The sequence below is a fragment of the Stenella coeruleoalba genome (genome assembly GCF_951394435.1).
Source record: "Stenella coeruleoalba genome assembly, chromosome: 9".
In the NCBI taxonomy this organism is placed as follows: Eukaryota; Metazoa; Chordata; class Mammalia; order Artiodactyla; family Delphinidae; genus Stenella; species Stenella coeruleoalba.
The window spans coordinates 9,036,828-9,159,278 of NC_137155.1; the positions used below are offsets into that span (position 1 = coordinate 9,036,828).

At 49.7% G+C, this 122,451-nt stretch overlaps 2 protein-coding genes across 10 annotated transcripts; both read right to left on the minus strand.

Annotated features, from left to right (window-relative positions):
- Positions 1–10,392: 10,392 nt before the first annotated feature.
- Positions 10,393–27,217, minus strand: ZMIZ2 (zinc finger MIZ-type containing 2). 7 transcript variants are annotated; one of them, XM_079931491.1, is made up of 19 exons: positions 26,955–27,216; positions 20,736–20,870; positions 20,461–20,575; positions 19,939–20,141; positions 19,503–19,695; positions 18,973–19,236; positions 18,641–18,817; positions 17,651–17,728; positions 17,314–17,482; positions 16,550–16,694; positions 16,263–16,473; positions 15,515–15,620; positions 15,164–15,321; positions 14,440–14,507; positions 14,123–14,191; positions 13,607–13,851; positions 12,944–13,113; positions 12,620–12,859; positions 10,393–11,928 (listed from the first exon to the last, which is right to left on the minus strand). In XM_079931491.1, the coding sequence occupies exons 2-19, from the start codon at positions 20,783–20,785 to the stop codon at positions 11,821–11,823; spliced, it is 2,769 nt and encodes a 922-aa protein (XP_079787617.1). In that variant the 5' UTR covers positions 20,786–20,870; positions 26,955–27,216; the 3' UTR covers positions 10,393–11,820. The 7 variants fall into 7 exon arrangements, with proteins under 7 accessions (XP_079787617.1, XP_079787613.1, XP_079787615.1 ...); XM_079931487.1 differs by lacking the exon at positions 17,651–17,728 and having other exon boundaries at positions 19,470–19,695; positions 26,955–27,217; XM_079931489.1 differs by lacking the exon at positions 17,651–17,728 and having other exon boundaries at positions 26,955–27,215.
- A 9,646-nt stretch (positions 27,218–36,863) lies between these two features.
- OGDH (oxoglutarate dehydrogenase) lies at positions 36,864–114,524 on the minus strand. 3 transcript variants are annotated; one of them, XM_079931363.1, is made up of 23 exons: positions 113,671–114,524; positions 100,165–100,413; positions 85,507–85,698; positions 83,859–83,949; positions 69,297–69,412; positions 66,021–66,175; positions 65,735–65,881; positions 65,120–65,210; positions 64,564–64,743; positions 60,262–60,390; positions 51,879–52,058; positions 51,386–51,538; positions 50,586–50,688; positions 50,283–50,411; positions 49,784–49,934; positions 49,416–49,543; positions 49,067–49,245; positions 48,522–48,593; positions 47,806–47,934; positions 47,150–47,222; positions 38,547–38,710; positions 38,194–38,348; positions 36,864–38,096 (listed from the first exon to the last, which is right to left on the minus strand). In XM_079931363.1, the coding sequence occupies exons 2-23, from the start codon at positions 100,384–100,386 to the stop codon at positions 37,976–37,978; spliced, it is 3,060 nt and encodes a 1,019-aa protein (XP_079787489.1). In that variant the 5' UTR covers positions 100,387–100,413; positions 113,671–114,524; the 3' UTR covers positions 36,864–37,975. The 3 variants fall into 3 exon arrangements, with proteins under 3 accessions (XP_079787489.1, XP_079787487.1, XP_079787488.1); XM_079931361.1 differs by lacking the exon at positions 83,859–83,949 and adding an exon at positions 83,626–83,728 and having other exon boundaries at positions 113,671–114,523; XM_079931362.1 differs by lacking the exons at positions 83,859–83,949; positions 113,671–114,524 and adding exons at positions 83,626–83,728; positions 112,411–112,510.
- Positions 114,525–122,451: the final 7,927 nt, after the last annotated feature.

Here is a 122,451-nt window from a genome sequence, read left to right on the forward strand (position 1 = left end):
CCGGAGGCTGGGAAAGGTGGTTTCTGGTGTTCTCACATAAGGTGGGGAATTTCCCTAACACAGAAAGGGGCACAGTAACCAAAAAAGGGGGAAATGAGGCCTAAGTTAGTTAATTCAAGATTCCAGAAAATATCGGGTGCCATTATTACGATCATTATTTAACTCTCATAGCAGTCCTTTGAAGTAGATACTATTATTTTGATTTTTTTTTTTTTTTTGGCGGTGCTGCATGGCACGGCATGCAGGAATCCTGACCAGGGATGGAACCCGTGCCCCCTGCAGTGGAAGCATGGAATCCTAACCACTGGACCACCAGGGAATTCCCTATTTTTCCTATTTTTCACAAGAGGAGACAGAAGCTCAGAGAAGTTGAGTAACTTCCTCAAGCTCACACAGCTGCGAAGAGGTAGAGCCAGATGTCCATTCTACCTGGTTTTGGGCCCTGTGCGCCTCACCACCATGCCACATCCTGAAATTTAAAAAAATTATGGTAAAATATACATAACATAAAGTTTACCATTTTCACTATTAAGTGTACCGTTCACAGGCATTAAGTACATTCCTATTCTTGTGCAGCATCCCCACCATCCATTCCAGAACTTTTTCATCTTCCCAAACTGAAACTCTGTCCCCACTGAACACTAACTCCCCATCTCCTCCCCCAGCTCCTGACACCCACCATTCTTCTGCTGCTTGTCTCTATGAATTTGCTTGTTCTAGGAACTCCATGTGAGTGGAATCATACAATATTTGTCCTTTTGTGACTGGCTTATTTCACTTAGCCTAATGTCCTTAAGGTCCATGCATGTTGTAGCATGTGTCAGAATTTCCTTCCTTTTAGTAGCTGAATAATATTCCATTGTTTATCCATCCTTCCATCAATGGACACTTGGGTTGCCTCCATCTTTTGGCTATCGTGACAAATGCTGCTATGAACATGGGTGAATCCTTTCTTTCAATCTTTTTGTGTATATACTGTGAAGTGGAATTGCTGAATCAGACAATAATACTGTTTTAATTTTTTAAGGAACTGCCATACTGTTTTTTTAATTAATTAATTAATTTATTTATTTTTGGCTGCGTTGGGTCTTTGTTGCTGCGTGCGGGCTTTCTCTAGTTGCGGTGAGTGGGGGCTACTCTTCTTTGCGGTGCACGGGCTTCTCATTGCGGTGGCTTCTCTTGTTGAGGAGCACGGGCTCTAGGCACACGGGCTTCAGTAGTTGTGGCACGCGGGCTCAGTAGTTGTGGCTCATGGGCTTTAGAGCGCAGGCTCAGTAGTTGTGTTACACGGGCTTAGTTGCTCCGCGACATGTGGGATCTTCCCGGACCAGGGCTCGAACCCGTGTCCCCTGCCTTGGCAGGCGGATTCTTAACCACTGAGCCACCAGGGAAGCCTGCCATACTGTTTTTCACAGCAGCTGCACCATTTTACATTCATACCAGTTTCTCCACATCCTCACCAGCACGTTATATTTTCTGTGTGTTTGTTTTTATAATAGCCATCCTAATGGGTGTGAGGCAGTACTTCATTGTGGTTTTGACTTGCATTTCCCTAAGGATTAGTGATGCTGAGCATCTTTTCTTGTGTTTTTGGCCATTTGTGTGTCTTCTTTGAACAGAGAAACATCTATTCAAGTCTTACCTATTTTTCAATTGGGTTGTTTGGCTTTTTGTTGTTGAGTTTTAGGAATACTTTACATATTCTTGATATTAATCCCTTAACATATATGTGATTTGCAACTATGTTCTCCCATTCTGTGGGTTGCCTTTTCATTCTGTTGATAGTGTCATGATTTTTTTTTTTTTTTTTTTGAGCGCCCAGGTGGTATCCATTGGCTGGGTCTCAACTTTGGCTGCGTGATAACTCACACTCAGTTTTGACGTGTGTGTGGGTCTGACCACCAAGGGAAGGTCAACATTACTCACAAAGCTCAGTTCTCCAAATTCCTGGGGTGATTTCAGCAAAGTTCCTGTGGTGACCATCCTGGCCTCCTCCTCTAATGCTGAAGGTGGAACTACAGCAGGTGAAGACAGAACCAGGAGGGGAAACTGAGGCAGAGACCATTCAGTCCTCTGTCCAAGAGCAGCTACATCATGTATAGAGCCCATAGCAAAATGAAATGTGGGGCCCCTTATTCAAAAATGGTCAAGGAAAAAAAAAAAATGGTCAAGGATTCCAAGACAGGGATGGCAGAGCATTAAACCAAGCACAGGGCCCTTCTGAGCACGGAGCCCTGCGTGGCTGCATGCGTCGCTGGCCCTGCCACTGCCTTTGGTGGCAAACCGTCAATCCCTGGGAGCCCTAGACACAGGGGACTTTACACTCACCCCCTGGCTCTTTTCCAAGAGTCATCACCAAGTGCTCATGAGGAAGACAGGAGGCTGGTCCAGGAGATGGAGAAGACGCCCTGAGGCTCTGGGGGAGGAGCAGGGTCCTGAGAGGCCCTCCAAGGACAGGGGCTCTGCAGTAAGCACCTGGGAGTGACTGTCTGCCCTGGGGGATCATGAGTAAGACCTGGCCCGAGGGTCAGGCACGTGGAGCTACTGGAGGCTGAGGGTGGACATGCCAGGCCCTACACCGTGTACCAGTGGGGGTGTGTCAGGAGAGCTGAGACCTCCTGAAGGACAGGCACATGGGGCCTCTGAGAGCAGGGGGATCAAGAGAAACACTACAGGTGTCCCCAGGCCACACCGACTGCCAGGCAATGGCCGTCGACCACTGAGGAGGTGAAAGAGCAGGGTGAGACCACCCGCCAAGGTGCTGGGGCACCGGGCCTGCCGCAACAGACCCTCACACACTCAGATGCCAGCGCTGCTAAAGGAAGGTCTGATCCTGCTGCCTGTGCTGAGCTGAATCTAAAGCAGCAACAAAGTCCGGACTCAGCTCACCCACAGGCCAGATGGGCTGAGCCCAGCACCAACAGCCAACACAGAAGGATGTGCCGTTTCCTGGGCATCCAACTCTTTACTTCAGCCTCTGCTATTCTTTACACATTGTGCTTGGTATTCAGTGACAAATCCTTCCTGCCTGACTGCCTTTGAACTGGGGCACTGGCTTTTTCCTGTCTTTGGACTGGAACTTACACCATTGGTTCTCCTGGGTCTCCAGCTTGCTGACTCACCCCACAGATCTTGGGGCTTGTCGGCCTCCATAATCAGGTGAGCTAATTCCTCATAATAAGCAAACAAACAAATATGTATATCTCCTATTGGCTCTGTTTCTCTGGAGAACTCTGACTAAATGTAGACACCAAAAACAAAAACAAACAAACCCCAAGATAATGTGACCCATCATCTAGAAAGGCAACAATCAATAGAACCAGACCCAGACATAGCCTGTGTTATAAGACAAGAGATTTTAACCATGGTAAATGTGTAACAGGATATACTGCAAAGGGTGGATGATGTCACGACAGGTGAGATTTTCAACAGAGAGATAGAAACAATAAAGAAGAGCCAGGGCTTCCCTGGCGGCGCAGTGGTTGAGAGTCCGCCTGCCGATGCAGGGGACGTGGGTTCGTGCCCCGGTCCGGGAAGATCCCACATGCCGCGGAGCGGCTGGGCCTGTGAGCCATGGCCGCTGAGCCTGCACGTCCGGAGCCTGTGCTCCGCGAAGGGAGAGGCCACAACAGTGAGAGGCCCGCGTACTGCAAAAAATAAATAAATAAATAAATATGTGGTTTTCCCATGCAAGGAAACCAGAGACCACTGGGAAAATGCCTGACCAAAGGTCAGAGGCAGGGAAAGGGCAAGGTGAGCCCCGAACAGCTTGGGCCAGAAAGCAAGAGTATTCAAGTCCAAATGGGTCGAGGAGCCAGGGTACCACCTGTCAAACTCGGGTCAATTTAAGTATCAAGAAGAATAATGAGAGTAGTTACGACACATTGGACAGAAACCAATCCAAGTCCACAGTGATTCTAAATAACAAGTGTATGTATGGTGGGGTCGCTCTTCACAGAATTCCAGGCAATGCATATAGAAGGAAAGATCAAAGGAGGAAAATCACTTTGCAGTGCAATCATGGGCATCATCAAGGACCCTCAATGGGGGCTAAAACCATGTTGAAATCATGCTGAATGTCCTTACTCTGCAGCCCACTTACAAATACAGTAGGGGAGAGGCCCCTTCACCAAGGGAGGCTGCTGGTTACCACTGAAAATAGCCAATGATGAGACAGCTGACCTTACAATGCAACGAGGCCGCTTGGGCAGGACTCCAGACTCTGAGGGGCCCTAGACACAGCAGATGTCTTCCTGGACTCCATGCACACAGAGGACTTCTGACAGACCGTATAGGGGTCCTTCCTGCTTTCCACCTGTTTAGGCTGTTTGTTTCTTTTAAAGTCAGTAACAATAATTAAGAATCGTATTTACAAATAATATGTAAGGTACCAATTGTTTAACAGACTTTTTAAAAAGAAACTTTTTTAAGAACAGTTTTAGGCTCATAGGGAAATTGAGGAGAAAGTACAGATATTTCCCATGTATCCCCTGTTCTCCACCCCTGCCCCTGGCCAACCTCCCCCATTATCATCATCCCCCACCAGAGTGGTGCATTTGTTACGACTGATGAAACTACACTGACGCATTATAGCCACCCAAACCCGCCGTTTACATTAGGGTTCTCTCAGTGTTGTATCGATACATTCTATAGGTTTTGACAAATGTATAATGACATGTACCCACCATTACAGTATCATGCAGAGTATTTTCACTGCCCTAAAAACCCTCTGTGCTCCACCTGTTATCTTTCAGCCCCCAACTCCTGGCAACCACTGATCTTTTTACTGTCTCCATAGTTTTGCCTTTTCCAGAATGTCATATAGTTAGAATTATACAGTATGTATTCTTTTCAGATTGGCTTCTTTCACCTAGTACTATGCATTTAAGGTTCCTCTATGTCTTTTAAAATTTTTTTATTGAAGCATAATTGATGTGCAATATAACAAAAGTTACTGGTGTACAACAGACAGCTCATTTCTTTTTAGTGCTGAATAATATTCCATTGTCTGGTTGTACCACAATTTATTTATCTCTTCACCTATTGAAGGGCATCTTGGCGGCTTCCAGATTTTGGCAATTATGAATAAAGCTGCTATAAACATCTGTGTGCAGGTTTTCGTGTGGACATAAATTTTCCACTCCTTTGTGTAAATACCAAGGAGCCTGGGGACGTCCTTGGCAGTCCAGCGGTTAAGACTGCGTGCTTCCACTGCAGGGGGCATGGGTTCGATCCCTGGTTGGGGAACTAAGATCCCGTGTGCCATGTGGCCAAAAAAATTAAAAAAAAAAAAACAGGGAGCCCAGCTGCTGGATTGTATGGTAAGAGTATGTTGAGTTTTATAAGAAACCACCAAACTGTCTTCCAAAGTGGATGGACCATTTTGCATTCGCACCAGTAATGAATGAGGGTTCCTGTCGCTTTCGTGTTTTATTTTTTATCATGAGTGTGTATTTACTGTACAAAAGCAGTGTTTCCTACTCATGTTGCAAGGAAGTCAAGCAGACGGTGACACTGTTGGCAGGTGACGGCTGCTCCACCGAGGCCTCTGCTGTCTTGGGCTCCTGCGGAGAGGGTGGGGGAGAAAAGAGCAGACAGACACCAGCCGCCAGAAACCTCGGGCTCTGTGGTCCTGTGCAGGCTCAGTCAGGAGGAGTTTTGGCTATAGACAGAAAATACCACACAACGCTGGCTCTGGCCACATGGACCTGTTTTGACATCAGCAGGGTCGGTTCTCCAGTCCTGCTGGCGTTACCAGAGCTTGCACCACCCCGCTCCACCTCGTGGTCAAATCCTGACCGCCATCCACATCCAGCCACAGGAAGGAAGAGCAGTATGGAGAAGGTGGCCCCATCGCAGTCAGCCAGTGTCCCAGCACCCAAAGGGGGCCACGAGGAGCTGCAGAGGAGCTGGGAAGGGAGCCGCTTCTGTGGGGGGGCGGGCAGGGGTCCAGCTAGAGAGCAGGGTCACTGTGCCCGGATCTAGCTCTGCCACCAGCCATCGAAGCAGATGGCCGAACTCTTCCTCAATCAAACCAGCAAATGCTCCCTGGACACCTGCTGAGTGTCCTAGAGTGGCCCTGCAGGGCACAGTCCCTAGCAGGGGACAGTCACAAGCTGAGTGGAGAAGATGCCGGCAGAAGCTCTGCGTGCTTGCGAGGCGCTTGGCGGTGAGCAGACGCGGCGGCCCTCGGGGAGAATGGGCCAGGCCGCATGTACCTCCGGAAGACAGCTTTGCATCCAGCCCATTCGTTCCTGCCTTAATCTCTTTGACAAATGTTTTGGGCACCGGAATAATCCAGGACACAGGAGAGATCTGCTCCCTGCCCTCATGGAGTTCACTGTCTCATGGAGAAAACAGATTAAAAACTTATATGATCTCCTCTGACCAAGAATGTTTAACCACGCTCTAGACTTCCCTTGTAAGTGACAGGACACACAGGGGATAAAGGAGAAAGTGAACAATGCCAGGAGGGAACAACCAGGTGAATGTGGGACATTCTATAAGGTGACTTGACTGAACTGTTAAAAAAAAAAAAAGCAATGTAAGGGGGAAGAAAAGGCCAAAGACTGTTCTAGATTGAATGAGACTAATAACCAGTTGCAAAAGTGAACCTTGATGGAATCCCAGATTGCAAAAAAAAAAAAAAAAGAAGTGATAAAAGGCATTTTAGGACAAATGGGACCTTTGAATATAATAGGTGAAGCTATGGAATTACTGTTCGTTTTCTTAGGTGTGATAATGGTAACGTGTTTATAACAGAACATTCTTGTTTTTCCAAGATGTGTGCTGAAGTATTTAAAGATGAAGTGTGGGGACTTCCCTGGCGGTCCAATGGTTAGGACTCTGCGCTTCCACTGCAGGGGGCGTGGGTTTGATCCCCGGTAGGGGAACTAAGATCCTGCATCCTGCATGGTGCGGCCAAAAAAAAAAGTAGGGATGAAGTGTCTCTCTGCAACTTACTTTCTGAAGCTGGCAACAAAAAAAGCGAGTGTGTGCATTAAAAAATACAGATATATGGAGGGAGTGAGAGGGAACAGTAAAGCAACAGGGCAAAATATTGACAGTTGGTGAATCCAAAGGTGGTGTGGATGTTCACTGTACTATGTTTTAACTTCACAAAGATAAACTATAATTGTCTGTAATTGATCAGCTACAATGGGGACCATGACAGCAACCCACAGGTGAACCATGGCCAGAGCAAGACGCTCCGACTCATTCTGGAAACAGAGCTCCCTGGGGAAGGGGCAGTTCAACCAAAGCCTGAGCTAGGGTAAGACACTGAGAAACCTGGAAATCTTCAGACGGGGTGGGGAGTGGGGAGGCAGAGGTGCTGGTCTCTGTGGCCGGGAAGCCTGGCTGGAGGAGGTGAGGCCAGGCTGGGCTGGCTTTGGGCTAAGGAATGTGGACCTCATCCTGGGGCACCTGGGGGCCACCTGCACCCCCTTCTGAAAACTGACCCCTCTCTCAGGAAGCGCTCATGATCCCACTCTAGTCACGGGGGCCCCCCTAGCTGAGCCAACCAGAGCCAGACCGGAAAGCAAACAGACGGTCAGTGCCTTTCTGTGGTGAGTCAACTTGAGCCAGGCTTGGAAGCTCAGGTCTGGAGAACAAACCTTTCAGAAGGGGAGGAATGCCATCCTGGGGTGTGCCTGCCCATGTCCAGCTGTCCCTGACATTGACCAGGTTCTTGGCCTTCCCCAATCAGTAGCAATTGACCAGAGGCCAGACAAGAAATTCAAGCAAGGCTTTACTGGGGCCCCTGCTGCAGCAGCGGGGAGAGAGAACAAGTAACAGGTTCCCCTGCCCGCTCCCCTAGGCGGGGCCAAGCTGGTTCCTTACATGGGGTGAGGGTAGGGGTGTGTCCAGGGGTCCAGCTTAGGTGGTCTGCCCACCCCTTTGGTGGTGCTGTGCGCAGGCGGCATGCACAGTACCCTGCTTTTGCTTCTGACACCGTTTTTGCTCCTGGCTCTTCAGAAGTAGCAGTTGGGTTTTTTTTTTGGTCTTTTTGTCCATAATTTGCCCCAAGATGGTCCCGAGTGGGTCATGGTCACTTGCAACCTGGGTCGTGGCTAACACCCCATGGAGAGAGTTTCAGCAGAGGAGCACCCTGGCCAGAAAGAGTTGGGTGTCGGAGGCTGGGGAGCGGTGTTAATCACTGCTAGTCATAACTAGGAACAACTTACAGTTAAATGAAAATAAAAATACGAGCTTTAAGGGTCAGTTAACCCAGGGGTGCAGACCTATGATTCACTTATATCAGGTTCAAGACCAGGCCATATTCACCTCTGGTGACAGAGGCCAGAGCAGCAGTAGCTGAGGGGGTGGGGGGAATGGTGGAAACATCTGTCTTCACCTGGACAGCAGTTCCACAGGTGTATGACCTTACAGAACTCAGTTCTGTATGTCAGCTTAAAAAAGTGGATCAGGCCAGTGGCCAATGACTCCCAACACAAAAGGTTAAACAGTAAGAAAAAGAAAAGAAAAAAGGCTTCAGCAGTCCCTGGGCCCATGAAACACTCCCTTGATCCTGTCTAGAGACTTCTCCCTCCAGCCATTGCCGCAATGTCCTTGCTTCTCTCGTAGAACCCGTGGCAGGCAGGATGAATGGTCTCAGGGACCACCCAAGCTTGAAAGGTTGTTAAGGAGGACAGGGCTGCAGGGGGTAGAGCTGAGGGGGCAGGGGTGGCAGCCCCTTGCTGCAGGGAGAGGACACAGGCCACCGAGCCTGGAGCGAGAGAAGGCCAGGAACATGGCAGTGCTGCTGGCAGGGAGCTGCCGAGAGGAAACACTCAGGAAGTATTCCCTCCTCTGCAGTGTTTACAAGAGTGGGATAAAGATTGGTATAAGCCTTTAAATGGTAGCATTCACCCATGAAGGCATCTGGTCCCAGACTTTTCTGTGTTGGGGGAGGTTTGATTATTGATTCAATCTCCTTACTTGTAGGTCTGTTCATATTTTCCGTTTCTTGTTGGGTCAGTTTTGGTAATTTGTATTTCTCGGAATTAGTCAATTTCATCTAAGTTATCTAATTTGTTGGTGCACGATTGTTCATAGTATACTCTTATCCTTTTAAGGTCAGTAGTAATTTCCCCAAGTTTCATTTCAGATTTTAGTCATTTGTTTCTTTTCTTTTAGTCAATCTAGCTTAAAGGTTTGTTCATTCTGTTGCTTTTCAAAGAAACAACTTTTGCTTACGTTGATTCTCTATTGTCTTCTTATTCCCTCTGTTTAATAGTTATTTCTTTCTGCAAGCTCTGGATTTAGTTTCTTTTTTCTACTGCCTTCAGTCCTAGTTAGGTTAACTGAGTTCTTTTTTGCTACTTCTTTTTTTGTAGTCATTCATTCATTCAGCTGTGCTGGGTCTTAGTTGCGGCATGCAGAATCTTTACTTGGGCATGCGAACTCCCAGCCACAGCACGTGGGATCTAGTTCCCTGACCAGGGATCCAACCTTAGCCCCCTGCACTGGGAGCATGGAGTCCTAGCCACTGGACCACCAGGGAAGTCCCTTTTTTTAAATGTAGACGTTTACAGCTATGAATTTCCCTCTTTACCACTGCTTTCATTGTGTTTTAGACTTTGGTGTGTAGTGTTTTATCTTGTAATTTATTTGTGATTTCTCCTTTGACCCCTCTGACTGTTGAAGAGTGTTCATTTACACACATTTGTGAGTTTTCGTTTCCCTTCTCTTATCTAGCTTCATTCCACTGTGGTCAGAGTAGGTACTTTGTATGATTTCAATCTTGGTAATTTATTGAGGCTTGTTTTGCGGCCTAACGTGTGGTCTCTCCTGGAGAACGTCCCACATACACTTAAAAATAACGTGTATTCTGCTGTTGTTGGGTGTTGTGTGTGTCTGTCAGGCCTAGGTAGCTTTTTAAGTTGCATATTTGGTACGTTCGTAAGGATATATAACACAAAGCATAAGGTGAAAACCCGTGAAACCACCGCTCCCCTTGAGGGTCAGAACACCACTGCCACTGTCACTCTCCCCAGACGCACCCCTGTGCTGTCCCCACAGGGAGCACTGTGTTGACCGCCTTGCTTTCCTTCCTGTTGCACATGTGCGGATCCCATGAAATGCAGACCTGGTGTTGCGCTTTATAAAAAGGGCATCACACCGCGTGAACTCCCACACCTTGCTTTCATCCCTCACTGTTTGAGGTGGCCACGGTGACGTCGGGGCTGAGGCGCCCCTCAGACCTTTCCCGACCTCTCTGTGGGTATAGCCCGAGCAGCCCATCTCCCGATCTCTCCACTCTACCCAGCACATCACAGGCCAAGGGTGCACAGCTGCCCCATACAGTGGGACAGCGCTCCCAGCTGTGCCTAACATCCACCAGAAAGGAGCCCCCCACCCCCTGGGGGTGGGCTCTGCTGGGTCTGGGCTTCTGGGCAAACCCCGGGACCTGCCTCTTTACTCCCTGCAGCACTGGGGGCGCCGTTCCTCCCTCAGCCTCTCTCCACTTCCGTTCCCTCAGCCAGAAAAGCCAGAAGCAAGGCTGCAGAGGGACAGAAGGCCCACACCTGGGGTTCCAAGATGTCAGCGGGCAACGTGGAGCCCGCCCACACCGGACGCTCCCCCCGCGGCAGGTGTCCGGGGGCGCCCTCCCTCCTCCCCCAAGGGACACATAAGCCTTTTCTGCTGGACAGGAAGGCCCTCGGGGAGGCTCAGGCAGCTAGCACACAGACGAAGGCACTCGGTCCGGCCCCTCCTGAGGCCTCTGGCCCCATAGCTGGCTCCCTGCCTGAGGCAAGCCCACACAGTGACGTGGTGGCAGATGCGTCTCCCAGCCCTGGTGACACTTCACCAAACAGCTCTCCTGCCAAAGCCAACTTGGGAAATTCCAGGGACAAGGAAATTTACCCGGGGTTGCGAACAGCTGGGCCTTGGCTTGGAGCAGGGAGCCCCGCCCAGGCACAGGACGCAGGTGGAGCAGGAAGGAGGGACTCGCCAGGTCCACCACGAGGGAGTCCTTTAATAGAGACGGGCGGACAGGGGACACAGCTCGGCCCTGCACCTGCAGTGCGGCGGCTCCTCCCCCACCTGGCGTGGCCCCAGGGTGGACACGGGAGAGGTGTGGTTTTAAAAAACACAGCGAGACCAATTCTTCACTTTCACAGAGAAGGGGAGCTTGGGGGAGCCGAGTCCGAGCCCCGCCTCCAGCAGGAGGGAGCTTGCCGCCCCCCCCCCACCGCTGTCTGCACACGGCCAGGGCAGGAGCCCCGGCTGCACAGAGGCCCAGCCACCCTACATCTGTCAGCGTTTCTACGCTAGGTACACTGTTGTGCTGTAGAGGCCCCACCCCCAGCGTCAGCCTGAAGCCTCTGGTGGGAGGAGGGACACCCCCAGCCCCTGCCACAGGAGGCTGGGCGAGACGGGGCCCCGGGACAGAGCAGCCCCGCTCCTCACCGGCCCAGGGCCAAGGGGTCATTGAAGTAAAAAGGTCAACGGTGGACAAGATGCAGGCCGGTGAGAGCAGGCAGGGGTCGGGGGGCCAGGGGCAGCAGGTGTGCATGAACCAGGCAGGGCTGGACAAGCATGGGTGGGGTGCGGACGGGGCAGGGACAAGGGCGGGGCCGGGGATCTCATCAAAAACAGTTCTGCAGCTGCAAACTGGGCCAGCGAGCACCACCGCCCAGGGGTCCCCTCCCAGCCAGTGCAGGGCCGCCTCCAGCCTCCAGGGCCAGGCGTCGGGGCGCGTCCTGGCTCCAGGTGTACGTGTGGGGAGGGCCGCTGGTGTCGGGGGGGCCGGGCTGGAGAGGAGGGTGTGTGACATCTGCGGGCATGTCCCCGTCGGCCAGGTGGTCAACAGGATCAGTTGTTCTCGAAGAGAGAGAGCAGGTCGTCATTGCTGTTTGTGGGGAGGTCGGGTGGGCCCAGGTAGGACAGCAGCTCGTCAGGGTTAGTCAGTTCTGGGAGCAGCTGAGGACAAAGCAAACCCGCCAGCTTTGGGCCTGGGTCCCCAGCCGGGATGCGGCACACCCCTCACCCCGACACAGGCTGGCACTGGAGCCCCTCAGCCTGCTCTGCACAGGGGCTCTTCCAGCGAAAGACTGCTCTGTGACCAGGAATCACCTGTGACAAGCTGTTCAAGGACAACATGGGACACCCAGGACCGTGAGGGGTCCCTGACGTGAACAGGGCGAATGCAGAAGGTGGGATCCCACTCCCTGGGATTTTCTGCTGTGAGCTGTGCTTTCTACATTTTTTCACGTTGAACTTTGTATTCATTTACCATGGTCAAGAGACAGTCACCTGTCTTTTTTGCACTGAGTCTGGCTCACATACCACCTGTGAGTCAGACAGGTCAAATCAGACCCTAAGGCCAGGGTCACCAGCTACAAGCCAAGTCTTCTCGGGGACTCTGCCCATGCCACGGTGGCACCCAGGTCCCCAGGGCCAGATGTCTGGACACAATCACCCACGGCTACTCTGGATACCTCACACTCGTCAACAAAAGCGCTGACGTCACCCGACCAGCTCTCCCTGCGTCTGGAAGTCACGGTGGTATCACTGTCCTCCCTTCTATGAAGCATGTGGACCCTGGGATGACAGATAAGCCACACCCCAGCCCCGGCTCCAAGTGCTCCCCAGCACGGGGCCCAGTACTCACGTCCAGGCCCGGTTCCGGGGCCTCCCCTGCCCCAGACACGGGGGGCCCCATCATGCCTGTGGCAGCACTGAAGGCCAGCTCACCGATGGGACCCGAATTCACCGGGCCCAGGGGCTGCCGGGATGCCGGGGGAGGGTTTGGATGGTGCAGCTGGGGCCCTGGGGGGCCTCCTAGGTTGGGGGCGTGCAGCCCCGGAGGCCCAGGGTTATGGGCCGGGTCCAGGTGACCCGCTGGTGCCATCTGAAGGAGGAGAGAAGAACCTAGTAAAATGGCCCAGGGGCTCTCCGGGTGGACAGCTCGTCAGCCCCCCGCCTTGGCACTGACCTGGCCTGGGAGGCAGGGGGCAGATCTCTCCGGTGTCAGGAGGCTGCTGGGAATGTCGGATTGATAGGAGACAGGGGGGGGCCCCGGGGTGAACTCAGCAAGGGTCGGGGTGCTGGGCGTGGTGGGCGGGAAGGAGTCGGGGAACGTCCCGGGTCCCAGGAAGCTGGAAGCTGAGAGAGGAGAGCCAGGGGGCTCATGCCGGTAGAGCACGGAAACAGGCCAGCCACAGCGTGGGCAGGACTCACTGAGCTCACCCAGAGAACGTCTGACTTTACGAACTTGCTATTCGGCAAAGGGCATTTCTTCTCATTGCTGCTGGGGGAGCTGGCTGATGACACTGCCAGGAGGCTGCGAGGGGACAGGAATGGGACCCACCGCACCCGGACACTCGCGCACGCGTGGTCGGACGGGGCCGGTCCATGGAAGTGTGCCAGCACAGACCTTTGTTCCAGACTACTGGGGAGGTACGTGCAGCTGCAGCCGGAGGCCCTGCTGCCCATCCCCGCCGGCTCGGCCGAGGCTGCGCCTATGCCACCAAGTCCCCAACCAGGCCCCCAGGCTCGCGGCCCTCGGAGTGACACGTCCACAGGCAGCAGACTGGTGGGAGAGGATGGATCATTTGCCCAGGGCCGTCTGTTTCTAGGGCAAGCCCCCTGTACTCACCCTGGCTGGGGTAATCGCCGGCAGCCGGGGCTGAGGGGGGCTGGAGGGGGGCGAAGGGCGCGGCCCCAGGGCCCAGGGCAGCGATCATCTCCATCACGCTGGGCATGAGCACGTGGGCGGGGCTCACGGTGCGGCAGCGCTTCAACGCCGGCCCGTCCGGCTCCTCCTTGACGTGCACGTCAGGCTTCACAGGCACTGGCTTCCAGCTGCACGTGGGGTCGATGGTGATCTCCTCGTAGTCAGAGCTGGGCGGGGACATGCAGGGCTGGTCACCACCTATCCTGCTGCCTCTCCTGGCCCTGGGCCATTTTTAGGCAGACCTCCCACTCAAATGCTTGTGGCCACCCAGCACATTCCACGTGCTTGTGGGCTGCGGGCCTGGGTCGGATGTGGATTCCGTCCACGGCCTGGAGTCGAGCCCGCTCCACGCTGGATCAGCATGGGGTATCTCCCCACCTGTCCCAGGGCTGCCCTCTGCTGACCAAAGATGCTGGGGTTGCAGGAAAGGAGACTCACTTCTGAATGTAAATGAGGATGCCCAGCATGTACTGGTCCACCTCCAGGCCCTCCAGCAATGCCGTCTTGCTGTAGAAAACCAAGGGGACACACAGCTCAGAGGGCTGGCCCAACCTCTTCCCGGGCACAGGCCCTGTCATGTCTCAGCCCCCGGTGTGAGGTAACCCTGCGTGACGTCACTGCCCTGAGCCACTCCATCCCTCCTAGCCTGTGCTGTGAGCCCCACACCTGGCTTGTGGAAGGAAATGCCCATTAACAGCCTCAGAGGAAGTGCCACCCGCCCCCAGAGCCGTGGGGACCGTCTCTGACACACTCACTTGCACACGGGGCACCTCCAGGTCCCTCGCTCACAGTTGAGCTGTAAATAGGACTCCAGGTCAAAGCACTGCAGAGAAAGGGCGAGACAGTTCCTCACACTGGGGCCGGGGCAACCCGGCCATGCTCTGTGGTTTCAGGAACTTGGGGCTTATTTACTGCCTGTGTGAGAGGCTCGGCTCCCAGGCTTTTACCACGGCATCATCCTAACAGATGTAGGAGACGGGACAGCCTACGCAGCCCTCCCTGGGAATGACATGTGGCCAAATCAAGAACTGGGCAGCTCTGCCCAGTCAGGGAATGACTTCCAGGACGTGGTGTGGAGGAAAAACATGATGCAGAGCGATGTTTACCACTTATGTAACCAAAAGGTGGGCGGGGGGGTGGAGGGTGTGTGTGCACGTACTTGTCTGCACGCAGAGCGTTTCTGCAGAGACAAACAAAGGCGCTGCTCCTGGGGGCAGGGCGGGGAGAGGACAGCGCCCTGCATCCAGGATGCCGTTTAAAATCGGAGCCCCAAGAACGCAGTGAAACGGCTGTTACGCTTAGAATAATGTTAGAAGAAACAAAAGCCCAGTCTGAGGGGAGAAGGCAGGGGAGCCAGGCCACCTGCCCACTGGCCGGCCTGTCCTGTCACCTGCCAGCCGAGGTGCTCAGAGGCCACTCCCGCTGAAGACAGTTAAAGGGCAACGGAAGTTCTGGCAAAGCTCTGCAGTGGCCACCTACCTGAATGTGGCGACAGTCATGGCCTCGGGCAGGGAGCTGGATCCTGCGGAAGGTGATGGGGCACTTGAGAGACACCTTGATGGCCGTCTGCTCCACCCCGTCCTCTCCGTTGGGCCCAGGGGTGCCAGGGATGGTGCCGCTGCTGAAGTTCCGCTTTACTGACATCGACAGGGGAAAGGAGGACGTGGGTGAGGGCCGCCAAGCGGGACCCGACCACTGCTGGCTCAGCACCTCCGAGGGGCGTTCCAGGGCTGACTGCTGCTCTCGGCACACAGCCCCCGCCCCAGAGAAGGCAGCCTTGTCTGTCATGGGGCCGGCTGCCTGGGGCCGAGGAACACAAGGGCCACTCACTCTTGGTGATGCAGTGCTCGGCGGGCAGGAGGCGCTTCTTGAGGAGACCCTGCAGCACCGAGCGGACGGACGGCCGGTGCACCAGCTGCAGCACGAAGAGGTGGGACTGCAACAGGAGGACCCGGTCAGTGGGACGTGGCCCGGGGAGGCGCAGCGCAGGCCCGTTCTCCTCTTGTGGCTAACGCACAGGCAGGCCACCTGCTGCTCCTCCCAGGGGAGCCCAGGGGACCAGGCCCACACCTATCTGGAAAGCTCACTGTGTGTCTGCACCAACCACGGCCTCTCTGTCGGAACACAATTATCTGAGAGGCCCCTGAATGTGCCCTGCCTACAGCATCCACCTTTATCCACGCTGGTCCAAGTGAAAACATCCCAGAACTGCATCGGGGCTGCCCGCCTCTGCCCCCTCCCACCCGGGCTGATCAGTGCTGTGCAGCTAAGTGCATCCTGCCTCTTCTAGTCCTGGATCCGGAGCCTGCTGGAACCTGAATGACTCCTTAACAAAGACTCAGGGTCAGCTGAGACTCAGGACCCTGTGAGCTTCCTCCAGGAAAGAGGCAGGCTCAGCTAGTTTCCCTTACATAATTAACATGAGCATCAAATTTAGTCACTGAACCTAACCCGAAAGCAGCAAGGGCATTTTTATTTGAGATCCTTTACTTACAAGGCCCAGGATGGGAAGGAGGAGAGCCAGTGCCTTTTTCTCTAGCCATGACGCCCCCAACCCAGCCCCGCGGAGGGCACTCACGCAGCAGCAGGCTGTGACGGTGATCTGGATGGTGTTGCGGCCCGGCTGGCACACGTGCTTCAGGTAGAGGGGCTTGTGGGAGGTCTTGTTGTCGCCACGCTCGATGGTGAGCGGGGTGGCGTTGACGCTGACCTGCACCGAGGCCGGCCAGTTGGTGTTCATCTGCCGGTCCTCGTGGTGGTAGCACTTGAACTGCAGCTCCAGGTCCGGCCTGCATGGGAAGGTTGGATGCTGAGAGCGAGGGGGCGGTGCGAGGGGCTGCAAGCTGGGGGCAGGCGCCCACTCACCTCAGCATCAGGGTCTTGTAGACGGAGTCACGGAGCTGGAAAGCGTGATTGCTCACAGCCAGGTTGTGCTGCAGGCGGAAGGGCTCCAGGACCACCCCGTCCCGCACGGGGAAAGTCAGCCGCAGCTCGTCACAGGGGCCACTGCCTGGAAGCAGGCCATGCCGGTGTGAGCAGGCCACCTACAGGATGGCCACCAGGCCAAGCGGCCTGCTCCCGCCCCATCGCGGGGGCTGTGGCCCCTCCTCCCCTGCCATGGGGCTGGGGTTTGGGCAGCATCTCTCCCGGGACCCTGGGCTCGGCCTCCACCTCCAACGGGAACAGATCTTGGTGTCCCGCCATTCTGTCCTGCTCCAGTAGGAGCCCCAAGAATGATCCCTGAATCATGACCAGAGAACATGCCCCACCAACCCAAAAAAATGGCGTCTCTGGTGCTTTCAGAGGGGGTAGGAGGCAGAAGAGGTGCGAACAGGCCACCTGCTGTCACCCTAGTGCTCAAGCTAGGGTTTTAGGACCCCCAACTGCTGCTGCAGTGGTCTCCCGGAAAGCAGGAGTTCTTAACCAGAAGTGGGCTTCAGGGGGCGCCTGCAACCATACACAAAACTGTGCACATGGCTATTTTCCTACAGAGGAGATGGATGCTTCAAATGGATTTGCAAAGAGGTCCATTAATAGAAAATGAAGGTGAAGGCCCCCCACCCCCGCCAAGGTCCCTGCAGGACTGTCTGGAGCCCTGCCCATCTGTCCCGAGAGCAGACCTCACTCACCGGGTGGTGACGGGTGCAAGCTGCTCACGCCGGGCTTGAGGTCGGGCAGGAAGGGCGACTTGACCTCCTGGCTGGTGGACATGTAGGGGATGCTGCTGCCGGGGGTCATGGGCGGCGTGGGGCTCCCTGGCAGTGGGGAGCTGGGGTAGCCGGGGATGGAACGGGCGGGCTGTGGGGTTGAGCAAACAGTCAAGGTGGAGTGGTGTAGGGGTAGAGTTTGTTCTTGGAGCGCCCAATGGGAATGGTCAGACCAGGAACGGGCAGGGAGTCCACGCCTCCTCCTGCCTGGGCGCCCTCTCTCCAGGCGCCCACCCTATGGGCCTCCCACCGCCCATACCCCACTCAGGCCGGGCTGGCTGTAGCTGGCGCTCCCCCCGTTGAAGCGGGCACCCTGCCCGCTGAACTGCTCTGCGGGCTGCAGGAGAGAAAACCGCGTGTGCCTGGGACTGCCGCCTGCCCCTGAGCGCTCACAGGGTCCTGGACTTGACCCTAGGAGAGGGCTGGGGACAGGGGGGCCCACCACACACACGGGTGTTGGCTTCTTTCTTCTTTGTTTATTTATTTATTTATTTTTTTTTTAAATTTTTCGGTACGCGGGCCTCTCACTGCCGTGGCCTCTCCCGTTGCGGAGCACAGGCTCCGGACGCGCAGGCTCAGCGGCCATGGTTCACGGGCCCAGCCGCTCCGCGGCATGTGGGACCTTCCCGGACCGGGGCACGAACCCGTGTTCCCTGCATCGGCAGGCGGACTCTCAACCACTGTGCCACCAGGGAAGCCCTCTTTCTTCTTTATACACTTTTTGTGTCTTCTAAATAATCTACAGGGAGCACGTGCTGATTTCCTAATTTTAAGAACGACCACTACAGAAAAAGAGCTGACCCCACGCATCAGAGGGGTTTACGAGGAAGCCACAGAGAGGCTGAAAGGACACAGGTACACACACCTCCTGTCCGCCCTCCAGCGGCACTCTCATCGCTCGGGCCCCTCCCCTCAAGAGCTCCTGGCCCCTCTGGCCTGTCCCCTTGCTGGGCTTCTCTGCAGCAAGCAGAGGGGATGGGGACACTGCCCCTGAAGGACATGCAGGTGGCGTGGGTGCCTGCCTACTGCTCCATACACTGAATCTCACAGAGGGGCCTTTCGTACCTGGACTCCCCTCCTGGGAGCTGCCCTACGCTGATCAGGGCCCCCAGGAAGCTCCTGGCTGCTTGGCCACCCAAGCACACGCGAGCCCACTCGCCAGCCCCGGCTGCCTCAAGGTCCGCCTGTGTCCCACAGGGCTTGGCGTGGGCCAGCAGGGGCTGCAGAGGCCCGGGAGAAGCGGCCCTACCTTGTAGTGCAGTCCCGCGGGGCTGGGGGTGGACAGGGACTGGCCCGCACCCTGCTGCAGGGGCAGCCTGTGCCCAGGGTAGGAGGACGGGGCGGGGGGCTGCCCGGGGCCAGGCGCGTACTGGGTGGCGGTGGGCGTGTACTGGCCTCCTGGCAGGTACTGTTGCCCAGGATACACCTGAAGGAGGAAAGAGGCAAAATGGCCAGGAGAAGAGGTGCTGGGGAAGCCCGTTCCCGGGGAGGGAGGGCGGTACCCACCCTATCAGGCACAGCCGACTCTCCCTCCACACAACGGCTCTGAGGGCACTCGGGGTGGGGGGCCTGACCACTCACCTCACTGGAGTAGGCTCTCTTGACGCCCTGTCGGGGCAAGGGCTGGGCCTGGGGGGGCCCAGGGTACCCGTGCTGGGGCAGGCGCTGCCCTGCATATAGGGGCGCTAGGCCCGCTGCCCGGGTGGGGTTCATGCCCATGGGGCTCATGCCGGAGGGGCCCATCAGCCCTCCCACGCTGGCAGGGTTCATGCTGCTGGGGACACTGGGCCCCCGGGGACCGCCGTGCTGCAGGAACTGGCTGTTAAAAGACTGTCCGGCCCCCATCTGGGAAAAGAGGAGAGGAACCATCCAGGCCTTACCCACCGCTGTGGGCGCCAGCCTTGTGCCCATCCCCTGCAGGCGGGCTCCCCCTCGCCCCCTCCCCGGCCTGGGTTCTCTCCCCTCAGCTCCCTACTCCTTTCCCGCCTCATCTTCATCGGCCCCGGCACACAGCGTGCGTGTCCCCAGGGCCTCAATCCTGGCTGCCTGACAAGACCCTGCCTTCTGCACCAACGCACACGGGCCGCACAGGAGGAGCTGCGGGGCCTCACCGCTCCGTACTGGCTCAGCTCCTGGCTCTGCTTCTCCTGGAGGGCGGCCACGGTGGCCGTGGCCGTGGCTGTGGCCGTGGCGGCAGCAGCAGCCACGGCAGCAGCCGCCGCTGCTTGAGTGAAGTCGGTGGAGGGCCGTGCGGCGTGTGAGGGAAGGCCCAGGCCCCCCGGCCCCCCCGGGCCGCCCGCATACCTGTAATAGACAGACAGCTCAGCTCAGAGGCGCTCCCCTGCCATCTTCCGGGGGGTACACGGCACCCGAGGGGAGCCCCATTCTTTCCCACACACCCCCCTTGTTAGCTTGGGAGCCGGCAGGAGCCGCAGAGATGCAACGTTCAACACATCAGTGTCACACAGCTCCCAGGCGCCCAGCAAGTTAGCAGTGTCGCCCCCAGAGGGCTCCTAGCACGCCTGCCAGGGGAGCGGTCCTGCTTACCCAGCGGTGAAGCCGGGGCCCCCGGGGTAGCCACCGCGGCCATACACCCCTTGCTGCACGTAGCCCTTGTTGGCACCGCCCTCACCGAACGCCTGCTGTCCCAGGCACTGCGGGGAGTTCAGGGCAGAGCTGCCGCCTGCCATGCCGGGCATCATGGAGCTGCCGGGGGGGCTCCCTGCGGGGCCCATAGGGTTCCCCAAAACCTACAAGGAAGCAAGAATCACCAAAGGACACCATCCAAACAACTTGCTTCATGCCGTGGTTCTAAATTGCTGGAAAGGAGAGGCTGGGCAGGTGAGGAGGTGGAGGTGGGGGCAGAGGGGAGGGTGGTCCAGTGGGGGGGGCACCTGCTCACAGGTGGGGTGTGGAGGCCAGGTGAAGACAGGAGGAGGAGATCCCACGCCACGTGTGGAAGAACTGGGCTCTGAGGACGTGGGAGACTCAGGAAACCCTGGCTCCACTTCTCCGAGATCTGAGGGGGGCTCTGGCGCCCCTCGGGGCGGGGCCCAGGTGTGGGCTCACCTGGCTCTGCGCCGCGTTGCCGACTCCCCACACGGTTGTGACCACGGACAGCGATCCTGCTGGCTGAGTGGCACTCTGTTGCCAAGGCACCGCCTCATAAGCGAATGGACCATCACTACAAGGAGAGGGGCAGGCGGGGAGACTCGGTCAGGAGGCCGCAGGTGCCTAGAACCCCGCCTGGGAAGAAGCGAAGGTTGGGAGCAGAGGGGTCCCGCTCTACCACCCACCCGTGTCCTGGGGCCCGAGCGGGGAGGGCAGCAGGAGACCCCACTCACCCGTGTGGCGCGGGGGGCAGGGCGGGTTTCATGGGGTTCATGGGGTTCATTGGCTTGGGAGCAGCCTTAAGGCCAGGTCTGTGGGTGGCAGGAAGCAGCCCTCACTGGTGCTTACGTGGGACTCAGATGCTCTGGCTGCTGGGACAGGAGGGAAGGAAGTCAGTGGAGATGCTGCCAGGAGACCCCTATCAGCACCAAGCCCCGTCCTTCCTCTGCTCCAACCGATGAAGGGTAGGGCAGGTGAGACGGGGACCCGGGGGCCCGCTCAGGGGGCTCAGGGAAGCCCGGCATTGGCCCTACCCGCACTGCCCACCCTGGCAGATCTCTGCCCTCCCCAGCCCCAGCCCGGAAGCCAGCACTGACCCTTTCTGACCGGGCCCTGCCACCTGGAGCCCCCGGAATGGTTCTGGAAGCAGACTTTCTGATCCCCCAAACTTTCCACGTTCTCCCTCCCCCACACGAAAGCCTGGATACGCATAAAAGCCAGGGGACATCCAGAACCCAGCTGCCAGAATCCCCTGCCTCCACCCCCCCCCCGAGGGGGGGGCGGGGAGGACAAGGCCAGAGGCCTAGGAGTGCCAGACAGCAGGCGTCACCTGCTCAGGGTCTGGGGCCTGCCCACTATGGGGAGGGGCCTCTGCATGCCGGAGGTGGGGGTGGGGGTGGGGGTGCGGCACCAGGTCAGCTAACCTGCAGCCTGGGGCCAGGCAGGGGCCGGAACTAGGTGTGGAGCCAGCAGCCCATCCCTGGCTGGCAGCCCCCCAGCCCCAGGGCTTCTCCCCAGAGCAGCAGAAGGGCGGCGTGCGCACAGGGGCAAGGCGGGAAGACTGACCCCCACAGATCGCGGTGACCCGCACGGTGAGCTCCCAACAAGGCGGGGACGCACACACAGCGCAAAGGGCGGAGGGTTGGTGGGCACCCAACAGACATGGCAAGGGGCCAGTGGGGACACAGCAGCCATGGCCGGGGGACACGCATGGAACCTGTGAGCCCGTGCTGGGATGGGGCACCGCTTCCTCCCACTCTGTGGGGCTGGCTCTCTTCTCCTTAGCACCTCAGAAAACGAGCAATGCAGCAGCCGGCTGCCCCTCCTGGCTGCCAACGCCTCCGACACCTCCACAAGCAAACCCTCCGCCAACCAGGCCGAGGGCCCTTGCTGGCACCGCCAGGGCCACCTCTCACGCGCACCTCCACCCAGCCTAACCACAGAGGCATGCTGGCTGTGGCTGTCTGGGGGTCTCCGGGGACGCCCCTGTCTGCCTTCTCTGGGTCGAGGTTCCAACCTAGAGCACCACTGCCTTCTAGGGGCTGCAAGGCCTCACGCGCACGCACACACCACCTGGGCAAGCTAACTTCTGGTGGCTCAATCCCACCGCCTCAGCACTCACAGTGCCACCCACCCAACCCCAAGGCTCGCATTCCTGAGCGCTGACCAGGACCTCACCGTCAGGGCAGCCCAAGCGAGGCAGGATTATATCATCATGTCCTCTGCAAATACAGTCCTGAAGGTGGCACGCGGGGGCCGAGTCCCTGACCAGGGCCCCAGCGCAGGTGGGGGATACAGTGGGGGCTGTGACTTGGGCCCAAGGCCTCCCACAGAGCACTGGGGTGAGTGGTTCCCAGAATCGCAGCAGAGCCAGGGCTGGGAGGAAGGTGATGGACCGGTCAGACAAGAGGAGTGAGGCAGCTGGCGTGCCTGCCCACCTCACGCCTGGCCCTGCTCTCCTTCCTGACGCCCCTCCCAGAGGAGTCGGGCCCCAGACCACATGCCAACCAGGAAGCAAAGGCCAAGAAAGCAGGAGGCCGGTGGCTCCAGAGGGCTCAGGGGCCCCTGGACTCAGCCCTCGGAGCCAGAATCACTGAGCCAGGCAAGGGAAGGCTGGCTGTCCCCAGCGAGGACAACCCCCAGGTTGGTGACACTGCAGTGGGAGGCTGGGGGTGGGGAGCGCTGCCGACAGCCAGAAACGCCCCCTAAACCTGCTGAGCGGGGCCTGGAGCAACATGCAGCGCTTTTAGGACTTAGAATATAGGCGGGCTGCTCTAGACTGTGGTATTGGCAGAGGGACAGACACACAGGTCAATGGGACAAACTAGAGAGCCCAAGACAGACCCAGACAGAGTTTCTGACAAAGGTGCAAAAAGTATGCACTGGGGGAAGGACAGCATTTTCAACAAATGTGCTGGAGCTATTGGACGTTCACAAGCAAAAGACAAAAACAAAACAAAACAAAAAACCCCTAAACTTCACATCTTATACAGAAACTAACTCGAAGTGGGTCACAGATTTAAATGTACGGCACAAAACCGTAAGAACTTTCTTAGATTTGACACCAAAAGCATGATCCATAAAAGGAAAAACTGGAAACTTTTGTTCTGTGAAAGATCCTGCTAAGAGGATGCAAACGCAAGCTATAGACTGGAAGAAGTATCTGCAAGCCACGTATCTGACAAAAGACTAGTATCTAGAGTACATAAAGAATTCTCAAAATGCGAAAGCTAAAAAAAATTAGAAAACAGGCAAAAGACACGAAAAGACATTTCACCAAAGAAGAAATACAGACGGCAAATAAGCACATGAAAAGATGTTCAACATCACTGGCCATCAGAGAAATGCAAATTAAAACCACATCGAGGTATCACTACACACCTATCACCATGGCTAAAATAAGAAATAGTGATACCACCAAATGCTGGCTAGGAGAAACTGGATCTCTCGTGCATGGCTGGTGGGAATATAAAATGGTACAACCACTCTGAAAAACGATTCGGTAGTTTCTTATAAAACTAAGCATGCAGCCACTATACAACCCAGCAACTGCACTCCTGAACATGTATCTCAGAGAAGTGTAAACTTACGTTCACATAAAAATCTGTACGTGAATGTTTACAGCAGTTTTATTCCTAATAGGCAAAGAATGGAAACCCAGATGTCCCTTAGCAGTGAAGAGTTTACCAACTGTGAGCCTGGAGGCATAAAAAGGAAGAGCTACTGATACAGGCACCAACCTGCAGGAATCTCCAGAGAATCATGATGTGTGGAAAAAGCCAGTCCCCAAAGGTTACACACTGTATGATTCCCTTTATATAACATCCTCGAAATGACGAAATTATAGAAATGGAGAGCACAGTGGTGGTTGCCAGGGGTTAAACGTGGGGAGAAGGGAAGCGAGTGGGAATATAAGAAGGTGGGGATGGAAATACATGTATCTCAACTGTATTGATGGAGTTAGTACCCTCCTGTGATACTGTGCTACAGTTTTGCAAGATGTTACCACTAGGGAAAGCCAGTAAAGGATACAGAGCTCTTTGTGTTATTTCTTATAACTGCTTATAAATCTATAATTCTCTCAAAATAAAAATTTACTTAATGTACAACCGCGACTAGCTCTCTCTCCCCACAGAGGTGCCCAGGGCAATCCTTTCCCAAAGCTCGTTGGATTGGCCAGGCCCACTCTGCTGTCCCAGAAGCAAAGGACAGGGAAAAGCAGGAGGAAGACGGGAAGACAGCCCCCCCCCCCCCCCCCCCCCCCCCCCCCGCCCCGGCCTGGGTCAGAGCCTCAGGGCAGGTGGAGCACGCCGGAATCTAGGACTGCTCAGCCCCACTCTGAGTTCGCAGGGTGGGGTGGGGCCTAAGACATGCATTTCTAACAAGTCTGCAGGTGCTGCCGCTGCTGGTACTCGGACCACAATCTGAGAGCCCGGGGGAGCTGGGGAGGAGGGGGACAGGGCAGGTGCAGGGCGGGGGGGCCCCCCGTGGAGGGTGCTGGCCTGGGGCCCAGGGCAGCTTCCTACATCACGTGACTCTGGGGAATTCCAGCCCCACGGCTGTGGACGAGACCACAGACATTTCCAGTTCCCCCTGAGCTTTCTGTGCGGGGGCAGTGACTTCCTGACTTCCTGCCAAGCTCCTGAACCAAGTCTGGTCTCCTCCCTGAGAAGCCCCAAACTCTCCAGGTCAGGGACCCCGTGACCCTCTGCTCCTGACAAAGGGAGAGGCGTGCTATGAGCACAGACCCTCCTCCCACCTCCTGGCCTCAGAGGCAGAGGTAAGAAAGAGCTTGGGTGTGTGTGCTTCCTGCCGGCTGGGGGCTCTCCCTGTACACGGACACTCGCTGGAAGCCAGGACCTCGGCAGAACGTCCTGGCTTGAGGTCAGTCTAGAAGGCCACAGGGTTTTCTGGGGGTCAGATTACATCTTCCTCCCGAAAAAGAGCTACAGACAGCTCACTACCCAGACCCTTCTTCCCCAGGACCTCACAGCGCCTGCACCACAGTCTCCAAAGGCAGACATTAATTAACATGGGCCCGCCCTCTTCTATCTCCGCTCCGTTACCCCGGCCTAGTCACCCAGGAGCAGCAGGCCCCGCGACACACCACCCGACCCCAGGAGGGCAGGGACTCGCTGCCTCCCCCCGCAGCAGGGGGCCCACAGTTCCCAAGGTTCCAGTGACGGGCCCCAGCCAGAGGAACACCAGACACGCTCAGAGAACGGAGAATGATAGCTCGAGCATCGCAGGACACCATGGGGGGGGCTCACATGCTCCAGTGGCTCAAAGTCCTGCCCCTCTACTTGGGAGACCACACACTGACTAGCATAAGTGTTAAGAGTTCATCCAGGGGCTTCCCTGGTGGTACAGTGGTTGCGAATCCTCCTGCCAATGCAAGGGACACGGGTTGAGCCCTGGTCCGGGAAGATCCCACATGCCGCAAAGCAACGAAGCCCGTGTGCCACAACTACTGAGCCCGCGTGCTGCAACTACTGAAGCTGGCGCGCCTAGAGCCAGTGCTGCACAGCGAGAGAAGCCACCGCAATGAGAAGCCCGCATACTGCAATAAAGAGTAGCCCCCACTTGCAGCAACTAGAGAAAGCCCGCACTCAGCAACGAAGACCTAACACAGCCAAAATAAATAAAATAAATAAATTTAAAAAAAAGAGTTCATCCAAAATGCCCAGGAATGAGCATTTCTGAATGGCCCAGGTGTGGGTCATTTCAGAGAACAGTTGAAGGGTTGCACTCTTCTGGGCCTCAGTTTACAATGTGTAAAATAGGTACGTGGTGGCCACTCTAGGACTAGGAAAAGGGAGAACACGTGACCACCTTTAAGTCATCAGCCCCCGATCCCATCCTGGACCCAAGCGCTAGTGGACACTCCATGGGGAGGCCTGGCTGCCCTTGGCGATCAATCCAATGATCAGGAATCCTCCCCGGCGCACACCCTACCAGTCTTTCACGAGTGGCTCTGAATCTGTCATTCATCATCTCACCTTTCTCTTCCCAGCCAAGAGCCACCCTCTGGGTGTGACAAGTCCCCAAGGCCAGTACTCACGGGGTGAGGCTGAGATTCCTTCACTTATCCTGTTACCTCTCTCAAGCTTCTTCAACGGAAGCTCTCTGGTTCTAGTATGACAGGATTTGGTGGGTGAGTCTGTGTTCGCCCTATCAACTGTCTTACAGATCGAGTCACATGTTCTGTGTATTTCCCTGTGAAATCTTCTGAGATAATATTATACGAAGGACTTAAAGACATCACCATGGATATTCTGCAACTACCGGGAAGAGCGTATGGGGAGCAGGCTGTAGGAGAGCAGGTCAGGGGGGAAGGTGGGGAAGGTCCGGAAGAGCAGGGCAGGGGTAGCAGGGTAGCGCGGTGGGGGGTACAGGGCAGCGGGGAACAGATGCGGGAGGCTAAGGCAAGACACGCCGGGGGGCAGGACACCCTCCCGCCTGACTTCAATATGTCCTGTTGGGAACAGGGTATCTCCACCAAAAGCACGGCTGGGGGCTGGAAGGTCAGGGTCGCCAGCCCCAGAGCCTATCTCCGCGGACCTTACATCCGCGTGCCGGCGGCGCGCACGGCCCGGAGGGGCCCGAAAGGTGAGCTTTCAGGCCACACCGCGGAGAAGAGGCAGCGGGACCAGCTTGGGCGAGGGCCCGGGTCAGTCTCTTGCCCCAGACTCCTCGGGTGCTCGGCCGGATTCCGGCCAGCCCCAACAAAGGCTCAGGTGAAGGGTCGCCTCGGCGCGCACGGGGCCAGTCGGCCCAGGACCACGACGCACGCGCGGCAGGTGCGGCAGGTGGGCGGCAGGGCCGGCTCCAGCCCCGCCGGGGCCCCGCCGAGGCGCTGCAGAGCCGGGCCCGGGGACGCCGCACCTGCCGCCGCCCGCACCTGCCGCACCTGCCGCCCCCGCCGCCCGCACCTGCCCGCCCGGTCCGCTCACCTCCAAGCGGCCCGGCCAGGCCCCTCGCCGCCGCGGCCCACGGTCCGCGCCGCTCCATGCGCTCAGCCCGCCCTCAGCGCCGCCCGCCGCCCCGGGGCCGCCGCGGTCCGCGCCATCTCGCCGCCGCCCGCTCCGAGGGCACAATGGAGCCGCCGCGCTGCTCATGCATATGCATGACGCCGCGCGCCGGCTCCGCCCCCAGGCCAGAGCAGTGGAGCCCCGAGCCGGCGCTCAGGAGCGAGTGGCCGCGGGCCTGCGCAGGCCAGGGCGGCGGGCCGGGCGGCGGGTCGGGCGGGGGCGGGGCTGGGAGGGAGGGCGGGTTGGGGGCGACCTGAGCTCCCCGCCCCCTTCACACCTTTCCAAACGCGGCGTCTGCAGAGTCACCCGCGTTTCCTCTTCGCTCTCCGCCGGGGCGGGGCGGAGGAGGCGGGTCCAGAAAGAGGGCGGGCCCAGGAGGAGGGGTGGGACGGGGCGGGGCCTAGAAGAGGGCGGGGCCTACGGAGGTGACCCGGTGTCAACCGGCCACTTCTGGGAGGGGTCTTGTAAGGAAAACCACGCGGAACCAAACAAGTCGCTTTCCTCGCTGTTCTTCCCTCTTCCCAGAGGGCGGCCCTGTTGAAGCATTCTTAAAGTCATTCGAGTTCTAGCCAGATGAAGCAACCTCTGATCAGTTGGCATCTTCATATGCTATTAGCAGCCTTTATTTGCAACTATTTTCTACCCTTCCTTTAGGAAGACCACGTTCTCCCGATTACCCACAATTTTTTTATTGTGGTAAAATACAATATCAAAGTTTACCATCTTAACCAGTTTTAAGTGTACAGTGGCATTAAGCACATTTCCCACTGTTGTGTATCCATCACCACCATCCATCTCCATAGCTTTTTCATCTCCTAAAACTGACACTCTGTACTCATCAAACAATAATTCCTCATCCCCCTCCCACCCACAATTTTACTTTCTGTCTCTGAATTTGACTACTCTAGGGACCCGTTAGAAGTGGAATCATACAATATTTGTTTGTGACTGGCATATGCCCTGAAGTTTCATCCCTGTTGCAGCTGGCATAATTTCCTTCCTTTTGAAGGCTGACTAATATTTCATTGTGTGTGTATACCACATTTCGTTTATCCATTCCTCTATCAATGGATGTTTCACAATTAACTGTTTTTTAAATTTTTATTTATTTGGCTGCGCCGCGTCTTAGTTGTGGCATATGGGGTCTTTGTTGTGCCGTGCGGGAACTTTAGTTGTGGCATGTGGGATCTAGTTCCCTGACCAGGGATCCAACCCGGCCTCCTGCATTGGGAGTGCAGAACCTTAGTTACTGAACCACCAGGGAAGTCCCACAATTAACTTTTTTTTTTAAACAATTCTTCATTTATTTATTTATTTATTTATTTTTATTTAATTTGGCTGCGTTGGGTCTTTGTTGCTGAGCGGGGGCTTTCTCTAGTTGCGGCCAGTGGGGGCTTCTCTTGTTGCGGAGCATGGGCTCTAGGCACGTAAGCTTCAGTAGTTGTGGTATGCAGGCTCCGTAGTTGTGGCTTGTCCCACAATTAACTTTTAATATTGCTGAAATTACTTCCCTCAAGGTTATCTGAACCCTGTGCTCTGTATCCTTTGAGAACCATTACTTCATTGAACAAATATGGCCGGCCTGCTGTGTGCCAGTCACTGGTCTGTGCTCTAAACGCCCCAGTGACCACGTTTGAAAGTCCTCTCTGGCCCCACTAGAAGGGACAAAGAGAAGGAAATGACTCACCAGGTAACAATGTTTCCATCAGGGCAAGGGTTAGGAAGAAAAATAAAGCAAGACCGGAGGATGGGAATGCTGGGAAATGGGAGGGGGGAATTCTCTAGAGAGCTGGCCCCGAGAAGAGAGAGCGTGAAGGGGGAGGCAGACCCCATGGAACCTGAACGTCTTCTGCCTCCAAGAGGCTGTGAGTTTGGGGGAGTTGCAGGCAGGTTCCTGGAAGAGGCCAGAAGTGGCCACACCAGGGTGCTGCCTTTGAACTCTGCAGGCAGCTCTGTTACCTCCTCCCAATGCCACTGGGAGATGCTGTTTGGTGCTCACTCCCATCTTTGATTATGTGGATTGTTAGAAGAGTCTCCCTTAGGGGACTTCGCTGGAGGTCCAGTGGTTAAGACTCTGCTCTTCCGGGACTTCCCTGTGGCGCAGTGGTTAGAATCTGCCTGACAATGCAGGGGACATGGATTCGATCCCTGGGCCGGGAAGATCCGCGGAGCAACTCACCCCGTGCGCCACAGCTACTGAGCCTGCGCTCTAGAGCCCATGTGCCACAACTACTGAGCCCACGTACCACAACGACTGAAGCCCGCGCACCTAGAGCCCATGCTCTGCAACAAGAGAAGCCACTGCAATGAGAAGCCCGCACACCGCAATGAAGAGTAGCTCCTGCTGGCCGCAACTAGAGAAAGCCTGCATGTAGCAATGAAGACCCAATGCAGCCAAAAAAAAATAACAAATAAATAAATAAATATAAAAGACTCTGCTCTTCCACTGCAGGGGTCGCAGGTTCAATCCCTGGTCAGGGAACTAAGATCCTGAAAGCCATGCAGCCAAAAAAAAAAAAAAAAAAAAAGTCTCCCTTATTTACTGGAAAAAAATCTGCCTCCCTAAAATCTCCCTTCTACAACTGTATAAAATGAGAATCCTCATTTTGGTATTTGACAGCTCTTCAGGTATTAGAAGAAACTTACTCCCTTGGAATCTGCTGTTGGAAGACAAACACGCCCAGTTCTTTAAGTGTTAACAGCCACAGGATTTCCAGACCCCATACAGATTGACCACTCTCCTTCAAATGCACGACAGTTAGACAGTATCCTTTTAAAAGTGACACTGAGGGACATACCCTGTGGTCCAGTGGTAAAGAATCCACCTTCCAGGACTTCCCTGGTGGTCCAGTGGCTAAGACTCCGTGCTCCCAATGCAGGGGGCCTGGGTTCGATCCCTGGTCAGGGAACTAGATCCCACATGCTGCAACTAAGAGTTCGCATGCCGCAACTAAGACCCGGCACAGCCAAATAAATACATAAATTAAATTAAAAAAAAAAAGAATCCACCTTCCAATGCAGGGGACGCAGGTTGGAACCCTGGTCGGGGAGCTAAGATCCCACGTGCCATGAGGCAACTAAGCCGGCGTGCCACAACTACTGAGCCCAAGCACTCTGGAGCCCGCCCGTTACAACTAGAGAGAGAAAAACCCACACGCCACAAGTAGAGAGAAGCCCACACACCACAACGAAGAGCCCACATGCTACAACGAAAGAGCCCTCATGCTGCAATGAAGGTCCCGCGTGCCGCAACTAAGACCTAATGCAGCTAAAAATAATTTTAAAAAGTAAAAATTAAAAAAAAAAAAGTGACACCAAGAACGGGACACAATATTCTAAATGTGGCCCGCCTAGCACAGCATGGGGGCTTCTGTGGGTCTGCTCTTTCCTGCAGTTAATGTGGCCTAAACCAGAATTTGGTTTTTAACCAGGACCTTCAGTTATTATGAATGGCTCTTAAGCACAATAATTTGACGTGATCTCGGCTTGCAAAACTAACTTTTAAAAGAAAAAACTGCTACTTTTTTTGCAACATATTGTAATTGTAGAGAATACAGAAAAATGTTCATAACAAATCAAAACCTTCCACTGTCCAAATGTTGAGAGAGGGCTTCCCTGGTGGCGCAGTGGTTGGGGGTCCGCCTGCCGATGCGGGGGACGCGGGTTCGTGCCCCGGTCCAGGAAGATCCCACATGCTGCGGTGCGGCTGGGCCCGTGAGCCATGGCCGCTAGGCCTGCGCGTCCGGAGCCTGTTCTCTGCGGCGGGAGGGGCCGCAGCGTTGAAAGGCCCGCGTACCGCAAAAAACCCCACAAATGTTGAGAGAGAATCCCTGTTATTTTGGTCTATTTTATCTCTGATGGTTCTCTCTGCATATCTGCGTGGTTTGGAGATTATAGCCTTTATGTGGTTTTGCATCCTTATTTTTTCACTCTATTAACAAACATTTCCCTTCTTATTATCATTATCTGTGATCCTCATAAAATAAACGCTGCAAAGATTTATATAAAAGGATGCTTGCTGTGGCATTATCGATGATACTGAAAAATTAGACACAAGCTGTATTCATTCATTCAACAAACTTTTGTTGAGCTTCTATTTGCCAGACACTGTTCTCAGTGCAGGAAATGTGGCAGCTAGTAAAACAGACAAAAATCCCACTGTTGTGGAGCATTCATTAGTAAGCCAATAGTTCAATTCTCCTAGGTAATAGTTTAGTAAAACACCCCCATAGGCTGGAATTTATGCAGCACCCAAAATCATGTTTTTGAAATATTTAAAGGTATGAGAGGGACTTCCCTGGTGGTCCGGTGGTTAAGACTCCACACTTCCACTGCAGGGGGCATGGGTTCTATCCCTGGTCGGGGAACTAAGATCCCACATGCCTTGGGATCATGGCCGAAAGAAAAGAAAGAAAGAAGGAAAGAAGGAAAGAAAGAAAGAAAGAAAGAAAGAAAGAAAGAAAGAAAGAAAGAAAAGAAAAGAAAAATAGGATACAAAGTTGTATGATGCTAGCTGGTAAAAAACATTTATGGAGCAGACAATCTTCCACAAGCCACTAATCATTATGAGTAGAGATAGGTACCTTTACAATAAAGACATGGATCAGACACTACCTTAACCAAGTCAGCATCACCAAGTGTGGGACCAGCTGACATCCTATGCCCTTGGTGTGATGCTCAGTGTTGACACAGAAAACTTGGAATTTGGAAGTTCCAGCCAGAAAGGTTCAACCTGAATCGAATCATGAGAAATTCTCGACTGCCTTTCCTTTGTTTCTGCATTCATTCACTCCCGTAATTAGTAACTGTTTGAATCTGCCCTTTGGAACTCAGGGAAGGTCTAGGAGGCTGAAGCCTTTTTCCTATAAATAAGAAACGGGGGACATGCAAAGGCTTTTGTACCCTAGAGGGCCCCACAGGGTCCTGCTCTATTTCAAGGACACCAGAAAGACCAAGAAGTAAATGCAGTGCCATGATCCTTGATTAGACTCTGGATGGAGGAAAAAGACATTATTGGGGGGGCTTCCCTGGTGCTGCAGTGGTTAAGAATCCACTTGCTAATGCAGGGGACGTGGGTTCAAGCCCTGGTCTGGCAAGATCCCACATGCGGCAGAGCAACTAAGCCCGTGCGCCACAACTACTGAACCTGTGCTCTAAACCCCGCGAGCCACAACTACTGGAACCTGCGCACCTAGAGCCCGTGCTCCACAACAAGAGAAGCCACCGCAACGAGAAGCCTGCGCACCGCAACGAAGAGTAGCCCCTGCTCTCTGCAACTAGAGAAAGCCCGTGCGCAGCAACGAAGACCCAACACAGCCAAAAATAAATAAATAAATAAATTTTTAAAAAGAGAGAAAAGGGTAAAAAAAAAAAAGACATTATTGGGACACTTAGGGAAATTTGAATAAGGGCCAGAGATGAGATAATAGCATTGAATGGATGTGAAATTCCCCGAGAGTGATGGCTGCATTGTGGGCTTGGAAAATGCCTTTCTTCTCAGGAGACTGTCAAGGAGAAGTATTTAAGGTGAAGGGTCATGAGGTCAGCAACTAAGCTCACATGATTAAACCAAAACAACTAAGTGTGTGTAGATAGAAATAAAGGAATGTGTCAAATTAGATTTCCCAGCGTTAGCTGGGAAATCTAAAAAAAGTATTTTTAAAGGCATTAAAAAATGATAGGAAGGAATGAGCCAAACTGTAAGGATGGATGCATTATTTGTAGATTTGGTAAAAACTATTTAAAATTCTTTAAAATACTCTTGATGACTGCCTAATTTATTTGATAGGTGCTTCATGATTTTCCTTATAGGCAATAGGAAACTGAAACCAATCAAGCAGGGTAGAGTACCAATATCGTGGTTGTTTTTTGTTTGTTTGTTTTTGTTTTTTTGCGGTACGCGGGCCTCTCACTGTTGTGGCCTCTCGCATTGCGGAGCACAGGCTCCGGACGCACAGGCTCAGCGGCCATGGCTCACGGGCCCAGTCGCTCCGCAGCATGTGGGATCTTCCCGGACCGGAGCATGAACCCTCGTCCCCTGCATTGGCAGGCGGACTCTCAACCACTGCGCCCCCAGGGAAGCCCCAATACCGTGTTTTGAGAGTTCTGACTCATCGGGTGAGGGGGGACCACAACCACGAGATATGTCAGACTCTCCACGTAAGCAGATAGGTTAGGGTGTCCCAGAGAAAGAGAACCAGGCATGGCTTTCTTGACATAAGAGAAGACGTTTTTAGCCTAAGCCATTTTGTGATCTAAGCCAGACCAGAATGCTTGGTCTTGAACAGGTCTTAGTAATGAAAAATCTTAAGGATAGTGAGGGACTGTAGGGACAAGGGAGAAGCAATCAAGAAACAATAGTTCAGGGCTTCCCTGGTGGCGCAGTGGTTGAGAGTCCGCCTGCCGATGCAGGGGACACGGGTTCGTGCCCCGGTCCGGGAAGATCCCACATGCCGCGGAGCGGCTGGGCCCGTGAGCCATGGCCGCTGAGCCTGCGCGTCCGGAGCCTGTGCTCCGCAACGGGAGAGGTCACAACAGTGAGAGGCCCGCGTACCGCAAAAAAAAAAAAAAAAAAGAAACAATAGTTCAGTGATAAAAAACAGAGTCCTAGTTCCTCCTCAAGGAATATATATGTGGGGCTACATCCCACAGGCCTACGAGGCCTGTACCTGTTCAGCTTCCAGACCTGAGAAAGAGCCCAGAGTCAGCCACAGAGACATCAATGGTTTAATGGATGGGGGAGCTTACAGTTCCAGAGCAAGGTCCTGGAGCGACTCCCCCCTGGGCGTGCTGGACTTGGCGGAGGAAGTCGACGCTCTGGAGGTGGGGGGGGGGGCGGGGGAGGTTGCCAGTTATAGGGGGAATTGATGAGTCAGATTGGCTCATCGGTTACCAGGGAAACCAGCAGAGGGGCACGCCCCTCACCGCCCCTTTGATAAGAAGAATCATTAGCTGGGGTTTGGAGCAAGTAGGAAGGTCAGTCCTGTGAGCAGCATGTAGGTGAAGCAGGCACTGGTCGAGCAGGGGATGGACAGAGAGCAAGAGAACAGCCACCTTGAGTGGCCTGACCGTACACAGTTTCTCCCCGAAGAGCAAACCTGGGGAAGTTTTAAGCTAAGAGTACATGCATGTTCATGTAGCAGCTTGGGTATTGGAGAGAGTCCAAGTTTTACTTGATTGAAGTCACGAGGGTCAGAAGACGTCAACATCATCATTAACCTTAGGTTCCTGTTGATCTAGTGGTTGAGCACCTGAGGGGGGCTTAAATTCTGCAAAATGGCTCAAAAAAGTGCTTCAGGCCAGTCTTTACCAAAGAAGCAGAACTGGGAGTCTGGATAACAGGTGATTTGTTATCTTTGCTATTGTTACTTCTCTTGCCTGATAACAGTTTGATCTTTTTTTCCCTTAAGATCATTATTACTGAGAACTGTTTAAGGGCAAACTCTTAAATGTTCTCATCACAAGAAAAAAAAAAAAGGAAACGTGTTGACATACGTGAACTAGACTTATTGTAGTGACCATTTCACAATATATACAAATATTGAATCATCATGCCGTCAATTTTATTGGATTATGGTTGATTTACAATGCTGTGTTAGTTTCAGGTGTACAGCGAAGAGATTCAGTTATACACATACATATACTCATTCTTTTTCAGATTCTTTTGTCATATAGGTTATCACAGAACGTTGAGTAGAGTTCCCCGTGCTATACAGTAGGTCCTTGTTGGTTTCCAATCGTTATGTTGTACACTTGAAACTAATATGTTATATGTCAAATATATCAATTAAAAAAAGGGTCAAGAGGGAGTTGAGGTCCTGGGGGGAGGTGATGGGGCTGCGGGGAAGGGGTCTGCCCTGGTGGGAGTGAGGCCCTGGGGGAGGCGAGGGCGTGGGGGAGGGTAGACTACAGGGTTAAGTCCTGGGGGTGAGGCTGCGCGGGGAGGGGCAGAGCAGCCCTGGTGGAGGGGACCTGGACCCCATTCCTTTCAGCTGGGTGTGGCAGCTGGGACTCCCAGGGGACAAGAGCTGGGGGAAATCTGAGAGGTGTGGTTAGCTTTGTAGTCCGGTCCCAGGTGAATACTACCCTACCGGGCAGCTCACTGCCCCACCTAATTGAGGGCAGAAATAGGTTTGACACTGATTCCAACTCCACTTCCAATGGAGATAAAATCACCCCAGTGGGTGGACAGTTGACACATCAAGGGTGAACTATGCATAAGGCCTCAGCCCCACCTGTGCCTCACCCCGAGCCCCTCCTCTCCCCCCAGCACTCCCCAGGCCCACCTGTCCTGGGGGCCGCTCCCGGGAACAGGGACATGGCAGGCTGACCCTCTTCCTACACTTTCACAGGTGCAGCTGTCAGATGGGCCTTTTTTTTTTTTTTTTGGCGGTACGCAGGCTTCTGATGTGGCCTCTCTCCTTGCGGAGCACAGGCTCCGCACGCCCAGGCTCAGCGGCCATGGCTCACGGGCCCAGCCGCTCCGCGGCATGTGGGATCTTCCTGGACTGGGGCACGAACCCGTGTCCCCTGCATCGGCAGGTGGACTCTCAACCACTGCGCCACCAGGGAAGCCCAGATGGGCCTTTAATATCCAGAAAGGCCAGGAATCCACATCAAGTGGCCCAGGCACTCTCGTGCACACACACACACACACACACACATGCACGTGCACACACTGACATGCCCACACATGCATGCTCTCACACACTGGTCCAGGTCCTCTGGAAGTCTAAGCATATAGGCTGCTGTCCTAGACTGTGAGGCTTCTTCCTTCTCACCATTGCTCTTTTCGTTTTAGGAAAGGGGCAACTGAGAACCATAGCAGAACAGAGCTGACCAGAGAAGCGTTTGTCTGGCGGGTGGCCCAGCGTGGCCTGATTGCCCCTCATCTGCAGACCCACGCAGAGCTGTAGGAGTGGGAGAGACCCAAGTCCCTCGCCCTGTCCCTTGCCTCGGCTCCTGCAGATGGGCCAGTGGTGGTGGCTCCTGGGAGCCCTGGACTCCCTCAGGTACCCCACCAGGAAGTGCCCAGACCCCCTTGGGCTCTTGGCTCCCCTGTACCCACCGACCAGATTAGAAGCAGCAAGAGGTGAGGGCGAACTTCCATCTCATGTCTCACCCCGATGTGCTCTGCCTCGGGGTAAGAGCGGAACCCTAACTCACCACACAGAGTGCAGGATGGGGACAGCTGCCCCCTTAGAGCACCAGAATTCTCTCCAGGGAAAGGGGCTCCTGACTCCTTTTCTGCCTATTGGCTCTAATCTGCCCGGCTGACCGCATCAGACACGGGGACAGGGTGCTGGTTTTGGAGCACACAGGAGCACAGGGGCAGGTGACAGCTTTTCCCCTGCCACTGCCTGCCCAAGGCATGCCAGGCCCGGAAGACTCTTGGGCAAGCCACAGGACAAAATGAAGAGATTCTGAAAAGCCTTCAAGGACAAGGGACCCGGGTGTGGCCCCAAGGATGGGGTGAATGGCAGGGGGCCCCACTGCTGGAGGGTACCCCCATGTCCACACCCAGGCCTTTCCCTGAGCTCTTTTTCAGTGCCGGGACCTCTCCAACCCCCAGAAAACCAAGGCTGGCGTCCTGTGGGCTGAAGGCAGTGGGGCTCTTGTCGAGAGGGGACACGGCCTCATAAGGGCTCAGCTGGCACGGCCGGCTCCCCTCCAGAGGTCCAATGAGCTGCTTGGGCTCCTGGAGACTGCTAGCAACGTCCCAGGGCGAGCCCACCACCCACGCTGGCTGAAGCACAGACTGCAGAGTACTTTTTTAGGTGGAGTGTTGGGGGACCTGGGAGCAGGGGACACTCAGAAACCAGGGTGTGTCCAACACAGTCTGCCACAATGATGACAGCGAGGCCAGGCCGGAGGGAGGAGGCGGCGCCGCCACCCCTGTGCTGCCCCGCAGGCACGCAGGCCCTGCAGCGAGGAGGGGCTGCTTCCCAGGCAGGGCGGAGCAGAAAGAATGACACCACACAGGCCCAAGGATAACTTAGTTTATGGGTCAAGCCAAATGCAATGCAAAGTTGTTTTCGTTATTTTTTTTTTTAACCAAAATAAATAAATCAGATCTGTCCCTGTGACAGGTCAGGGGAGCTGGCCCCCGGCCTAGTGCTGCCCCTCACTCCTGGCCCTCCTCTCCCCTTCGGACCAGCTTTGGCACAGCAGAGAGAAGGATGCTTCGGAGTCTCCATCGTGTAGAAGGAAAGAGGAAAGGAGGTGGAACTGGAGGTTAAGGGAGGGCAGGACCCAGATGAGCAGCCTGCGCCTGCGCCCGAGAGCCCCGAGTGGCGCTTCCCGCCACGCACACCCCACGGGCCCGGGTGCCACCCAGCTCCAGGCGGGTGGAGTGTGCATGGCCCCTGTGCACGGCCCGGGACCCTCTCGAGGGGAGGAAGTGGACGCTGAGGAGAGCGGACCTGCCCTCTCTGTGCAGGTCAGTCTTGGGCCGTCTCCCACCAGCCAGCCCGCGTCAGTGCCCTCTGCTCACTGCGCGGCGAGGGTCCTCACAGAGCCCTCCCACCCCGCAAAGCCTCTGACCGTGGTGGCTCCCCTGAGGGGTCTGGGCTCAGCCTGAGGAGAGGAAGCCACCCTGCTGGGTGACAGGGACCGCCAGCACAAGGGTGTGCCACATGAGGCGGGCCCTGGGGGTGATCCGGGGGTGAGGGCAGATGTGACCCTCCCAGGACTCCTGCGGGGGCTGCCTCTCCTCCCCCCGCTCTCCACTGCCTCCATGAAGGCTGCTCAGCTGGACAGAAGTCACAGAGCCTGGGGAGCACCTGGCCTGGGGGCAGCCGAGCACGTGGGGGAGCGGCTTAATTCCTAAGTGAGCGAGGAGGGGGTGTGTGTGGTGCAGGGACGGGCAGAGGCGCGGGCAGCGCGGAGCACTATTCTGTAGTGGAGAAGCAAGGGGCGGTCGTGAGGCGGAGCCCAGGCAGCATCTATGAGAACTTCTTGAAGGCGTCCAGGTCGAAGGCCGTGTCCAGGAGGCGCTGCAGCTCCGTGAGGTGGGTCTTCTTGTTGCCGGTGGCTGGAGCCGCTGCTGGGTCCCGGCCGGCGTACCTGAGGGGAGCGACAGTGCGCGGTGATGGCGAAGGCCCCCGAGGGGTCCGGGCCCCCTTGCCCTCCCTGGGCCCCAGCCGACTGCCCGCGACCTTACCACACAGGCTTGGCGCGGTTGATGGTGGTCCGCAGCCTGGGCTTCACGTAGTCATAGTAGCCTTGGTTCTTGTGCTCCTCCTGGCACCAGGCCAGCTCGGCGCTGGGGTACTTCTGCACCTCCTGCAGCAGGAGGTCGAAGGGGAAGGGCGACAGCTGGGGAGAGAGAGAGGAGCTCCTGTCAGGAGAAGGTGCTCAGAGTACTGGGCGAGGCTGGTGTCCTAGAGGGGCTGGCATCCCAGGTGAGGAGCTCAGTGACCCCTGAAGGATGTTCTGGAAACTCTGGGAAAGCTCTGGGGTCCAGACACCCAGAGGAGGAATGCCAGGACCGGCCTGGGCACCAGCTGCCCTCACCTGCTCGATCCTCGTGATGGCCACTTGCTCTGCCATGTCCCGTGCTTTGCGCTCTCGGGTAAGATCATAGTACACTTTGCCGGTACAGAAGAGAAGTCTCTTGACGTTTTCTGGGTTTTGGGCTGCAGGGCCATCTTCTGGGATCACCCGCTGGAAGTGGGTACCTACAAGAGAATCCCCACAGCTGGGGGTCTGCTCAGGACTTGGCTGAGGGTGTCCAGGGCCCTCCCTCCACGAGGTGGGGCTGTGCCACAACTGACACCAGAACATTTAGTTTCTGAGGGTTAGGGCTCTCCCCCACTCGCCAGCCTGTGATGCCCTTGCATTAATCCACACTGGGAGAGCCTAACAGGCACAGTAGGCAAGGCCAGCCTTGAGGAGCAAGGGACACCAGTTCATTCTTCAGAACGACCTACCTCAGACTTCAGGGACAACTAGGTCTAGAAGACCATCCCATGACCACTCTGCTCAGACTCCTCATAAGTTTACAAATACTAAAACTTGCCACACTGGAAACTAGAGCAAATACTCAGATGCTCATGGCCGGGACCATTCCCCTGCGAACAAGGCCGACTTCAGGAAGCTGCATTCAAAATAAGGGGTTCCCTTAATGGCACATAAGCAACACACAACATGCTCACATTCACGTACACACGCAAATGCTAGGATTAGAAGGAAACTACCTTCACATGAGAAAGGCCAGATATGAGAGACCCACCGCAAACATCATACTCAATGGTGAAAGACTGAAAGCGTTTTCCTAAGACACAAACAAGGCAAGGATGTCCGTTCTCACCACTTGTATTCAGCGTAACACTGGAATTTCTAGCCAGAGCAATTAGGGGGGGGAAAAAAAAGAACTAAGAAGTATCTAAATTGGAAAGGAACAAATAAAATTATCTGTTTGTTTTACATGTAGAAAACCCTAAAGACTCCACATACAAAAAAACCCTGTTAGAACTAATAAATGAATTCAGCAAAGTTACAGGATAGAAAATCAACACTCAGAATTCAGTTGTACTTCTATGAACAATCCAAAAGTTAAGAAAAAAAAATCCTGTTCAAAACAGCATCAAATAAATAAAATTACTTAGGAATAAACTTAACCAAGAAAATGAAAGACTTGTACACTGAAAACTATAGAACATTACTGAGAGAAATTAAAGAAGATACCAATAAATGGGAAGTCCTCCATGTTCATGGATCGGGAGACTTAATATTGCCATGATGTTAATATTATCAAGGCAATCTACAGATTCAACGCAATCCTTATCAAAATCCCAATGACAGGGACTTCCCTGGTGGTGCAGTGGTTAAGAATCCGCCTGCCAATGCAGGGGACGTGGGTTCGAGCCCTGGTCTGGGAAGATCCCACATGCTGTGGAGCAACTAAGCCCGTGAGCCACAACTACTGAGCCCGCGTGCTGCAACTACGGAAGCCCATGCTCTTAGAGCCCGTGCTCCGCAACAAGAGAAGCCACCGCAATGAGAAGCCTGCTCAGCACGACGAAGAGTAGCCCCCGCTCGCCGCAATTAGAGAAAGCCCGTGTGCAGCAACAAAGACCCAACACAGCCTAAATAAATAATACGTCTTAAAAAAAAAATCCCAATGACATTTTTTCAGAAATAGAAAAGTCCACCTTAAAATTCATGGAATCCCAAAGGACCCTGAATAGCCAAAACTATCTTGAAAAAAGAAAAACAAAGCTGGAGGACTCATGCTTCCTGATTTCAAAACTTACTACAAAGCTACAAGATCAAAGTGGTACTGGCATAAAGACATATATAGACCAATGGAAGACAACAGAGGGACCAGAAATGAACCTTCACGTATATGGTCAAATGATTTTGACAAGGGAACCAAGACTATTCAATGGGGAAAGGAGAGTCTCTTCAACAAATGGTGCTGGGAAAACTGGATATCCACATGCAAAGGAAGCTGTACCCTTACACCATACACACACAATAACTCAAAATGGATTAAAGACTAAACACAAGACTGAAATTATAAAACTTAGAAGAAAACATGCGGAGATTGGTTCAAGATGGAAGAGTAGAAGGTAGTGCGCTCACTCCCTCTTGTGAGAGCACCAGAATCACAACTAACTGCTGAACAATCATCGACAGGAAGACACTGGAACTCACCAAAAAAGATAGCCCATATCCAAGGACAAAGGAGAAGCCGCAAAGAGATGGCAGGAGGGGCGCAATCACAATAAAATCAAATCCCACAACCGCTGGGTGGGTGACTCACAAACTGGAGAACAATTATACCACAGAAGTCCATCCACTGGAGTGAAGGTTCTGAGACCCACATCAGGCTTCCCAACCTGGGGGTCCGGCAACGGGAGGAGGAATTCCTAGAGAATCAGACTTTGAAGGCTAGTGGGATTTGACTGCAGGACTTCAACAGGACTGGGGGAAACAGAGACTCCACTCTTGGAGGGCACACACAAAGTAGTGTGTGCATCAGGACCCAGGGGAAGGAGCAGTGACCCCTAGGAGACTGAACCAGACCTACCTGCTACTGTTGGAGGGTCTCCTGCAGAGGCAGGATGTGGCTGTGGCTCACCGTGGGGACAAAAAAACTGGCAGAAGAAGTTCTGGGAAGTACTCCTTGGCGCCATTAGCCCCACCAAAGGGCCAGTAGGCTCCAGTGCTGGGTCACCTCAGGCCAAACAACCAACAGGGAGGGAACCCAGCCCCACCCATCAGCAGACAAGCGGATTAAAGTTTCACTGAGTTCTGCCCACCAGAGCAACACCCAGCTCTACCCACCACCAGTCCCTCCCATCAGGAAACTTGCACAAGCCTCTTAAGTAGCCTCATCCACCAGAGGGCAGACAGCAGAAGCAAGAAGAACTACAATCCTGCAGCCTGTGGAAGGAAAACCACATTCACAGAAAGACAGACAAAATGAAAAGGCAGAGGACTTTGTACCAGATGAAGGAACAAGATAAAATCCAAGAAAAACAAATAAATGAACTGGAGATAGGCAACCTTGCAGAAAAAGAATTCAGAATAATGATAGTGAAGATGATCCAGGACCTCGAAAAAGAATGGAGGCAAAGATTGAGAAGATACAAGAACTGTTTAACAAAGACCTAGAAGAATTAAAGAACAAAGACCTAGAAGAATTAAAGAACAAACAAAAAGAGATGAACAATACAATAACTGAAATGAAAAATACACTAGAAGGAATCAATAGCAGAATAACTGAGGCAGAAGAACGGATAAGTGACCTGGAAGACAGAATGGTGGAATTCACTGCCGTGGAACAGAATAAAGAAAAAAGAATGAAAAGAAATGAAGACAGCCTAAGAGACCTCTGGGACATCACTAAACACAACAACATTCACATTATAGGGGTCCCAGAAGGAGAAGAGAGAGAGAAAGGACCTGAGAAAATATTTGAAGAAATTATAGTCAAAAACTTCCCTAACATGGGAACGGAAATAGCCACCCAAGTCCAAGAAGCACAGAGAGGCCCAGGCAGGATAAACCCAAGGAGAAACACGTCGAGACACATAGTAATCAAACTGACAAAAATTAAAGACAAAGAAAAATTATTGAAAGCAACAAGGGAAAACGAAAAAAAACATACAAGGGAACTCCCATAAGGTTAACAGCTGATTTCTCAGCAGACACTCTACAAGCCAGAAGGGAGTGGTATGATATATTTAAAGTGATGAAGGGGAAGAACTTACAACCAAGATTACTCTACCCGGCAAGGATCTCATTCAGATTCGATGGAGAAATCAAAAGCTTTACAGACAAGCAAAAGCTGTGAGAATTCAGCACCAACAAACCAGCTCTACAACAAATGCTAAAGGAACTTCTCTAAGTGGGAAACACAGGACAAGAAAAGGACCTACAAAAATAAACCCATAACAAGAAAATGGTAATAGGAACATACATATCGATAATTACCTTACACATGAATGGATTAAATACTCCAACCAAAAGACACAGGCTTTTAGACATATGCTGTGTAAAAGAGACCCACTTCAGACCTAGGGACACATACAGACTGAAAGTGAGGGGATGGAAAAAGATATTCCATGCAAAGGTAAATCAAAGAAAGCCAAAGTAGCAATACTCATATCAGATAAAATAGACTTTAAAATAAAGAATGTTACAAGAGACAAGGAAGGACACTACATAATGATCAAGGGATCAATCCAAGAAGAAGATACAACAATTATAAATATATATGCACCCAACATAGGAGCACCTCAATACATAAGGCAACTGCTAACAGCTATAAAAGAGGAAATAGACAGTAACACAATAATAGTGGGGGACTTTCACTTACGCCAATGGAAAGATCATCCACACAGAAAATTAATAAGGAAACACAAGCTTTAAATGACACAGTAGACCAGATAGACTTAATTGATATTTATAGGACATTCCATCCAAAAACAGCAGATTACACTTTCTTCTCAAGTGCACATGGAACATTCTCCAGGACAGATCACATCTTGGGTCACAAATCAAGCCTCAGTAAATTTAGGAAAACTGAAATCATATCAAGCATCTTTTCCAGCCACAATGCTATGAGGTTAGAAATCAATTACAGGGAAAAAAATGTAAAAAGCACAAACACATGGAGGCTAAACAATACATTATTAAATAACCAAGAGATCACTGAAGAAATCAAAGAGGAAATCAAAAAATACCTAGAGACAAATTACAATGAAAACATGACGATCCAAAACCTATGGGATGCAGCAAAAGCAGTTCTGAGAGGAATGTTTATAGCTATACAAGCCTCCTCAAGAAACAAGAAAAACCTCAAATAAACAATCTAACCTTACACCTAAAGGAACTAGAGAAAGAAGAACAAACAAAACCTAAAGTTAGTAGAAGGAAAGAAATCATAAAGATCAGAGCAGAAATAAATGAAATAGAAACAAAGAAAACAATAGCAAAGATCAATAAAACTAAAAGCTGGTTCTTTGAGAAGATAAACAAAATTGATAAACCATTAGCCAGACTCATCAAGAAAAAGAGGGGGAGGACTCAAATCAATAAAATTAGAAATGAAAAAGGAGAATTTACAACGGACACCGCAGAAATACAAAGCATCCTAAGAGACTACTACAAGCAACTCTATGCCAATAAAATGGACAATCTGGAAGAAATGGACAAACTCTTAGAAAGGTATAACCTTCCAAGACTGAACCAGGAAGAAATAGAAAATATGAACAGACCAATCACAAGTAATGAAATTGAAACCTTGATTGAAAATCTTCCAACAAACAAAAGTCCAGGACCAGATGGCTTCACAGGTGAATTCTATCAAACACTTAGAGTAGAGCTAACACCCATCCTTCTCAAACTCTTCCAAAAAATTGCAGAGGAAGGAACACTCCCAAACTCATTCTGTGAGGCCACCATCACCCTGATACCAAAATGAGACAAATATACTACAAAAAAAGAAAATTTCAGACCAATATCACTGATGAATATAGATGCAAAAATTCTCAACAAAATACTAGCAAACAGAATCCACCAACACATTAAAAGGATCATATACCATGATCAAGTGGGATTTATCCCAGGGATGCAAGGATTCTTCAATATACACAAATCAATCAATGTGATACACCATATTAACAAATTGAAGAATAAAAACCATATGATCATCTCAATAGATGCAGAAAAAAGCTTTTGACAAAATTCAACACCCACTTATGATAAAAACTCTCCAGAAAGTGGGCATAGAGGGAACCTACCTCAACATAATAAAGACCATATACGACAAACCCACAGCTAACATCATTCTCAATGGTGAAAAACTGAAAGCATTTCCTCTAAGATCAGGAACAAGACAAGGTTGCCCACTCTCGCCACTACTATTCAACATGGTTTTGAAAGTCCTAGCCACGGCAATCAGAGAAAAAAGAGAAATAAAAGGAATCCAAATTGGAAAAGAAGAAGTAAAATTGTCACTGTTTGCAGATGATATGATACTATACATAGAGAATCCTAAAGATGCCACCAGAAAACTACTAGAGTTAATGAATTTGGTAAAGTTGCAGGATACAAAATTAATGCACAGAAATCTCTTGCATTCCTATACACTAACAAGGAAAGATCAGAAAGAGACATTAAGGAAACAATCCCATTCACCATTGCAACAAAAAGAATAAAATACCTAGGAATAAACCTACCTAAGGAGGCAAAAGACCTGTACTCAGAAACCTATAAGACACTGATGAAAGAAATCAAAGAGGACACAAAAGGATGGAGAGATATACCATGTTCTTGGATTGGAAGAATCAATATTGTGAAAATGTCCATACTACCCAAAGCAATCTACAGATTCAATGCAATCCCTATCAAATTACCAACGGCATGTTTTACAGAACTAGAAAACCTGCGGCAAAAGCTTCATGACATTGGGACTTCCCTGGTGGCACAGCGGTTAAGAATCCGCCTGCCAATGCAGGTGACAGGGGTTCGATCCCTGGTCCGGAAGATCCCACATGCAGCGGACCAACTAAGCCCATGTGCCACAACTACTGAGCCTGCGCTCTAGAGCTCGTGCGCTACAACTGTTAAGCCCACGCGCCACAACTACTGAAGCCCATGTACCTAGAGCCTGGGCTCCACAACAAGAGAAGCCACCACAATGAGAAGCCCGTGCACCACAATGAAGAGTAGCCCCCGTTCGCTGCAACTAGAGAAAGCCTGCGTGCAGCAATGAAGACCCAACGCAGCCAAAAATAAATAAATTTATTAAAAAAAAAAGCTTCATGACATTGAATTTGGCAGTGATTTCTTAGATGTGACTCCAAAGGCACAGACAACAACAAAAAGAAGAGAAAAAGTGGACTTCATGAAAATTTAAAAATTTTGTGCATCCAAAGACAACACACAGGGACTTCCCTGGTGGTCCAGTGGTTAAGACTCCGCACTCCCAATGCAAGGGGCACGGGTTTGATCCCTGGTTGGGGAACCAGGATTCCACATGCCGTGTGGTGCAGCAAATAAACAAACAAACAAACACACAAACAGGCCTGGAAAAAAAAAGACTACACACAGATGGAAGAAAATAGTTGCAAGTCACATATCTGATAAGGCATCAATATTCAGTAAACAGAGAGAAATCTTACAACCCAACAACAAAACAAACAACCCAATTAAAAAATGGGCAAGGACTTGATTAAACATTTTTCCAAAGATAACATACAGATGGCCAATAAGCACATGAAAAGACGCTCAACATCACTGATCATTAGGTTAACAAAAATCAAAACTGCGATGAGATACTACTTCATGGTCACTAGGATGGCTATTATGAAACAAAAACAAAAACCAAGAAAACAAAAACAGAAAACAGTAGTGTTGGCAAGAATGTAGAGAAACTGGAATCCTCGTGTATTGCTGTGAACCAGTATGGAAAACGGTATGGTATGCCTGAAGAATTACCATATGACCCAGCAATCTGCTTCTTGGTATATACCCAAAGGAATTGAAAGCAGGGTCTTGAAGAGAGATTTGTACACCCATGTTCATAGGTGTACTAAAAATTTTAGCCATAATGGCTAATAATTTTAGCCATTATCCCCAATGGCTAAAATGTGGAGGTAACCCAAGTGTCCACTGACAGATGAATAGATAAGCAAAAAGTGGTATAAAAATACAACAGAACATTATTCAGCCTTAGAAACGAAGGAAATTCTGACACCTGCTACAACATGGATGAACCTGGAGGATACTGTGCTGAGTGAAATAAGCCCGTCACATAAAGACACATGCTGTATGAGCCCACTCCCATGCAGCTCCTAGAGCAGCCAAACCCACAGAGACAGAAAGCAGATGGTGGGTGCCAGGGGCTGGGGGAGGGGGGGTGATGGGGGAGTTCTTCAATGGGTGCAGAGTTTCAGTTTGGGAAGATGAAAAAAGTTCTGGGGATGGACGGGGTTGATGGTTGCACAGTGGCGTGAATGTGCTTATCAATGCCACTGAGCTGAACACTTAAAAATGGCTAAGATGGTACATTTTATATTATGTATATTTCACCATAATAAAAAAAATGGGAAAAAAACCAAAGAAGGGGTTTACCTTGACCGAAGATTAAAGGGGGCTCCATGGCTGGGAGCAAGTGGGCTCCCCTGGCCCTGTAAGCCCGGGGTTGTGTGGGGCCACTGTGTGCTGTCAGCCACCTGATGTCTGCTGTCCGGGGGGAAATCTCAGTGCTGTGGGCGTCACCTCACACCACTGAGCTGCCATGTTACGTGGCAGCCCCTACCCACCGGTGCTTCTCCTCTTTTCCTGGCGGTGAGCTGCCATCAGCCCCCCAGGAGCAGTGCCCGGGCAGCAGCGTGAACTCTAACCTCAGACTCACTTCACTGCCTCTGAAAGAGTCCTGCGGGGGTGCACCCAGGCAGGGGTCACAGACCCCAGTGGGACGCGAGACATGCTGTTTGACCAATTTGCACATGAGCTCTGACATCCAGGCTGTCGTGTTCAGTGGTCTTTACCCAACAACCAAAAAATGTGGCAAGGACCAGAGTGAGACTGACAAGGATAAGCCCCCCACAGAGTAGCAGTGAAGACCCACTCCAAATGCTCACCCCCCTCAAGCCTACCTGGAAGCATCTCGTCAAAGCTGGATCTGGCCTCAGGGTGCCGCAGCAGGGACTTGGGGGTGAAGATGATTAACTGAAACACAGCAGGACAGGCTCAGGTTCTAAGGATTCCAGAAGGAGGGCCGACAGCAAGGGGCTGCCCAGGCCTCGCCTTCAGAACAGGCATCTAATGCTGCCCTCCCAGCTCTACGGTCAGGTCAGCGGGATCCGCAGGGTAGAGGTGAAGAGAAGGAAAACAGAACGATGCGGTTTCCCCTTGTCCCCTCTCCTCCGCCCTGAGACACTGGGCATCCACTCCTCCAGGGTCTGTCCCAGCCTGCTCGGAGCCCTGGGTGCCCCCTACCCTATACCTGGGGAAGACCCCTGAGCCTTTCCTGACATCCTTGCCTGTGGCCAGGGCTGTCCTGTCCCATGGGCCTGCCTGGCCCTGCACTGTGGCCGGCAGCAGCAGGGGGCATTCTCCCCTTGGACCCTTCACTCACACTCCTACTCACCCTTCCACACCTCACCAAGGAGACTGCTTCCTGGGGGCTCAGCTCTCCTCCAAGCTCAACGCACCATCTACGACCACCCGCCCACAAGTCCATCCTCCCATTGGGCTGGGGCCCTGGAGTTCTCAGGCCAGGCCTCTCTGAGCTGGGACACCCCCAACTGACCGGCTTCCGGAAGGGAAGGAGAATCTGGCGACGCAGCACATGGAAGAAGTTGCCAGGGGTGGAGCAGTTGACGACAACCCAGTTGCAATCGTACAGCTGATTTATGTCGAAGTTGGCTTCCTTAAGGTCCTGGAGCAAGGAGGGAAAGGGCCAGAGGCCAGGCGGCACTGAGCACCCCATCGCAGGGGGCATCAAGGCAGAGGGCCTCATGGCCGCAGCCTTAGGGTGCCACAGCTCCTTCCAGAGATGCACACACAGGGGGCACTGACGAGAGCTCAGCCAGCCAGCCCCACGCTCTGAATGGGATTCTCAGTCCCATGTAATCCCTATTTCTCTGAAAACTACTGCCTGGTCTGGGACAGATACAGGTTCTACCTAAAACCAATTCTGATGTTCCTCAGAAACAGAACCCCCCAAATTTCCTTTTAGCTCTTAAAATTTCACTAGAATCACCCCAGAGTTCTTTCCTCTAAACTGTTTGCCTGAATCAAAATACAGGTGGTATCACCCCTAGAAGCTTCTGCTGTAGCTTTCAGCGCCTCTGCTTTCTACAGCAGCAGGGACGACAGGAGGCAGCCCGGCACTGTCTTCTGTGCTCTAAGAAGGCCTCTCACTTTGTGGAGACCAGCAGGCTCGGGGCCCACCTGCGACTCCCGAGAGGCACAGAGCAGTCGTGCCTTCAGAGTTGCCCACAGACGCCCAGGTGTGCCACTCACCGGCAGGACGTCTGGGTCGTCATTGCACATCTGCAGGAACCGCTCCGGCCTGGCGGAGGAATGTTCCGGACCCTGGAACCAGACACACAAGTTACAGATCAGGAGCTTCCCCCATGCTGACCGTTGCATTCAGTACATCTCTTCCTTAACCAACTTGCTCATTTTGGTCTGAAAAACACCAAACTGTCTCTTTACTGCTGGCAGTTTAATTCCTTCTCCTCCTGCACATGGAGCGTGGAGGGGGCGTTTCCACATCAGGACAGGGCCCAGCACTCCTGGTTCCTCCTGGTTTCCAAACCCGGTTCTTAAGCAAGCCCCCCACAGGGCCTGGCGGAGGAGGAGGGAAGAGAACAGGGAACACTGGAGCCTGGGAGGTCCCCGTCCGCACTGCCACTTCTCATCAGTAACGGAGCAGGACCTGCCTCTTGCCTTCCAAGGGAGGTGGGGAACACCAGCAGAGCCTGTACGGTGCCAATTTCGGGGTCAGGGTCCTAGGCAGGCCCTTCCCACGTTCTAGGTCTGCCGGGAAGGGGCGGGGGCCTCACCATGCCCTCCATGCCGTGGGGCAGCAGCAGCACGATGCCGTTCTGCCGCACCCACTTGGCTTGTCCCGGGCAGATGAACTGGTCGATGATGCACTGGGCCGTGTTGTGGAAGTCACCAAACTGGGCCTCCCAGAGGACCAGGGCGTTAGGACTGGCCATGGCAAAACCCAGCTCAAAGCCTGCAGGGCAGGAGGGAGGGAGAGAAGACCGGACAGGAGTCAGCTGGTGGGCGGGAAGGGGGCTGCAGGGAGGAGGGGAGAGTGGGGCGGAGGGGAGGAGGGGCAAGGGGTGGCAGGGGAAGCAGCGGGGAGGTGGCAGGGAGGAGGGCCTCGCAGGCTGGGGTGCTCACCCAGGACCCCGTACTCGGACAGTGAGCTGTTGCACACGGTGTAGGGGGCCTGGTTGGGCCAGAGGTGGTTCATGGGGATGCAGGTTCTCTTGTCCACATTCTGGTCGTGCAGCACGTGGTGGCGATGGCTGAGGGAGAACAGCACCGATTAGCGGCAGAAGCCAGCCCCGTGCACCGCCGGGGGAGCACAAAGCCCCGTTCTTAACAGAAGCGTCTAATCAGAGCAGGGAAAGGGTGCTTCTGGGTCTGAGCAATGGGATCTAATGATTTGCTCCTGGCAGGGATTTTCTTCTGGGAGAGGAACTCCAGAGCCCTTCCTTTCCATCTCCCATGCTTTGAAGGGCCCACAAGAGCACCGGGACCATTACCTAAAAGTGCCCCGCTCCACGTCCTGGCCGCTCAGCCGGATGTGGATGCCCTCCTTCAGGAGGGAGCCGAAAGCCATGTACTCTGCCAGAGCCCAGTCCACCGTCCTGTTCTTCACCAGCTCCCCACGGGTCTTCAGGATCCGGCTCAGCCCTGCAGAGACAGGGTGCTCACCAGCCGCCCAGCACCCCCTCTCGGGACAAGAGCTGAGCTTCCTTCGGCCCAAGCTTTTGGGAGTCCTGACTCACTGGGAGAGTGGGGAAGGGAGCTGAGTGGAGACCAGGCCAGAGCGGCTGTGACATCCCATCCCTTCCTCCACTGCTCCGCCGGCTGAGGACCTCGCCGGGGCAGGGGTGAGGTGAGGCGAGGGCTTCCCTCATCCAGCCACCCCGGCCTTGAACGAAGCAGGGACCTAAGGTGGGCGAGGACTGGTCTCATGCTGGGACACAGTTGGCACTGGACTCGGCCCAACACTTCCAAAGGTCCGGGTGGCGCCCTTACCTCCGTGAATGGTGAAGTTCTCCACAGGCACGGAGCTGGCCACGTTCCCAATGTGCGCGAGAATATCCTCCGTCAGGCCCGTGGAGGGGCAGGTCATGCTCCTGGGCTGCCCGTCCAGGGTGAAGAAGCCTAGCAGAGAAGGGGCAAGCTGACGCACAGGTGCCACTCCTCAAGGAGCCATGGACACGCGAGATGCTGTGCAGCGGTGGCCAGGACCGAGAGACGAAGTCAGGGGTCCGAGTCCAGAGCCCACAGGGTGTTGTGGAGCGGGGAGGGGGCTCACTGGTGGCGTTCCTCACTCACCAGGCCAGGGGGAGTCCAGCCAGTGCTTGATGTGCAAGATCTTCTCGTCCTTGGACCTGGTGAAGGCCTCCTCACAGATCTTGTCATACTTGGAGATCTCCTCCTGGAGGGTCGGGCCCGACACAGCCGTCAGGGCCGCTCTGCACAGGGCACGCCAGCCACACGGCCAGTGCGCGCCTGCACTTCCTGAGTGCAGAGTCCCTCAGACTCCACTGGCCTCCAGGCCTTCTCCTCCCAACACGCATCACCCCTGAGGTCTGTGGGAAGCTTCCGTTTTATTGTTTTCATTCCCGTAGCTGCTTCTCCACAGTTGCTGGCTGCAGATCCTGCTCTAAGTTGGAGCCCTGTCCCCGCCCACCCTCTCACCATATTCTTTCGGATGAGTTCTCATGGCTCCGAGCACAGCCCCTGAATACGAAGCCCTGCTCCATTTCTCCGTCACCCTGCACGGGCCTTCGCACTCATAACCAGCCAGAACTGACCAGGTCACAGCAGGCCCTTTACGAGCTGGATCCCTCATCAGCCTCTCGCCCTCTCACCCCTGTGCACTGGACTCCGTAAGCCAAGGAGGCCACTGCCTTGTGCCAAAGTGCTCTCAGGTCCCACCTCCCTCACCCAACTCCTCAGTAGCCTGGACTCTCCAAGAAGTTATGCACCGAAATGCTATAGTTGTAAATATTTCACGTGTTCTCACTTGGATCCTAATTACTCTGCGAAAGCGAGCATTTGCCCTGTGGTGGGCCTTCTCTATCCCTCCCTGGCTCTGGAAAGGCCCACTGGGACCAGAGCCGGGGACGCACCTCATACTCAGGCTGGTTGACCACGCCCTGCGACACCAGCACCTCGGCGTACTTCTGCAGCACGGGCTTCTGCTTGCGGATCTGCTTGTACATGAGCGGCTGTGTGAACATGGGCTCGTCCATCTCGTTGTGGCCATTGCGTCGGTAACACACCTGAACACAGCCAGGAGATGCCAGCATCACGGACCATGTTGGCTGGGACCCAGGACCCACGAGGACCTGCCCCCATTTCTCCTATGTGACACCTCAGTTTACCTCTTCTAGAATTAGGGTCCTGTCTCTCACTCCTTCACTCGCTATAATTGCTTTGACTGTCACATGAGATGAAACGAGAGTGACCTGGGGCTATCTGGGGACAGGATTCCAACTACCTTCTTCCCCAGGTCAGGTCACCCAGGCCGAAGATGCAGGAACCCTCAGGAGGGGCACTGAGGTGCCCTGGCTCTAGGGAGCCCTGACCCCTCTCTTCAGGACACGGGCTAAGGTCACTCACCAGGTCCACCACCACGTCCTTGTGGAAGGTGCTCCTCCACTCGGCTGCCACCTTGCACACGTACATGACTGCCTCCGGGTCATCCGCATTCACGTGGAAAATGGGGGCATTCACGACTCGGGCCACATCGGTGGGGTACGGTGAGGAGCGGGCCATACGTGGGTCGGTGGTGAAGCCGATCTGCAAGAGACAGGCAGCTTGGCCAGGGAGCTTGGGCATGCTGCTGAGCATGGGTGGGGCAGAGGTGGGGCGGGGCAGAGCAGGCCCACCCTCCAGGCCAATGGCAGGGTGGAACCAGGACAGGGGGTGGAGCCGAGGGCAGGGCAGGATAAGAGGGCAGGGCAGGAGCAGGAATGTATGTGTCTGAGGGTGAGGGTGGGGCTAACGGCAGGCAGGGTGGAGCCTGAAGGCCACTTGCTGGAGGCCACTTGGCTGCCCTTGGCCTACTCTAAGACAGTTCCCAAAGGCTATTTTTTTTTAATTGTTTTTTTTTCCTATTCTGGTAACAAAATTCATACATGTTCAACAGAGTTTGGAAGACAGTTTAATGAAAAATTAAACAAAGTCACTATATTCTACCAGGTTCAGTGTAAATATTTTGATGTTTTCCTTTCCAGATGATTTTCTTTGCATGCATACGCATGAAATAGAAATATAAAATTTCAGATCCTATCATTTCTGTAGTTTTGCACTTTGGTCACTTATCATTAGCATTCTTTCTTTGAAAAGAAAATTAAAGGCCTCACCACTTAGATGTACTAAAACTTAATCATATATTCGTAATTTTATAACCTGCATTTAACATTTATTTTCATGGGGACTTCCCTGGTGGTCCAGTGGTAAAGAATCCGCCTTCCAGTGCAGGGGATGTAGGTTCGTTCCCTGGTCGGAGAACTAAGATCCCATGTGCTGCGGGGCAACTAAGCCTGCGAGCCACAACTACTGAGCTCGCGCGCCTCAGCGAGAGAGCCTGCGTGCCACAAACTACAGAGCCCACGTGCCACAACTAGAGAGAGAAAACCCACACGCCACAACTAGAGAGGAGCCCGCATGCCACAACGAAGAGCCCACATGCCACAACAAAAGATCCCGCATGCCACAGCTAAGACCTGACGCAACCAAAAAAATAAAAAGGAAAATAAAGAAAACAAATACCTAAAATTTATTTTTATGGACTACTTCAAACATATAGAAAGTATGATAATACTATAATGATCACCCATGAACTCACAAGCCAAAATGAACAAATCTTAACAGTTTCAGGACTTTTTATACATTTCTGCTACAGCTGGCCCCCACACAGAGAGCACAGCCCTGAAAGTGGAGGACGTAGTTTCTACATGTTGCAATATGTATTCCATGTGTCCATAAACAATATATGTTATCTTCTTAGGCTTATTGTTCACTAAAATTTTGATATCATTCAGACTTATGGAAAAGTTGAAAGCATACAGAGAACTCCCACACAGTCTTCACTCAGATTCACCAACTGTTGCCATTTTGCCCCTTTTCTTATTCATGCTCTTTCCATTACACACGCACGCACACACACACATTTTTCCTAAACCATTTGCAGGTAAGTAGTAGACGTCCCTATTCCCTAAAACATGGACATTTCATTACCAGCCAGAGTGCAGTTCTCGGCCCAAGCAATTTAATATTACAGAATACCGTTATCTGACCCTCAGTAGACACATTCCACCAATTGTCCTAACGATACCCAGTCTTTCTTGCCTCAGTCCCATATCCAATCGAGCACATCACCCTGCATTAGTTGTCACCTCTCTCTAGTCCCCTTTAATCTTGAAGCCTTCTTGCTTTTCTTGGGTTTTCATAGCACTGACATTTTGGAAGAGTATTTCCATGTCTTTTAAACCATAGAGATATACAGTCTGTGTACCTTACATATGGTGTCATACTCTATATGCTGTGCAAATCCTTTGCAACTTGCTTTCTGTTCAATATTTATATTCATGGTTCATCCAGGTTGAAACATGTACCTCTACGTCCTGTAGTAGAGCTTAGTGAAATCTAAGTACTGAATAGTATACACCACAGTTCATTTATCCATTCTCCTGTTGTTGGACATTTAGTTGTTTCCAACTTGTGGTTAATACACTGTTACTGTACACATTCTTACGGAGGTTTTCTCCAGCAAGCACTGAGTTTCTCTGCAGTACTCCTAAGAAGGGAAAACTAAGCCACAGGGTCAGAACATTGCACCTAAATACCATCGAGTGCTCTCCAAAGTGGTTGTACCACTCACCCTCCTACTAGCAGCATGAGTAACCTGCATTTAAACTCACCATGTTGTGACCGTTTCCCCAGGATATTAAATATTTTAATGATTATATAATACTGCTTCCTACGGCTTTGCCAAGATTTATACAAAGACTCTTTGGTTTTTATAAACATTCTTTTTTTTTTTTAATTTTTCCCTGAAAAATCTTTTCTTAAAAAAATAAATTTATTTATTTATTTTTGGCTGCATCGGGTCTTCGTTGCTGTGCATGGGCTTCCTTTAGTTGCGTCGAGCAGGGGCTACTCTTCGTTGCACTGCACGGGCTTCTCATTGTGGCGGCTTCTCTTCTTGCAGAGCATGGCCTCTAGGTGCATGGGCTTCAGTAGTTGTGGCCCGTGGGCTCTAGAGCGCAGGCTCAGTAGTTGTGGCGCACGGGCTTAGTTGCTCCGTGGCATGTGGGATCTTCCCTGACCAGGGCTCGAACCCGTGTCCCTGCATTGGCAGGCAGATTCTTAACTACTGCGCCACCAGGAAAGCCCGATAAACATTCTTTTTTAGTAAGTTTTTTTGTTTTTTGTTTTTAAAATTTATTTTATTTTTATTTTTGGCCGCTTTGGGTATTCTTTGCTGCGTCCCGGCTTTCTTTAGTTGTGGTGAGTGGGGGCCACTCTTCATTGTGGTGCGTAGGCTTTTTGTTGCGGTGGCTTCTCTTGCTGTGGAGCACAGGCTCTAGGCACACGGGCTTTGGTAGTTGTGGCACACGGGCTCAGTAGTTGTGGCTCACGGGCTCTAGAGCGCAGGCTCAGCAGTTGTTGCACACAGGCTTGGTTACTCCGCGGCATGTGGGAATCTTCCCGGACCAGGGCTTGAACCCATGTCGCCTGCATTGGCAGGCGGATTCTTAACCACTGCACCACCAGGGAAGCCCCCCCACCCCGCCCATAAACATTCTTATACAAAAGCATTTAGCAACTGATGGCTTCCTTAGAAGAAAAATTCAGAATAGGAAATCCTACGTGTGTCCTTAGAGAAACAAGAGCCTCAGCAAAGCACGTCTTTCCTTTCCTGCTACAGATCTTACTGGCCCCATGTCATGATTGATGTTATCAAAAACAGTAAAAAGATTTAAGAAAACATTAGCAAAACTGTAGTTCTTACAGAAGTCTGAGAATTCTTTCTTTATTTATGATGAATTGCTTTTACATAAACTCCTTTATTACACTGACTAAAGAAAAGATTAGAAATAGTCACAAACTGATGAGAACATTAAAAAAAGATGTACCAGGGAGAATTCTGATGAGCACTTACAGAGAACCTTGATCAATCCCAGGGTCCATCTGGGTCTGGGTCTCCCCATAGGGAAATGAGGGTAGGGACCAGGTAAGACAGTGATCATAATATGAACATTACAGCTAGAACACCACAGAAAGTGAACTGCTTCGAAGTTTTGAGACCTCAGTCCCCCAGCTGCCCTCCCCAATATCCACCACTGTTACCGACTTCATTTTTTTTATTTTATTTTTAAAAAATATTTATTTATTTATTTGGCTGTGCCGGGTCTTAGTTGTGGCATGCGGGATCTAGTTCCCTGACTAGGGATTGAACCCAGGCCTCCTGCACTGGGAGCTCGGAGTCTTAATCACTGGACCATCAAGGAAGTCCCTGACTTCTTCATCTTTAAACACATATGGTGGGTGTACGCATACCCACCCACTCACACACACACACAGAGGTGCAGCTATACTCCACGTTCTGCTCTGCACTTCTTTTCCCCACTTAACGTACCTTATAGTTCATTTCAACAGTATATACACATCCTACTCTCTCAAGTGGTTTTATTACACTGCAGTTGCAGTTAACTTACATTAGTGCTTATTTATGGGCCAGGCACTATTCTGAGCACTTTATGTATATTAATTTCTATGTATTAATTCATTTAAGCCTTGTAACACATGGATGGATACATCATAAACTACTTAACCAGCTCCCTACTGATGTAGTGGTAGAAACTCTGGTTTCTAGTCTTGCTGCAGCAGTCATAGCTTCCCCACAGTGCCCCTCCATATTATTTACTTATTTCAGTTTTGTACATTTATTTTTTCTTCCAGTTTTATTAAGATATTAATTGTGCAGCAGTGACATATATATTATGTACATATAATATATATATATATATATATTTTGGGCCACACTGTGTGTCTTGCAGGATCTTAGTTCCCTGACCAGGGATCAAACCCTGGCCCTGGCAGTGAAAGCACCGAGTCCTAACCACTGGGCAGCCCGGGAATTCCCCAAGTGATATCTTTAAAGAAGACATTTGGGAGTGAGTGTACTAGTAGGAAAACCCCACAAAGTGGAACTGCTGGGTTTGAGAGCGAGAGGGGATGCGAGAGGCAAATGGTCTATCCTGGTTGGAGCCCTGTTTCCTTCAACCCTGCAGCTCTGTCCCTGGCTGCCCCCATCCACGCCACTACCCCTGCTCCCACATGTGCTGGGCGCTCTGCAGCTTTCAGGGCTACCGCATCAACCTGCAGATGAAGCTGGGTGGGCCTGAAGGCCCCAGATTTGGCTAACTAAGGCCCTCACCCAACCCGGACTCTGCACCTTCTTCCCTGTCCTGTTTTCAGTGTCTTCCCCACCCTATTAAATTTTATCCGGTGCAAAAAAAAAAAAAAGGAACAGGGGGCTTCCCTGGCAGCGCAGTGGTTGAGAGTCTGCCTGCTGATGCAGGGGACATGGGACATGGGTTCGTGCCCTGGTCTGGGAAGATCCCACATGCCGCAGATGGCTTGGCCCGTGAGCCATGGCTGCTGAGCCTGCGTGTCTGGAGCCTGTGCTCTGCAACGGGAGAGGTCACAACAGTGAGAGGCCTGCGTACCGCAAAAAAAAAAAAAAAAAGGAACAGGTCTGATTGTTGGAAGTTCTTTTCATTCAGCTGAAATCTGCTGCTTCCTGGTAACTGCTATGCATTGGTGCTGACTCTGCCCATTATATTCCTTGCTTTGTGAAGCACTCATTTATTTGAAAACAGCTCTTATGCTTCTAGGAGTCTTCCATCTTCTGGGCTACATGGTCACGGCTTCCTTTTAGGGTAATTTTCCAGACACTATGCCATCTTAAGACTCTCTCCTCTGGACACAGTCTCACTTAAGTTCAACCAAAATGCTTGATGTTCTGTCATAAGAAGTTTGACAAACCAAAGGCTTACCTGTACTGCATTTGTGTAATGTGATTCTTTTTTTTTTTTTTTTTTTTTTTTGTGGTATGTCGGCCTCTCACTGTTGTGGCCTCTCCCGTTGCAGAGTACAGGCTCCAGACACGCAGGCTCAGTGGCCATGGCTCATGGGCCCAGCCGCTCCCCGGCATGTGGGATCTTTCCGGACCGGGGCACGAACCCGTGTCCCCTGCATCGGCAGGCGGACTCTCAATCGCTGCGCCACCAGGGAAGCCCATGTAATGTGATTCTTAAATTGAAATACTGTTAAATGTTTATATTGCCAAGACGGAAGGTTTCAAGTCAATGAATAAGAAAAAAGAAACTAGAAAGAGAAGACTAAATTAAACCCAAAGCAAGTAGAAGGAAAGAAATTACAAAGAGCAGAAACCAATGAAATAGAAAACAGGAAAACAACAGAGAAAATGCAATGAAACCAAAGCTGTTCCTTTGAAACCAACAACAAATCTATATAACCGAGAAAAAGAGAAAACACACAAATTACCAATATTAGGAATGAAAGAAGGGATAAAACAACAGACCCTAATAAGAGAACATTGGAAACTTTATGCTCATAAATTTTACAACTTAAATGAAATGAAAAAATTCCATGAAAGACAGAAGTAACCAGAGCTCACTCAAGAAGAAACAGATAACCTGAATAGTCTTGTATTTACTAGAGAAATGGAATTTACACTTAGAAAACAGTGCTCATAGGGACTTCCACTTCTGGAAGATGGAGGAGATGTACCTTTCCCTCCTTCTCCTGCTAATGTACAATTAAAAACCCAAGGCATTGTATACATAAGACAAACACTGAAGGCAGACAGAAGCAAGCAGATCAGCCGGGGACCTCCGGTCCCGATGAATGACTGGTGATCATTCCCAGGGCTATCTTTTTGCCTCATATAGCCCAGATTTAGGGCTAGGGAAGCAGGCAACTCAGAAACGCCAACAGGCATAGCAAAAAGACGTTTCAAGGAAAGTGGCTCTCTCTGGCCAGAAGACCAGGAACAGGCCACCTAGCAGTACAGAAGATTTTTAGACAATCATCACCCTGCTGCAGCCAACCCCACAGAAAACATCGTGGCCACCCCCACTTGCCCCAGCAAAGGCCCGGTGTCCCCAGCAGCCCCCCTAGGCTTCTGGTAATTAGGCAACCACTCCATCCCTGGTATTAGTGGAGGCTACTTGGGAAGCAGTAACAAAGCACCCTTGTCCCACCCTCCGTCCCCTCCCTTCCCTGGGTATCAACAGACCTGGGGTGGGGAACCTGGACCCCTACCCCACCTGGCAGTAACAAGTGTCCCCCAACCCCGACCCGAAATGTCCAGAGGACACCTCCTATAACAGGAGATTTAAATAAGATTCTGAGTTTCATAACATATCCTCAAAATGTCTGGTTTCATAAGAAATCACTTGTTATACCAACAACCAGAAAAATCTTAGCTTGAATGAGAAAAAGCAATCATTAGAAGCCAACACTGAGATGACACAGATTTTAGAATTACCTCACAAAGACCATAAAATTAAAATTCATAAAATTCAAAGCAAACTTCATAAAAATACCTCAATAAAAATTATGAACATTCCTGAAATACATGAAAAAATAGAAACTCAGCAAAGAAACAGAAAATACAAGAAGAACCAAGTGGAAACTTTAGAGTTGAAAAAACAAACAAACAAACAAACCCCCCCCGGGGGGGGGTGGAAATCAGGGAAAAAAAACCCAAACCTGAATGGAGGTGCTCTATAGCAGAATGGAAGGGAGAAAGGAAAGACTCAGAGAACTTAAAGATGGAACAGAAATTACCCAATCTAAACAAATGGAGAGGGACTTCCCTGGTGGTGCAGTGGTTAAGAATCCGCCTGCCAATTCAAGGACCACAGGTTCAAGCCCTGGTCTGGGATGATGCCACATGCCGCGGAGCAACTAAGCCCGTGTGCCATAACTACTGAGCCTGCGCTCTAGAGCCCGTGCGCCACAACTACTGAGCCCACATGCCACAACTACTGAAACCCACGTGCCTAAAGCCCGTGCTCCACAACAAGAGCAGCCACCGCAATGAGAAGCCCACGCACCACAATGAAGAGCAGCCCCAATAGAGAAAGCCCACGTGCAGCAATGAAGACACGATGCAGCCAAAAATAAACAAATAAATTAATTTTAAAAGAAGAATAAATAATCAAAAAAAACCCCCAAAAAACCGCACCAAAAAAACCCAACCAATCAACCAAGCAAAAAACTCCTGGGATGGAATTCACCTGACTCTGGAGACTACTCATGGAAAAATTTTTTTCTTTAAAAAAAAAAAATCCCCCTGTGTCTTGGGCTTCCAATCCCTGTGAATGATCTTTGCTGTACTCTTCCAGATTGAAGACCATTCCTGTTAGCATCTCAGCCCCTACCCAAAAAGCAGTAAAGACTCTCTGTGTTTGGTCATCTGTTTAAAACACAGTTCAGAGGTTGTTTTTAGACCTTTCTCTTTCCTTGGCACCTTTTCAGTATCTATTTTATGAAACAACCTATAATGAATTATTTCCATTAAAATTAATATTTTAAGAATATATAATGCCATGAGAAAACACTGTGGTAAATAAGAAGTGGATATAAAACTGTGTGTATGGAACCCAGTTTCTTAAAAGAGGAAAGCCATCTATATGCTTGTGGATATGGAAGAAAATATTCTGAAATAACACCATGATCTTAAACACTGTAATTAAAATCTCTCCACTTTAAAGAAAGTTTCTTGTTTGTCCAAGTTTATTAATCAGAAAACAACAAATGTATTAAATGATGAAACCATGTCATTCTAAGTAAGGCTGATGTGAGCGTAGAAGCCTCAGGAGAAAGTCTAATTGATGCTGTGGCCTCCACAGCCTTCTCTGCTGCAAAGACCCCAGAGCCCGCCTGGAGCCCAGGTTACCTGGTTGTTGACGACCACGTGGACAGTGCCGTGAGTCGTGTAGGACGGCAGGTCACTCAGGTGGAAGGTCTCGTACACGATGCCCTGGCCGGCAAACGCAGCATCCCCGTGCAGAAGGATGGACATGACCTGCAGACATGCAAAGGAGACCCCAAATGTGACATGGTCCTGACCACCACGTCCACAAGGCACACTGGAGATTCAGTCACAATCCACTTTTCAAAAAATGATGTATTTTGAGATAATTTCGAACTTAGAAAGAAAATGGCAGGAAGGCACAAAGACCCCCAGGCCCCCCCAGCACCCCCTTCCCCCTGAGAATGTGCTCCATGAGGGTGCCCTCCATGTCTGCACACCAGCCACCCTGCCATCATCTGCTGCAGAGCCAATGCCCACCACCCCTGAACCCACCACGCAGGACCCTCTCATCAAGAAAGCAATGCTGGCCCAGACCCCACGTGGACGTGCTCTTAGGGCCACGCCTCCTTAGCCTCTCGACCTGGAGCAGCCCATTGTGTCTCCCGTCTCCACGTCACGGACAGGTCTTGGGCTCCGATGGTCCTGTGTGACCAGACTCAGGAACGGTGCATTCCGTACCAGGGGACGCCAGAGCTGGCCTACCCCACGTGGATGAAGTTGACTTGGATCACATGGACAGGTAGCTGCCTGTTTCTCCCTTTTTTTTTTTTTTGGTCACGCTGCACAGCATGTGGGATCCTAGTTCCTCAACCAGGGATCGAACCTGTACCCCCTGCAGTGGAAGTGCAGAGTCTTAACCACTGGACCGCCAGGAAGTCTGTGTTTCTCCCTTTAAACTTGCCATTTCTCCTCGGTAACGAGAACAGTGAGGAGAACTTCTAGATCTTGCTCCTTACCACACCTCCACCCACCCAGCAGCCTGAGCGGCACCCCGGGATGCTGCCAGGTGTCACTCCTACCTCACGCGCTGGCATTCCATAAAAGCTTTCTCTTCTCGACTTTTATTTATTTGTATTAATATGTGCTCCCGGATTCCTGTTTTATTCAGCTGGCTGTAACTGACTAGTATCTGTAGTTATTTGGATGCTCACACTGCCCCATACTTGGCGTGGGGGTCCCGTGCCATCTGGACAGGCCCCATGGCTCGTGGGGGCCTCCGTGCTTTCTGGCACAACAGAGATTTCAGCCCCCTGCTGCACTGTTCCTGCCCAGCCCTGGAATCAGACACTTCTCTAAGGAGCCTGGTTCCTTCAGTGGAGGACGGCACTGAAGACTAGTATTTGTGTGCTCATCACCACTAGAAACATCACACTTCTAGGCTCTTCCAGCACAGAGCCAAAAACCAGAAGCACAGGTTCACGCACACAGAGATTTCTAAGTCTGTACACTGCACAACTGTGATGCCTCCAATTCCAACCCTTTTTCTGGGCCTTCCTCCTTCCGCGTTTATAAACATCTCCTACCCCGTGAGACACCGTTCCCACTGTCCTCAGCACATTACCTGTTTGCTTGGTACAGCCCCACGGCCCTGCCACCCCTGCTCCTTGACGCCCTCTTGCTGTGTTTACTCAGCTCCTGTCACCTCCCTGGTCCGCAGCGCCAGGAAGAGAAGGTCCACGTGCTCTTCAGGGACAAAAATCTAGATTTTTTTTTTTAGCAGAACCCCATGTGTCCTGCCCTGAGGGACACAGGGACGCTGTCTGGGACAGGTGGAAGTGGACACAAGTGTCGGGTCTGCGCAGGGACCTCCTCAGAGGATTGCAGCCTTGCCAGGGCCCAAACGACCGGGGGACACGGTGCCTCTTCCTGCTCGCCAGGACGCGCGTTTCTCTGCAGAGCCTTCTCTGTACAACCTCGGCCTTCTGCCGTCGGGCACCTCAGGGTCAGCCTCCCCTCTCCTCACGCTGTTTCTCTTGATCTTCTGGAGAAGCTGTATTGTGCCCCTTGCTAGGTTGCACTCGGTCCCTTGTGTTCCTCAGCGCAGCGCTGCTTGCTAAAATCACACACCCTGGCGGCCCGATCTGGACCCAGGTAGGAGCGGGCCTCCGTCCGTGGCAGGCCACCCGCGGCGCTAGGGAGCTGCTTTCCCACATGAATGCCCCAAGGGCCACATCAGCCCTGAGCCAAGCTGGGTCAGGCTCAGTCTTGCACCAGGTTATAGAACAACCTTGGCCACATTTATAGAAATTACATAGTTTTTTTCTGAAACACTGAAGGTTATGTAACAAACACTCCAGCTCCCTGGATTCTGGGTTTAACAGAAATCAGATAATTGCCTAAGGGTTTGGGAAGCGTAGCCAGGAGAGCAGGTGTGAAGGACTGGTGGGGTCTGGACCCGCCCGCTGAGCACGGGCAAGGGTGGGCTCAGATAGAGGGGCGGGGGCAGGGGCCTGGAGGGATGGGCCGTCCACGCCAGGCAGGGCACTCCCATGGACAGGGCACTCCCTCAGACAAGTGCCTGGTGACCACACAGGGCTAATCAGCCTCTCCTGGCCTCAGGATGGATTGCTGTGATCATCTGAAGCATGTTAGACACCCTCCACCACTTCTCCCTAGTTCTTTCATTCCTTTTCAGGACGTCTCCAGCATTCTAAGCAAGCGATGCTGGAGTGGCTTTTCGTCTGTAATTTATGAACGTGGATGTCACGAAGTTTTCTGCAATCCTGTTCCCTTCCCTGGCCCCAAATGCCTGGGCAAGGGTTCCAGCCACAGACAGCGGAAATGCTGGAGGCACTGGTCACTGATGCTGGTTTCCTCCCTATCCGTCCCCGGCCACTGTGTCACTGGTGGTCTCGGGGGCGGCACAGGAAGCCACTTTCTACCCTCTTGGAGTTTCTGAGGCACCATCCAGGCCCCCAAGCTCAGCAAAGTAACTCTCATGTCCCGACACCCTCCCCGTGGGCCACACTCTTTGTGGTGCAGGAACCACTTCCTGTTCCCAATGCCACCTCTGGTCGGGATCCCGTTACCCTCTAACCGTCCAAACACAGTACGAGTAGACTCACAGTGTTTTAAATTATAGAACCTAGTAGACTAATGCTTGGTTCCACCTCTAAAAAGTCTGACCTCTCTCCAGGGCATCCCTGGGCCAGGCTGCCCTGCCCAGCTCCTCCCTGCTCTGCCCACAGCACAACCCCACCTCCATCCTTGTCCTTCTTTCATCGCCAGAGAATGTCCTTTTCTTCCCGTCTACCTAAATCCTGCTGTTTCTTTAATTAAATATGACAACTACCTACTCTATCGATGAGAGGATTTGTCTGCCTTTCATTCCACTTCCTTCCACACCCATATACGTCTTCTGAAGTTCTTTACCAGTGAACCTGCAGCTTTACATCACATTGTGTATGTTCTGTTAGCTTCCTCACATATGACCCTATTTCTAGGAAGAACAAGAGATGCTTGAGAGTAGGTTGGTGATGCTGACTTTGAACATGCCCCAGAATGCACAGGCAGACATTACAAAAACTTGATTTTTCTTATTGCTTGGCTTTGAGGTTATCATTAATAAGAACTGTACAATTTGTTACAGACAGACTTCTACTTTGAGGTTAAACAAGGACAAACAGTTAAAATCCACTGAGGATTTCTATACGTAAGTAGGCTGTCCAACCAACATTAAACATTCAGTGTCACACACCTGGAAAATGCCGGTACCAGGGCCCCCCGGAACTCGAGCTGTTCTCCATCTCTAAACGGTGCCACCCTGCTACAAACTCGAACACCTCTCCTCCCATCTATCAGTATTTTTTTTTTTTTTTTTTTTTTTTTTGCGGTACGCGGGCCTCTCACTGCCGTGGCCTCTTCCGTTGCGGAGCACAGGTTCTGGACGCGCAGACTCAGCGGCCATGGCTCACAGGCCCAGCCGCTCCGCGGCATGTGCGATCTTCCCGGACCGGGGCACGAACCCGTGTCCCCTGCATCGGCAGGCGGACTTTCAACCACCGCGCCACCAGGGAAGCCCCCCATCTGTCAGTTTTACAGTTCCTCCTTTAGGCTCACCCACATCTTTTCCTTAAGACTCTCTCCTCCTGTTCAGTGACAAAGGCTCTTTGTCCGCCATGATACTGTACAAGACTAGCTTCTCCACAGGTGTGGTGACAATGAAAGCAATCTACTCCCCACCTAGCTCTGGTGATCACAACTTGGAAGGAAGCATTATCTGTAACGGATTAATTTATTAATACTATGGCTACTCTTTCAAGATCCATTCAGAATATTTTGTTAAATTCCAGAAACATGAGGTCTGGGACGTGCCTGAGGCTGTGAGCCGGTCCTGGACCATGTGGCCTCAGGGCTGCCCCTGGCCAGCCCCCGTGGCCTTACCTTCTTTCCCTCGGTGTCCCCGCAGTAAAACTGCTCAGCTTTAGTCTTGCCCATCACCACGGGATCGGCAGCCTCCAGGTGGGAAGGGTTCGCCACCAGTGACAGGGTGATGTTCCTGTCGGTCACACGGTTGATCCGCCGGTGATACATGCCCAGGTGGTACTTCACGTCTCCAGAACCCTGAAGGTACAAACAGTCAGTCTTCATCCTGGGCATGGAGATGCTTACTCTTCACGACAGCCCTGTCCTGTGTTACTTCTCCTCCCAGAACCCCCATTCCTGGAAGGATGGAAAGCCTTTCCCCAGAACGGCTCTACCTAGGGCACAGGGAGAAGGTCCCTCAACCAGAGGCGCACATCCCAAACCCCAGCGGGGAGGACTGCGGGGGCTGCCAAGCCTCTGATCTCTCTTTTCTCCGGGAGGTCGGCCACCGGCCACCTCCTCTGTGAGTGGTATGGAGGATCCCAGGCCCAGGTGCTTCCGGAGAAACAAGTGGAACCAGGGTCTGGTGTGGGTCGGAGCTATGCTAGTTTCTAAAAGAAATCAGGTGTCTCACCTCATCAGCTGCCTCCAGCTTTGAGTCGAACTGACAGAAAATCTGCTCCAGCTCCTTCCTGATGACGTTTGCAAGCACGTTCAGCCGCCCTCTGGTACACAGAGGAGCGAGCAGGGCCTGAGCTGTGTTCCGGGCAGCAGGCAATGCTGTTCTAGCCCCTTCCTCCCCCGATGGACAGGCAGTGCCTCGGTTTGCAGCCCGAGAGGAGCTGAGAGCAGAGCTGATGGGACACTCAGCCTCTGCTTGCCCGGCACCCAGGGCCACGACGAGGTGGGAGGAAGAAAGGTAGAAAACGGAGAGACACTGCCGGCCTGCGGCGAACGCTCCACCCTCAGCCTCCGCTGCCGCCTCAAGCTGAGGTCTCCGCTCCACGTCACCGAGCAGCCTTCCCTCTAGGTTAACCTCCCTCAGTGGTGATCCCGACAAGGGCATGAGGCCAAGATGCCTGCCTAAAACCACTATGGCCTTGAGTGTGACAGTGGCTACTGAGGGAGGGGGATGCTGTGGCGATGGCTGTCCCAGGACAGGGGTGCAAGTGCGTTCCAGGCGAGCCAGCCTCTTTGCTGGCCTAGTGCCCCACCCCGTGCTCTGGATGCATGAAGGGCAGCCAGGTACCTGTGCGGCATCCCCATGATCACGTAGTCCACTCCGTTCTCACTTGACTTGTCAATGATGGTCTTGAGGGCAGGAATCAGCACCTCGCAGCCTTCGAGACCAAAGCGCTTCTCAGATGACCACTTCCGCTGCAGGAACTCCTCAAACCTGGACAGGAACCAAGCCACTCTGAAGAGCCAAGTCGCCAGGGCCAACCTTGCTCTCGTGGGGCTGTGGCCACGCTCCAAACCCACCCACCCCTGTCAACAGGCTGTGCCACACTGACGGGACCAGTGCAGCCCCGTACCTGGTGGAGCGCACTAGCCGGGCCAGCAGGGTCCGCTTCTCCTCGTTGGTGAACTGCATGATCCCAGGCGTCTCGAATTTCTGCCGGATCCACTGGCACTGCTCCAGGTCATTGATGAACATGAACTCCACCCCAATGTGCTGGCAGTACGCCATCTGTTTTTCACGCACACACACACGATCAAGGGGATGTCCCCCCAGGCGTGTTGACTGCCCACTCAGCCAGAAGGCTGGCAGGAACAGGTGGCCTCCCTTTCAAATGCAACAGAGCCAGCTGTGATCTGGGGCACCAAGTTTGGGCCCACAACCTCCTCTCACTCCGAACCTGGCCATGAAATACTTCCTCCACAGAGTACAGAGCCCAATAGGCAGGGAGGGGACAGTGAGAACCACTAAGCCGAGACATGCTCCCCTCATGGTGGGAGGACAGAAGCACCAGCCCAGGGATGGGGAAGCTCCTGGGGAAGACAGGTTCTCTGACCTCAAGGTCAGACTGTGCCCACCACCCTGAGAAAGAAAGGCCCTGTACTGCCGGTGGATATCACAGCTCAGTGGCCACTTAAGTTAGCAGGCTTTTATTTATTTTTAAAATTTATTTATTTATGGCTGCGTTGGGTCTTTGTTGCTGTGTGTGGGCTTTCTCTAGTTGTAGCAAGCTGGGGCTACTCTTCGTTGCGGTGTGCAGGCTTCTCGTTGTGGTGGCTTCTCTTGTTGCGGAGCACGGGCCCTAGGCACGCGGGCTCCAGTAGTTGCGGCACGCAGGCTTCAGTAGTTGCGGCACGCGGGCTCAGTAGTTGTGGCTCATGGGCTCTAGAGCGCAGGCTCAGTAGTTGTGGTGCACAGGCTTAGCTGCTCCACGGCATGTGGGATCTTCCCGGACCAGGGCTCAAACCCATGTCCCCTGCATTGGCAGGAGGATTCTTAACCACTGCTTTTAGGAATTTAAAAAGCAATGCCCTGGTGTGCCAATAATTTTTTAAAATTAATTAATATATATATATTGGCCACGCTGCACATCTTGTGGGATCTCAGTTCCCTGACCAGGGATCAAACCCAGGCCACGGTAGTGATACCGCTGAATCCTAACCACTAGGTCACCAGGGAACTCCCGACAATAAGTTTTAGAGCCCACAGATGCCTTTCAACAACTTCGCAGCAGCCATGCTGACCAAGCACTTAGAGGGCCGGGTTCTGCTTGGTGGTTCTGTCTGTGACCCCCTTTGGTTTTCACAACAGACATGGAAACTGGCTGGCACAGTGCAGGGTGAGGATGCACCTGGGATCCCAGTGGTGGGTCCAGATGTGACACCAGAGCAGGGGTGGGCACCTCTGCATGTTAATTCTATGATAATGAAACAAAGGGACATTTGCTTGAACTCAAAATAATGGCCAACCACAGCGCGCTCACTATCATCCTAGCCAAGAGGAGGAAAATCTTGCCTAGGGACAAAAAGAGGAAATGGAGCTGGGAAAGACCTTGGTGTTTAAGGTGTTTTCATTAACTCCAAAACTATATTTCCCTGAGGACACCTCATGTGATAAACTGGGAACTTTTAAACTGGATGCACAAGAAGCCCAGGGATGGGGGGTGCTGGCCTGCCTTCCCTGACTTCAGAGCCAGCGCGTGTCACCACTTCCACCGGAGCTGTACAGTGACAGTGCCCTGATCTACTGAGCCGCAGAAGAAAGTGTATTTCTACACAAACACATTTGAGAAAACATGGCCCAGCCACAGCGTCTGTTAACATGAACCTTGAACCTTCCTCCATCAGCTTAAAAAAGGGTGCATCTTCCCTGGGACCCAAGTCTGAGTTGTAAGCCTAGCAGAGAGGAGAGGAAGGGGTGGGGAGAGAGGGGAGGGGAAGGGGAGAGGGGAGGGGAGGGGAAGAGAATGAAGGAAGGGAAAGGGGGAGAGGAGGGGGAGGGAGGAAGTGGGGAGGGAAGAGGCGGGGAGGGGGAGGGGGCTCCCTCCTTTACCCATGGAGGCAGGAGAACACGCCCGTGTTCCTTATGCCTGATGGGCAGGTATGTCCATTAATGAACAATTAAAGGCTCAAAGGAAATTATTAGGTCAAAAACAGTATGTCTCCATTATTATCAGCATGAATTTAGCTATTAACTTGGACACATAGTTACTGGGCCCCTGGATCATATTTTGTTTCTCCTGTTCTTGGCTCAATCCCCAGGAGAAAAGGGCAGGGAGTTTTAGGTGCCGATTCTTAGCTTCTCTCTCTAGTGAGACGTTAGGAAGCCAAGAAATTGCACTCGCTCTAAATATTCAAAGAGCTGCAAGTTGATTATTACGTCACAGGACCAAGAACATACTTAAGCTCTGTCAGCTCACACAGCCGCCCAGTGCACGCACATGTCACGTGTAAACACACCTAACCCACCATCATCGGGTGCGTGTTCACAAATATCTGTAAACAACGAGAAGGGGTATTCCGAACTGGGACAAGTCAGAATGGTAGGCTCTCTTGGAAGAGCCCTGGACGTGGGGCCCTCTGGGGACAGGGGGTGCTATGGCTGGGACCCCTGGAGTCCAGGTCCAAGGGTCCACAACAGCCCAACTCCTGGGTTCTGGCACTGGATGAAATGAGAGCCGTGCATGGCTCTCTGCCCCTTTCAAATGCTGGATCAGTACAACCTGGGGCTCGAGCAGTCGCTTGTAAACACAGCTGCGTATCCCTATCTCCGGGAGATTTGTAAAAATGCACATTTCCAGGCTCCAAAACCAGAGCTGACTCAGTTGGTCGTAGGTGGGCCAGGAATCTCCCCAGGCGTTCCTATTCAAGTTGGCTTGGGAATGACACCCTTTATTTACCTAATGCTTTAGGACACTTTTTTTTTTTTTTTTTCTGGTACGTGGGCCTCTCACTGTTGTGGCCTCTCCCATTGCGGAGCACAGGCTCCGGACTCGCAGGCCCAGTGGCCATGGCTCACGGTCCGTGGCATGTGGGATCCTCCCGGACCGGGGCACGAACCCGTGTCCCCTGCATCGGCAGGCGGACTCTCAACCACTGCGCCACCAGGGAAGCCCAGGACACATTTTTTAAAGTCGGAAGCAAAGTCTACATTTTGTTATGGTTGATTGTAAAAATAAACATGGAATTTCATCAACAAAATAGCAAAAAACAGAACAAAACAATTCCCCTTCCCTTACATTAAAAAAATATATAGGATCAAGAGAAAAACAACCTAGTCTGGAGGCCTCCTGCCAGCACAAGTTTTTAGCAAGTCCACTGGAGTTTTCTGGAAACGACTTGTGTTTTCTTACCTCCAGGCGCCGGATGATCTCCCGCAGCGGAAGGGCCGACTCCTGTCCGCCGATGAACGTGGTGGTGGGCAGGTGGAAGACCTTGTCCAGGTCAGACTCGTCCAGGCCGTAGAACCCTACGGGGGTGAGGAGAGATGGGCACAGCCATACGGGGGCCACAGTTTAGGAAAAGGGGGAGGGACTCCCCGGGGGAGAGAAAAAAGAAGAACAAAATCATAAAAACCTCTGTTATGTATGAAAATAAATACTATATTACAGCCAGAAACACAAAGTTTAGCAACAAACAGAAGCTGAGTATATTACTGGCATCACAGGTAAAGGAGAATAAATTCATATGATGCATATATTAGTCCAGTGCACCAATTATTCATAATTTAGAGAAAAATGTATTTCAAGGCCCCACAGACACAAAGCGATTTAGGTTTGAAAAGGCACTGGGTAAGTCAATCAGAAAGCAAATGAAAAACAGTTAAGGAGAGAATTCAAGTAGAAAATGAGGAACTGGACTAGACTAGGTCATATATGTCTTAATGGTGATGGCTTTTGTATGTGGTGAGTGGAAGCTAGGAGACTGAGAAGTGAGGGACAGTCACCAAGAAGCCCAGTGGCCTGCGGGAGAGCTGCCAGGCAGCAGGGCAGAGGCTTCCACAGCCACCTCTGATGAAGGACGGCGCCATCTCCTGGAAGACCTCCAACTGCACATAAAGACCCATCCTCCAGACAGCGCTCGTAAGTCACAGATCTGATTATCGCTCTCCCCAGTCCAATACCGACACGTATTTACTGACTAATTGCTAAGGAACCGACTATCACTGACTCATCACTGCTATTTGCTGAGCACCACGTGCAAGGTGCCTCCTCATCTGAAAGCATATTTCAAACTGACAAACACGTGATGGAGCGGAGGGGCTCTTTCCAGGGCATTATGCGCTTGTTTCATGTTGCAATAATTATCAAAGGGGAAGAGACTTGGAGGAAAACTGCCCAGTGACACTATAGGTTAGGCTCCCACCCACAAGATATTGGCTGGAGTGAGGCAAGGTGCAGTTCACAATCCCAGACGCCAGGATGAAATGTGAAACGAGCACCCAACAGTCTCTAACACCTGACTGTGCAAGATCAGACAGTCTCCGATTTCCTGGCCTAATTAAGTGTAAATAAGACAGAGGGCCCAGTAAGGGACCCAAGCAGTTGCTTGCAAACACAGCTGTGTATCCAAATCTCTAGGGAATTGGGGAGATTTGTAAAAATGCACATTTCCAGGCTCCAATGCCAGGACTTGACTCAATTGGTCATGGATGGGCCACGAACATCCCTGGATGATCCTATTCAAGCTGGCTTGGGAACCACAGCTTTTATTTATCTAATGCTCTAGGACACTTTTTTTTTTTTAACTTTTAAAAGCAAATTCTATGTTTTTCAACCTTTTTTTGTTTTATTAAAACAAAAGCAACCTGGCTTTTTTTCACCTTGGGGTGGTGGTGGTGATGGTAGAGTGGCTTGGTTAAGCTATGCACCCGTTTCCTGCCGTTATTCTATCAAGAATGAGGATGGGCCATCACGTGGGCCTGATAAAGCATGGCTCTGGCCCTTCACAGCCCAGCTCTCAGTGTTTATGGAGGAAAACCAGAGTTATTTGGGGGACACTTTTCCTAGCTCATGGGAACACTCAGCAGTGGGGGCTAAGGGAACCGGGGTATCCAGAGTGCACACTCTGTTGGGAACAGTTTGAACATTTTGATTGTGGAGTTAACCAACGACCTGTGTGTCCCAGAGGAGAACGTGGGCTTGTCGTGACCTTTCAGCATGAAGAGCCCTTGGCCTCACCACATGTGTGATTCTTCATTTCCATCACCGTGAACTGATCATTCTTGGGCTCTACTACTGAACTTCAAAACTGCTGGCCTTGCTTCTGAGTTCTTCAGTCATTTGACAACTTAAATCTACAGACGTCTGGGAAGGTAGTATAGACATATGCCTACCTATTCCCCCACCAAGTGCAACTAAAAACCCCAGATATCATGTATAAAACAAATGTAAGATGACGCCAAAGGGTGGAGAAAAAAGCCAACCAGCCAAGGAGGTCCCTAGGTTTCCTTTTGGGCTCCCATATCCCAGACCTGGAGCAAAGAATGTGGAAACTTCTACAGGTGTAGACAGAAAAAGCCCCAACAAAAGCTGCTCTCTTTAAAGGACAGGAGAAAGGCAGTCTCGCAGGACAGAAAACTTTTAGACTGTAACTGCTCTGTTCCACCCAAACATACGGAACACACTGCAGCCCCATCAACACCCTTGTCAGGCTGCAGTGCACTCTGACCTCTGACCCCACCCAAAGGTTTCAAAGAAGGCCCAAGAAGAAGCCCAAACTTTCATTCCCTCTGGGAGGTAATGCACTAGCCCACTCCCCTACCCTAATGTCAACAGAGACTTTGGGGCCCAGAATGTCCATCTCCACCGGGGAGTAACTAGGTGGGCCCCTCCCTACCAGAGCAGTGTTCAGAGGAGCCTTGCTATAACAAAGATTTCAACAAGATCCCATCTCATAATACCCAAAATGTCCTGGTTTCAATATTAAAAAAAAAAAGAAAAATCACTTATAACAAGAACCAGGAATATGTCAGATTGAACGAGAAAAGATAATCAATAGACACTAAGATGTTAGAATTATCTAAGATTCTCAAGAAGCCATTATCAAATGATTTCAGTGAGCAATTAAAACGTGAGAGAGACATGAAAAAAAAAATTAAGTCTCAGCAAAGACACAGAAAGTCTCTGCAAAAAATTAAGATACAAAGAAGCACCAAATGGGAAATTTTGAAACTGCAAAATATAATAACCCAAATTAAAACTTAGTAAACGGGCTCAATGGCATTATCAGAGGACAGAGGATCAGTGAACTTAAAGGGAGAACAACAGAAATCAACCAACCTGAAGAATACAGAGAAAACAGATTGGGGGGGAAAAAAACGGAAGAAAGTCCTAGGGACGTGTGATGCTGTAACAAAAGATTTCACAGTTGTGTTGATGAATCCCAGAAGGAGAAGAGAAAGCGGGAGGCTGAAGACTTCCCAAATATGGCAAAAGACTTACTCCACAGACTCAAGAAACTCAGTGAACTCATAAAATAAAGCCAAGGAAATCCATGTCAAAATATGTTACAATTAAACTTCTGAATTTAAAGACAAAAAATCTTGAAAGCAGCCAGAATATAGTGACACTCTGCCTAGAGGGCAAAACAACTCAAATAACAGTGGATTTCTCAACAGAGGACAAAACAACAGAGGACAAAATAATAGAGGATTTCTGAACAGAAGCCATGGAGACCAGAAGGAAGTAGCACCACACTTACCAAGAGCTGAAAGAAAAGAACTGTTTCCCCAGAATCCTATATACAGTGATAATATCCTATAGGAATGAAGGAGAAATCAAAACATTTTCAGATGAAGAGAACTAAGAGAATCTGTCATCCTAAATGAATGGCTAAAAGAAGTTGTAAACAGAAAGGAAATGATACCAGAAGGAATCAGACAGGAGGAAGGAAGAAAGAACATGGAACTAAATAATACAGGTAAATAAAAGACTTTCCTTCTCCTCGTGGGTCTTCTAAATTATGTTTGATGATTGAAGCAAAATTTGTAATATTATCTGATGCAGTTCTAAACATATGTAGAGGAAATGTTTAAGAAAACTATATATTTTACATGGAGAGAAGGAAGGGATGTAAAGGGAGGTAAGTACACTTCACTTGAACTGGTAAAATGATGACACCATTAGATTGTGATAAGTTATGTAGTGATATAACACCTAAACAGCCACTAAAAAGGCTAAAAACCACTAAAAACACAAAGAGAGATGATCAAAAAGACTATATATAAATAAAAATGGAATTTTAAAGTATAGGTTTAAAAACCTAGAGGAAGTCAGGAAAAAGAAAGCAGAGAAATGAATAGGGCCAAACAAAATGAAGGATAAAATGGTAGATTTAAGCCCTAACATATCAATAGTTACATTAAATACAAATGGTCTAAATATACTACTCAAATGACAGAGATTGACGGAGTGGATTAAAAAAACAGGACTCAACTATATGCTTGACTTCAAATACAGTGATTTAGGCAGACTGAAAGTAAAAGGATGGAAGAAGATATGTCATGTAAAACATGTCCAACAAAAGCAGGAGTAGCTATATTATCATCAGATAAAGTATATATTAGAGCAAAGAAAATTACTAGAGACAGAGAGGGACATTGTATGATAAAAAGATCAATCCACCCAGAAGACATAGCAATTCTAAATGTGCGTGCACCAAACAACAGAGATGCAAAATATGCGAAAGAAAAAACACCAAAACTGAGGACTGAAAAGAAAAATAGACAAACCCACAGTTCGTCTGGAGGCTTCAAAGCCCTTCACTCAATAATCGACAAAAAAGGAGATAGAAAGTTGCCAAAGATATAGAAAGACTCTATAACTGACAGGATCTAATGGACATTTATAGAACACTTCACCAAACAACAGCAGAGTATGCATTCTTTCCAAATGTCCATGGAACAAATGTCAATTCAGACAATATAGTGGGCCATAAAAACACCTCAACAAATTTAGCAGAACTGAGGGACTTCCCTGGTGGTCCAGTGGTTAAGCATCTGCCTTCCAATTCAGGGGATGTGGGTTCGATCCCTGGTCGCGGAACTAGGATCCCACATGCCATGGGGCAACTAAGCCTGTGCGTCGCAACTAGAGAGAAGCCAGTGCGATGCAACTGGAGAAGCCCACGCGCTGTAACAAAAGATCCCGCATGCTGCGACTAAGGCTAGATGAAGCCAAAAACAAAAAAATTTAGCAGAACTGGAATTATATGGAGTACATTCTCCAACAACAATGGAATCAAACTAGAAATCAATAAGAGAAATATAAAAGGAAAATCTCCAAATTCTTGGAAACTAAACAACACCCTCTAAATAATCCATGAGTCAAAGAAGAAATATTAAGGGGTATCAGAAAATACACTGAACTGAATGGAAATGAAAATACAGTATGTCAAAGTTTGTAGGACAGCTAAAGCAGTTCTGACAGGGAAATTTATAGCAGTAAATGCAAATATTAGAGAAGAGGAAAAGGCTCTAATCAGTAATCTATAAGATCTTATCACAAGAACCTAGAAAAAGAAGGAAAAAAAAACAATACAAAGAAAGCAGAAGTAAGGAAATAAAGATAAGAACAGAAATCAATGAAATTGAAAACAGCAAAACAGAAAAATCAATGCAACAGCTGGTTCTTTGGAAAGATCAGTAACGTTGACAAACTTCTAAAAGGACTAACAGAAAAAGAGAAGACACAAATTACCAGTATCAGGAATAAAAGGGGATATCAATACAGACCCTGCAGATATCAAAAAGATACTAAGGGAATACTATGAACAACATACACTTGACAACTCAGATGTAAACAAACCATTCCTAGAACAACACAAACTGCTGTTACCCACCCACTAAGAAAGAGATAATCTGAATAGCTCTAACTTTTAAAGAAATCGAATTCATAAATAAAAAGCTTCTGAAAAAGAAATCCAAACCCATATGGTTTTGCTGGGGAATTCTACTGGATGTTTAAAGAATTAACACCAACTCTACACAGTCTCTTTCAGGAATTAGAGTAGGAAGAAAACTTCTCAGCTTATTTTACAAAGCTAGAATTACCCTGATACCAAGAGCAGACAAAGACAGTCAGAAAAAAAAAATTACAGACCAATATTCCCTACGAATACAGATACAAATACGTACATATATAGATGTAGCAATATGCACAAATAATTATATACCATGACCAATTGAGGTTTATTCCAGCAGTACATGTAAGTTGGGTTCAATACTTGAAAATCAATCGATGTAATCCACCATTGATCAGGAACAAAGCAAGGATGTTCATTCTTATGCCTCTTAGTCAACATGGTACTGGAAGGTCCAACCAGGGCAATTGGGCAAGAAAAGGAAATAAAAGGCAAACAGATTGGAAACGAAGAAATAATTGTTCCTATTTTCAAGTGAGATGATTGTCTACCCCCAAAATTCTAAAGAATCTACTAAAAAAAAAAAAGTCCTAGAATAAGTGAGCTCAGCAAGGTCACAGGACACAACATAAAAACAATCAATTGTACTTCAAGATATTAGTAATGAATAGAGGGACACTAAATTTTTTTAAAAACAGAAAGTACTGACATGTAAATCTAACAAAACATATACAGAATTTGTATGCTGAAAACTACAAAAAGCTGATGAAAGAAATCAAAGATCTAAATAAGTGAGACATACTATGTTCATGGATTGAAGGGCAACATAGTAAAGATGTCAATTCTCCTTAAATTCATCTATAGGTTTAACACAATTCCTACCAAAATGTCAGCAAGAGTTTTTGTAAATGTAGACAAGCTTATTCTAAAATTTACATGGAAAGAGACAGGCCCTAGAACAGCCAAGGCAATTCTGGAAAAGGAAAATAAAGTTCAGCAGCTACAGTAATCAAGACAGTGTGGTACTGGTGGAGAGACACACCTATTAAAAGAATAGAGAACCCAGAAACAGACCCACTGAATAAGTCCAACTGATTTTTGATAAAAGTGTATAAAAGCAATTCAATGATAAGAAAGACAAACTTTTCAGTTAATGGTGCTGGAGTGATTGACATCCACAGGCCAAAAATAAACAAACCTTGATCTAAACTTCATATCCTATACAGAAATGAACTCAAAATGGATCACAGAGTTAAATGTTAAATGCAAAACTATAAAACCTTTAGAAAAATACAGGAGAAAATCTTCAGGATCTAGAGCTAAGAAAAGAGTTCTTAAACTTGATACCAAAAACATGATCCATAAAAGGGAAAATTGATACACTGGACTATAGAGTTTAAAACTTTTGCTCTGTAAAAGACCCTATTAGTCGAAGAACAGAAGAAACAACACAAAGGTCCTTCAGTGAGTAAATGGTTAAAACAATTCTGGGACACCTATGGCAAGGAATGCTACTCAGCAATTAAGAAGGAAAAAATTAGTGTTAGAAAAGCATGCTGACTGAAAAATGCCAATTCCAAAATGTTACATATTGTGATTTGTAAAACATTCTTGAAATGACAAAATTATAGAAATGGAGAACAGAACAGTGGTTGCCAGGGGTCAAACATGGGGGTGGGGTAGAAGGGGAGTAAGTGTGGCTACAGAGGGGCAGCAGGAATGACCGCTGGAGTGATGTAGACCTCTGTGGCTTGACTGCTGTCAGTGTCGGTATCCTGGTGTGATGTACTATGGTTTACAAGATGGTACCACTGAGGGAACTGGCTGAAAGGCATATGAGAATGTCTCTGTTATTTTTCATAACTGCATACAATTATTTCAAAATGAAAAGTTTAATCAAAACTAGAGTCTCACAGACATGATAAGATGGAGGAAAAGAGAACTTCTGAGTGACACCTGGCATGGAAGGAAGACTGGCCACTGTGGTGAGTGACAGCAGGCAGATGACCCCCGGCACCCCACTCTGGATTCTTCAAAGGTGCTCTGCCCAGAACCAAGGGTCATTAAGGACTCCTTACTTCATTAAGTAACGTTTTATCAGTACTTTAGTTGTCCTTCAAACATGGGAAGATCAAAAGGGAAAAAATGCCCAGGAAGCAGAATCTGAAAGAATCCAGAGTCCAGTCAGAGGCACAGTGCAGGATGTGGAGGAAACGACGTGCCAACATGCAGAATGTAGTGTGGCCTCAGGTCCCCGCTGGCTACAGCAGGAGCTAGAGACAGCCTACGCTAAAGACGGAAGCCCAGCGAAGCGATGGTGGACACGTGGAGGTGAAAATGCTCTTCAGAACACAAATGGACAGAAGCTAATATGACATGGTAAGTAGCTCTACCTGTTGGATAACAGCTATATGACAGGAAAAACATATCTCAAGACAATTAACAAACTTCAAAACACTCGACAGAGTTGTGTCAACTTTCCCCAAATTGCATGCTGGGGAAAGCTGCACATCCTGCTCAAATGAAGTCCTCAGCTCCAGAAAAGTGAAAGGCTCGTTATTTTCATACCTCCTACTGTTAGCATTCGAAGTCGTTCCTTGAAAACTGCAAGATCTGAGAGGCAGAGTGGGATAGCATGGGTGAGTGCAGAGGGAAAAAGACAGGCGAGTTAGTTTAAAAAAACCCCAAACACCCAAAACCCTACACCATTACCGCAGGAACAGGTAGCACAAACACTGTCACACAGACATAGACACTGAAGGAGAACAAGGGAGGGGGGATATGTGGTCTGATAAACATGGAAACGGTTCATGAACAGCTGGAATAAGGTGAATCTGAAGGAGGGAAAGGCCGCTCCCTGAGACCAAGAAGCCACCGTGTGGTGGCAGCTGAGGCCTCCTCATTTCCCCATCCTGAACAAGTGGCCGACACAGAGCTCTCCTGGGAAGTCAAATCCACCCAGTCCAGACTGCTTTGGGATGAAAAAACTGGGGAAAAGAAAATGAAAAAGCCTAATTTTTGTGTCCCATTCCTCAGAACTGGAGCACTAGGCAGCAGACTAGACCCAAAACCTCAAGCTCCTGCTGGATTCTAAAGAGTAGAAGGTAGGTCCTTGGTCTCCCCTCTCGAGAAGGTAGAACCAGGATGGAGGAACTCAGCTGCCGAGGACACAGGCTGAGAGCCACACACGTGCACAGCTGTACACACTCCTGCCCCACACCTGGAAGCTTGCCTGGCGCTAGTGAAAATCAAGATGTTGATCTGGACACACAAAATGCCTCCTGACGCTGGTTCCCTGGGAGGGTGGGCCTGATGACTGAGGGGTCAGAGCATGGTCACTGGCACTGTGGCTGCTCCCTGCCCTGGGAGTAGAGAGGAAGGCCAGCCAATGCATCCTTGGACGCTGATGGCAAGAGCTCTGACTCAGAGAGGACGGAGATGCCTGCTCTGAGTGGGTAAAGCTCTCCTCCTCGCCCTCGAGGACGGCAGCACCTACCAAAGACCTCAGAGCCAGTGGCTCTCAAGACAATGGAACGTCCAGGTCCTACACAAAAGCATGGATGCTTTGCTTAAGGCAAGGATGAAGACTCTTCATTTTTTTCCTTCAATCCTCATAATCAAGACATACGACCATGCCAAGGAGCCATAAGAGTTGCCTGTGGGACTATCTCCCCACCTCCCCTGCCACCTCCCCACCCGCCGCCGGCCTCAAAGGGAACTGCAAACGTGCATCTGTTAAAAAAAATCTAGGGACTTCCCTGGTGGCGCGGTGGTTAAGAATCTGCCTGCCAATGCACGGGACACGGGTTCGAGCCCTGGCCCGGGAAGATCCCACATGCCGCGGAGCAACTAAGCCCGTGCGCCACGATACTGAGCCTGCGTTCTAGAGCCCGTGAGCCACAACTAATGAGCCCATGTGCCACAACTACTGAAGCCCGCGCGCCTAGAGCCTGTGCTCTGCAACGAGAAGCCACTGCAATGAGAAGCCCGCGCACCGCGATGAAGAGTAGCCCGCACGCAGCAACAAAGACCCAACGCAGCCAAAAAATAATGAAATAAAAGTAAAAAAAAAATCTAAAGGCAATATGGTAAAATGTTTACATTTGTTCACCGCGGGTACTGGATACGTGGATGCTTTTATTCTTATCTGCACTTTTTGGATATTTTTAAAATAAAATACAAAGAAAAGACACAAACCGAAGGAGAATGGAAAGAGAACAGATATTCTGGTTGTCATTTACAGAAAGCGCAAGGGATTCCCAGCACCTGAGCACTTCAAAACATTTTTAAAAATTACTTCTTGATGAGCACAAGATGCTCTGCTGGGGAGACAGAGAACGGCTGAGATTTGGCCGTGTTGTTCCTAAGTGAAGCATAGCCGGCAAGAAGCAGGGATGTGCCTTGGTCTGCCAGTTCCTGGGCATCCAGGACGGAGGACACCCCTGCAGGGGGAGGTACCCACAATGACCTTAGCTTGGCCTGCCCTCCTGAGTCACTTGGGGAACCTGATCCCAACTCTTCACTCAGTGGTCTGGTGGCACCACACACTCACTGCACACAGCTGCCAATAAATGCTAAGTAAACTGCCCTCTATTGTTCTGAAATTATGAAAGCAGATTAAAATTCAACTCTATTTTTACCTCATTCTTCCCAGCCATCAAGGGGGCAAAACTCAACCAGAAAGAACGCTCTGGAAGGTCAGAAGGGTGGGGAGACTTCATGTCCTGCTGTGCTGGACATGAAGTAGCTAAAATGTTGCCATCATTTGGACTTTTGAATTGCCCTTTTAACTATTTAACTCAAGCTCATTTCCTAAGACTGACAATTTGCAAACACTAATGGTAAATAGAAGTTTCACGCCTTCCTCTCTATTTACAGAATTTGTTTTGAGTTCTCCTTTAATCATGTTTAAGTCTCACATTTAAGTAAATTCCAATCATTTTGTCACTGTGAATAGTTATACTATAGAATTTATACAGAAACCACAGACGATGGCACTTTTAAGCTGGAATCTAACTCAAATGCTGCCCTTGGAAGAGGAGAGGAAATGGAGGGCAAGAGCTAATGAGAACTTTCACCATGTCCCCACCCAGCCAAGGGCAGCTCTGCTGAGGCCAGAAACAAGACTGCCCCACGCCCCGTCCTCACCCCAGCGAAGCAAGGACTGCATGCCAGCGCAGGACTGCACCCTGGAGGGGGAAGAGCGCACAGGCTGTCTGGAGTTGATTTGTTTCTACTTAAGGTGGCAACAACCCCGACCCCAAGGGACTCGCTGTCAAAAGCTGCATGCTGACCCTTCTTTAGGGCCAACCAGGAGAGGCCTCGCTAGAAAACCTGATCCCATCTGGAGACTTCCCACCTCTCCCTAGGGAGGAATGTGGAATGTGTGCCCAGGCATCTCAGGCTGGAGCTCAACTCTCCTCCACCCGATGCGACATAAATCAAGATGCTCTTCTGGGGGACACCTGGAACCTGGCTCCTAACATAACACATTCTGGGAAAAGGCCCCCCTTTCCTAAGCAGTCACCGCACAATTCTAGACCATAACCCACACCTGAGAAACTGTTCTAACATTAATTGTTAAATTTTAATCAAAATAATCGATAACCCCACCATCTCAATGATATTTCTGTTGCATTCACAGTATGTTCTGTGTGCACGTGTCTCACGGTGACCCTGACATGCTAGGACCATCCAGCAGCTGGAGCATGTCGGCCAAGTCGGCTGTCTACCTGTTAACACTCTCTACCAGTGACTGCAGGGGCCATGAGTATTTCTAGGATGTTAGCATAGGGAACCTAGGCCAGCGTTTCCCAACCTTCTCAGAATTGGTCAGAAAAGGGCAAGAACTCAGTGGAAACTTTTCATATTTTCCACCTTATTAAAAAAATTTTGAGGGGACATCAGCCCCGCTCGCCCTGCAGACCTGCACTGGCTAGCGCTGCCCTTGGGAACGGCTTCCTGACTTCACCCAAGGCTCGCAGCTGTTCCTCTGGCCCTCATGCTGCTCCAGCAACAGCACAATGCTCAAATACCTGAGGGGTGATCACCGCCTGGGCCTCGGTTTCCCCACAAGAGGATGGAGAAATCGTGCCGCATCCACTGGGAGAAAGGAAGGGCAGCTCAGGGGTGTTACGAGTGGGACGCAGGCTTGGGGAAGGCTTCTGTGCAACACAGGACACCACTGCAGTCACTCACTTACCCCAGACCAACACGTGGGCCACGCCGACCCCCTGCTTTGGCAGGTCCCTGCCCCGGAGCTACCCTGTCTCCTCGTCACTCAGGGTGCAGCCCAGTCCTTACTACTACCAACTCCTGTGGGACCCACTCTGGGTTATTTGCTCCATTTCTTGGTTTCTAAATATATATCTTTACCAGAGAAACCAGCAGCTACTTATCTCAAAAGATTATTAACAATCACAGTGGCTCACACCTTCATGGAGCTTAGTAAGCTCCAGGCACTATTCTCAGGAGTTTATTTAATTCTGAAACAACCTAACAGACGAGGAGACAGAGACAGAGGCACACAGCTAGTCCTGGCAGAGCCGGGCTTCCACATAGGGAGCTGGCTCGAACCCAGGCCCTGAGGTTCGGATAAGATGGTGGGCAGGAAAGTGCTCTAGGGACTGTCCAGTGTCCCTGAATAGAGCAGTCACATTGGACCAGTTGTTTTCATAAAGACCTACATACATCAAGGATGAGATAATTTAAGACTAACTTTCCTACACTAACCCCATTGATCATGACTTTTAGGTCACACTATTTTGAATTCTCGGGATGCAGTGACCTTTTCTCCTGCACAGGAGGGGGCTGCGGCCCAACTTTCTCCTGCTGTTTCTGAAGGGCTCCCAGCTGGAGGATGCCCAGTCTTCCTCAAATGAGCTCAGGAAGTTCTGGGCCACCTCTGTGTGTCTCTGGCTTATAACCCTCGCCATGCTGACACAGAACCTCACAGGGGCACACTCGGGGCACTATTCCAGAGTAGAACGTAAGGCAAGGCCGAGATGGCCAAGAAAGAACTAGGAAGAAGGACAGAGGTCCTGCCTCTGCCCCTGCCCCTGATGAGAGCTGTGAACTGAGGAGCCAGGCAGCATCAACTAGGCCTGGGGGCTCCCACCCTTCACAGACTCCTGGGCTGGGATGGCCTGGGGGGCGCTTCCAAGAAAGCCCCACCTGTGCCTGTGGGCTGCGGCGGGAGCCATCCCACCCTGACCAGTCTTGCGTGGGACAGAGAAGAGCTCCAGGCTCCCCAGGCAGTACTAAAGAGCTGGGAACCACCGAAAAAGGTCCGTTTTGATACCAAGAAACTAGCAACCAGGGATGGCACAAGGAACAGGGGAGATGCAGTTTCGGATGGGAGAAGGAGATCCCACCTCCCCTGTGCCTTTCTTGTTGAAATGCTTGACCGTGCATGGGAACACCAGGCTCTGTGGCCTGGGCCGGGCTGGCTCTGCAGTCCTCCTTTTCTGGAGAGACAGCTCCAGGGCACAGGGCCTTGAGCTCTCATCAGGCAGCTGGTGCCCTGGGGCTCGCAGGTCTCTCACGTAGAGGGGGTGCTCTGCCCTGGACCTGGAGGGGACTCACGGTGCTGAGGGGGCTTCAGCACTGGTGAGCACAGGTTGGGTCAGGCCTGGGTGCTGCGGGGACTAAGTGGCGAGGAAGAGGAAAGGAGCTCCAAGTGTCCTCAGGGACACTGCAAAGAGAAGCTCACTTCTGGGGTGCACAGTTGTCACCACTCAATAAAGTAGCAGGATTAAGCTCACGTCCTGCCGACAATCTGAACTGGCCCTATTTAATCATATTCAGGAGGGCTTCTCTAATCTTTCTTCCAAAAGTGCAGGTACAAAGTAGAGGAAACCCTGCATTACCTAGGAGTGTTTCTGAAATGAAGACGGAGCAGAGACGAACCTCTAACAGCAATCCCAGGGCCAACACTGTTTGAAATCCAGCCTTACCTGACTAGTGCCTGACCTCCCACGTCACAACTCGGACACGCCTCTAAGGGCATTCGGGCACCACAAAGCATTAGTGACTGTTATTCAGGAGGCAAATTTCGTCCCCTCCCAAAGAGCAGCGTTAGGCAGGTAGGTAATCATCAGTTTTATTAGCATGCACAGTGTTTCTCGAAAACAACCTGGCCATTTAAAAATTAGTCACGTCGTCATTTCTGCAGCACAGGTTAGCAGCACGGTGACTTAGAGCAGGTTAACTTGAGAAAGCAACCGCAGGTGTGAGCCCAGCCACGCCCCTCTGCTCAAGACAGAGAGGGTACGGTGAGCGGGACTACAAGCGCCCGCGGGGACGCCTTCCAAAGTTTCCTCAGTATGATCACCGGCATTTGAGAATCGAGACACCCAAACTGCACCACCTGCTCTGGAATTCGCCCTGTCAAAGGCAGGCCACACCGTGCTTCAGAGCAGACAGTGTGTGACAACGGTCCTGAGCAGTGCCCCGTCTGGGGCAGCACTGCCCTGAGATCTGGAAACCGAAGCCAGACGAGCTGGTCTCTGGAATATCTTCTGACCCGCCTGCCTGGGTGGGTCATCTTTTTCTCTGTGCCACAAACCTTTTCTGCCCCCAAATTTTACTTTCCAATTTTGAGACTTAGATAATTGAGCTCATACGATCTGGCTGAAAAGCTGAGATAAAAATAACTTGCCCAAAACACACTAAGGCTACATGACTGATAAATGTCAAGTGATCAGAACGAAGGAAACTTAAGAGTCTTTCCCTTCTGCCTGTGGACGTCCTGGCTGCCACAGGCTGGGACACAGAGAGAGGAGCCACGCAGCGCAGCGCTGGCCGCTCTCAGACCCTCACCAAGTTTGTCTGTGGATGAGATAATATCAGCGGGCACGGAGGAGTCCAGATCAGCATCCAAAATTCCCAGGGGGTCCAGCTGTGCTACATGGTGCCCTCGTATCTACGAATGGGCCAGCGATGGAGAGGGAAGGACACACACAAAAGGACAGGAGAAAAAAAAGAGGGAAGGGGTAAAAAAAAAAAAAAAAGTAAAATTACATTAAAATTAGTGTTTACAGATTAATTCTCACCCACGTTTGAAGAAACAGTTACTGGAGCATCATCAAAATTTACACAACTAATTCCGAGAGGATCAAGTTTTGCAATGTGGTGACCCCTGACCTGGAAGCAATAATACAAGCAGTCATTAAGCAGGTCCTGTGGGCTGTGGCGAGGGGTAAAAGTTGCACTTGGTCAAACCTTTCCCTGAGAGTGCCAATGAACCCAAACAACAAAGTCAGTTAGTAAAAAGACTTACAATAGTTTGTTTTAAAGTACTATTGTGCATAAATGCACTTTTATAAAAAGGGGATAAGCTCCTCAGGTTTTGATAAACCTGGCAGTCTAAAAGGACCCACTTCTCGGGATCCTTCACAGTTTTCCTGGATAAACAGAAATGGGATATGCTGGGGGCTTTAGCGCCAGTGCGAAGACCACTCAGCTTAGAACACGAAGTCCCTAAGGAAGGGGTGGGTGTGGCCCTGCTGCGTGGGTCAGGGCACAGGGGGCACAACAGCAGACAGCTACAACAGGGACCTCAGTGCCTGATCTGAACCATTTAAAAGCAAAAAGACGTAAAATCCCTTCCAATTTTGTTTCTTTAAGTCTTGGATACTTTATCCACTGTTTCTTGCTAACAGTTTGGGAAGGGGAGCAGTTGCTGAGAAGTCACTTAAAGACCAACAGAAATGACTGAGGCTGAATAAGTCAGGCAGTGGTCAGCACACACCAACTGGGCCTCCTTCTACAGAAACGCCCACTGTGAACGGCGTGCGTCTCGTCATTTGCCCTGGGGAGAGAGCCTGACTTGCCAGGCTCCAACAGGACAGACCCACCCTGTGCTACCTGTCCTGACACCTGTGGCAACTGGCCCCGTGGGCGGAGGGGAACGGTCCACATGGCCATTTCCAGGAAAGAGAACATCGGAGACAGAACTCTGTGGTGTGACACCCCTGCTACATTGCAGCAATGCCAGAAGAGGCAGCAGGGGAGCCCATGTCCTGGGAGCTCCCAGAAGGGCCTCCCCGGGCCCGATTTCTCCTCCTTTCCTGCTGAGAACTACTCACAGACCAGGTGGTAAGGTCTGAATTCTGGGCTCTTCTCCACACCACGCGGATATCCTGGAAGGGGCTTCTGGGCTCTGAGAAAGGCCATGGAAGCCCCTGGTTCTGCATGAGCCTCCTCCAACGGGGCTGACCACTGACTGGAATGCTCCTGGAGAGGTGGCCCCTCTGCAGGCTCAGCTGCCCCTCACCTGCCTCTCCCTGCTTCCATGGGCTCTGCTTCTGTCCCCAAACCCTACAGGTTCATTTTGTCTTATTGCATTTGGGCCCTAGCAACTGAGAAGGGGAGCAGCACACCCCTCCTGGTCACTGCTCCCTCCTGGGCATCGGCACTTCCCCTGACACCCGGGCACTGACCGCGTTTCCCTGCTCACAAATCATTCTTGCCAAGCTATGGGAAGAAATAAGGGCAGGTGCTAAAGGTGGCAGAGGATCTGCTCAAACAGGGTGAGACCGCCTGGGCTCCTTTTCTCTTGTCATATGTCATTTTTGCCTCCCTCCAGCCCAGAGCAGGGAGAGAAAGCGCCTAGTGTTTGGTGGGGGTGAAAGTTAAGCAACAACCTTCATGGGGTCAGCGGGGCACTCTGTCACGGATGGCTGGCCGCTGCCACCTTACCTGGTAGGCCCTGATGAGAGACTGCACTGCCAGGTGATCCTCCACCAGCTTGTCCACGTTGGGCTGAACCTCCACCAGGGGCTGCGCTCTGGCCACAGCTGACAGGGAGCCCAGGCTCAGGGGGAGCGGGCTCTGGTAGGCGGTGCCCGGGGGCGCTCCGGCGTTGGTGTTTCGGAAAAAAATGTCCCATGACTGAAGACAAAGAAGGAACACACATGTCACTCCGTTGCTCCCCTAAGGCCTAGGACTCATTTTTAGCCAAAAAGAGAACTGTTCTCGGCAGGTAAGCCTTGATTATGCCCATCTACCAGTAGCCTGGTTGGGTCAACTTCTTCCTACTCTGGACAGCCTGCTTCTGCCCCCAGAGGGTGGCTCTCTCAGAGGCTGGGCCCCTGCTTCCATCATTCCCTCAGATGCGCCTCCTCACCCCAACCCTACGACGCAGATGCCCTCCCATCAAAACCCCCAAGGCCCAAGGCCGAGCAGCTCTGCCCGGCTTGTGAGTGCCAACTGCTTCCATGGCAGGCAGCCCAGGAGGCAGGTGAACAGAGGCCTTCCTGCCCCATCTGTTCCCTGCCTAGTCATCCGGAAGACCAATGCTCGTGGCCCTCCTGCCTCTAGGGCTGCAGCTGCCCCAGGTCCTCAAACCCCAACTGGGCCTCCTCAGGGGAACTGAGTGCATTTAGATCCTCTTTCCAGACCCCAGAGGCGTGGCACAGCTTTTGAAGCCCAGGCCTGCTTGCTTGTGCTTTCTCACCGGACATAAAACAGAATCAGGGGGACTTCCCTGGTGGCACAGTGGCTACGACTCTGCGCCCCCAACACAGGGGGCCCAGGTTCGAGCCCTGGTCGGGGAACTAGATCCCAACACGCATGCTGCAACTAAGAGTTTGCATGCTGCAACTAAGGAGCCCGTGCGCCGTGGCTGAGGAGCCGGCGAGCCGCAACTAAGGAGCCCACCTGCCGCAACTAAGACCCGGCGCAACCAAATAAATATTAAAAACAAAAACAAAAAAAACCCAAACAGAATCAAGGCCTTTATGTAAGAGGCAGCCCGGAGCTTGGACCTGTGAAGCCTGAAGCGTCCTCACCGACCCCTACAGAAATAGTCTTGTCACTAAGGGCTCAGGGTGTGCAGTCGGAGGCAGAACCTTAAATCTGAGCTCTGAGATCTTGGCAAATAACCTAAATTTCTGTGCTCAGTTCTTTCATCCGTAAGATGAGGACAAAAAAAATCTATATATTCTTCATAGGTTTTTTTTGTAAAGACTAAAGGCATTTAGCACACAATCTGGTAGGCAGTTGGCATTACTGGTAGTAACTAGTATTACTACTGGTTTCAACTTCCTTTGTGCTAATGTGAACTAACTCCTCTTCCCATTATTTTTGGCTATTTTGTATTTGATTCAATTTTTTCTTTTCTTTTTTTTTTGGCCATGTTGTGCGGCTTGTGGGATCTTAGTTTCCCGACCAGGGATCGCAACTGTGCCCCCTGCAGTGGAAGTTCGGAGTCCTAACCACTGGAGTGCCAGGGAATTCCCTGATTCAATTTATAATCTGCATAGACATTGTGAACTATAATAGTTTATCTCATACAAAGACGTGAAGCTTAAAATAAAATTTTAGAGGTCAGAGAAACTAAGACTTAATAAAATTCCATTGCCAAAAAATATATATTAAAACTCAGAGAGTTTAGAAACATGAAAACATTGTCTTTCTTCTCTGCCATGCATTTTCCAGTTTCTAAGATTCTTCTGTCAATAAACTCTGGTTAGACTTCTTGAAAAATCTGGAGAGGAGAAACTTCACTAGACTTTTGTTCGCCCTCCCAGTTAAGTGCTACCAAGATGTTGTCCAGATGGGCTCGTCTGGGAGCTTGGGCAGGTATCGAATGGGTCTATCTATGTCTGGGCAGAAACCCTGAGACTGGTCCTGAAGCCTGAAGGTCTTCTGGCTTTTTCAGGCAGGCTCTTTATGACATGTAGACCTACTGACTTGGACGGTCCGAGAGATGGCTGCATGCTGCTGCCAGTCACAAACCCCTGGGATGCGCACAGGCCTGGAGCATCACACAAGGCAGCCCGGCCTCTCACTACAAGTGTTTCTGAGGGGAGCTTTCCAGAATGTTTATATCATTCTACAATAAGAACACAGTCCTTTTGTATTCAAAAAGATTAATTAAAAAAAATCAAACTATTAGGGATGATAGTACAACACGGTGAATATACTAAAAACCAGAACTGTACAATTTTTACATGCAAATTCTACCTCAATAACAATTTTTAAATGTTTTAACATATCTCACTATTCAAGGTTTTACTGTTTTTACCTTTCTGGTTAATTTTCAGCATGTCAGCTGATGGTAGAAGGGAGCTCTGGGGTTCTCTTTTGGCAAAGGCCATAACACCGACTGCAGAGCACCTCGCATCATGTGACCTGACAACCAGGGGCATTCTACACCCAGGGCTTGGAACCCCAAGACCATTCTCTCCCTCTGAGTCCTCTAACAGGGGTAAAAGCAGTATGCCCACCAGAGAAAGCAACCGACTTACTCTTGGGAGAGAAAGGAGAGGATGCCTCAGGATCAGCAGCCTTGGGCAAGGCAAGGCTGCCCCAAGCTCGGCACCCACCTGGTTCCTTACACAGGCCTAAGGAGCAGACACGCTGGACACCCCCAAACATTTCTGACTCTGTGAGCTCGTACAGCAGGCCATGCAAGCTCCACGCATTCTGGGAACAGCTCTGGCCCAGGGCTCTCCCTGACCCCCACCCATACCTCCAGTAACCGAGGGCCTGGACTGAAAGGAGCCCCGTTGATAGGGTAGGGGATGCGGCAGGAGTCAGCCCAGCCCTGCACGGCAAGAACCAACGGCACACCGTTCCTGACTTGTAAAACCTCATCTAGTTTCTGCTTTGCCCCCAGCGGGCTCTGGCACTGGCGCCCCCACCCTTACGCGTGTCCACGCCAAGTCCTGCTCTGGACATTTACCCTGGGGCTGCAGGGGGGCTGAAGGACAGGGCATGACCCTGAAACCAAGTAGCCTCTGGAGAGCAGCACACAGGATCCCAACTTTCTTCAAGCCTTAAACACTGTCTTCTTCCCCACAGAACGCATGAACACATGTGTAGAAATGCAGCGGCAGTCGCCCAACGACAAGACCTTGGATGGAGAGGGTCCCCTGGCTGCACGCCGACCCCTCACCCTGATGGGCACCAGCTGCTGACAGACCCAGAGCCAAAAGGCATAGCAAAAAACACAAGTTCACCTCTCTTTAGAAAAATCAGCTTTGAATAACAAGAACAGTAGTGGCAGCCACAGAGGTAGGAGTAGTTACCACACTGATGTTCCAAGCACCTGGAATGCCAACTACAGCCTCCTGGGGAGAGGTTCAGGCAGGCAGGACTGACAGCGTGGTCACCAGGCAGAGATACTGATCAGGTTAAGTAAGACAGAGCAACCCTTACATAAACAGCGTCTCTCAGGCTGGCTTACCCTTGCCAAAGCCAGCAAACAATAAAATCAAAGGATTTCCAGGGCTGACACCCGGAGGGCGCAGGCCAGGCCCCTGGGTGGCAGTGGGGTGGGGAGGGAAATCGCAGTCATCGGGCCTCCTCTCTCTGACCTTCTTTTGTGCTTGGGATAAAACTCCAGGTGATTTTCAATTGGCTGAGGACAGCGACACAGACTGAAATTCTGCTCAAGCTGGAGGCGGTCAGAAAAAACTGGTTCCTACCAGTATTGCAGAGAGCTGGGAACCACTGGGAAAGAATATGCCAGGAATGCAGCTTCCTCCAGGCCCGTAATTCACCCCCGCTGCGCACGCTTCCCTGCAGCTCCGGCAGGCCCTCCCCCGCACGCTCTGGGCAGGTGTGGGTACCTGCACTCAGATGAGGGCCCGCCCAAGGAGCCCACCCCAACAAACAGCAAGCCCCCTTCCACCAGATCCGATCAGTTTGCACACGTGGGTGACAGAAAGTTCCTGGCGGCATACACTTTGCAAAACCCTCGCACCGCAGCTTAAAACCAGTAAATTTTCATGTAAGTCAGACCTCAAAAAAAAGTTGATTTAAGCTGTGAAAGTGAAGGTCATTTTTTCTGGCTTGTAGGTTTCACCGCCCTTCAGAGGCAGAGCTTCTCTCCCTCCAGCATCTTCTCCAAGATGCCTCTTTCACCCCTCCCCTCCCCACACCTGAACTGGCTTCCACCTTCGTTCGGTAGTAGCCTGCACCTCCCCCACTCCTGCTGCCTGGGGCGCTCATCCCCTCTCCACACACTGACCCGCGTCATCTTCAACCTGTGGCTCTGCCACTATCTGGAGAGGGTTCCCCTTCTGATAATCGCAGCCCTCATTTGCACACATCTGAACTTGAGGCTTTGTTTACCCGTATGTCTACCTGCTGCCAGTTCCAGTTCTCTCCCCGGCAGCGGCTTCCCTGCTGTCAGAACCAAGTGTCTGCAGACCCGCTGCAGGGACAGGTGACCACGAGGCTGAAGTGACCGGTCAGTGGGCCCTTTCCCAAATGAAGAGAAAACTTCAAGAAGAGGACGCCTGTGCGGTCCCACATGCCCCCTGCACGTGGAGCTTCGCGGCCTCCGTGCCATAGAGGCGAGCAGCCCTGGCCCGTCAACGGAGGTGTAGGCAGGCCACCCACCTCCCATGAATGGGTTTAAGGTCATCAACTTGTTGCTGAAATGACTTAAACCAAAACACGATAGATTTCAAGTACAAATAAGTATAACATTCTGGGTGAAGTGAAACCAGAATTCTTACATTTAATTTTAGATAACTAAAAGCATTTAACTGTAGTACATGAAGGTCTGCTTTCAAAAGCCATTAGCTCCTCTGCTCCCCCATACACCTCCCAGGCTTCTCACAGCCCCAACGGGCTTTCCCTGCCGCCCGCCGCCAGTCCTCTTCTCCCCAGTTAGAGGGAGCTCTTCAAAGCTGCAAACACATCCCTTCTCTGTAACGTCTAAGGAAGCGGGTCCGGTGCTTTGCACATAGTAAGTGCTCAACACACCTGCTGAGTTAAGTTCAGACAGGTCAGACTCCTTCAAAAGCGAACATCTTGACAGGTGTGGTGTCAGATGCAATGTCAGGTGCAGTGGTAGGGCTGGTATCAGGTGTGATGCTAGGTGCTGTGCTCCCTGGGATGTCAAATGTGGTGCTGGGGGGTGTTAGCTGTAGTTCTAGGGGTGGTATCAGATGCAGTGTTAGGTGTGATGCGAGGTGGATGCCAGGTGCTCGGTCTGGCGTGGTCCTAGGGATGGTGTCAGGTGTGGTGCTAAGTGCTGTGCTAGGCAGGGTGTCAGGTGCAGCAGTGGGTGCGGTGACAGCTGTAAGACCGTGGACCGTCCAGAGTCCTCATCTCAGATAAGGCACTGACCTCAGTGGCTGTGGGAGTGCTAACCAGGGGACGTGGGCGTCAGTGGTTCAGTGAGGCAAGCAGACTTTACCCTGTTGATTGTCAGCAGATCGCAAGAGTGTCAGGGCCAAGTTCCTGACTGTGAAGGTCGTGACAGAGACTTGCTCACGAAGGGTTTGGCTTTGGAGGGGTCACAAACCTGCTACCAAGTGCCCTTCCCCACCCCGTCTCAAAGTCCCCCGATGTGTGTCAGATACGTAGGCCAGTGCAACCGTGTGACCTACCGGGGCCACGCACAGGCTGAGCCCACCAGAGTGGGCCTGCCTGCTGCCCGCCCGCTCCTGGGCGTTGGGAGCCCCAGTCCTGACCCCCACAGGCTGGGCGAGGGCCAGGGAAGTCGCGTCAGCTCTCTGTGCCTCATTCCTTGCCTATAAAGGTAGGGAGCACTTACTTAGGACAGCCCTGTACTTGTGCTTTTACACCTTAAAAAGCACCTGTAGGTATACTCATATTTGTTCAAGAAGCTGATGATCAAAGCTTAACCCCAGGGTTACTAATGCTTATTCTAGCTGCTCAATTCTATGACTCTGGGTTCTGGATTGGCCAGGCCACTTTCTCTCGTGCAAAGTCCCCTTCAGATGCCCTGCTGTCTCGTCTCCACCTTAGCTATGGAACAAACCCCACCCACCTGCATCATGCACCCTGGTCTAGAACATGATGTCACCTGCTAGCCACCACCACCCTCTGCTGGGCGCCCTGCCAAGGACCCTGACGTAAACACCACGCGGGGGACCGGGCGGGGCAGCCTCTGGCCACCTCTTGAATGGACCAAACCCCAGGCTCAAAGGCCATCACAGTTGATAAACTAATGACTGCCAGGTCTGGACGTCAGATGCCAGCACTGTCACAAACAACCATATCATTATGTTCTGATACTGACAATGCTTTTTAACTGCCACAAACGTGAAATTCAAGGGAACAAGTGACCAAGGAAAACACATGCATGGCCAAACAAGGGTTTGGCGGGTTCAGGCTAATTCAGTCAAATAAATGGACAGGCAACAGCTCCCTGAGCCAAGGATGGTCACCTGTGACTCGCTGGCCGACAGCGCCAGCTGTCCTTGAGGAGGTGCCACTCCTCAAGGACCCTAGTGCCCTGGAGGGAGCTGGCACTGCTCTGAAGCTGCACGTCTCCCTACCCACCCTGCACAGGGGCTCTTCCAGCTTAGAAAGTGCGCTGGCAAATTCTGCAATTATTTTCTAAGTGCCTAGCTTTCTGTGCACACCAGCCCAGCTATGGCGTGGAGCTGAGCGATTCATGTCTGTGCTGTGTATGAAAAGCCTGCATGGGGCAGTGTCTACAACCCTCCTGCTGTGCCCTGTCTGTGCCAACTGCTGGGCTCCATGCCTTTCCTGAAAACACCGTGTGGGACTGTCCAAACGTCCTGACGAGACGATGCCCGGGGTGAGGGGGCGAGAAGACCCGCGGTGGACTGCCACAGACCTGCACAAAAGGTTCCTGCTTCAGGGCTAGGCAGTCTCGAAAGACATGCATAGTGCTGGGCTGCAGACCCCTCCAACCACCAAGGCAGGGCCTTGCTCAAACTGTCCCCAGCTGAGGACGGGCGGGGCCATGTCCCGACCCAGCTCACTGCCCACCACCACATCTAAGAGGCACCAGGATCAGGGCCTGCCTGACCTGTCACCACAGATCTATTTACACTGGGAGCAGTTAAACTTGGGCATTCTGCTCGGGGATGCCTCAGCCACAGAAGCCAAATGAACTGTGCTCGATTAGAGCGATGCTGTTATTTTTAAAGCACAGTGTAGCACAGGCGAGAGAACATCTCCAGACAAGTTCTACTATCTTCTCTCTGTATGGGCGTGCAGGTAAAATGTCAATAAACACACAAGATTAGCAAAGAAAAGCTGCCTCAGCTCTGCTCTAAGGAATCTGCTGATAGAGGAATGATACTCCCTGGGTTTCTGCCCTAAAGGAAGTAGCCTCATCAGATCATTATAGAAAGGACTGTGGTAGGCTGCCTAGGGGCCACACGTCCTCCCAGGTCCACAAAAGGCCCCCTGCAGTGGCCATGTGGCTCCTCCACTGGGGGTGAGCCCTTGGGGGCTGGCCTGAGACTTGCTTAGACCAAGGCCACGGGTGGGAGTGGCAGTGTGAGTTCTGGGTGGGGCATCCAAGGCCTGCAGCCTCTCCTCCTCTCTCCTCTCTTCTCCTCTTGGAGCTACACTGAGGACTTGTGAGGGAGTCTCTCTGGTCCCCTGGCTGATGGCAGGGCCTGGTGGATAGCAAGCACCAAGCACCAGATGTGAGGGGGTCCTTTGCGGGGCTGCAGCCTGGCCAAACCTCAGCTGCACGGAAGCTGGGAACCATGAGAAAGACTTCATTGGTGGTGTTTCGAGTTGCCAAGTTTTGGGCTGGTTTATTACACAAACGCTCGTAGAAACCAGACTTTTACTGCAGGAGAATATTATACGCAGGCCGCCTGTGACGGCTCTCATGCGCAGTTTTTCTGGCATTGCTCAGGAAGTGAGAGCCCTTGCCCTCTGCCTGGCGGTCCGCACCCAACAGTGCATTCTGTCAACTCAGAATTGCAACTCTCAAGGGCGGCTGTGCGGGACCACAGTGGGCATCTGGTCCCCACGCGCCTAGTGGATGGCCCCACCTGGAGGACCTAGCCCAGCGGAGCCAAGCCTCAGGCTGAGAGAGAATTCTGGCTCTGCGAGTCGGGACCACTTAAGAGAGAAGGCCCTAAACTCAGAAACTGCCCATGGACGGCAGAGCCCAGAGCCCAGCAGACCTTCAGACCCCTCGCGGGGGCCTGGCACAGGCGGAGTCGGGGAGTGAGTGGCCTAGAGGCTCTGGACTGACGATGTGATCACCACCACAGCCCCTTTCTGGGAAAGGCCCCAAAGAACGCCTCCGGCTGACAACGCGCTCCTTCTTCCCTTCCCCAGAGAGGAGGTGCCAGGCAGGCGGCTGAGGCAGAGCTCGCTGCGCCCTTCTCAAGAGCTGCCCCAGGGACTTCCCTGGCGGCGCAGTGGATAAGACTCTGCGATCCCATCGCAGGGGGCCGGGGTTCAATCCCTGGTCAGAGAACTAGATCCCACATGCATGCCACAGCTAAGAGTTCACATGCCACAACTAAAGAGTCCACCTGCCACAACTAAAACCTGGTGCGACCAAAAAAAAAAGGAGCTGCCCCGGCCCCGAGGTTGACTCGCTCCTTTCTTGCTCTTGGTGTCCACCTTCCCCTTGAGGTCGCTCTGGATCTCTCTCTCCAGTTATCACTGACATTTAAAAACCCACGATTCTTGCTTAAAATACAGTATAAAAGGATAGGCATTAAAAAATCACGCTCCCAAAGATGCAGCACGCCTTTACTCCCAGCCCGCCCTCCGGCCACTGCAGGCTTAGTTAGCTCTCCATCAGCGTCTGACACCCTCACTTTCTGCCAACTGCTCAGGGGTCCACACTCCCACAGCGTTTCACAAACTAAGCCAACACCCCTCGGCTTGATCTCGGGGCCTCTCCACGTATGTCGCAGCTCAAACTGCTGGTCTTCACTTTGCTGCCTTGGGTTCCTGGTGCCGAGCCTCCCAGGAGCTTCTGCGAGTGCTCGCTGAGTGCCCCCCGACCCTTCCCATGCCCCTGTAGCCCTCTGCCTTCACACGTGCCTCTTCTGGGTACAGCCACCCTGTCCCTGGCCAGGCCCCTTCCTTACCCTTCAAAACTCAGAACAACTGGCGCTTCCCTGCAGAAGCTGGTGAGGTTTACTCTGTATTCTAACTGTGCTCGGCTTACTGAAGTCCCCACGGGCCCACGAGCTAGCGGGCCCTGCACACTCGCACCTCCTGGCAGCCAGTCGACGCAGTCCTCCAATAAAACTGTCGCGAGCTGTGAACCGCTACACACATAAGGTGAAGGCACTGCTTCAGGACCCTTACACTTTCCAAAGGTGTTAATTTTATGTCCCTGAAGGTATAAACACAAATTCTTTAAGAGTAAAATACTATACTGAAGTTAGGGAAGATGTTCTTTGTTGGTTTAGTCGATTTAACACAAAAAGTCACCAGGGTTGAGATTCATCCTGATTTAGGAAGCTGAGCATGGAGGGGGAACTTCAAAGTGAGGTTTAACAGCCTCGATCACTGAAAGCCCCTGAAGTATACCACGTGTGTGCTTTTCCCCAAGGCCAGCAAAGAACTAGGGCGAACAGCGGCTGAGTTTTTAAAGTGCAGCCAAGGCAGTTTCAAAGCTGCAGAATGAAAAGGAACGGTGTCACCCCATACTGGGGACGATGTGTGTCTGTTTCTGCTCTGCTTGTCTGGTTCAATTACAGAAAATAACAGCATTGTGTTTCACGAGCATGGAAGGAAGAAGCAGAAGTGCCTGGCCCAGAAGGGTGGCATGGCCGAGCTCAGAGAGGTGGGACCGAGAGTCTAGGATCTGCATGTCGAGCGCCACACAGAGCTCTTGTGGTGACCACACTGGACCAGAGAGCTGTTACTACACGTGGGAGCTGGCCCGCAGAAGGCAGGAGAGGAAATGGACACAGTCAGCAAGATGAGGAAGACAGGCTTTTAGGAAGTGGGCAGGGGTCACTCAGAAGGCCCAGGCAGGGGAAGTGAGCTCCGATGCACCAAGGACGGCCGTGGTGGCTCAGTGAGCAGGGGCACAAAGGGCACCACAGGGTGGAGAGGGCACAGGGCCCGACCCTGGGATCTCCCCGCAGGGCTGACACCACACTGTGACTGTGGTGGGGGTGGAGGTGAGGGCAGGCACCTGCCTCTGCTGCACAGGGGGGGCTCGGTGAGGGCTCAGCAACTCTCAATTACCTGTCTGTGTGAAACACTAACAAGGGCAATCTGGCTTTGACTCTGTTTTTAAGACATAAACAAAAATAAGATGCCACCATCTGACTTGTCCCCAACATGGCCAAGACCTTAATGAGGGAGGGCTTTGCATGCTGACAGAACAGGCCCTGGCTGACGGGTCCTAGGGGGGCAAGGGGCGAGCTACACTTGACAAGGTGTTTACGACTGGAGCGCAGAGGCCGAACTGGAGAAAATGATGGGGAAGAGATGGCTGTCTAGGAGAGGACCACGCCAAGGGACGAAGAGCAGAGGGACGGCGAAACGGGGTGCAAAGGCAGACCCAGGTAACTGTGCGCAGAGGCACAGGGAGCGCTCGGAGGCTTGCACCCCTGAACTGCTTGATTACTTTACCACAAACATAACATTCACCATTAAACATTTAGAAATAAAAGCTTTCTTTTTTTTTTTTTTTTCGGTACGCGGGCCTCTCACTGTTGTGGCCTCTCCCGTTGTGGAGCACAGGCTCCGGATGCGCAGGCTCAGCGGCCGTGGCTCACGGGCCCAGCCGCTCCGCGGCATGTGGGATCTTCCCGGACCGGGGCACGAACCCGTGTCCCCTGCATCGGCAGGCGGATTCTCAACCACTGCGCCACCAGGGAAGCCCTAAAATTTTTCTTTAAAGATAGGGATACGACAAAATTATAAAGTAAATTATAAAGTCAAACATGAAAGGGCAGCTTTAAGATAATCACAAAGAGCTGAATATAGACTGAGAATGAGATTATAGTATTAGAGAAGTATCTTGTTAATTTTGTTAGGTGTGGTGAAGAAACCATTCCCTTGATAGAGCCACTGAGATGCATTTATGACAGAAAAGTAAGTGGGGAAGGAATAGATTTTTAAAGACTGGCAAACTGCAGAGAGCTACTGAAGTTGCGTGATGGGTCTCCTCACGGAGGTTCATTTCACACTCCTGTCAACTGGGGGAAGAAAAAAAAAGCACAACGTGAGAGTTGTGAGTTAAGTTTTATTTGCGGCAAAATGAGGACTATAGCCCAGGAGACAGCATTTCAGAGAGCTCCGAGAAACTGCTCTAAAGAGGTGGGGGGGAAGGTCAGTATATTTGTGATTTTCGTGAAGGGGGAGTCCATGCAATCGAGCACACATTTTTTGCAGAAGGTTTCTGCTAGTCACGAGGAGCAGACAGCACCATGAAGGATTTTAGTGCTTCTCTAGATACAGGGAGATGACAGAATTGGGCTCATAAAATCTTCTCCTGAAGATATCTATCTGAAGACCTGTTCTCCCAGCTTTCCCCAGAGCAAAGAGTGCTTCATTCCTGATCTCCACCCCCTGAACTCCTTTCAGGGGGTGTTGAAGGTCAGCAGCTGCAGAGCTCATAATCTGATCCTTGTAGAGGTAGATGCTAAGTGTCAATTTGTAATTGACACTCCTATTGTATGTTTGAAAACGTCATAAAAAGTTTAAAAAATAATAGGAAAGCAGAGCATAGAAGGGCAGGGAGGGGGAAGATGCTAAATCTGTGCTGTTTCTGCTGGACACAAAAAAATTCAGTCCTAGCAGTTCCTCATAAGCCCTCTGCAAAGGGAGGGAAGAGAATGATGACAGAACCAGCTCTCAGGACAAGGAATGTGACATCCCTTATCTGATGCAGAAATGAGAGATCAGAAAGATGATCAATCTAAATCTTAAAACCTAATTTTCTTTATCTCTCCCTAAACTATTTTTTCTAACACAGAGCACAAACAAAGCATTCTTAATAAAACCAACGATTTCCAAGGCCTTCCGTGGGTCACAAATGCCTTTGAAAATCTGATGAAAGCTCTGGATCCTGTCCCTCAAAAAATGAGCATACAACAGGTATTGGGCCTAATTCAACTTGGAGAGGCGATCAAGTCCACTTTGCTGGGATGGCCGCAGAGGGACACTGCCATTGTAAATGTCCACTGATTTACACCATCCTGTCCCTCTCCCTCAAGGAGACGCTGTGTCCCCTGGAGAATACTGACAACAGAAACCAGCACATAAAATCTGGCCCAAAGACGCCAACCTGCATGTATTCTCTTATTAAACTGAAAAGTCCTTTTTCGAGATCCTTTACCCATATCCCCCGCAGAATCTCTCAAAGAGGTGCTAAAGAGGTGCTTGCTCTGTCTGACCTGCGAAGCCCAAGGACCCAATCCTCACTCTGCATTCTTCCTCGGCAGGCTGCATCTACCTGTGCCTGTCAGTAGTCCTCTCACTGTGCTGTCCTCATCCCTGGGACAGATGGACACGGTGACCCTCCCACGCAGCCTGAGAACCCCCAAGTGTTACCTTCCTCGACACCATGTGATAAAAATCCTTTCCAAGAATAGGTGGAGCACAGAGCATTTTTAGGGCAGTGAAAATACTCTCTATGATACTATAATGGTGATACATGGCATTATGTATTTGTCCAAAACCACAGAACGCACACCACCAAGAGTGAACCCTAATGTAGACTGTGGGCTTTGGGTGATGATGACACGTCAGTGTAGGTTCATCAATTATAACAAATGTTGTAACTCTGGTGGGGGATGTTGATGGCGGGGAGACTGCATGTGGGGGCAGGGGGTACATGGCAAATCTCTGTACCTTCCCCTCAATTTTGCTATAAACCTAAAACTGCTCTACAGAATAAGTCTTTTAAACAATTTTTGTTGTTGTTGTTGTTTTTTTGTGGTACACGGGCCTCTCACTGCTGTTGCCTCTCCCGTTGTGGAGCACAGGCCCCGCGGCCATGGCTCACGGGCCTAGCCGCTCTGCGGCATGTGGGATCTTCCCAGACTGGGGCACGAACCCGTGTCCCCTGCATCGGCAGGTGGACTCTCAACCACTGCGCCACCAGGGAAGCCCTAACAATTTTTTTAAAGCAATAACGATAACGATATTAATACAAATACTAATAATGGTAACAGCCACTGTGATGCTTTCAGCCTCACTTTCCAGAGCTCTGCACCACAGAGCCACAATGTGCTTCACCACTGCAACCCATTCCCGTGACACCAGGCATTCACACACGGACGTTCCCCAACCTAGATCCCTGTTAACTTGCAATAGCTCACTCATGTGCTATTCTCCCTAAAACCAAATATAACTTAAGAAGACTTGGTTGGTTCCATAAAGAGGTTACGTCTGAGAAAAGGAAGGCAAGGGACAGCCTGGACACAAGATGAAAGTCTGATTCTGAAACCTCTGGGCTAAGTTTATTTGAGAGATAACCTTGTAGTAACTGTCTTCAGAAACCGCTAATATCTGACATCACAGGCAGAGGCACTTCTTTCCGGGCAGTGCATTTGTCTACAGTCTTGGGAAACATACCGCAGATCTCCTCCCATAGGAAACCAGGTCTCATCTTGCTCATGGAGCAATGCAGCTTCCAGGTTGCCATGGAAACGTTGCTGGGCAAGGAGGTTCAGACCAAGAGGCGGCATTCCTGATGAAACGGGACTAGTGGCTCCCGCAGTCAAACGTACCCAATCTAAATGTCACTAGTGCTTCAGGGTAAAAGGGTAAAGCTTACACTCAAGGGCCCAATGGAAGCAGGCTGCCTTTAGATAGCAAGTCCCCAAAATTCACAAGGAAAGAGCCAGATCAACAGTGACAACAGCCAGCCTCCGGTGGGCACTTTCTCTGCACAGACCCTGAGCACCTCACACATACTGTCTCCTTCACACACCCCGCAATGGGGCACAAGGAGTCTGAGCAACTTGGGGATCTACCCTCCAGCTTCTGCTGGGCCAGCTGCCTGACCTGAAAACCAAGAAACAGTCATCAAAACCCATAAATATCACTGGCCAAAATGCTGTGAAGAAGTTCTCCCACTAGGCACGCTCTGTATCAAGTAAACGTGTGAAGAGAGAGGCTCTAAGGAAGAGCCTCACTGGTTAACACAGAGAAATTAGAAGGAAGTCTTCACAGAATTTACTTTCAAATACAAGAGAAAAACGTGAACATACTGATCTAAAATGTCATTTATACAGAAATCACATGAAATGGTTTTCAGGTGTTCCGAGGACAGCGGGACAGAGGAGCTTCCTGCGGGGCCTCTCCTTCCGTGGGCTTCCTTTCTGCAGCATCACCATCCTGCAGCAGCCTTGGTGAGAGCCTGGGCGTGGTGCAAGTGCCCTCTACATCCTTGCCGGGTTAACACGTTGGCTGTTCCAAGGAGCAAGGCCTTGAGCGCGCCGCACACGGAGAGAGGGACACGCCCCTCCAGAGAAGGCGGTTCCAGTTGGGCCTGGTGTGACGGCCGAGCTGGGCTGACGCAGAGAACTCGGGTCGGTGGGGCTTCCAGCCACCTGCCTGCCTTCCTTTTTGACGGTCCTCAGAACACATGCACTTACCTGGATGGCCAGCCACCATCGGCCAAGACTCCAAACACACGAAGACACCTGCTCCTCTGAGCCTTACCTTGTGTACACTTTTGGGGTTTTCCAACCAAGCATAGTACATTTCCTCCACATAGTTCGAACTAGTCCCGCTGAGGAAGGGCTCCGCAGCAACGGGGGCAGTATAGCACCGGACCTGCCCAAACGTCCTAGCTGCTGCTGGTCTGTTTTGTGAAAATGTCTTCACAGTCTGGGAAGCCGTCAACGGCCTCAACTTAGCAGCACAAGTCCTTAAGTGAAACATTCTTGTCCTGAAGTCTCTCACGACCGTCTGCACCAAAAAAAGAAAGAAAAGTTAGAAAGAGCATTGTAGCAGCCAAGGCTACTGGGGGAAAACCTCGCAGACTGTGGCTGGAGGAGAAAGACCCTGTAAATGCATTTGTGGCCGCGTGCCCTGCTTCAGAGAGCACGACACAGCATGAGGTAGTCAAACTGACCAACCTCCTATGTACAGGGCCTGTGCTCCACATGGGGAGGAGAGAACACAGCTGTAGAGGTATGGTCTTCCCCTGCAAGTTTCAATCTAGTTTGAGGGATACGATATATCATGATAAATATGTGACGCCCTGTAAGTTTATACGTTGTATAAAACAATTATAGGCAAAGGCAACAAAGATTAATGAATGATTAGATTAATATAATTGTAAAATGAGAAAGATACTTTCTAATCTATTCGGAGACTACCGAGTACCCGCTGGACTCACGGTATTCTGGAGAACACGGAGACATTGGAAAAATATTTTGCTCACCCTCAAATAATTTATCTTTGAGCAGCAGAAAAAAAATTTTTTAAATTAAAAATTACAGCGACAGCACTGAGCGCTTGAGAGGCACAGAAAATGCCAACACAACTCCATGGGAGAAGCCGCTCCTCCCAAGTGTTCCTTTCCGGCGGCTGGGAAAGCTTGGGGAAGGGGCGGAACACAGGGAGGATTTTGCTCTGGAGAGGCAGAACGGCAGGCATTCTAAATATAAGAATCAGGAGGAGGAAAGACAGAGAGGTGGAAAGGCGAGCAGAACACAGGGGAAGAGCAAGAATCGTCTTGTCTGGCAGGAGAGGTGGACTGGCTGGACAGCCAGGGGTCCTGAGCCCCGTTTCCTGGGACTGGGAGCGGGCTCTGTGGGAGGAAGCACGGGCAGCAGTGACTACACAAGTGTCTACCTACCTTGGGGCGCTCTGTGGTCATCAACTTGACATGTTAGGATCCTTCACGAACCCCACCAACTCCCTAGAAGGCAGGCGCTAGCTCTTCTGTTTTACAGGTCACCTTTCTGAGTTTAACTTTCCCCCAAGGTTGAATAGACCTTGAGTTTGAGGATTGTAATTTTACTAAATCTAGTATGTAACTCTATATACGCCAACCATTTTACAAAAGCAGCTGATGTACCCACCAGATCATGAAAGAGTTTAGACTGTCCCCAGAGGGGTCTTGAACCACTTCCAAGCACGAGTCAGAATCCAGATGCCTCCGGGAAGGGACCCAGTCAGGAAGGGATAAGGACACTGTGCAGTTCCTCTCCCCATAAAGATCCCGGCACCTTCCAGTCAAAGCGAAAGAGGCTGTGGGAGGGGAAGGGAGCCCCAGGGCAGGGACGAGGCTCACCACAGCCCTCTGCCCTGAGATACAGTGCCTGCTGGCCTAACACATGGTTGCCCTTAAATCTGCCTTAAAGCAAGTGCCGGGGCTGTCAAGTTGGAATTACACCCCACCTCCACTCCTGCCTGAAGGAAATCCAAGCTCTGAGACATGCTGAGAATTACCCAGAAATAAATGTTACATAAACTATCCTCTACACAGTTTATACGAACCCTTCCTCTTAAGCCAAATATGATCAGAATACGCATAAAGGACACTGACAGAGTCTCTGGCCTGTTCTCCTGCTCAGAAAAGACAGGTCAGCAAAAGGGAAAAGCAGAACAGGTACTTTAAAAACAAACTGAACAACAAACAAAAACTTCCTCCTTAAAATTTAAAGATGAACAAGCCTATATTTTGCTATAGAATGCAATCTTAACTCCTTTTCTTTTTAACCTTAAGTAACTTCAGTAGTTCTTCCTACCTCCAACTATACTCCCATTTTCTCTCACAGGCAGACAAAGAAAGACACTGATGGCAAAAATACTACTACTGCTGCTTTCCACGTTAATTTTTTTAAAAATTCAGATCCAAAGGAAAACACTCATTTTTTTCCTCCAATGTCATTATTATCTAGGCAGCTTGAAACACTCGATGGCCCCTGAGCTGGGGTTTTCTCCTAGAACACAGCAGTATCATCACCTCCATTAGTATCATCACCACCATTAACTGTCATTATTCAGTTGCTGCGATACCCAATTAACAGGCACCACACTGACAAGCACAAAACTGCTCGTTTCATGTGTTCTTCCCAATGCAGTCCTTCCAATATGATACTATAAACAAACCACGTTACCTAGCTATCTACAGTCACGGAATCTGACAAATAGCTCAGTGCTGCTGAGCACTGTTACTAGCAATTTTCAAACTTCCCTTAAGATGACTCATCGGAAAACCTGCCCTTCAGCAGATGGCTCAACATCCCCGGCCTCCACCCTGGGAAGACCAGGAACAGCTGTTCTCTATCCACGATCTTATGGACCCACAGAGCAGACAGCAGGTATATATACATTTCAGATTTTGGTAGGGTCAGATTCCATCCTTCCAATTCCAGAGTCAACATTACGAATAGTGCACCATTTTTGGTAGAAACACTGGATTGTTCAAACACTTTCATGAAAGCTTCGGGTTGTCCAAGAAGTCCAAGTGTTCTGACTTGTGGTTTAGAACAATATTTCTACTTGACAAGGGGGCCAAAAATTCTCAATGCGGAAAGAATAGTCTTTTCAACAGACAGTGCTGGGGCAACTGGAGATCCACATGTGAAAAAATGAAGTTTGGACCCCTGTCTCACACCATATACAAAATTAACTGAAAATGGATCAAAGACCTAAATGTAAGAGCTAAAACTGTAAGACTCTTAGAAGTTTTATAACTTCCAAGTTAAAATGGAATAAATCTTCATAGCCTTGAGACAAACAACGTGTCTTAGGACACCAGAAGGACAAACAACAAAAAAAATAGACAAACTGGACTTCAACAAAATAAAAACTTTCGTGCTTCAAAGGACAACATCAAAAAAGAGAAGACAGTCTAAGAGTAAAAGGAATATTTGCAAATCATAGAGCTGATAAGAACTCTTACAACTCAATAATGAAAATAAAAATAACCCAATCAAAAAACTGCCAAAAGTGACTTCCCTGGTGGCGCAGTGGTTAAGACTCCACACTCCCAATGCAGGGGGGCCCAGGTTCGATCCCTGGTCAGGGAACTAGACCCCACATGACGCAACTAAGAGTTTGCGTGCCACAACTAAAGATCCTGCATGCCACAGGGAAGACCCCGCATGCAGCACAACCAGGAGCCCTCGTGCCACAACTAGGACCCGACGCAGCCAAATAAATAAATTGATTAATTTTTTAAAAATTGCCAAAGGATACGAACAGACATTTTTCCAAAGAAGACACACAAATGACCAATAAGCACATTAAAAGATACTCAACATCATTAGTCATTAGGGAAAAAAATGCAAATCAAAACCACAACAAGATACCACTTCATGCCCACTAGATTAGATACAATCAACACAAGCAAGTGTTGGAGAGAACGTGAAGAATTTAGAACCCTCATACAATTCTGGTGGGAATGTAAGCTGGTGCAGTCACTTTGGAAAACAGTTTGGCAGTTCCTCAAAAAGTTAAACATAGAATTACCATATGACTCAGCAACTCCACTCCTAGGTATACAACCAAGAAAAACAAAAACATACGTCCACACGGATGTTCACTGCAGCATTATACGAGCCCAAAAGTGGAAACAACTCAAATGTCCATCAACTGATCAATGGGTATACAGAGTGTGGTATAGCCATACCATGTAATAGTATTAGGCAATGTAAAGGAATGAAATGTTGATATCTCTTGCAACACAGATGAACTTTGAAACTTTTAAGTGAAAACAGTCATTCACACACAAAAAACACATGTTGTATGACTTCATTTATGTGAAGATGTTCAAAAGAGGCAAATTGATACAGACAGAAAGCCCAAGACTGGGGGTAGCAAGGATAAGACATAACAACTAATGGGTATGGGTTTTATTTTTTGTTTGGGGGGGGGAATGAAAATGTTCTAAAACTATTGATAGATAATGCTGATGGTTTCACAACCTTATGATATACTGTAAAATGTTAAATTGTACAATTTAAATGGGTGAATTGTATGGTATATGAATTATACCTCAATAAAGTTTTTTGTTTTTAAATGTTTGTGAACAGATTTGCCCAAACCTAAACTTTATTTTTTTTGCCACACCACACGGCATGCGGGATCCTAGTTCCCCAACCAGGGATCGAACCCGTGCCCCTTTGCAGTGGAAGCATGGAGTCCCAACCACTGGACCACCAGGGAAGCCCCTCAATAAAGCTGTTTTTAAAAAAGTCTAAGAAGAAACATAAACGAGCCTATCCCTATCAATAAAGTACACAAAGTGACACTATCTGTAACCCATTAATTTCAAAATGCAAGTATAAATGTATACATTTGAGAAAAATAACATTAAAAAAACCCCAAAAACCAAAGCAAAATTTGTTTTTAAGGGTTCAGTGCTCTGCCCTTAGGAAAATAAAACAGTTTATCTGTGCCTGGACATTCCCCAGTCAGGCAGCACACACCTTACCCAAGGCCACCTCCCCATTCACAGGATGAGGAGATAAACTGACTCCTGACGTCTACCACCCTCATGCCGGCTAGCAGAGGAGTAATTAAAGAGGCAAAAACAGCCTGGGCATTTCTCAGGACATGAGTCTTTTAGGGAAAAGCACATGCATCATTAAATGATTGTTACCATTGTGTGTTGCCTAAGAACCATTTTAAAAAAACTTACCTTGAGAGACTTTTTGTTTTTTGTTTTCTTTTGGTTTTGGACTCATTAAGATTTTCACGATGAATCAAGAAAACAATGCTTGCTACATACCTATCGCTGTTAATCCATTATTCTAGTTTTAGCAGTGATACAAAGACATTATATTATGTACAGGGAGAGCACAAGTACCAATTTTCTTTTACTGGCTGAGAATCTCAAGAGAATGCAACGTCTTTCACTTGTGATGCCTCATCAAACATAAACTGAGGGATTGAGAGGTAGTGCAGAGTACTCTTAAACTACAAAGGTACTTTGCCGTTATTACACAGAAACGGTGGTTGAGCCTGCAGGGCAAACAGGCAGAGTGACTCTTCCTTGCTGTGTGAGCCTTAAATGTATCACTTGATCTGTGTTCGTTTCCTTTGCCATAAAGTGAAGGATGCAATCACTTCTGTTCCCTCAATGTTTTTTGTAATTATGATACAAACATGAAAGAACTTTGCACACTTTAAAAGTACTTTTATGGGACTTCCCTGGTGGCGCAGTGGTTAAGAATCTGCCTGCCAATGCAGGGGACACGGGTTCGAGCCCTCGTCTGGGAAGATCCCACATGCCGCGTAGCAACTAAGCCCATGCGCCACAACTACTGAGCCTGCTCTCTAGAGCCTGTGAGCCACAACTACTGAAGCTGCGTGCCACAACTCCTGAAGCCCGCGCACCTAGAGCCCGTGCTCCACAACAAGAGAAGCCACTGCAATGAGAAGCCCGCGCATCGCAACGAAGAGTAGCCCCCGCTCACTGCAACTAGAGAAAGCCCGCGCACAGCAATGAAGAGCCAACACAGCCAAAAATAAATAAATTTATTTTTTTTAGGTATTTTTATGACTAAAGAACTATAATCTACCAGAAGAAAAAAAAAAAAACCCACCCCACAACTAATGGTATGTCTTAAAAAGCTGAAGTTCCCGAGGTAAAACTAAACAGAAGTAAATTTGGAGTGGGTAGCTGACCAGATTGCTGGGGGGGACTTCCACCTCTGAAGTGGGAACCCCAAACAAGCTTCAGTGCATGGGTCTGAAGACTGATCCATCCTGCCCAGACCGGCACTGTGTTTCCAAAGGTGCCCTGAATGCAGTGGTGTATGGTATAGGTAAATAGGCACTTTTTAAAGGTGTTGGTTAAAGTAGAAATTATTAAATTTTTATGGAAAGCAAGGACACTTGTCAATATTTATTAAAAATTTAAAAAGCACATACAGGACTTCTGCTTCCCACTAAATGCAGCTAAAAACATGAGATGCTTCATTTAACACAAAACAAAACATAAGACTCTGAAAGGTGGAGAGGAGACAGACTGGGAAGGGGCCTCGGGGCCCCAAAAGACTGAGCACTGAGTTCTCGGTTTTCCTTTTGCCTCATATATTCCAGGCTAGATGCTGAAGAAGCTGGCAACCCAGAAATACCAACTAATGTAGACCAAAAAAAAAGCTGCAGTAAAAGCCTGCCCTCTCTGGCCAAAGGACCAGGAATGGGGCAGCCTAGCAGGACAAAATACTTTTAGACAATAACAACTCTACTGCAACCAACCCCACAGAAACACTGTGGCCCACTCCCACTCCACCTGGTAGTGTCAGAGGAGATCAGGGACTTCCATCCCCACCAGGTGACAATGAGCCACCCTCCCCACCCCAACAATCTAGGAGGGAGCCTGGATTCTACTCTCGCCCAGCAGTAACAGGGCAGCACCTCTCCCTTCCCAGGCAGGGTGCAATCCCAAAGGTGTAATTGGGAAATTACACCCACACAGCAGTAACAAGGAGTCCCTACCCACAGATACCAAGGAGGCCAGGTGAGGAGCCTCTACCTCCATAACCAGGCAGCACCTCCTACCCCCCCAGCAGTGTCAGAGGAAGCTCACCAACACCAAGATGACACAGATGTTAGAATTATCTGGCAAAGATTTTCAAAGAGCCAGCATCAAAATGCTTCCACAAGCAACTAGAAACATACTTGAAACAAATGAAAGTAGAAAGCCTCAGTAAAGAAAAAGAAGATATAAAGAAGAACCAAATGGAAATTTCAGAACTGAAAATTACAATAACCAGAATAAAAAATTTGATGGATAGGTTAAACTGAAGAAAGAAGAAACAGTGAACATTAACATGGACAAACATGAACGAAAGGAATTTCGCAATCTGAACGGAGAAAACAGACTGGGGGGAAAAAAAAGAACAGGACCTCAGGAACACGTGGGACTATAACAAAAGACCTAATGCTGAATATAAAATGTCATCAGAACCTCAGGAGGAGCAGAAAGAGGAAGGGGCTGAAAACGTATTCAAACAAATAATGGCTGAAAACTTCCCAAATTCGGCAAAAAGACATAAACCCATAGATTCAAGAAGCTGAGAGAACCCCAAACAAAATAAACCCAAAGAAATCCACTCCAAGACCCATCACAAGCTTTTGAAAACTACAAACAACTTGAATAGCATATTTCTCACCAGGAACTATGGAGGCCAGGAGAAAGTGGCATAACACTTTTCAAGTGTTGAAGGAAAATAACTGTTAATCCAGAATCTTATATCCAGAAAAAGTATCCTTCAGGAACAAAAGGGGAATAAAGATCTTCTTAGATGAAGAAAAACTAAAAAAATCTGCTGCCAGAAGACCTACCCAAAATGAATGGCTTAAGGAAATCCTGTAAACAGAAAGTAAATGATAAAAGGAATCTTGCAACATCATGAAGAAAAGAAAGAACAACAGAAAGACAATGTATGGGTAAATATAATTTCCTTTTCCTCTAGAAATCTTCTAAATGATGTGTGATTGATGAAGCAAAAATTTCAACACATCTGATGTGGTTCTAATGATATGTCTGTAAAGGAAATATTTAACACATTACTGACGGGGGGATTTTTGGCAGAAACTAACGCCTGTGGCCATAATACGTCTCCAGTCAAAAATGTGTTAAAAGACAATTTTAAGTGGAGTAGGATAAAGTGATGTAAACAGAGATATGGTTTCTATACTTCAAACTGATAAGATGATGACACCAGTATACTGTGATAAACTATGTATATATAATGCCTAGACAACCATTACAAAAGCTACAGAAACAGATATACTCAAAAACACTACATATAAATAAAAGCAGAATTTAAAAATATGTTCAAGTAACCCACAAGAAGTCAACATAAAGAAAGCAGAAGAACAAAAAACGAAAAAGGAAGTAAAGGATAAAATGGCAGACTTAAGTCCTAACATATCAATAACTACTTGATATGTTATGTAAATGACCTAAATACACCAATTAGAAAACAGAGATTGGCAGAACGGATAAAACAACAGGATCCAATAATAGAAGAAACTTCAAATGTAACAATACAGGAAGGTTGGAAGTGAAAGGATGAAAAATTATATACCATGAAAACATTAATCAAAGGAAAGGAGGAGGACTATATTATTATCAGATAAAGTAGACATCAGAGCAAAGAAAATTACCAGACACAGAGATATTAATGACAAACGGTTAATCCACTAACAGGATATAGCAATTCTAAATCTGTACGCACCAAACAACATAATTGCAAAATATGTGAATCAAACCAATAAAAGAGAAAGGAGAAAAAGACAAACCTACAATTATAGTTGGAAACTTCAACCCCCCTTTCAACAAGAGATGGAAAAGCTAGACACGAGGTCAGCAAGGATACAGAGAAACTCAACGAAAGTACAAACTACCACAACTCACCCAATTTGAAATAACTATTAAAGAAATTTCACATGTAATTTAAAAGCTCCTGGAAAAGTAATTTCCAGGGAATTCCCTGGCAGTCCAGTGGTTAGGACTCTGCACTTCCACTGCAGGGGGCACGGGTTTGATCCCTGGTTGGGAAACTAAGATCCTGCAAGCCACGCAGTGCAGAAAGAAAAAAAAAGAAAACGTTATTTCCAGGCCCTGATGGTTTCACTACAGAATCCTATCAAATGTTTAAAGATTAATTAACTCCAAACCTACACAATCTCTTCCAGAAAATACAAGGAGGAGAACTTACCAATTCATTTCATGAAGCTAGTATGTCCCTGAAATGAAATCCAAACAAAGATAGAAAAAAGAAAAAGGAAAAAAAAAGCTTTAAACTCATATTCCTCATGAATACAGATGCATATAAATAACCTTGACAAAATATAGCGAATAGAATTAAGCAATATATAAATGCAATTATACACCATGACCTAACGGGGTTTTTTCCAGGGATGTAAGCTAGTTCAATATTCAAAAAACAATGTAATCTACCATACTGACAGGCTAGAGAAGAAAAATCACATGCTCATATCAATAGATGCAGATAAGCACTTGATAAAATTCAACACCCATGATAAAAACTCTCATAAAAGTAGGAATAAAGGGGAACTTTAACTTAATATAAAGCATCCACAAAAGTCTACAGCAAACACATACTTAATGGTGAAAGACTGAACGCATCTTTTTAAAACTGGGAGCAATGTAAGGATGTCCACTCTTATCCCTACTACTCAGTGTAGCACTGAGAGTTGCAGCCAGAGAAATAAGGCAAGAAAAGGAACTAAAAAGCATATGTATCAGAGAGTAAAACATAAAACTACTACTATTTGCAGATGACATGATTATCTATGACAAAATCTCAAGGCATCTACAAAAACACTTATAGAACTAATAAGTGAATTCAGCAGGGTCACAGGATACAAGATAAATATACAAAAAAAAACTGTATTTCTACAAACTATCAACAGACACATGAAAACAAAAATTTTTTTAAAGGAAATAGTATAAGTCTAACAAAACGTGTGCAGGACTTGTATGCTAGAAACTAGAAAACACTGATGAAGAAAGAAAAAACCTAAATAAATAGACATACCTTGTTTAAGGATTGGAAGATTGAACATAGTAAAGAAGTTATCTCCAAATTGATAAACAACTTTAACACAATTCCTATCTAAATCCCAGCAAGAATTTTTATAGATATAGGCAAGATTATGCTAAAATTTATATGGGAAGGCGAAGGAATTAGATCAGCTGAAGCAATTTTGAAAAAGGATAATGAAGTGGGAAGAACCAATCTACTTAATTTCAAGAGTTATTATGTAGCTGCAATAATCAAGACTTGTGGTACTGATGGTGAAATAGACAAAAAGACCAATGGAACAGAACAGAGAACTCTAGAACAGACCCATACAAGCACAACCAACTGATTTTTGACAAAAGAGCAAAAGCAATTCAACGGAGAAAGAACAGTCTTTTCAACAAATGCTGCTGGTTGGATACATATGGGGAGGGAAAAAAAAAAAAAAGAAAGAATGAAAGGAAAAGAAAAGAAAGAAACCACTCGAACTAGACTTCACACCTTATATAGAAATCAACTCAAAATGGATTATAGATTTAAATGTACAACACAAAACTATAAAACTTTTAGAAAAGTATGTAAGAGGAACTAGAGCCAGGCAAAGAGTTCTTAACTTGACGCTAAAAGCACAACACATAAAAGACAAAATTCATAAACAGGACTTGATCAAAATTAAAAGCTTTTGCTCTGCAAAAGATACTGTTAAGATGATGAAAAGACAAGCTACAGACTAGAGAAAATATCTGCAAACCACATATCCAGGAGAGGACTAAAATGTGTAAGAAATTCTCAAAATGAAACATTAAAAAAGGCAAATGATCCAATTACAAAATGGGCAAAAGATATGAAGAAGTTTTTCACTGAAGAAGATATACCCATGGCAAATAAACACATGAAAAGACATTCAATATCACTAGACATCAGGGAAATGCAAATTAAAACCACAATCACTACACATCTATTAGAATGGCTAAAACTTTAGAAAATGGTAACATCACCAAACGCTGGCAAGAATATGGAGAAACTGGGTCACAAATACATTACTGGTGGGAATATAAAATGGTAGTCACTCTGGAAAACAGTTTGTCTATTTCTAAAAAAAAAAACAACTAAACATGCAACCACCATATGACCTAGTGATTACACTCCTGGACATTTACCTCAGAGAAAGGAAAACTTATGCGTACATAAAAACCTGTATATAAATGTTTATAACAGCTTAATAGCCGAAGAACGGAAACAATCCAGACGTCCTTCAATGGTTGGAGAGTTAAACCAACTGTGGTACATCAATAGCCTGGACGCATAAAAAGGAACAAAATGCTGACATAGACAACACCCTGCATGCATTTTCAGAGAATTACACTTAAATTAAAAAAGCCAACCCCAAAAGGTTACTTACTGTATGAGTCTCCTTATGTAACACTCCTGACACGCCAAAATTACAGAAATGGAAAACAGATTAGTGGTTGCCAGAAGCTAAGGAATTGGAAGCAGGATGGAAGTGGGTATGGCCATAAAAAGGTAACAGGAGGGATGCTTGTGGTGATAGAAATGTTCTCCATTTTGACTGTTATCAATGTCAATACCTGGTTGTGATATAATACGGTAGTTTTTGTAAAATGTTATCATTTGAGAAAAGTGGGTAAAGGGACACTGAGACCTCTCTGTACCATCTGTTATAACTGCATATAATAGATTTGCATGTACAATTTCTCAAAATTATACCATTCTAAAATAAATTTCTCAATAATTGTACAATTATCCCAAAATAAAACGACATAAAATTTTAATGGAGACGATACAGTACTTCCGTCAAATGGGGCAGTGAGGAGTAAGACCGATTAAAAGCAGATGTGAAACACATAGATGTATATGCAAGATATACAGGTAATAAACACGGTAAATATTTCACATTTAATAAACTGTGCATTCAAATTTAAATGAAATCAAAAGAAATTCATATTTCTGAAATTAAAGTTAGTCTTTAAAAGTAACTGAATTTTGGGACTTCCCCAGCAGTCCAGTGGTTAAGACTCTGTGCTTCCACTGCAGGGGGCGCGGGGCTGGATCCCGGATCTCGCGTGCTGAAATTTGGTGATGGTTGCATACTGTAAATATACTACAAACCACTGAACTGCATACTTGAAAGAGTGAATTGTATGATACATGAATTGTATCTCAATAAAGCTGTTAAGGAAAAAAAAAAATACTCGAAACTTGGAAACTGCTCTCAAAAATATAATCAGGATACTCTGATATTTCTCCAACTTTCAAGAGCTAGTCCTCAGCTAATATGCAAAGCTAGAATAGTATTATACACTTTCATACCGCGCAGGTCTTGCACAAAAATCTGTGCGGTTGGACTGCTGCACGTCCTGACACAGTGCAAACAAGGCTTCATCCCAGGTGATTCATCCTAAAGGTGCTCAGAGCAGTGTACCTGGAAGTGGGCCTCTAGTCCCTGCTTCAAGGCGCAGGACTGCAGAACAAGGCGCAGAGAAACCCCAGGACAGAGTTCACACCTCAGGCCTGAGTCATCTGTTCTGGGCGAAAAGCAGAGAAAGCAGTTTCTTATCTACTCGTCTCTCGCCACCGGTTTTCTACTAAGTCTCGGTACCCAACTTACACCGACATCAGGTAAAAGGGAAAAGGTACACTAGTGTGTTCCTCGAGGAAATGCACTTCATCTCAACATGAGCTATCAAACCCCTGGAAGAAAGAGGAGTATGGTGGCGTACCGTGCACGGTAGGGTACCGCAGGGTATTCTACTCATCAAGGGTGTCACCCCAAAGAGCTCACAGAGAGCATGGGTACCGAGGGTGCTGAGTATGGACGGATCCTGAGTATATAGGTACTGAGTACGGTATGCTGCGGCAAAGTAATCCACTCATCAGGGGCGTCACGCTGAGGAGCACAGAGAGAATGGGTACGGTGCGTCCTGAGTACGGTAGAGATACTGACCTAAGGTAAATGCTGCGGGGTAATCCACTCAAGGGTTCACCCCAGGAAAGGGCAGGGAGGATGGATATAGCGGGTACTGAACACAGAGGATACTGAGGGGTAATCCGCTCCTCAAGGGAGTCACCCCAAGGAACACAGGGAGGATTAGTACGGTGGGGTACTGAAGTGGGGGTACTGCGGGGTAATCCGTTCCTCAAGGGTTCACCCCAGGAGCAAAGGATCAGCCCGGACAGAAGCCGACCAGCGTCTCCGCGCTCTGGAAAGGGAGGACTGCCCACAATTCGCAGCCGTTTCTTCAAGGGCGTGCCACCCTTCCATCCGTCCGGGTGTGGAGAGGACACTGCCGGGCGACTCCCACGTGACGCCTCCTCGACCTTGGGGGTCACCCGCGCCGCGGCGCCCATTCCCTCACATCCGCCGTGCGGCCCACCCCCTGCCCGCTACAGCCAATGGAGCGCCGCTCCGCGCCCCGCGCGACCTCTGCGCACGCCCGCAACCGCCAATCTCCGCCCGCCAGGAGACGCCCGCCGCGCCATTGGCTGCCACGCCCGTCTGTCAGGCCCCGTCCCACCCACCTCCCCCCGTCAGCCCCGCTCCAGCCAGCTTCACTCCCTGTCACCGGGGTACCGGCCGCAACGAGGGCGCGGCGGCCTTGCCCCCTGCCGCGACCCCCGCCTCCTGCCCGACCGGCGCGGAGCCTCCCAAATCCGGCCGAGCCCGGCTGCAGCCCGAGCCTACCTGTCTCCGACTCAGCTCCACCCGAATGAGGCGCCGACACCCCACTCCGGGGCACCAAACTCTCGGCCCCGCCCCGGCGTGCGGCGTCAGCACGCCGCCCCGCCCTGGGAGGAGAGGGGCCGCCCCTAACTCGTGAGCGGGGTCTTGACGTCACGCGCCTCGTTGCTCTTGGCGCGTTCTTGGGGGAGCAGTGCAGATGCCCAGGCTGCGGTCGGGAGTCGTCCGGCCGGTCCCTACCGGGACGCGTGACGGGTCTGAAAAGGGGGTCTGCACGTTGCTAAGTAGTGTCTCCTGCAGTGGGTTGTCAGGAGCCCTCTGATGGAGAGCTGACCTAGTCTGTGCTGCCAGACAGAAAGGAACCTTGATCGGCAAATGCGCGCTCGAGGCGCAGCAGCAGGTAGTGGCCCGGGGGAGTGAGAACCAGGAAGCCCCAGCGCCGACACAACGGTTTCCCAAAGTGGGCAGCGGGATCGCGGGGACCTTCACGTGGTGCATGGACGGTGTATCATGCCATTTCATCGAATACAAATGGTCATCTGCTTTCAGAGCTTATTTTACTTACTGCTGAAAAAGAAAAAACAGTGTTACTAGGACACCTCGATCGTAAGATGCTCTATTTCAAAATGTGGGGGGGAAACGGTCAGATTTGATGAACTATGGTAAATTGTAGTCAATCACATACTGAGAAAGCCCTTGCAGTTCTTCTGTCTTCATTACAGCAAGGAGAAAGCCTCATTTCGTGCTAGTGTATCCTTAGCTCCACTTTTTCTTTCCCTTTTTTGACAAAGAGAGATAAGAAATTAGGCTGAAAACTTTTGGTGGATAATAATATAGGTAGAACTTAAGTTACTTTGTCTTCCTGATTTGTGACAGTTTATCTTTGACATTTATGGCAAGTGATACTGGTTTTCTGATTTACAGTAATAAAAAGTTTTCTTTTGGGGGACTTACCTGGTGGTCCAGTGGTTAAGACTTCGCCTTGCAATGCAGGGGGTGCGGCTTTGATCCCTGGTTTGGGAGCTAAGATTCCCACATGCCTCAGGCAAAAAAGCAAAACATAAAACAGAAGCAGTATTGTAACAAATTCAATAAAGACTATAAAAATGGTCCACATCAAAAAAATCTTAAAAAAAGAATATAATTAAAAAAGTTTTCTTTTGTAATAAAATTTTCCATTTTAAGACTACATTAACTAGATAGTAGTATGGGAAGGTGGCATCCAAATGACTGACGTTAGGGAAACGCTGTTCCACCCTGTCTTGAATTGTTCTTCGGTGTTTATTCCCCAAAACTTGAAGACAAGGGCTGTGTCATGTGGCATAGCCAGGGATACTGGGGTGACAAAGGCCAGCAATCTGACCATAGGGATCTGACCATGAAAGCTCCATAGAGGACACAAATGTCTGAATCTGGGCTGAAATTCAAACTGAGGACTTTGCCACCTGCTCACAGGTGTGATAGACTTAGAGCGATTTCTAAATTTCTAAAAGGGAAAGGCAAAGTAGGAGGTGTTTTTTTCTTTTTTGTTTTTTCTGTAGGAAGTATAAGTGCTTGTAAGAACAAAATTGGGCTGATATGTGGGATAAGGATCTGGAGACAGAAAGTGAAGGAACCAAGGAAAAAACTTCAGTATTTTTTTTCCTTTCTCTTTTTATTGTGGTAAAATATATAAAAGAAATAATATTTGTCATTTTAAAGGACAATTTAGTGGCATTAATCACATTCACAATGTTGTGCAACCATGACCACTATTTTACCACTACAAAGAGAAACTCTGTAACCATTAAGTGATAAAGTCCCATTCCCCTCCCCTCTTGTTTCTTAGTAACCTCTACTATCCTTTCTGTCCCTATAAATTTGATGACTCCACCTACCTCATATAAGTGAAATCATACAGTATTTATCTGTCCTTTTATGTCTTGCTTATTTCACTTAGCATGTTTTCAAGGTTCATCTATGCTGTAGCATGGGTCAGAATTTCCTTCCTTTTCATGGCTGAATAATATGCCATTACAGCACTATACTGCACCTTGTCTATCCATTCATCTGTTGATGGACGTGTGGGTCATTTCCCCCTTTTGGCTTTTGTGAATACTGCTACTGTTACTGAACCAAAGTTGGGTCCGCTCACCAGACTGGCAGTGAAACTGGGTTGACACCAGGTTGTGGTGAAAGAAAATACAGCATTTATTGCAAGGGCAAGCAAGGAGAAAAGGCAGCTCATGTTCAAAAGACCAGAACTCAGGGGCTTTCAGGAAAGGGTTTTTAAAGGCAACGGTAGGGGAGAGGGTTGCAGGGTGCCTGGTCAGCTCGTGAACATTCTTCTGATTGGTTGGTGGTGGAGTAACTAGGTGGTATTTCGGGAGTCAGCAACATCAACCTGGTTCCAACTGGTCTGAGGTCTATGTGCTTGTGGTCAGCATGCAGTTAACTTCTTCCACCTAGTGGGGGCTTTCGTATCTGCAAAACAGGGAGATTGTTCAGAGTATTATCTGTGGCCCTTGAGGAGGAACTAAAGGTCCTTCCTTGCCTTTGTTTTATGGCTAAACTATTATTATTTGGTCTTGTTTGACTGTTTTCCTTTGTTTCTGCATTTTCGCATTTCTCTGATTAAATTTGTTCTTTGGAACATGGGGCGGGCCTAGGAGGCTAAAGCTTTTCTACGAACAAGAGGCAGGGGAGGGACTTCCCTGGTGGCACAGTGGTTAAGACTCTGCACTTCCAATGCAGGGAGCCTGGGTTCGATCCCTGGTCAGGAAACTAGATCCCACATGCATGCTGCAACTAAGAGTTCACATGCCACAACTAAGGAGCTCATGTGCCGCAACTAAAGGAGCCTGCCTGCCGCAACTAAGACCCGGTGCAACCAAATAAATAAAATTAAATATGAAAAAAAAAAAGAGGCAGGGGACACTGGGGTCTGTCCCTGGGAAGGTCCCACAGGGCGCTTCATGGTTCCACTACAATGAGCATTGGCTTACAAGTATCCATTGAGTACTTGTTTACAATTCTTTTGTGTATTTCCTAGGAGTGTAAGTGGTTGGTCATATGGTAATTCTATGTCTAGCTTTCTGAGGAAGTGCTAAACTGTTTCCCATAGTGGCCACACCATTTTACATTCCCACCAGCAATGCATGACATTTCCAATTTCTCCACATCCTCTTCTTATTTTCTTTTAAAAATTGTATTATAGCCATCTTAGTGTGTGTGAGGCGATCTCATTGTTGTCTTGTTTTACATTTCCTTAGTGACTAATGATGTCAAGCTTTTTTTTTTTTTTTTTTTTTTTGTGGTATGCGGGCCTCTCACTGTTGTGGCCTCTCCTGTTGCGGAGCACAGGCTCCGGACGCGCAGGCTCAGCGGCCACAGCCCACTGGCCCAGCCGTTCTGCTGCATGTGGGATCTTCCCGGACCGGGACACGAACCCATGTCCCCTGCATCGGCAGGTGGACTCTCAACCACTGCGCCACCAGGGAAGCCCTCAAGCATTTTTTTTATGTGCTTATTTGCCATTTGTATATCTTCTTTGGAGAAAAGTTTATTTGAGTCATTTGCTCTTTTTTGTTTTTAATTTTTTTTATTCATTCATTTATTTATTTTTTGGCTACATTGGGTCTTCCTTGCTGCGCTTGGGCTTTCTCTGGTTGTGGCGAGCGGGGGCTACTCTTCATTGCGGTGCACGGGCTTCTAATTGCGGTGGCTTTTCTTGTTGTGGAGCATGGGCTCTAGGAGAGTGGGCTTCAGTAGCTGTGGCATGCAGGCTCAGTAGTTGTGGCTCACGGGCTCTAGAGCGCAGGCTCAGTAGTTGTGGTGCACGGGCTTAGTTGCTCCGTGGCGTGTGGGATCTTCCCAGACCAGGGATCAAACCCATGTCCCCTGCATTGGCAGGTGGATTCTTAACCACTGTGCCACCAGGGAAGTCCCCTGCCCTTTTCTGAATTGGGTTTTTTGTCTCATTGTTGAGTTGGAGGAGTTCTTTATATATTAATCCCTTATCAGATATGTGAGTTGCAGATACTGTCTCCCATTCTGTAGGTTGTCTTTTACTTTCTTTATAATGTTCTTCATTAAAAAAAAAAAGTATTTATTTATTTGGCTGTGCTGGGTCTTAGTTGCGGCACGCGAGATGTTCATTGCGGAATGTGGATCTTTTAGCTGTGGCATGTGGGATCTAGTTCCCTGACCAGGGATCAAACCTGGGCCCCCTGCATTGGGAGCACAGAGTCTTAACCATTGGACCACCAGTGAAGTCCCCTTTATAATGTTCTTTAATGAATAAAAGTTTTAAATTTTGAAGTCCATTTTATCCATGTTTGTTGTTGTTGCTTAATGTGTTATGTGTCATAGCCAAGAATCCATTGCTAAATCCAAGATCATGAAGATTTCCCTTATGTTTTTTTTTGTTTGTTTTTTTTGTTTGTTTGTTGTTTCTGCAGTACGTGGGCCTCTCACTGCTGTGGCCTCTCCCGTTGCGGAGCACAGGCTCCGGACGCGCAGGCTCAGGGGCCATGGCTCACGGGCCCAGCCGCTCTGCGGCATGTGGAATCTTCCCAGACCAGGGCACGAACCCGTGTTCCCGGCATCGGCAGGCGGACTCTCAACCACTGCGCCACCATGGAAGCCCTCTCTTATTTTTTTATTTCTGTTAGGTCAGTAGTAATGCCTCAAATTTCTGATTTTTTAGTGATTTATATCTTCCTTTTTTTTCCTGTCAGTCTAGCTAAAGCCTTGTTAATTTTATTAATCTTTTCAAATAATCAACGTATACCTTCCATGGACTCTATTGCTTTTCTATTCTCTGTTTTATTTACCTCTACTTTTTTATATATAATTTTTAAGATAGCCTCATTTGCCATTTTTTCTTTCTTTCTTTTTCCTTTTTTTCTTTTTTTGGCAGTGCTGTGCAGCTTGCAGGATCCCTGAGCAGGGATGGAACCTGCACTCTCAGCAATGAAAGCGCAGAGTCCTAACCACTGGACTGCCAGGGAATTCCCTATTTACCTCTACTTTAATCTTTATTATTTCCTTCTTTCTGCTAACTTTGGGTTTAGTTTGCTTTTTTTTCTTTATTCTTTCTATTTTAGTTCATCAAAGTGTAAAGTGAGGTTATTGATTTCTTTCTTCTTTTTTTTTTTTTTTTTTAAATTTTATTTATTTATTTATTTATGGCTGTGTTGGCTCTTCGTTTCTGTGCGAGGCTTTCTCCAGTTGCAGCAAGTGGGGGCCACTCCTCATCGCGGTGCGCGGGCCTCTCACTATCGCGGCCTCTCTTGTTGCGGAGTACAGGCTCCAGACGCGCAGGCTCAGTAATTATGGCTCACGGGGCTAGTTGCTCCACGGCATGTGAGATCTTCCCAGACCAGGGCTCAAACCCGTGTCCCCTGCATTGGCAGGCAGACTCTCAACCACTGCGCCACCAGGGAAGCCCTCTTTCTTCTTTTTTAATGCAGGCTTTTACAACTATAAATTTTCCTCTGAGCACTGCCTTCACTGCATCCTGTGGCTTTTGTTCAGTATGCTTTTTCATCAAAATATACATTCTGCATTCATTCAACAAATATTTCTACCAGTTTGGGTCTAGGTGCTGGGGATACAGAAGTGAACACAACAGACAGGCAGGATCTGTATTGTCATAGTGCTGACCTTTTAGGGTAAACCAACAAGACAGAAATTGATGATTTGAAATCCATAAAACAAGGTGCTGTGATAGACAATCACGGTAGCACTGCTTTTGTTTTTAAAATATATTTTATTAACTAGGTAACACATCCATTTGGTTCAGAAATCAGAAAGATATTAAAAGGTCTAGTTTGCAAAGTCTCCCTTGCACCACCCCTGTTACCATCCACGTCATTATCTGCTGGCCTGGCAGACCCCTTCCCTGCCAGGGGTAACTCTTTATTTGTTGGATCATGGAGCAATCAGGTATCCCAGGAGGAGAGCAGAGATGGAGGGAATTCAGGGGCTTGGAGAGTGGCCATTTACTAACTAGCACAGAAGTATTCTGTAGTTTACACAGCACAGCCATACTGGTGTATATTTGCTGAATATTCATGTTACCTATAAGTAACCACTTATATTATAGTCTTATATATTCTTCCAGCATTTTTCATGCAAATACAAACACCAAAGATAGCATACTATGTACTGTCTTCGGCACCTTGCTTTTTTAACTTAGCAAAATATCCTGGAAATGTTTATAAATATATCAGTTCATAAAGAGTATCTTCATTTTTTCCAGTGGCATAATTGCATAGAGTGGTTTTGGTGGGGACAGCTCATCTTTGTTCCATATGGTATTGACTGAGGCAGCTCCTCTGGGACTGAAGGATCCAAAAGAGCTTCATTCTGTTAACTGGTGGCTCAGGCTGGATCTCATATCATCTGGTTTCCAAGAGAGTGAAAATGGAAGCCACAAGGCCTCTTAAGGTCCAGGTGCCAGAGCCATACAGCTTTTCTTCCACTGCATTGAATTGGTCAGTGCAAGTCACAGGGTCAAAACCAGATTCCAGTGGAGGGGAAATGGATTCCACTTCTCAGTGGGAAGAGCAGCATGTGCACATGGGGATAGGAGGGATTGTTGGAGAAGGTCTTCACAGACATTCTACCACACCAATGTCCAATCAAGGTTCACGTCTTAATTAGTATTATCCATCTTTAGTTTCTTAAATTAGTATTTATATTTCTCCCACTTCCCCCCGCCCCTTTTTTGGCTTTAGTTTTTGAAAGGTTGGAGTCAATTGTTCCATATTCTGGATTTACCTTATTATTTCCTCATGATGTCTTCTAACTTCTGAATTTCCTGTAAACTGCAAGATGGACAAAGGCCTAATTGAAATGAAACATAACTTACAAAAATATTTTGTATTCATAGATTACGTTTTACAATGAGTATCTTTTGCCTGAACAGGATCATTTAAAAATCTAAGACAGGACTTCCCTGGTGGCGCAGTGGTTAAGAATCCGCCTGCCAACGCAGGGGACACAGGTTTGAGCCCTGGTCCAGGAAGATCCCACATGCCGCGAAGCAACTAAGCCCATGCACCACAACTACTGAGGCCGTGTGCCTAGAGCCCGTGCTCCGCAACAAGAGAAGCCACCGCAATGAGAAGCCTGTGCACCACAACAAAGAGTAGCCCCTGCTCATCGCAACTAAAGAAAGCCTGCGCGCAGCAATGAAGACACAACGCAGCCCAAAGTAAACAAACAATTAAATAAATTTATTAAAAAAAAATCTAAGACAGATCAAGTCATTCCTTACTCAAAACTCACCTAAGAGGTTCTCATTTATTTTCCAAGGTCCTTAAATGGTCTAAGAACCCTACCTAGTCTTCCCACGCCCATCTATGGCCTCGTTTCCTCCTACTTTCCCCCTCACTCTCTCTCCTCCTGCCACACTGGCCTCCTTGAGCTTCAATTCACGAGACACACAACAGCCTTGGGGCTTTCACTGTTTCCTCAGGTATCCATGTAACCTGCCCCTTAAGGGCCTCTCTCACACAGCATCTTCTCAGGGAACCTTCCTTGGCCACTCTTCTGTATCCCATCCCACATCTGACCAGACACTCGCTATATTAGTTTCCTGTGGCTACCATAACAAATTACCACAAACATACTGGATTAGAAACAACAGAAACTCATTCTATCACAATTAGAGAGAGCAGAAGTCCGAAATCAAGTTGTCAGCTGGCTGTGCTCCCTCCAGAGGGTCTAGGAGAGATTTCATTGCTTGTCTCTTCCAGTTTCTGGTGGCTCCAGGCATTCCTTGGTTTGTGGCTGCCTCACTCCAATGCCTGCCTCTGTGATCACACGGCCACCTCCTTTTCTCTGTCTCTCTCTTTTTTAAGTGTACAGTTGAATGGCATTAAGTACATTTACAGTGTTGTGAAACAGATCTCCAGAACATTTTCATCTTACAAATCGGAAACTCTGTACCCATTAGGCAACTTCCCATTCTCCCCTTCCCCCGAGTCCCCTTGTAACCACCATTGTACTTATCTAATGTCCTCAAGGGTCATCCATGTTGTAGCATATTGCAGAATTTCCTTTTTTTTTTTTTTTAACATCTTTATTGGGGTATAATTGCTTCACAATGGTGTGTCAGTTTCTGCTCCACAACAAAGCGAATCAGTCACACATAAACATATGCTCCCATATGTCTTCCCTCTTGCGTCTCCCTCCCCCCCACCCTCCCTATCCCACCCCTCCAGGCTGTCACAAAGCACCGAGCCAATATAGAATTTCCTTTTTAAGCCTGAATAATACTCCATAGTATATATGTGTCACATTTTGTTTATCCCTTATCTATTCACCCATTGATGGACAATTGGGTTGCTTCTACCTCTTGGGTATTGTGAATAGTGCTATAATATGGATGTGCAAATATCTTTTCATGATCCTGCTTTCAATTCTTTTAGAGATCTACCCAGAAGTGGGATTGCTGGGACATACGGTAACTCTGTGTTTAATTTTTTGAGGAAACTCAATACAATTCTCCATAGTAGTTGCACCATTTTACATTTCCAACAACAGTTCACAAAGGTTCCAGTTTCTCCATATCCTCATCAACACTTGCTATTTTCTGTTTTTCTTTCTTTTTTTTTAATAGTAGCCATCCTAGTGGGTGTGAGGTGTCTTCTGTGTCTCTCATAAAACACTTGTCATTGGATTTAGGGTCTGCATAGATAATCCAGGATTATCTCATCAAGATCCTTAATTACATTTGCAAGATCCTTTCTCCAATTAAGGTGACATTCACAGGTTCCAGGGACTCATACATGG

Excerpts from the sequence above, each read along its gene's own strand:
- OGDH (XM_079931361.1), bottom strand. The coding sequence starts at position 100,386 with ATGTTTCACTTAAGGACTTGTGCTGCTAAGTTGAGGCCGTTGACGGCT. Across the intron at positions 69,413-83,625 it reads CTCATCCACAGACAAACTTG|GGTTCTACGGCCTGGACGAG; the intron begins GTGAGGGTCTGA and ends TCACCCCCGTAG. Across the intron at positions 48,594-49,066 it reads CCCACGGCATGGAGGGCATG|GGTCCGGAACATTCCTCCGC; the intron begins GTGAGGCCCCCG and ends GTCTGGTTCCAG.
- ZMIZ2 (XM_079931491.1), bottom strand. The coding sequence starts at position 20,785 with ATGAACCCCATGAACCCCATGAAACCCGCCCTGCCCCCCGCGCCACAC. Across the intron at positions 19,696-19,938 it reads GGCCCCGGCTTCACCGCTGG|GTATGCGGGCGGCCCGGGGG; the intron begins GTAAGCAGGACC and ends TGTCTATTACAG. Across the intron at positions 15,621-16,262 it reads CCGTCACAGCCTGCTGCTGC|TCCCACCTCTTCGTGCTGCA; the intron begins GTGAGTGCCCTC and ends CTCCTGTTGCAG.